Here is a 144,179-nt window from a genome sequence, read left to right as displayed (position 1 = left end):
AGTCAGGGCGATAGGGCTCCTGCCCTGCTTGTCGCACGCAGCCTTCTTTTCAGGGGCCGCTTCGGACACCTCCGCCAGCATCTTCCCATGCCACTGCTGCCAGCCAACCGGGGAGCGCGGACATTGCGACTGGCCGGCCAGGAACGCAAATGCGCATGCGCAAGCAGCTGGTGACAACCGCGAGGGCCCACCCGAGGCTCACGTCACAGTGACCGCCCCCGTGGCCTGGGGAACCGCCATCTCAGCGGCTGGGCAAGGCATGGGCCCTCCGTGGCAGTCCTTTGGCATTGGGCAACGGCCCACCCCCGTCTTTCGGGATCGTCGCCCAGGTCCCGTGATTTCAGGATTCCCGCAGGGTGGAGCCAGGCTGAGGAAAGCTGCAGGGGAGTTTCAGGGATGCCCAGGGCGATCCCCAAGGATCCCCAGGATACTTCAGGCCTGCTCAGACGCTGTGGGAAATGCGTCTCCTTGAACGCTGTCCCTGCTGGGAATTCCAGGTACTGCCAGGCTGTGTGCTGAGGGCTGCTCTCCCCCCGAGGGGCTTCCCGTCAGAAAGCAGAACCCGAAGCTTCAGGAGCTGTCTGCACCTGTTGGATGTCTCCGTGTGTCTACCTGTGTGTGTGTGTGTGTGTGTGTGTGTGTGTGTGTGTGTGTGTCTGTCTGTCTGTCTATATGTGTTCATGTGTATCTTTCTGCGTGTTTATATGTGTGTGTTCGAGTCTTGTATGCTGGACATAAGTGTGAACTGTGCACTCAATCGCGGTTGCTCTCTAGTCTGGCTACCTTCTGCTGGATGTGTGTCCTCAGCGGCTTAGGAGCTGCGGGTCCCCGCCTTCTTTGTGTTGCTCCTGGTTTCTGAAGCCTTAGTGTAGTGGGGGTCTGGCTCCCACATGCAGCCCTCCTAATCACCTGCCCATCCCAAGGGAAGGTCACTCCTGCAGAAAGTAGACGAACACAGCACAGTGGAAACCATACTCTTCCATGGCCCCTTGGTCCTGCCGCACAGGTAGGGATGGTACTATCCTCAGGTCTTTTTCAGGGACTACTGTGTTGGTAGGTTTTCTGGTTAGGATTCTTGTGAAGAACACAGATTTTCATTCCTGTGTCAGAGAGAGCCTGAGATTCTGTATTTTGAGTAGGTTCTTGAGATGACAGTGCTGATGGGTCATGATTGATATTTGCAGGAGCAAGACTCAGGATTGTTCTTTGGAAGTCATTACCGTAGATGTGGCTTCTGCATTCAAGGGCCTCTTCCTAATTTCCTTCCTGAGATAATTCAAACACATTGATGGGCAAGAGAGATGGAAACAGAGACATAGTTCCTAAATTGCCTTTTCTTGATTTACTCATTGAATGGACTCTTTGCTTCTTCAGGGACAAATTAAATGATCTGCAGTTAGCCATGGGATGAAATCACACTTGGCTTGCTATGAGGAAGAATTGAAATGACAATAAGGGAAGAAAACATTAACAGATTACTAGTATCATGTCATTGTGATCAGAATGATTTGGTACCTACTCTCACTTGGGAATGATCCTTGATCTCAGCTGTCCAAGTAATTCTGGGGAGCAGTGCCTGCTTTCTCTTCCAGTCTCTAAGGAAAAGTGGTCTGCATGTGGGAATGGTGACATCTACACAGAGGCTGTGATGTGATTGGTGGAGTTTTCTAACATATTGACTGCAAATATCCAGGTACTTACAGTCTTTCTTAAACATCTGTATACCTTCATTGAAATGGTCAATGTAATCTGAACTGTACGATGTGAATTTTAGCTGAATTACTTTACAGGAATGCTTTCTATGGCATTGTAACGGGTTTGACTTTAACTAGTACTTAGGAGCTGTGAGACCTTTTCCTTCTGCTCTTCTTCTGCTGCTGAGAAATTCTCTCTGTCCATAAAGATGCATGCACCTGCCTACCTGTGGCCAAACTACGTGTGTAGGACAATCACTGGATTTAGCATTTCAGCTGTAGAAGTCACACCAGACAAGATCGGAAAACTGACATGCTCTGAATAAATGCTAATCACAGACATTTATGAAAGTATACATACAGTACATTTAATTTGTTACTTTTTATTTCCCATGGCATCGATGGTCACAACATATGCTGGTCCCATAAAGTATGAATGATAAATAGTTATTTCCTCAAGAGCCTAACTAAAGCCACCATGTTTGACAGAGAAAACTTATTTTGTCCTTAAGCAAACCCCCGATATGGTCTGGAGTTTCCATGTTGTTCTTGCTATTGTAGTTCTCCCAGAGAAGCAGAGGAGGAAAACAGAGCTTCGTTCCTGAGGGAGGAAAACATGAGGTTGGAAGAAGTTACACACCTTTCCACAGCCTTACCTTTGAGAAGATTTCTTTCTGAAAATTATTTCCGTTATATCCTTATCCTGTTTTCTTTTATTAGCTCTTGGATGGCAGGAAAGAGTTCCTAGAGAGAGAAGACAAAGAGCCTTTGTGCTGCAAAAGAAACCCCAGGCTGAAGACTGGAGATCTGAATGTGCAACCTGCAAGGGAACTGGAGACAATGAAACTCCTGTCAGGTAAGTTGGATGCTAGAAGCTTGTGTGGAGGGGATGAAGGTTCCGTGTTTATGATTTGCCCATAACAGCAAACAAGTAAAACCAAACCGCAGGGTAGGACCTGCCATAAAATAGAATTTAGTGAAAACAGTCCTTCAGAAACAGATTTCATCCACTGATTCACCTTCCACACACGGTTACAGTCTCGACTTGTGTCCATAAAAGTGAGAATCTGCATTTTTTACACTGAGAATTATTTTTCTCTCGACAGGTCAAGTTGACAAGGGGTCTCAGTGTAGAGGCCATCAAAGTAATTTTGGTCAAAACACTTGGTGGCAAGATGATGAAGTTTTCTGTTGAAACAATAAAGTGACTAAATCCGTTAGCATGTTGTGCCTGGCGTTCATCGGTGTCCTCAGCAACATGCCTGGATATCCGTCTCAGGATTTGGCTTCACCCCAGAAAGCTTCTGAGAAGCTGTCTTCACCCAATCTGCCCCCAGGGGAGGCCAGATGTAGTTGTTGCCTCCTCTACTGCAGGCTACACATGCCGCAGCTTTTCCTTTCTTGCCGCCTTCTCCGGACAGCAGTGATGAGAAGCAGGGCTCCCTGGGCTTTCAGAGCACTAGGCAGGGCCCCTTGGTGGGTGGCCCAGGTCTCAGGAGAGGCAGTGAGTCTAGGGAGCTGGGAACATTCGCCGACACTTTCCCGGAGGGTCTCAGGCATCTTTCCGGGGTCCAGGGACCCCCACCACACCTCACCAGACTGAATCTCCAGCCCCTTCGGACCCGGTCCCTGCCCATGCCGTCTTATCCAGAATCTACTGGGGAGAGTAGTCCAAAATACCCACCTCGTTTTCTGAAGCTTCCTTCCTCTTCAGAGGACCGGAATAGGAAAACCGCTTCAGGGAGCCGCTGAAGTCAGGACGATAGGGCTCCTGCCCTGCTTGTGGCCTGCAGCCTTCTTTCCAAGGGCCGCCTAAGACACCTCTGCCAGGATTTTTCCAAGCCACTGCTGCCGGCTGGTGGGGGTGCAGACATAGCGGCTGGCCAGCCGGGAATACCAATGCTCATGCGCAGTCGGCGGGTGGCAAGCGCGAGCGCCCACCCGAGGGTCACGTCACAGTGACCGCCCCCGTGGCCTGGGAAACCGCCGTCTCAGCGGCTTGGCCAGGCAGGGGCCCTCCGTGGCAGTGCTTCGGCGTTGGGCAACGACCCCCTATCTAACGTCGACCGTCGCCACAGTACCGCGATTTCAGTAGTTTCTGCAGGGCGGAGCCAGGCTGAGGAAAGCTGCAGAGGAGCTTCAGGGATGCCCAGGGCGATCCCCAAGAATCCCCAGGATACTTCAGGCCTCCTCAGATGCTGTGGGGGATGCGTCTCCTTGAAAACTGTCCCTGCTGGGAATTCCGGATACTGCCAGCCTGTGTGCTGGGGGCTGCTCTCTCCCTGAGGGGCTTCCTGGCAGAGAGCAGAACCCCACAGCCTCAGGAGCTGTCTGCAACTGTTGGATGTCTCCGTGTGTCTTTCTGTATGTGTGTCTCTGTGTGTGTGTGTGTGTGTGTGTCTGCATGTGTCTATGTGTGTCCATGTGTATTTTTCTTCGTGTTTATATGTGTGTGTTCGAGTCGTGTATGCTGGACGTAAGTGTGGCCTGTGCACTCAGGCAAGGTTGCTCTCTAGTCTTTCTACCTTCTGGTGGATGTGCATCCTTAGCGGCTTAGGCGCTGTGGGGCCCCGCCTTCTTTGTGTTGCTCCTGGTTTCTAAAGCCTTATTGTAGTGGGGATCTGGCTCCCACCCGCAGCTCTCCTAATCGCCTTTTCATCCCAATGGGGGGTCACTCCTGCAAAAAGTAGACAAGCACAGCACAGTGAAAACCATACTCTTCCACGGGCCTTTCGTCCTGCTGCACAGGTAGGACTGGTACAGTCCTCAGGTTTCCTTCAGGGAAGGTGAGAGTGTAAATTAGTTCAACCATTGTGGAAGACAGTGTGGCAATTCCTGAAGGACCTAAAAACAGAAATTCCATTTGACCCAGCCATCCTAATACTGGGTATATATCCAAAGGATTATAAATCGCTCAACTATCAGAACACATGCACACGAATGTTCATTGCAGCAATGTTTACAACATCAAAGACCTGGAATCAACCCAAAGGCCCATCGATGGTATACTGGACAGTGAAAATGTGGCCCATATTCACCCGGGAATATTATGCAGCAATCAAAAACGATGAGTTCATGTTCTTTGTAGGGACCTGGATGAACCTGTAGAACATCATTCTCAGCAACTGACACAAGAACAGAAAATGAAGTACCACATGTTCTCACTCATAAGCGGGTGTTGAACAATGAGAACACATGGAAACAGGGAGGGGAGCACTACACACTGGGGTGTGTTGGGGGGAATAGCGGAGGGACAGCAGGGTGTAGGGAGTTGGGGAGAGATAGCATGGGGAGAAATGCCAGATAAAGGTGAAGAAGAGGAAGTCAGCAAATCACACTTTCATGTGTGCACCTATGCAACTATCTTGCATGTTCTTCACATGTACCCCAAAACATAAAATGCAATTAAAAAATAAAGAAACAACAATCATCACTCTTTGAACAACATATTTGTCTAAGTTTTTTGATAACCATGATTTCTTCTTGTTGCTCTGAATTGTTTCTAGAAAATAAGGTGTCTTATTGATATCCAACTACCTTTTTCTACTCTCTTAATGCACTTTTAAATCACCAGAATCTCACCTTAATTTTTCCAATTAGCCTTATGATATTTGTTCTTCAAGGTCCAGTGCTCTTTGGTGTAACACAGGCAATGTCTACAGGATGAACAGTTCTGCTTTTGTTTTTGTTTCTTCCACAGTTCCAGCTGCTTCTTGAAAACCTGACTGCTTTATTCGGAGTTGGTTTTCCTCACTAGTTGTTCTTAATACCTACATCTTTTAGAAAACTATTCATATCATTTGATATTATTTCAAAAGCAGATGCTTTTTTCAATTAAGATACTTAATAATTTTCATGATTGTTAACCAATGCTTGGGTCCTACCTGAACATCTATCATTTGAAAGTTAAGATTCAAACAAAGTTCAAGAAGCAAGTTTACATACATGAAACAATTTTATCTCCAAAAGTCCTTTACTAAGTTAATTCTTAAAGTAGATGAACATCACCCAGGCCTGGGTTTCACACCTATCAATGCACCCTCCACTGGACTGCTCAGGCCTGGGTTCTGTGCCCACTGTTGAAAAGAGAGTGGGTGAGATCTAACTCCCAAATGATAGAGTCCTGTTACCAGAAGAATGGAGAATGGATGCTGGGCAGGCAAAGCCAATAAAAATATATATATATACTTGAGCAGGGGCAAGAGCTCATGACTGTAATACCAGCACTTTGGGAGGCTGAGGTGGGCAGATCACAAGGTCTGGAGATCGAGACCATCCTGGCTAATATGGTAAAACCCTGTCTCTGACAAGAATATCAAAAATTAGGTGAGCTTGGTGGTAGGTGCCTATAATCCCAGATACTCGGAAGCTGAGGCAGAACAATCGCTTGAACTTAGGAGGTGGAGATTGCAGTGAGCCGATATCATGCTACTGCAGTCCAGCCTGAGCGACAGAGCAAGATTCCATCTAAAAAAATGATATACTTATTTCTCTTCTCCTCTCCCTTGTTCTTGTTTTGCTTTTTTCCTAGAATGTCAGAGTAGGCCCTAGATATAAAATCATAAGTTTAACATCACAATCCATTGAAGAAAAAAGTGCAAACATTTCAGAATTAAACATAATTATAATGTCACAATGCTATGTTAAATAGATGTTAAATTAAATCAAAAGATAGAAATATATGATTGGTTAGTGCAAAAAAATATTTCTCATGTAGATGTTTTCTGTAATTAAAAAATGTCAGCTAGAATACTTCAAAATTTCTTCAAATTTATCAGACTTGAATACAGGTCTTGAAAAAAGTAATTTTTGTCAACTTTAAAAAATTTAAAAACAAGCCCTTCTTATGAGAAAATAAAATAAATCTTTATCTATTAAAGAGTCTAATTAAAAGATAAAAATTCAAAGCTTTTTATACATGTATCCCACAGATATTTATAAATTAAGCCTTAAACTGTCATGTTATAATGCTGCTTCAGTGTCTAAATAAAAATCTAGGTTTCTAATTTTCTTTTTTTTTTTCTTTAATTTTTTATTGGATTATAGGTTTTGGGGTACATGAGCAGAGCATGCAAGACAGTTGCGTAGGTACACACATGGCAGTGTGCTTTGCTTTTCTTCTCCTCTTCACCCATATTTGGCATTTCTCCCCAGGCTATCCCTCCCCACCTCCCCCTCCCACTGGCCCTCCCCTTTTCCCCCCAATAGACCCCAGTGTTTAGTACTCCCCTTTCTGTGTCCATGTGTTCTCATTTTTCATCACCCACCTATGAGTGAGAATATGCGGTGTTTCATTTTCTGTTCTTGTGTCAGTTTGCTGAGAATGATGTTCTCCAGATTCATCCATGTCCCTACAAACGACACAAACTCATCATTTCTGATTGCTGCATAATATTCCATGGTGTATATGTGCCACATTTTTCCAATCCAGTCTATTATCAATGGGCATTTGGGTTGATTCCAGGTCTTTGCTATTGTAAACAGTGCTGCAATGAACATTCGTGTATATGAGTCCTTATAGTAGAACGATTTATAGTCTTTTGGATATATACCCAGTAATGGGATTGCTGGGTCAAATGGAATTTCTATTTCTAAGGCCTTGAGGAATCGCCACACTGTCTTCCACAATGGTTGAACTAATTTACACTCCAACCAACAGTGTAAAAGTGTTCCTTTTTCTCCACATCCTCTCCAGCATCTGTTGTCTCCAGATTTCTTAATGATCGCCATTCTAACTGGCGTGAGATGGTATCTCAATGTGGTTTTGATTTGCATCTCTCTGATGACCAGTGACGATGAGCATTTTTTCATATGATTGTTGGCCTCATATATGTCTTCTTTCGTAAAGTGTCTGTTCATATCCTTTGCCCACTTTTGAATGGGCTTGTTTGTTTTTTTCCTGTAAATCTGCTTGAGTTGTTTGTAAATTCTGGATATCAGCCCTTTGTCAGATGGGTAGACTGCGAAAATTTTTTCCCATTCTGTTGGTTGCCGATCCACTCTAGTGACTGTTTCTTTTGCCGTGCAGAAGCTGTGGAGTTTCATTAGGTCCCATTTGTCTATTTTGGCTTTTGTTGCCAATGCTTTTGGTGTTTTGTTCATGAAGTCCTTGCCTACTCCTATGTCCTGGATAGTTTTGCCTCGATTTCCTTCTAGGGTTTTTATGGTGCCAGGTCTTATGTTTAAGTCTTTAATCCATCTGGAGTTAATTTTAGTGTAAGGTGTCAGGAAGGGGTCCAGTTTCTGCTTTCTGCACATGGCTAGCCAGTTTTCCCAACACCATTTGTTAAACATGGAATCCTTGCCCCATTGCTTGTTTTTGTCAGGTTTATCAAAGATTGTATAGTTGTATGTATGTTGTGTTGCCTCCGGTGCCTCTGTTTTGTTCCATTGGTCTATATCTCTGTTTTGGTACCAGTACCATGCTGTTTTGATTACTGTAGCCTTGTAGTATCGTTTGAAATCCGGTAGTGTGATGCCCCCCGCTGTGTTCTTTTTGCTTAGAATTGACTTGGCTATGCGGGCTCTCTTTTGCTTCCATATGAAGTTCATGGTGGTTTTTCCAGTTCTGTGAAGAAAGTCAATGGTACCTTGATAGGGATAGCGTTGATTCTGTAAATTACTTTGGGCAGTATAGCCATTTTCACGATATTAATTCTTTCTAACCATGAACATGGAATGTTTCTCCATCTGTTTGTGTCCTCTCTGATTTCGTTGAGCAGTGGTTTGTAGTTCTCCTTGAAGAGGTCCCTTACGTTCCTTGTGAGTTGTATTCCAAGGTATTTTATTCTTTTTGTAGCAATTGCGAATGGCAGTTCGCTCTTGATTTGGTTTCTTTAAGTCTGTTATTGGTGTAGACGAATGCTTGTGATTTTTGCACATTGATTTTATATCCTGAGACTTTGCTGAAGTTGTTTATCAGTTTCAGGAGCTTTTGGGCTGAGGCAATGGGGTCTTCCAGGTATACTATCATGTCGTCTGCAAATAGAGACAATTTGGCTTCCTCCTTTCCTATTTGAATACCCTTTATTTCTTTTTCTTGCCTGATTGCTCTGGCTAGAACTTCCAGTACTATATTGAATAGGAGTGGTGAGAGAGGGCATCCCTGTCTAGTGCCAGATTTCAAAGGGAATGCTTCCAGTTTTTGCCAATTCAGTATGATATTGGCTGTTGGTTTGTCATAAATAGCTTTTATTACTTTGAGATACGTTCCATCGATACCGAGTTTATTGAGGGTTTTTAGCATAAATGGCTGTTGAATTTTGTCAAAGTCCTTCTCTGCTTCAATTGAGATAATCATGTGGTTTTTGTTTTTGGTTCTGTTTATGTGGTGAATTACGTTGATAGACTTGCGTATGTTGAACCAGTCTTGCATCCCCAGGATGAATCCTACTTGATCGTGTTAAATAAGTTTTTTGATTTGCTGTTGCAATCGGCTTGCCAATATTTTATTGAAGATTTTTGCATCTATGTTCATCATGGATATTGGCCTGAAGTTTTCTTTTCTCGTTGGGTCTCTGCCGGGTTTTGGTATCAGGATGATGTTGGTCTCATAAAATGATTTGGGAAGGATTCCCTCTTTCTGGATTGTTTGAAATAGTTTTAGAAGGAATGGTACCAGCTCCTCCTTGTGTGTCTGGTAGAATTCGGCTGTGAACCCGTCTGGACCTGGGCTTTTTTTGTGAATTAGGCTCTTAATTGCTGCCTCAACTTCAGACCTTGTTATTGGTCTATTCATAGTTTCAGCTTCCTCCTGGTTTAGGCTTGGGAGGACACAGGAATCCAGGAATTTATCCATTTCTTCCAGGTTTACTAGTTTATGCGCATAGAGTTGTTTCTAATATTCTCTGATGATGGTTTGAATTTCTGTGGAATCTGTGGTGATTTCCCCTTTATCTTTTTTATTGCATCTATTTGGTCGTTCTCTCTTTTATTTTTAATCAATCTGGCTAGTGGCCTGTCTATTTTGTTGATCTTTTCAAAAAACCAGCTCTTGGATTTATTGATTTTTTGAAGAATTTTTCGTGTCTCAATCTCCTTCAGTTCAGCTCTGATCTTAGTTATTTCTTGTCTTCTGCTGGGTTTTGGGTTTTTTTGATCTTGCTCCTCTAGCTCTTTCAAATTTGACGATAGGGTGTCAATTTTGGATCTCTCCATTCTCCTCATATGGGCACTTATTGCTATATACTTTCCTCTAGAGACTGCTTTAAATGTGTCCCAGAGGTTCTGGCACGTTGTGTCTTCGTTCTCATTGGTTTCGAAGAACTTCTTTATTTCTGCCTTCATTTCGTTGTTTACCCAGTCAACATTCAAGAGCCAGTTGTTCAGTTTCCATGAAGCTGTGCGGTTCTGGGTCGGTTTCTGAATTCTGAGTTCTAACTTGATTGCACTATGGTCTGAGAGGCTGTTTGTTATGATTTCAGTTGTTTTGCATTTGTTGAGCAGTGCTTTACTTCCAATTATGTGGTCAATTTTAGAGTAGGTGTGATGTGGTGCTGAGAAGAATGTGTATTCTGTGGATTTGGGGTGGAGAGTTCTGTAAATGTCTATCAGGTTTGCTTGCTCCAGGTCTGAGTTCAAGCCCTAAATATCCTTGTTGATTTTCTGTCTGGTTGATCTGTCTAGTATTGACAGTGGAGTGTTAAAGTCTCCCACTATTATTGTGTGGGAGTCAAAGTCCTTTTGTAAGTCATTAAGAACTTGCCTTATGTATCTGGGTGCTCCTGTGTTGGGTCCATATATGTTTAGGACCGTTAGCTCTTCTTGTTGTATCGATCCTTTTACCATTATGTAATGGCCTTCTTTGTCTCTTTTGATCTTTGTTGCTTTAAAGTCTATTTTATCAGAGATGAGAATTGCAACTCCTGCTTTTTTTTTGCTTTCCATTAGCTTGGTAAATCTTCCTCCATCCCTTTATTTTGAGCCTTTGTGTATCCTTGCATGTGAGATGGGTTTCCTGGATACAGCACACTGATGGGTTTTGGATTTTTATCCAATTTCCCAGTCTGTGTCTTTTGATTGGTGCATTTAGTCCATTTACATTTAGGGTTAATATTGTTATGTGTGAATTTGATACTGCCATTTTGATGCTAAGTGGCTGTTTTGCCTATTAGTTGTTGTAGATTCTTCATTATGTTGAAGCTCTTTAGCATTCAGTGTGATTTTCGAATGGCTGGTACTGATTGATCCTTTCTATGTGTAGTGCCTCTTTCAGGAGCTCTTGTAAAGCAGGCCTGGTGGTGACAAAATCTCTAAGTACTTGCTTTTTCGCTAAGGATTTTATTCTTCCTTCACTTCTGAAGCTCAGTTTGGCTGGATATGAAATTCTGGGTTGAAAGTTCTTTTCTTTAAGAATGTTGAATATTGGCCCCCACTCTCTTCTGGCTTGTAGTGTTTCTGCCAAGAGATCTTCTGTGAGTCTGATGGGCTTCCCTTTGTGGGTGACCCGACCTTTCTCTCTGGCTGCCCTTAGTATTCTCTCCTTTATTTCAACTCTGTTGAATCTGACGATTATGTGCCTTGGGGTTGCTCTTCTTGCGGAATATCTTTGTGGTGTTCTCTGTATTTCCTGCAGTTGAGTGTTGGCCTGTCTTGCTAGGTGGGGGAAATTTTCCTGGATGATGTCCTGAAGAGTATTTTCCAGCTTGGATTCATTCTCTTCGTCCCCTTCTGGTACACGTATCAAACGTAGGTTAGGTCTTTTCACATAGTCCTACATTTCTTGGAGACTTTGTTCATTCCTTTTTGCGCTTTTTTCTCTGATCTTGGTTTCTCGTTTTATTTCATTGAGTTAGTCTTCGACTTCAGATATTCTTTCTTCTGCTTGGTCAATTCGGCTATTGAAACTTGCGTTTGCTTCGCGAAGTTCTCGTATTGTGTTTTTCAGCTCCTTTAATTCATTCATATTCCTCTCTAAGGTATCCATTCTTGTTATCATTTCCTCGAATCTTTTTTCAAATCTTTTTTCAAGGTTCTTAGTTTCTTTGCATTGATTTAATACATGATCTTTTGGCTCACAAAAGTTTCTCATTATCCATCTTCTGAAGTCTAATTCCGTCATTTCGTCACAGTCATTCTCTGTCCAGCTTTGCTCCCTTGCTGGTGAGGAGTTTTCGTCCTTTCTAGGAGGTGAGGTGTTCTGGTTTCGGGTGTTTTCCTCCTTTTTGCGCTGGTTTCTTCCCATCTTTGTGGATTTGTCCGCTGGTCGTCTGCATAGTTGCTTACTTTTCGTTTGGGTCTCTGAGTGGACACCCAGAATGTTGATGATGAAGTATTTCTGTTGCTTGGTTTTCCTTCTACCAGTCTAGCCCCTTCGCTGTATGACTGCTGAGGTCCGCTCCAGACCCTGCTTGTCTGGGGTGCACCTCTAGTAGCTGTGGCACAGCGAGGGATGCTACCAGTTTCTTTTTCTGCTCTCTTTGTCCCAGGATGATGCCTGCCTAATGTCAGTCTTTTGGATATAGAGGGGTCAGGGAGCTGCTTGAGGAGACAGTTTGTACTTTATACGGGCTTAATTGCTGAGCTGTGCACTCTGTTGTTCATTCAGGGCTGTTAGGCTGCTATGTTTGATTCTGCTGCAACAGAGCTCATTAAAAAACCCGTTTTTGTTTTTGTTTTTTGCCAAATGCTCTGTGTTGAGGGGTTTGGGCTATATTTTTGGATGTCCGATCAGGTGTCCTGCCCAGCTAGAAGGCAGACTAGCCACTGTTTGGCTGTCGAGGCTCCGCCCTGCTGTTGTGTGATTCGCACTGTTCCTGCCGGCTCTGCTGTGGTCTCCACCACGCCCTGCGGCGGAGTCTCTTCATTGTAGCGTGTTGCCTCAGCAACAGCAGGCTGCGTCAGCAGTGGGCGTGTATCTCAGTAGGGACGGGTTGCTTCGGCAATGGCTGGCTGCGTCAGCAATGGGCATGTATCTCAGTTGGGGCGGGTTGCCTCGGCAATGGCTGGCTGCGTCAGCAGTGGGCGTGTATCTCACTTGGGGCGTGTTGCCTTGGCAACGGCTGGCTGCGTCAGCAGTGGGCGTGTATCTCAGTTGGGGCGGGTTGCCTCGGTAGTGGTGGACGCCCCTCCCCCACAGAGCGTCTCGGACCGTCTGCTCGAGATAGTTTGAAATCGCGGCTTTGTTCATCCCACTGGGTATCCCAATCCCTGCAATCCCCTGGGCTGGCCTACTGTCCAAGTCTCATTCAGTCTCAAGTCCAGCCCTCTCAAGTCTCAGGTTGCCAGTTCAACAGGGCACCTGGACAAGCGCGCCCTGTGGGGATTGCTGGGTAGGGCCGGCCGCTGCCACCCCGGCTGCCGGCTTCACCAGGCAGACCTACTGCCTGGCGTCCCATGTCTTTTTTATACTTGGGAGTTTCCCCGTTCTGTGGGCAACAAAGATCAGTCTGGAAATGCCGCTCTGACTCACCGTTTGCGGATTCAACGAGAAGAGCTCCAATACTGGGTTGTTCTCACAGCGCCATCTTGAGTCCTCCTCTCTAATTTTCAACTGCATGAAACTTCTGGATTTTCAACAAAACCTTAGCATTAATAACCATGTGAATGTAAGAACTCTCTTGAAATTGAATAATTTATCTTCAGTGGTTTTAATTATATTTTTCATCCCACAAAATGGGAGCCTTATGATGTAGTCATCAATATACCTAATCCTTTTGGAAGCAGCATTTCTCAAGAGACAAAATATATATACTTAATATTAATGAAGCTCCACAACAGAAAAGTATCATGTTGATATGTATATATTTTTCTGTATGTGGAAAACATATTATTTATTTTATTAGATCAAAATAACATTTTTTACAAAATAGTTTCTGATATTTAAATATTTTATATTTAGAAAGTACAAAGTAAAACAAAGCATCACATGATTGTGAAATTTGTACCCTTCTTTATGTGACTCATTTTATTTTAAATACAGTTTCATAGTGTACAGTTTCAACAAACAGTACAGTCTTCAAATTTTTCTCTCAGCCATTAAATAATAATTTCTAATTACTAAAATACAGAACTAAAGGTAAAATTGCACCCTCTACTATCCAAATGTTCTACTCCATATGGAGCACTTGCTGTATGTGTGTGTGTTAAACACATTCATTATATAAGTCACAGTTAACTAACTGCTTTCCTTTTGATGTTAATCAGTGAATCCTCAAAAAATTAAGTTCTAGTTATAAAATTTCCATTATAATACAAATGGAAGTTTGCCACTTCTATAGTTACTTGTGCTAAACTAATTTAGAAAACAATTCTTAGTAAGGTACAGCCATGCATCATGTAATGACTTTTCCGGGAATGAAAAACTGCATATACAACGGTGATCTTTTAAGACTATAATGAAGCTACTATAAATAGTTGTAATTTTTATGTTTCATACCATACTTTTACTGTACCTTTTCCATGTTTAGATATGTTTAAATACACAAATATTTACCATCATATTACAATTGCTTATACTTTTCAGTACAGTCACATGTGGTACAAGTTTGTAGCTCAGGAGTAATAGGCTCCGCCACATAGCTTAGGTGTGTGATAGGCTATATACCATCTAGGTTTGTGTAAGTACAGATTTCGGTGTTTGCACAGAATTGCCTAAAGACACGTTTCTTACTATAGATCCCTGTTGTTAAATGATCCAACTGTACTTGAATGAAATATTCATTAACTTACTGATAATAAATGGCAATATAAATCATCTTTTCAACATTACTCATAACAAGAAAAAATATGAAATAATTGAAGCAAACAATTGTTATATTTTTCTTTTTTTTCTTGCATTTTAGGTTTTGGGGTATGTGTGCAGAACGTGCAAGATAGTTGCATAGGTACACACATGGCAGTGTGGTTTGCTGCCTTCCTCCCCTTCACCCACATTTGGTATTTCTCCCCAGGCAATCCCTCCCCACCTCACGCCCCCGCTATCCCTCCCCTATTCCTCCAAATAGACCCCAGTGTGTAGTACTTCCTTCCCCGTGTCCGTTTCTCATTTTTTTCACTCGCCTATGAGTGAGAATATGTGATATTTCATTTTATGTTCATGTGTCAGTTTTCTGAGATTGATGGTCTCCAGATTCATTCATGTCCCTACAAAGGACATGAACTCATCATTTTTTATTGCTGCATAATATTCCATGCTGTATATGTGCCACATTTTCCCAGTTCAGTCTACCATCAATGGACATTTGGGTTGGTTCCAGGTCTTTTCTATTGTAAACAATGCTGCAATGAACATTCATGTGCATGTGTCCTTATAGTAGAACGATTTATAGTCCTTTGGATATATACCCAGTAATGGGATTGCTGGGTCAAATAGAATTTCTATTTCTAAAACTTTGAGGAATCACCACACGGTTTTCCACATAATTGAACTAATTTACACTCCCACGAACAGTGTAAAAGTGTTCCTATTTCTCCACATCCTCTCCAGCATCTGTTGTCTCCAGATTTTTTAATGATCATCATTCTTACTGGCGTGAGATGGTATCTCAGTGTGGTTTTGATTTGCATCTCTCTAATGACCAGTGATGATGAGCATTTTTTCATATGTTTGTTGGCCTCATGTATGTCTTCTTTTGTAAAGTGTCTGTTCATATTCTGTGCCCATTTATGAATTGGCTTGTTTGTTTTTTTCCTGTAAATCTGTTGGAGTTCTTTATAAATTCTGGATATCAGCCCTTTGTCAGATGGGTAAACTGCAAAAAATTTTTCCCATTCTGTTGGTTGTCAATTCACTCCAGTGACTGTTTCTTTTGCCGTGTCGAAGCTGTGGAGTTTGATTAGGTCCCATTTGTGTATTTTGGCTTTTGTTGCCAATGCTTTTGGTGTTTTGGTCATTAAGTCCTTGCCTAATCCTATGTCCTGGATGGTTTTGCCTAGATTTTCTTCTAGGATTTTAATGGTGCCAGGTCTTATGTTTAAGTCCTTAATCCATCTGGAGTTAATTTTAGTGTAAGGTGTCAGGAAGGGGTCCAGGTTCTGCTTTCTGCACATGGCTAGCCAGCTTTCCCAACACCATTCATTAAACAGGGAGTCCTTTCCCCATTGCTTTTGTCAGGTTTATCAAAGATTGTATGGTTGTAGATATGCTGTGTTGCCTCCGTTGCCTCTGTTCTGCTTCATTGGTCTATATCTTTGTTTTGGTACCAGTACCATGCTCTTTTGATTACTGTAGCCTTGTAGTATCGTTTGAAATCCGGTAGTGTGATGCCCCCCGCTGTGTTCTTTTTGCTTAGAATTGATTTGGCTATGCGGGCTCTCTTTTGGTTCCATATGAAGTTCATGGTGGTTTTTTCCAGTTCTGTGAAGAAAGTCAATGGTAGCTTGATGGGGATACCATTGATTCTGTAAATTACTTTGGGCAGAATAGCCATTTTCACGATATTAATTCTTCCTAACCACGAACATGGAATGTTTCTCCATCTGTTTGTGTCCTCTCTGATTTCGTTGAGCAGTGGTTTGTAGTTCTCCTTGAAGAGGTCTCTTACGTTCCTTGTGAGTTGTATTCCAAGGTATTTTATTCTTTTTGTAGCAATTGTGAATGGCAGTTCGCTCTTGATTTGGCTTTCTTTAAGTCTGTTATTGATGTAGACGAATGCTTGTGATTTTTGCACATTGATTTTATATTCTGAGACTTTGCTGAAGTTGCTTATCAGTTTCAGGAGTTTTTGAGCTGAGGCGATGGGGTCTTCTAGGTATACTATCATGTCGTCTGCAAATAGAGACAATTTGGCTTCCACCTTTCCTATTTGAATACCCTTTATTTCTTTTTTTTGCCTGATTGCTCTGACTAGAACTTCCAGTACTATATTGAATAGGAGTGGTGAGAGAGGGCATCCTTGTCTAGTGCCGGATTTCAAAGGGAATGCTTCCAGTTTTTGCCCATTCAGTATGATATTGGCTCTTGGTTTGTCATAAATAGATTTTATTACTTTGAGATACATTCCATTGATACCGAGTTTACTGAGGGTTTTTAGCATAAAGGGCTGTTGAATTTTGTCAAATGCCTTCTCTGCATGAATTGAGATAATCATGTGGTTTTTGTTTTTGGTTCTGTTTATGTGGTGAATTACGAGAAAAGGAACTTTAAAAGATAGAAAAAAGGACGTGAGATGTGGAGTCATGGGAGAAATTCTAACCTCTACATAACTGTAGTCTCAAAAAAAAAACAGGAAAGAGAGAATACAGCAAAAGCAGTATCTGAAGAAATAATCACTAGGAACTTTTCAAAACTGATGAAAAATACCATGCCACAGATTTCAAGAGACACTCTAAATGACTAGCACAATAAATATAAAACACACTGATATAGTTTGGCTGTGTCCCAACCCAAATCTCATATTGAATTGTAGCTCCCATAATTCCCACATGTCATGGGAGGGATGCAGTGGGAGGTAATTTATTTATGGGTATGGCTTTTTTCCATGCAAGTCTCAGGATATTAAATAAGTCTCACAAGATCTGATGGTTTTATAAAAAGGAGTTCCCCTGCACATGATCTCTTGCCTGCCACCTGGTAAGATGGTCCTTGCTGTTCCTTCATCTTCCATCCTGATTGTGAGGCCTCACCAGCCATGTTGAACTGTGAGTCCATTAAACCTCTTTTGTTTATAAATTACCCAGTCTCAGGTATGCCTTTATTAGCAGCATGAGAACAGACTAATACACACACACACAGACTACACACACACACACACACACACACACACACACATATGTATAACACAGTAAAACTGTTATTATAAAAAACAGAAAACTCCTAAGGGCAGACAGACAAAAATTTCTGCAACCTACAAATGATCAATACGATAACACAGCTCTTTAGTTGAAGCAGTGAAAGCCATAAGACAATAGAATGATATCCTCAAAGGCTGAAAAACAATCTGACAACCAAGAATTCTAAACTTGACAAAAAATATTCTTTGAAAATAAAAGTAAATAAGTATATTTTTAGAGAAACTAAGACTACAGAATTCGTTACCAACAGATCACACTAAAGGAGATAACAAAATGTATTCTTCAGACAGAAAGAAAATGAATCCATGTGAAAGAACAAAGGTTTAAAGAAAATATAAGTATCATAGAAAGGATAAATATGAGGGTAAATGTATATAAATTATTCTGCATAAAATAGTAACATCTAACAACAATAATATAAAAGAGAGTAGTGGGCTAATGAGTTGAATGTTGTTCGGTTATTTCACTAAGTATTAATAAATACAGTGACTTATATCTAATTTTTCTAATTCCAGGATGTATCACATGTTGTACGCTCTAGAGTAACCACTTAAAGAAAACAACTTGTGGTCGGACTCAAGATGGCGCTGTGAGAACAACCCAGGATTGGAGCTCGCGTGGAATCCGCAAATGGTGAGTCCGAGCTGCATTTCCAGACTGATCTTTGTTGCCCACAGAACGGGGAAACTCCCAAGTATAAGAAGAAACGGGACGCCAGGCAGTAGGTCTGCCTGGCGAAGCCAGCAGCCGGGTCGGCAGCGGGCGGCCCTACCCAGCAATCCCCACAGGGCGCGCTTGTCCGGGTGCCTTGTTGAACCGGCAACCTGAGACTTGAGAGGGCTGGATGTGAGACTGAACGAGACTTTGACAGTAGGCCAGCCCAGGGGATTGCAGGGACAGATCGTTTGGGATACCCAGTGGGACGAACAAAACCGCGATTTCAAACTATCCCGAGCAGACGGTCCGAGACGCTCTGTGGGGGAGGGGCGTCCACCACTACCGAGGCAACCCGCCCCAACTGAGATACACGCCCACTGCTGACGCAGCCAGCCGTTGCCGAGGCAACCCGCCCCAACTGAGATACACGCCCACTGCTGACGCAGCCTGCCGTTGCTGAGGCAACACGCTACAATGAAGAGACTATGCCACAGGGCGTGGCGGAGACCACAGCAGAGCCGGCAGGAACAGCGCGAATCACACAACAGCAGGGCGGAGCCTCGGCAGCCAAACAGTGGCTAGTCTGCCTTCTAGCTGGGCAGGACACCTGATCGGACATCCAAAAATAGAGCCCAAACCCCTCAACACAGAGCATTTGAGAAAAAAAAAAAACGGGTTTTTTAATGAGCTCTGTTGCAGCAGAATCAAACATAGCAGCCTAACAGCCATGAAGGAACAACAGAGCGCACAGCTCAGCAATTAAACCTCTATAAAGTACAAACTGTCACCTCAAGCAGCTCCCTAACTCCTCTATATCCAAAAGACTGACATTAGGCAGGCATCATGCTGGGACAAAGAGAGCAGAAAAAGAAACTGGTAGCATCCCTCGCTGTGCCAAAGCTGCTAGAGGTGCACCCCAGACAAGCAGGGTCTGGAGCGGACCTCAGCAGTCGTACAGCAAAGGGGCTAGATTGGTAGAAGGAAAACCAAGCAACAGAAATACTTCATCATCAACATTCTGGGTGTCCACTCAGAGACCCAATCGAAGAGTCAGCAACGACGCAGACGACCAGCGGACAAATCCACAAAGATGGGAAGAAACCAGCGCAAAAAGGAGGAAAACACCCGAAAGCAGAACACCTCGTCTCCTAGAAAGGACCAAAACTCCTCAACAGCAAGGGAACAAAGCTGGATGGAGAATGACTGTGACGAAATGACGGAATTAGACTTCAGAAGATGGATAATGAGAAACTTTTGTGAGCTAAAAGATCATGTATTAAACCAATGCAAAGAAACTAAGAACCTTGAAAGAAGATTTGAAAAGACTCGAGTAAATGATAAGAAGAATGGATAACTTAGAGAGGAATATGAATGAATTAAAGGAGCTGAAAAACACAATACGAGAACTTCGCGAAGCAAACACAAGTTTCAATAGCCGAATTGACCAAGCAGAAGAAAGAATATCTGAAGTTGAAGACTAACTCAATTAAATAAAACGAGAAACCAAGATCAGAGAAAAAAGCGCAAAAAGGAATGAACAAAGTCTCCAAGAAATGTGGGACTATGTGAAAAGACCTAACCTACGTTTGATACGTGTACCAGAAGGGGACGAAGAGAATGAATCCAAGCTGGAAAATACTCTTCAGGACATCATCCAGGAAAATTTCCCCCACCTAACAAGACAGGCCAACACTCAATTGCAGGAAATACAGAGAACACCACAAAGATATTCCGCAAAAACAGCAACCCCAAGGCACATAATCGTCAGATTCAACAGGGTTGAAATAAAGGAGAGAATACTAAGGGCAGCCAGAGAGAAAGGTCGGGCCACCCACAAAGGGAAGCCCATCAGACTCACAGCAGATCTCTCAGCAGAAACACTACAAGCCAGAAGAGAGTGGGGGCCAATATTCAACATTCTTAAAGAAAAGAACTTTCAACCCAGAATTTCATATCCAGCCAAACTGAGTTTCAGAAGTGAAGGAAGAATAAAATCCTTAGCGAACAAGCAAGTACTTAGAGATTTTGTCACCACCAGGCCTGCCTTACAAGAGCTCCTGAAAGAGGCACTACACATAGAAAGGATCAACCAGTTCCAGCCATTCCAAAATCACACTGAATGCTAAAGAGCTTCAACATAATGAAGAATCTACAACAACTAACAAGAAAAACAGCCACTTAGCATCAAAATGGCAGTGTCAAATTCACACATAACAATATTAACCCTAAATATAAATGGACTAAATGCACCAATCAAAAGACACAGACTGGCAAATTGGATAAAAAGCCAAAACCCAGCAGTGTGCTGTATCCAGGAAACCCATCTCACATGCAAGGATACACAAAGGCTCAAAATAAAGGGATGGAGGAAGATTTACCAAGCAAATGGAAAGCAAAAAAAGGCAGGCGTTACAATTCTCATCTCTGATAAAATAGACTTTAAAGCAACAAAGATCAAAAGAGACAAAGAAGGCCATTACATAATGGTAATAAGATCGATACAACAAGAAGTGCTAATGATCTTAAACATATATGGACCCAATGCAGGAGAACCCAGATACATAAGGCAAGTTCTTAATGACTTACAAAAGGACTTAGACTCCCACACAATAATAGTGGGAGACCTTAACACTCCACTGTCAATACTAGACAGATCAACCCGACAGAAAATCAACAAGGATATCCAGGGCTTGAACTCAGACCTGGAGCAAGCAAACCTGATAGACATTTACAGAACTCTCCACCCCAAATCCACAGAATACACATTCTTCTCAGCACCACATCACACCTACTCTAACATTGACCACATAATTGGAAGTAAAGCACTGCTCAACAAATGCAAAACAACTGAAATCATAACAAACAGCCTCTCAGACCATAGTGCAATCAAGTTAGAACTCAGAATTCAGAAACCGACCCAGAACCGCACAGCTTCATGGAAACTGAACAACTGGCTCTTGAATGTTGACTGGGTAAACAGTGTAATGAAGGCAGAAATAAAGAAGTTCTTCGAAACCAATGAGAACGAAGACACAACGTGCCAGAACCTCTGGGACACATTTAAAGCAGTCTCTAGAGGAAAGTATATAGCAATAAGTGCCCATATGAGGAGAGTGGAGAGATCCAAAATTGACACCCTATAGTCAAAATTGAAAGAGCTAGAGGAGCAAGATCAAAAAAACTCAAAACCCAGCAGAAGACAAGAAATAACTAAGATCAGAGCTGAGCTGAAGGAGATGGAGACACGAAAAACCCTTCAAAAAATCAATAAATCCAAGAGCTGGTTTTTTGAAAAGATCAATAAAATAGACAGACCACTAGCAAGATTGATTAAAAATAAAAGAGAGAACAACCAAATAGATGCAATAAAAAATGATAAAGGGGAAATCACCACAGATTCCACAGAAATTTAAACCATCATCAGAGAATATTACAAACAACTCTATGCGCATAAACTAGTAAACCTGGAAGAAATGGATAAATTCCTGGATTCCTGTGTCCTCCCAAGCCTAAACCAGGAGGAAGCTGAAACTATGAATAGACCAATAACAAGGTCTGAAGTTGAGGCAGCAATTAAGAGCCTACCACACAAAAAAAGCCCAGGTTCAGATGGGTTTACAGCCGAATTCTACCAGACACACAAGGAGGAGCTGGTACCATTCCTTCTAAAACTATTTCAAACAATCCAAAAAGAGGGATTCCTTCCCAAATCATTTTATGAGACCAACATCATCCTGATACCAAAACCCGGCAGAGACCCAGCGAGAAAAGAAAACTTCAGGCCAATATCCATGATGAACATAGATGCAAAAATCTTCAATAAATATTGGCAAGCCGATTGCAACAGCAAATCAAAAAACTTATTCATCATGATCAAGTAGGATTCATCCCAGTGATGCAAGGCTGGTTCAACATACGCAAGTCTATCAACGTAATTCACCACATAAACAGAACCAAAAACAAAAAACACATGATTATCTCAATTGACGCAGAGAAGGCATTTGACAAAATTCAACAGCCATTTATGCTAAAAACCCTCAATAAACTCGGTATCGATGGAATGTATCTCAAAGTAATAAAAGCTATTTATGACAAACCAACAGCCAATATCATACTGAATGGGCAAAAACTGGAAGCATTCCCTTTAAAATCTGGCACTAGACAAGGATGCCCTCTCTCACCACTCCTATTCAATAGAGTACTGGAAGTTCTAGCCAGAGCAATCAGGCAAGAAAAAGAAATAAAGGGTATTCAAATAGGAAAGGTGGATGCCAAATTGTCTCTATTTGCAGACGACATGATAGTATACCTAGAAGACCCCATTGCCTCAGCCCAAAAACTCCTGAAACTGATAAGCAACTTCAGCAAAGTCTCAGGATATAAAATCAATGTGCAAAAATCACAAGCATTCGTCTACACCAAAAACAGACTTAAAGAAAGCCAAATCAAGAGCGAACTGCCATTCACAATTGCTACAAAAAGAATAAAATACCTTGGAATACAACTCACAAGGAACTTAAGAGACCTCTTCAAGGAGAACTACAAACCACTGCTCAACGAAATCAGAGAGGACACAAACAGATGGAGAAACATTCCTTGTTCATGGATAGGAAGAATTAATATCGTGAAAATGGCTATAATGCCCAAAGTAATTTACAGAATCAACGCTATCCTCATCAAGCTACCACTGACTTTCTTCACAGAACTGGAAAAAACCACCATGAACTTCATATGGAACCAAAAGAGAGCCCGCATAGCCAAGTCAATTCTAAGCAAAAAGAACACAGGGGAGGGCATCACACTACCGGATTTCAAACGATACTACAAGGCTACAGTAATCAAAACAGCATGGTACTGGTACCAAAACAGAGATATAGACCAATGGAACAAAACAGAGGCACCGGAGGCAACACAACATACATACAACTATACAATCTTTGATAAACCTGCCAAAAACAAGCAATGGGGAAAGATTCCCTGTTTAACAAATGGTGTTGGGAAAACTGGCTAGCCATGTGCAGAAAGCAGAAACTGGACCCCTTCCTGACACCTTACACTAAAATTAACTCCAGATGGATTAAAGACTTAAACATAAGACCTGGCACCATAAAAACCCTAGAAGGAAATCTAGGCAAAACTATCCAGGACATAGGAGTAGGCAAGGACTTCCTGAACAAAACACCAAAAGCATTGGAAACAAAAGCCAAAATAGACAAATGGGACCTAATGAAACTCCACAGCTTCTGCACGGCAAAAGAAACAGTCACTAGAGTGGATCGGCAACCAACAGAATGGGAAAAATTTTTCGCAGTCTACCCATCTGACAAAGGGCTGATATCCAGAATTTACAAAGAACTCAAACAGATTTACAGGAAAAAAACAAACAAGCCCATTCAAAAGTGGGCAAAGGATATGAACAGATACTTTACGAAAGAAGACATATATGAGGCCAACAATCATATGAAAAAATGCTCATCGTCACTGGTCATCAGAGAGATGCAAATCAAAACCACATTGAGATACCATCTCATGCCAGTTAGAATGGCGATCATTAAAAAATCTGGAGACAACAGATGCTGGAGAGGATGTGGAGAAAAAGGAACACTTTTACACTGTTGGTGGGAGTGTAAATTAGTTCAACCATTGTGGAAGACGGTGTGGCGATTCCTCAAGGCCTTAGAAATAGAAATTCCATTTGACCCAGCAATCCCATTACTGGGTATATATCCAAAAGTCTGTAAATCGTTCTACTATAAGGACACATGTACACGAATGTTCATTGCAGCACTGTTTACAATAGCAAAGACCTGGAATCAACCCAAATGCCCATTGATAATAGACTGGATTGGAAAAATGTGGCACATATACACCATGGAATATTATGCAGCAATCAGAAATGATGAGTTTGTGTCGTTTGTAGGGACATGGATGAACCTGGAGAACGTCATCCTCAGCAAACTGACACAAGAACAGAAAATGAAACACCGCATATTCTCACTCATAGGCGGGTGATGAAAAATGAGAACACATGGACACAGAAAGGGGAGTACTAAACACTGGGGTCTACTGGGGGGAAAAGGGGAGGGCCAGTGGGAGGGGGAGGTGGGGAAGGATAGCCTGGGGAGAAATGCCAAATATGGGTGAAGGGGAGAAGAAAAGAAAGCACACTGCCATGTGTGTACCTACGCAACTGTCTTGCATGCTCTGCTCATGTACCCCAAAACCTATAATCCAATAAAAAATTTAAAAAAAAAATAGTCAAATCTATAGAGACAGAGAGTACAGTGGTGCTTGCCAGGGACTCAGGGAGGGGAAAAGAGGTTGGTATTAGTCAAAGGGTACAAGATTTTAATTATGCAACATGAATATGTCCTAGAGGTCTAGAGGCACAGAATAGTTTCTATAGTTAATGGTACTGAATTGTGTCCTTAAAACTTTGCTAAGAGAGTATATCTTATGTTAAATGTCTCTATCACAAATAAAATAAAATACATAATAGAAAATGTCAGTGTTTTCAAGAGAAAACATGTAGAAAACAGTGTTTTCAAAAGAAAATATTTTACCCTTTTGGGATGGAGGACAAAAGAATATGCAGACAACATAAAATTCATTGAAATGGGAGAAACAATTGACAGACCACATGACCTAAATTTAATGACAGGAAAGGAAACTGGAGTTCTACATGCTTCCATAAATGGAAGCGGTATTCTTACTTGAGCTCTAATTTTATGAGGTCTGCAATTTATTACTATGTTTGCAACCTAGAACACCCTTTCCATGCATATGGACACTTTTGATTTTATTTGAATGTTCATGAACCAAGATTTGTTACAAAATAAAACCTTAAATATATTAAAATGGACAATACACAAAAATAATACCAACTAGAATCAGTAATTAGATGCTGGGTGTAAGACCCTGTGAAGGTGTCATTAGGTGGTAAAATACATAACAGAGAACATAGAACTTTTTAGTAGGAGTAGCAGTAGTTGCAGCGGCAAAATAGTCATTCAGATCTCTTTCTGTACGGTTGTGGGGAAGTATACAAGGAAAGTATGAAATGAAAAAGGTTTGCACATGCTTGAGCCGTCACTTTTGCTGAGAGACCACAGGTCTTAAACAGAGGCTGCTGCAAGGTTCACTACACACTGAGAGACTGTCATACAAGTGAAATGATCTCAGCCTCCCTGAGTAGCTGGGACTATAGTCCCATGCCACAACGCCCAGCTATTTTTTTTTTTTTTTCATTATTAGAAGAGATGAGGTTTCATCATGTTGGCCAGGCTGGTCTTGAACTCTTAACCTCAGGTGATCCACCCACCTCGAAATATATTTTAAAGTTATGTCTTACCATTGTAAAGAAGCTATTTTTAGTTTTTAATTTTTTTCTGTTCTTGTCCATATGCACATGTACATTTCCACAATTAAAAAGTTTCCATATTTAACCTCTGGGATTTTGGTCAGTCAAACATATATGTATGTGGTTTGAGATAGAGTCTCCCTCTGTCACCCAGGCTGCAGTGCAGTGGCACGATCTTGGCTCCATACAACCTCTGCCTCCTGAGTTCAAGTGATTCTCCTGCCCCTAACACTTATCATATAGAAAAATCATATCCAAATAAATTAGGAGCTTAAATCTAAAACTGCAAATTATGAGACTACTAAAAAATCATTGGGAAAACTCTCCAGGACATTGGTCTAAGAAAATATTTCTTGAGTAGTACCCCTAAAGCACAAGCAGCCAAAGCAAAATAGACAAGTTAAAAACAAAACAAAACAAAAATCACAAAATAACCTTCCATGATCTCACTTGTTTTGTGGGAGAGAAAATTTAAAAGAATTGAACTCGTGGACATAGAAAGTAGAAGAATAGTTACCAGAGGCTGGAAAGGGAATTAGGAGATTAGTAAGGAATGGGTAAGGTTAGTGGGTACAAAAATATAGTTATATACAATGAATAAGATTTAGTATTTAACAGCACAACAAAGTGACTACAGTCAACAATAATTTATTGTACATTTTAAAATAACTAAAAGAGAATAACTGGATTGTTTGTAACACAAATAAAGGATAAATGCTGGAGGTGATAGATACCCCATTAACCCTGATGTAATTATTGTGCATTGCATGCTTGTATCAATATATCTCATCCAACTCATCATTTATATACCGACTGTGTACCCACAGTCGGTGTATAAATAAACCCCTGTAGGGTTTGCATAATGTATAGATTATGAATACTAACAAAAAGAAAAATATATTTTTGTTAAGGCCTGTATGCATAAACAGCCTGAATATTTCTCTGATGTCAGCTGGCAATTTCCTAACGAAGGAAAATGCAAACACATGAACACATGCTTGGTTCCAGCCTGAAATTTAATAATTAATAAATAAAAGCACTTACTAAGTTGAAAAACAATAAAATAAAAAATTTATAACTCCTATTAGCTTCATACATTTCCAATTAAAATAAAGTTAACGTAAGAATGACACTCCTACTAAATTTAAAACATGACAGGCCATGTAATAAACTGCCTTTGAATGTATGCTTTGTAAATGTAAACTTATAAAATATTTTTGGCCTAAAATCTTTTTAAATTAGTTTTCCCTTTGGAGATAAAGACTCACTGTGGCACTCAGGCTGGAGTGCAATGTTGAAATCTCAGCTCCCTGTAGTATCTGCCTCCTGGGTTCAACTGATTGTCCAGCCTCAGCCTCCCAAATAGTTGGAATTACTTCTGCACACAACCAAACCTGGCTAATTTTTGTATTAGTAGAAACAGGGATTCTCCATGTTGGCCAGAAAGGTCTCAAACTCCTGACCTTAAGGGATCCACCTTTCTGAGCCTCCCAAAGTGCTGGGATTACAGGCATGACCCATTGCACCTGGCCAACTTTAATTATTTATTTATTTTTGTTCTTGTTGTTTAGAAAGAATCTCATTCTGTCGTCCAGGCGGACTGAAGTGGAATAATCATAGCTCAAAGGATTTTCCCACCTCGGGTGAGTAGCTGGGACTATAAACATGCACAGCCATGCCAGACTAATTTTTATTTATTTTTTCTTTTTTTCAGAGAGATGAAGGTGTTCTGCTCTGTTGCCCAGTCTGGTCTCAAACCCCTGGACTCAGCAATTCTCTTGCCTTGGCCTCCAAAATGCTGGGATTACAGGTGTGAGAAACCACACCTGGACTTTTAACTGTTTATGTATCTCCTGTAGGTGTTGGTAAAAGATTTTGTTGTGTTAAGGCTAAGTTTTTAAATGGTTATATTTCTACAAATGAGTGTTTTTATTTTCCACTTTCTAAAATAATCATCCAAAAGATACCTAAATAAACATAGAAATAGTCTCACTTTTCCAGAGAATTTAGAATTTGTTTACATTAGCTATATGTCATTTTCTCATTTCCTCAGAGAATTCATCCTCTCTAATATTTAGACCTGAGAAAGTGGACACAGCAATCATATGGTCCATAGTGGAATGGTTGGTCTCCCCCTCGTTAGTTCTTACTTCTCAGATTTTCTGAGAAGACTGAATGCAATAATGTGTAAACATCCTTAGCATATAGAAGGCACTCCCTAAATATTGCTTCCTTCCCTTCCCCACTAACATGTGCTAGATACACAATTGAAACTTTTTAAACATGCCAAAGCTTGAAATTGGATTTTTTGAATAAATTCAGGCAGTCACAAATAGGAGTGCACATTCCTCCATTTACTTAATTCCCTAATAGGTAAATAAAGGTTGTTTTCCTTCTATTTCTTTTCAATAATTTTATTTTAAAGGTCAGTGGGAAGAAATGAAGCTCTTGATGAACAAAAGGAAAAAAAGGATGAGTCATTTGAAAAATTTTTATTCCCCTTCCAGATTCTTATCCCCCACCCTTCAGCTCCTAGTCTCACATCACTCCTCAATTTCTCCACCTCTCTCCCCACCTCCCTGCTACCCGAAGCTGTATTTTTTCTCCAGGTTCATATCCAAGTCACATCTACCGCCAAAGAATAAACATTCACATAATATTTCAGAACAAGTTTTAGCACTATTCTATGAAAGTAATACCTTTCATTCCTCTGTTTAACAAATACAGATGAAGTCCACAGTTGAAATTGAGATCGTCATATGTGGATCCAGTCACAGATGGGATGGTGACTCATTTCTGGACTTAGTTCACAGTCACGGTGATGATTGTCATTCCTAAACCCAGCCAATAAAAAAATGTTGACACTCATGCCTGAGCTTAGGGAGATTGGTCAGATAGAGGGTCCATAATAGCCTGAAGGTCTCAGAGAAGATTTACATGCCCAAGCATAACATGTGAAGCCCTCAGGTAAAAAGAGTGTGTCATGAGAAAGCCCAGCACAGAGGTGAGATAGTCACCCTCATATGCAGACTTAGCAAATAAATGATAAGGAATTTCATCTCAAACCCCTAAATATACACAGCCTACTGTTGAGGTTCTGAGTGTCACACCCAAATGTAGTTGAAATTGGGAATTTTGACTCTCTCATGTACATATAATCCACAGGTAATATAGTGACTCTTGGACCAAGATTGAGCACCCCAGTGATGCTATGACTACCTTACCAGGCCAATATTTGCAGATGAAGTTAGGGCACTAACAGCAAGAGTTGACTCTCATATCTGAATTTTGGACATTTGCAAGATTGTAAGTTTTATCCCTGGACCTTCTCTCAGGGGTAATTGTGGTTTATACTTTTGCCTAGCACCTGATTTGTTTTGCTGTGCCTAAGCTACAGATATGTGGGTCACACATTTATGTGTTATGACTCTTCTGCCTGGGACCTGCCCTCAGGGGCAACTTTGATGTATGTCTCAGCTAGTCACCTAGGTAATGTAATTCACTCCTGCCTGAGCCAAGAACAAAAAAATGCATTGTGACATATTTCAGAACCTAGAATGTAACCTAGGTGATTTAACTTTCCTCTCTTGCCAGGACCCTGATCTTGGTGGATATTGTGGCATTTTATTGGGACCAACACCTATATGATGTGACTTTTCTCTGTTGCCTGTGCCCTACTTAAACCAGGATTGTGACATATCACTGAGCAGAGGACCTGGAAGACATGACTGTTTTTCCTGCATGGTCTCTGTCCACAGGAGGGATTGTAATATACTCCTGGGCTAAGATTCAAGATGATCAGACTCTATTACTAGTGCCCTGCCCATAATGGACATTATGACATATCACTGGGCCCAGCACTCAGGTGATGTGACTCTCCTGCCTTGTCCCTGCAAACAGGTGGAATTGTGACATAATCACCAAAGTTCACAGCTTGATGATTACTCTTATACATAGGCACAGCCAATAGAGAGAAATTTTTATGTTTTCAACTAGGCTTAGGGCAACAAGTAAGGTCATGGGTCTTTTAGTTGTAGAAAGATCAGAGAATTATGACACTCATGTATATTCTATAAAGCACTTTCATGACACATAGAGTGTCATCACAGGACCTAGCACACATGTAAGATGATGACTCTCATAGGCACACCCAGATGATGGCTGGAATTTTCATCCTCACACATAAACAAATCTTCCACATGAGGTCCTGAATCTCACACACATAGACAACAGTTGGAACTGTTACTGTCATATGAAGATCCAGGCACAGATGACATACTGACTTATTTCTAGATAAAACTTAAAGGAACCCTAATGACTCTGACACCTGTACTTAGCCAGCAGAAGATACATTGACTCGCATACCTAGGCTAAGGGCAACTGATAAGATGTATGGTCCATGTCAGCATGAAAGTCTCAGAACAGATTGTGACTCCCACACAGGTTTCAGCACATTTGTAGGATGTGACTCCTGTACCAGGACACAGTCACAGGTGGGATTGTGACTCTCATGCTCAGATTCAGACCTCTGTTGAGATTGTTACTGGCATAGTTGGGCCCAACTCACAGGAGGAATTGACTCTTGAGGAGGGACACGTTTGGGATTATGAATCTCATCCTTGGATGTTCCACAAGTGTGCTTGTTACATATACTAACTGATTTGACTATCTTGCCTGGGTACAGCTTACAAACTGCAGAGTAAAATACAACTGAGCCAAGGACCTGGGTAATGTGATTCTCTTGCATAGGCCTTGTCCTCATGGAGAATTTTGGCATATCTCTGGGCCCATCACCTAGGTGATGTGACTATCTTCTTCTGCCCACAGGGGAGTTGTCACATATCACAGGGCCCATCACCTAGGTGAAGAGACTCTCCTCTTTGTCCTGGATCCCTGAACCAAGTGAGAATTGTGGCATATTGCTGGGGCCTGCACCCAAATGACACAACTCTCCTACCTGAGCAATGCCAAGAAGAGGCATTGTGACATATGTATGGCCCATCACCTAGGGGTTGTGACTCCCTCTCCTGCCTAGATCCTGTAAAAAATGTGTATTGGACACATTACTTGGCCTATCACCCAGGTGATGTCTAAGACCAGGTTTCAGCACATCTGTAGGATGTGACTCCTGTACCAGAACACAGTCACAGGTGGAAATGTGGCTCTTATGCATGGAGTAAGATTATTGTTGAGATTATTACTGGTGTACTTGGGTCCAACTCACACTCATATGCACAGTCAGCCCACAGTGACACTCAGATGAGTCACAGTAAGTGACTCTGTCTGGGCCTTGCCCAGAGGAGGCATTGTGACATATTGCTGAGCTCAAAACTCAGCTGATGTGACAAACCTGTAGGCCCTAGACACAGGAGGCATATTGACGTATTCCTGGTCCAGTATTTAGTTATGTGATTCTCATGCCTAGTTTATGCCTACAGTTTAAATTATGAAATATGCTTATGTTTAGCTCACAGGCATGATAGTAATTCTTACACATGGACCTAGCCAATGAGAGAGATTTTAATGTTCATAGACAGACTTAGAGCCACCTGTATAGTCTCAGGTCCCCTCCTTGTAGAAAGGTCACAGAGAACTATGACACTCCATAAAGTGCATATCCTATTAAGTTCTTGTGTGATACATATGGAGGGTCATAACAGGGCACAGAACACAGGTGAGACACAGTTATGAGGCTGTGACTCCCCTACCAGGACACAGGTAGATTTGAAGCTCTCATGCACAAATATAGTCCAGCATTAAGACTGTGATCACATACTTGGACCCAACTCACAGAAATAGTGAACTCTGACACCTGGAGCTGGAGGGTATATGGTGTTGTGAATATCATCCCTGGACCCCCTCAAAGGTGTTTGTAACATATACAATTTTCAATACCTGGGAAATTACTCTTTCAGCAGTCTGCCTACTCTTGCCTCAGCAGTCTGCTTGGGCCAAGCCTACAGTTGGGACTGTGACATATACATGGGCTGAGTACATGGGTGATATAACATTCCTGCCTGGGCCTGCCTTCATGAGAAAGTGTTAAATATCTCTGGGCCAATCACCTGGTGATGTGACTCTTCTTTCTAGGCTCATTTACAGAAAGCATTCTGACATATCTCTGGGCCCATCACCTAGGATATGTGACTCTACACTCTTGGCAGGGGTTTGCCCATTGATGATTGTTATATATTACTGCACCCATCAACTAGGTGATATGACTCTCCTTTCTGAGTTAAACCATAATTAAAGGGGGCATTATGACATTTTGCTGTACCCAGCATCTAAGTGATGTGACTCCTCTTTTCTGCCTGGGCATTGTAACATATCACTGGGCCAAGCAGCCAGGTGATGTAACTCTCTCCCTGGGTCCTGCCCACAAGGAAAATATTAACATTTGTTTCCTCACATTCAGGTGATGTAAACTTCTGCATGGTCCCTCCCCATATGTGAGACTGTGCCATATACCAAGGCCCAACTCATAGGCATAATGCTTGTTCTTTTACCTGGACCAAGGCAATAGAAAATATTGACTCTTCCACCTAGGCTTAAGGAAATGGGCAATTTACTGGGTCTTTTGTCTTGTGGAAAGGTCACTGATTTCAACACTCATACATATTTTATAAAGTCCCTGAGTGGCATGGAGAGTGTTATAACAGGGCCCAGCAAAAAGGTGGGATTGTGACTCTTATAGGCACACACAGCTAATGGTAAGAATTATTAATTTTTCACGTGGACATAGCCCACTCACTATTGAGGTTCTGAATCTCACAGTCAGAGGCAGTCAAAAGTTGGAACTGTGACTCTCATATGTAAATCTCTTTCACAAATAAAGATGATGACTATCAGACAAATATTCAGCACACATGTGAGGCTGTTACTCTCCTACCAAGATAAAGTCTGCAGGTGGTCTTGGGGCTCTCACACATGAGTCCAATTCACCATTGAGATTCTGACTTGCATACTTGTTCCTAACTCACAGCTGTTCACTCTCATATCTGGTGTTGGAACCAGTGTGGAATTGTGAATCTAATCTCTGGACATTCCTGCAGGTGTGATTGTGACATAGACCTTTAGTCCAGCTCCTGATATTTGACTATTTTGCCTAAATAAAGCTTACAAATGGGACAGTGACATACATTTCACCCATATAAGTTGGGAATGTGACTCTTCTCTCTTGGTCCTATTAGGGAAAATTTTGACATATCTCTGGGCCTATCACCTAGGTGACATTACCATCTTTTTCTACCTGGGTCATGTCCACAGGAAAACTTGTGGACGCATAATATAGCCTATCATTTAGATTACATGACTCTTCCCTTCTGCCTGGGCCTTACTTCCAGTAGGAAATGTGATATATCACTGGACCCTGCACCCAAATGATGTGACTCTCCTGCCTGGATCCTGTCTACAGTGGACATTGTGACTCTCACAGGTAAATTCAGCAAAAAATTGGGATTGTCACCTTTACCTTCAAACATAGGCACAGCCCACTGATGAGGTTATACATCTTACATGTAAATGAATACCAGGGTTGGAGTTGTGACTGTCAGATGTAGATTTGGTCACAGGTTAAACTGTAAGTCATTTTATGACACAACTCACAGGCACAGTGTTATTTCTTCTACCTGAATCTATCTAATAGAAAAGATGTCGGCTCTCCCTGTTAGGCTTAGGGCAATGGGTGTGGTTCTGGGTTTTCCACTTGCACAGAGGTCACAGAGAACTGCAACAATTATGCATACTATATAATGCCCTAGGGGGAAACAGGGAGTGTCATAACACAGCTCAATTTCATAAGAAACCGAGGTTGTTATTTGCATATGCACAACCAGCTGACAGAATTGTCACCCTCACACATGGACAGATCCCACTGGTGAGGTTCTAACTTTGACTTGTGAACATAGTGCACAGTTGAAGTTGTGACTGTCACATGTGGGTGTGACCACAAGTAGGATTGTGACTCATTTCTGGACCGAGATTGCAGGCATGATGATGACTCCCACCTGGAGCAGCCAATAAATAAGATGTTGACTCTCATTCCTGGGCTTAGGATAATGATTGATATCATAATCACACGAAGTTCTCAGTGTAGGATTCCAATTTCAAGCATATTGTGCACAGCTCTCATATGGCACACACAGTGTCATAACAGGGCCAAAATTACAGAGAAAATTGTGATGCTTATATGTATACACAGCCATATGGACACAGATCACTCTTGAGGTTCTGAATCTCACACCCAGAGGCAAAGGAAAGAAATTTTGACATGCATACATGCATCTTGTCAACAGGTAGAAGAGTGGCTCTTTAAGACCAAGAATTAGCAGCATGGTAAGTCTGTGCCTATTTCACAGGAACACTGTTTGCAGGTGGGAATGGAGCTCTCATGCACAGATCCTCTTCAGTGTTAAGACTGTGTCTTATGTACTTGAATGCAACTCATCAGAAGTGTTGACTCTCATACCTACAGCTAAAAAATATGTGGGACACTGAATCTTATTCCTGGAACTTCCTGCAGGTATCATTGTGGCATATACTTTCACTGAGCGCTTAATTTATTTTACTATTTTGCTTGGATCCAGCCAATAGTTGGAATTGTGACATACACCTTGGTCAAATACTTACATGATGTAACTCTCCCACCTGGCCCTTCCCCACAGAATGCATTGTGACATATCTTTGGCTTGTAACCTAAGTGATGTGACTCTAATTTCCTGCCTGATTCTGGCCTCCACTGAGAATGAGAATTGTGACATATTGCTGGGCACAGTACCTAGGTTATGTGACTCTTCTTTGCTGCTTGTACCTGCATTTAGAAGGGATTGTGACACATTTTTAGGCCAAGAACCTCAGTGATGGGACTCTCTTGCCTTAGCCCTGCCCTCAGGAAAATTTATGACACAACTCTGGTCTATTTCAGGAAAAATAATGACATTACCCCATGTCCTGCCTGGGCCAGTTCAAAGGGGTCATTGTGACATATCTCTAAGAACATCACAGTGATGTGACTTTCTCTTTTTCCAGGGTCCTGGTCCCAGTAGAAATTGTGACATAACACCAGGCCCATACTGTAGGTTACTCATGTAACTCTTCTAACTTGTCTGGTTTCTGCTTACAAGAAAGACTGTGTCATATGGCTGGGCCCATCACCTAGTAAATGTGATTCACTTTTTCTTCCTATGCCCTGTCATCAGTGATGATTGTGACAAATCTCTGTGTGAGACAAAATCTCTGATTGAAAAAATCAAGATTTTTTCTTGCCTGGGCCTTGCTAACAGAAAGCATTGTGACATATCACTAGGCTCAGCATCGAGGTAATGTGACTCTTATTGCTGCCTGGACCCTACTTACAGAAGAAATTGTGACATACAACTAAACCAAGAACTCAGATAATGTGACTCTCCTGCCTGTGCCCTTTATTTTCCTGCCTGATCCTGACCTCCGTTGAGAATTACAGGTAAGGTCACATCACATAGGGGATTGTGAAATATCACTGGGCCTAGCACCAATGTGATGTGACTGACTCTTCTGTCTTGTCCCTGCCCACAGGTGAAATTAGGACATATACCTGGGCCCATATTTCAGGCACAATGATGACTCTTATACATGGACACAGCCAATAGGAGGTATTTTGACTCTCATAGCCAGACTTCAGGCCACAGGCAATGTCATGCCTCTTACTTGTATAGACTTCATAGAGAATTACAACACTCAGGCCTATTGTATAAAGCTCTAGACTGATACAGAGAGTTTTATAACCGGGCTCAGCTAACAGGTAAGATTGTGACTTTCATATGCAGACCCAGCTGACACAATCTTAATACTCACACATGAATAGAGCCTACTAATTACTTAATCTTACACACAGAAAACAGTTGCAAGTTGGAATTGTTACTCCTATATGTGGATCTGGTCACAGGTGGCTTGGTGACTCCTGAATCATCAGTCAGCAGACCTGTGAGGCTGTGACTCCATGACTAGAACACAAAATCTGCAGGTGGGATTGGGGCTTTTATGCACAGTTCTTATCCATTGTTGAGATTGTGACTTCTGTACTTCAACCCAACTCACAGGAGGAGTTGCCTCTCTCACCTGAAGCTAGGACTTGTGTGGGACTGTGAAACTCATTTCTGTACATTCATGAGTGTGATTCAAACATATACCTTTGCCTGGAACCTGAGTGATTTGACTCTTTCTGAGACCCAGCCCACAGATAAAGTTGTGACATAAACCTGGATTAATCACCTAAGTAATGTGAAACTTTTCCCTGGGCCCTGCCTATAAAGGGCATTTTTATTCATATCAGTGAGACCAGAATTCACCCAGGTTATGTGACTCCTCTGCCTAGACTCTGACTACAAAGGGCATTGTTACTTATCTCTGGGTCCATCACAAAGGTAATGTGACTTCCTTCTACTGCATTGGTCCTGCACTTAGAGTGCATTGTGACATACAGCTAGGTACTGAACCCAGGTAATGAGACACTCCTGCCTGGGTTCTTTCTACTGGAAGCATTATAGCACATCACTTAGCACAATACGTAGGTGATGTGATTCTGCTCTCTCACCTGTCCTCTGCCCACTGAAGTGATTGTGACCTATCACTGAGCCAAGAACCAAGGTGATGTCACTCTCCTGCCTTGGCTCTGCTCATGAAGGTCATTGTGACATATATCTAGGCCAATCATCTAGGTGAAGTGAGTGTCCTCTCTTACCTAAACTCTGTCTACAGGAAAGATTTTGATAACACTGGACCCAGTACCTTCTGCCAGAGTTCTGCACACAAGGAGGATTTTACATATCCCTGGACCAGTACACAGTTGATGTGCCTTTCCTGCTGTCTCTCTGTCCAGAGTTGGTATTGTGTCCTGGGATCTGGGGCCAAATCACAGGCACAATGATGACTTTATTATTGTTACTATTTTGAGACACAGTCTCACTTCGTTGCCCAGGCTGGAGTGGAGTGGCATGATCTCAGGTCACCATACCCTCCACCTCCTAGGGTTCAAGTGATTTTCAGGCCCCAGCCTCCTGAGTAGATGGTATTTCAAGCACACAACATGTTTTTTTGTTTTGTTTTGTTCTGTTTTCTTTTTCCTAGAGACAGGGTTTTGCAATGTTGGGTAGACTAGTCTTGAACTCCTGACCTCAACTGTCCCACCTACCTGGGCCTTCCAAAGTGCTGGGATTACAAGTGTAGGCCACTATGACTGGCCAATGGTGACACTTATACCTGAAGCCAAGACAGGTATGGGATGGGAAATTATCAATGAAACTTTTTACAAATGTTATTGTGAAATATACATTTGTCCAACATGTGAGTGATTTGACAATTGACTCCAGATTGGGTCCAGCTTACAAATAAAATTGTGACACATACCTGGGCCAAGAATTTAGTACATATGACTTCTTTGAATGGGCCCTGCTCTCAGATAGTACCATCACACAGAACCCAGAACCTAGGTGATATACTTTTTTCTTCTACAAGGGCCTTGCTAACAGTAGGAATTGTGACATATTGCTGTCCCCAGCACATAGGAGGATGCCAAGAGAAACCAATTGGCACAGTGAAGCTCCTGCCACATCAGAACTGATACAGAAGCTGGCTCAAAATGGTACTGAGGACAAAAGGACAAATGTCCTGCTATGGATCTTACATAGGCCCCTATCTCATGACTACCCTATGCACCCTCCCAGCTTCATCCGCCATGACCCTGCCACAGAACAGCCATTATTTTTTTTTTTTGAGACAGAGTTTTGCTCTTGTTGCCCAGTCTGGAATGCAGTGTCATGATCTTGAATCACTGCAACCTCTGCCTCCCAGGTTCAAGCGATTCTCTTGTCTTAGCCTCCCGAGTAGTTGGGAGTACAGGTGCATGCCACCACACCAGGCTAATTTTTGTATTTTTAGTAGAGACGTGGTTTCATCAAATTGGTCAAGCTGGTCTGGAAATAGTGACCTAAGGTAATCTGCCCACCTCAGCATCCCAAAGTGCTGGGATTACCGTTAGTTTTTAAAGAGGGCACAGCTTGATGTCCAGGAATATAGAGAGGTCAGCCTAGACAATGAGTATGCAGTAAGTGCAATAAGCTTCTCTCATCACAGTGACCACAACGTCGCCAGGGGATGGATCCCTGAGGCTGGGAGAAGCCCTCTGCAACAATGTGTTTGTATGGTAGCTCCAGTCTGATCTCTCAAGGAGGTCGACAGGGTGGTCTCCAAATGCCAGGATTTGCAGAGGACTGACCAAGATAAAGAAAGTTCAGGCAGAGTCTTGGAGAACAAGCAGGGGATCACAGCCTTAGGCCTGCCAGGACCGTGTGCAGGTGAGTTTCCCCCAAAGTCATGACCCCTGTGATATTGAGGATAGGCCTGCCTGTGGGTCCATAGGCTGCTGTCTGAGCTGAGGGTCATTGCCACAGAGAGCAGAACCCCACAGCCTCAGGGGCTGCCTGGAAGTGGGTGCTTCTGTGCCACTGTTGCATGTCTGGGTGCGTATGTCACTCTGTCTCCTCTCACCCTATCTGTCTTTCTCTGTCTGTGTGTGCATGTGCCTGTGTGTTTGTGTCTGCTGATGTCTGTGTGTGTGTTGGAAGAAATGTGACCTGTTAGCTAGAGGGTGGATGCTTGCATGATGACCTCTCTTTGGTAAGCTTTTTCTTTGGCATCTCTGCCTGGGTAATTTGGCTGGTTGTCAGTAATTTTCCCCACAGTTTAATTTGGGATTTGTGAAGACCTGGGTACCATGGGGACCTGCTTGTTTCATCTAGGTTGAGCAGCAGGAGAACATGGTGGCCTTTGCTTTCTAGGAGAGGTGGTGTTGCATTTCATCTGTACTTTCTGTCTCATTCTTGATGAACATCTGTTTCCTCTGCTCCTTGGTGGGATTGCCTGTCAGCCCTGAATCTTGTGGCTGCCACAGATGTCAGAAAGCCAAAGGGATTGGGTTTTGGCTGGGTGCAGGGGCAGTTGCCTCAGGGCTACCTAGTCAGTGGAGCAGTGGGAGTGGGGTGTACTTTGCAGAAACTTCTCTTCTCCTCCAGCAGGCATCCCTGAATGTGGCTTAGACTGCAGCACAGGCTCTCTCCTGGTTCCCAGGTGTGCTTGCTTTTTCTTGGGGAGTCTCCAGTGCCCTCTGGGTGCATGCCTAGACATCATTGACAATCTCGCCATCAGAGGCTGACTCCATCTTCTCTTGAGGGACACCAGTTCCACGTGTGGTCACATTTTCTCTACCTTGGACATGCCTCTGTTCCTGTTTGCACAGGTCCTAGACAGCAGTGTGGGGAATACAGAAGCCCCTGGGCTTTGCAGATTGGGCTGGCCATTGCTCCACCCAGCGAGGAGGAGGATGGAGGAAGTGAGTTCTTGGGTCAGTAAATTTTCAGCTGACATCTCTCATTGAGGCCCGTGGAATCTCTTTGTGCCCCAGTGAGTCCCTCCCCACCTCATCAGATTTTCACCCCATTACTGCTGACCCAGTGGGATCCTCCATCAGATCGGTAGAGGAGTCTGGAGATCCCAGCCAGCGCGCTGAAGCTCCTCCTCCACTGAAACCAAACCAGAAGGCGGCTCAAGGAGGTCCTGAAGACAGGAGGCCCAGGGGTCTGGGCCTGGATCTAGCATAGCCCCTTCTTTCACGCCTCACCCTGCCCTCCCCAGTCCTCATTCACCGCTGCCTTGCCTGCTGTATACTCCGCTGCCTCAGCACCGCGGCATTTTTGAAAGGGGCCACAGTCTGACTTCCAGAATTAAAGCGCCAGTTGGCCTAGCCAATGCACATGCGCGAGGGACACGCGGATTCGCGCGTCACAGTGACCCCCACCGTCTCCTGGGAGATGGGACACTGAGGCTTGGTAAAGCAGGTGAAGCAGGAGGCAACAGTGGGTCGGTGTCGAGGCTCCCACCTGACCTCTCCAGGGGGTCGACAGGAAGTTTCCTGGATGCCAGGAAAATGCCAGGGGTGGCGGAAAGTGACAGGGATGAAGAAACCTCAGGTGGAGTTTCAGAGAGCGGGATCTCAGCCTCAGGCAGGCCCAGACGGTGTGTGGGTGAGTCTCCCCAAAAGTCATTACCCCTGTGATCTTGAGGAGAGGCCTGCCTGTGCCCATTGGTGCTCGCTGACCTGAGGGTCATTCTCCCGGAGAGCACAGCCTGGAACCCGGCAGCCTCCGGGGATGCATGGCGGTGGGTGTTTCTGTGCCACTGCTGTATGTCTGTGTGTGTACGTCTCTCTTTCTCTCCTCTCTCTCTATTCCTGTTTCTCTCTCTCTCCCCGCGCCATCTCTTCCTTGGTCATTTGGCTGGTTGTCATTTTTCTGGCTGTTCAAATTTGGGTTTGTGAAAGCTTGGGCCACCTGGGGAGCTGCCTCAGACACGCAGGGGTTGAAATCTCCTCCCCCTTGTGAGCAACCTCTTTTTTAAGATCAAAACTGGCACACCACACCTAGGGACAAAAGCCTCTCAAGAGCTCATTGTCCTCTTGCAGGAGGGATGCAGACTGAGGTCAAAGGAGGTGGTTCTAGATGGTTCTTACTCCTCCAACCCTTTTCTCTCATTGAGAAATGTTGCCCCACGGTGACACAGGCTTGGAGAAGAAGTCAGGAACAGGACGTGGCAAGCATCTCTGTTACTCAAATGCTGGCCTTTCAGGCCAGTCACCCTTTGGGAAGTCCTTCTTCCTGAATGCCATGGCGGTGGCATTGTGCTGTATCCTGCCTGGGATCTGGCCTCTGTTCGGTCCTCCCTCTTGCTGTCTGCCATGTATCTGAGGGGTCTAGATCCTCCTTGGTCTAACTCAATGTCTTCAAGAAATAACACTTTTGAGTTCATCAGGTTGAAACTTTTTAAAGATCTGTTTAATGACTGTTTTTTTCTCCAAACCTATTTCTATAGATTGGGTAGCCATGATGATCCTGGAGCTCTGGTCTTCATAAGTGTCTCAGATATGGAAGCTCCTTTGGTCTCCATGTCCCACCTGATGGTTGCCGGTTTTATTTAGGATGTGCAGTAGATGACCATGGTGGGCCTTTGCCTTCTTGGAAAGGGGGTGTTGCCAGTGGGGATTGCACATACTCCTGGACCCTGCTCCCAAATGATGTGACTCTCCTGCCTGGGCCCTGCCCACAGGAGATTTTCTGTCTCATTCTTGAAGCACATGTGCTTCCTCTGCTCCTGGGTGGGACTGCCCCCCACTATTTAATCTTTTGGGTGCCAAAGATGTCAGGGAGCCAAAGAGACTGTTCTAGTGGGGTGCAGGGGAGGTTACCTCAGGGCTACATAGTTGTTGCATTGCTGGGGTGGGGTGTACTTTGCACAAACCTCTCTGCTCCTCTGGCAGGTGTCGCTGAATGTGGCTTTAACTCTGGCACAGGCCCTCTCCTCATTCCCAGGTGTGCTTCAGTTTTCCTTGGCTTTCTTTGGTGGGGTCTCCACTGCCCCCTGGGCACATGCCTGGACATTATTGACCTCACTATCTCCATCTTTTCTTGTGGGAAGCCAGTGCCACGTGTGATCACATTTGCTTTACCTCAGACTCACCCTTATGCCTGTTTGCATGCGTCTTGGGAAGGAGTGTTGAGATGCGGGAGCACCTGGGCTTTGGAGACTGGGGCAGGCCATTTCTCTGCCATGGGAGGAGGAAGGAAGAAGTGGGCTCATGGATCAGTGAATTTTCAGCTGACACCATGTCTTGAGTTACGTGGAATCTTTCTGTTCTCCAGTGAGGTCCTCCCCACCTCACCATATTGTAACACCATCCCTTTTGACCCAGTGGAATCCAAAATTGGATCCTTAGAGGAGTCTGCAGATCCCAGCCAGCACCTTGAAGCTCCTTCTCCACCAGAAACCAAACTGGCAGATGGCTCAAGGAGGTCCTTAGCACAGGACTCTAAGTTGTCCAGCCCTGGGTCTTGCACAGTCTTTTTTCCCCTACCTTCCCTTATCACCCCATCCCCACTTGGGCCATCATATTTCTCACAGTGTCACCATGCTGGAGTGCTGTGGTGTGACCTTACCTCTCTGTAACCTCATCTCCTGGGTTTAAGTGACTTTCATGCCTCAGTCTCCCCAAGTAGCTGGGATTACAGGTACACACCACCACACCCAGCTAATATTTTGCATTTTTAGTGGAGGCAGGGTTTCACCAGGATGGGAAGATGGTCTCAATCTCCTGACCTCATGATCCACCCACCTCATCCTCACAAAGTGCTGGGATTACAAGTGTGATCCACCATGCCAGGCCACCACTGCCATTTTTAAAAAAGGTTGTATCCTGACTTTCAGGAGTGGAGTGTGAGTAGTACTAGCCAATGTGCAGGCACAAGCCAGTTCTCCTCTTAGCGACCCCCACTGTTGCCCTGAGGGATGGGTTCCTGAGACTTGTGGAAGCAGGAGCCCTCCATCACAGTGAGTCATTGTCGAGTCTCCAGCCTGACCTGAGATGTGGTCTGTTTTCTGGGATCTGCCAACAGAGGGCATGGTGACATATTTCTAAGTCTAACACACAAATGCTATGACACTTTTGACTGAGTCTTGCCTACTAGGAGAATTGTGACATATTCATTCACCCAGTACCTATGTCTTGTTAGTCTCCTTCTTACCTAGGCCCAGCCCACAAGGGCAATTGTGACATTTTACTGCACTGAGCACCCAGGTGATGTTATTCTTCTGCCTAAGTTCTGAAAGAATTTTGACTTACTCTTGGTTCAGCACCCAGGTGATGCAACATGTTTTTCAGTCCACACCCACAGGTGTGATCTTGACATATACCTTTACCTAGCACCTGAATAATTTGCCTCTTTTGCCTGAGCTAATCTCACATATAGAATTGTGACATACACCTAACACAAGCACCTAGGAGATGTAACACTTCCTCTTTTGTGCTGACCTCAAAGGAAATTGTGATATCTAGCTGGGCCCATCACTTTGTGATGTGGCCCATTTCTTTTCCCTGGGCACTGCCCCAGTGGGGATTGTACATATTGCTGGATCCCGCTTCCACATGATGTGACACTCCTGCCTGGGCCCTGCCCACAGGAGGCATTGTACCATATTTCTGATTTTATATCTTAGTTTGTGTAACTCTCCTCTTGTGCCCAAGTGCTGCCCTTAGGTGGGACTGTAACATATGCCTGGATGATGCACCGGAGTGATGTGACACTTTTGCCTGAGCCCTGCCCTGAGGGGATATTTTTACATACTGCTGAACTCAGCACCTAGGTAATGTGACTCCTATCCTGCCTGATCGTCATCACATGGGAAGTTGTGACATATCCATGGTACCAGCTGCAAAGTGAGGTGATTCTCCTCTTCTGCCCGGGTCCCACTTACAGAGGGTATTGTAACATTTTCACCTGGCTCAGCACCAAAGGGATATGACTCTTCTACCTGATCCTTTCCCACAGGAGATAAAATTATGTATTTCTAGACAAGCACCCAGGTGATGTGACTCTTCTGCCTTGTCACTGTTCACAAGCAGGATTGTGACCTATGTTTGGATCCAGCTCACAGGCATGATGACACATTTTATATCTGGACCTAGCCAACGAGAAAGATGTTGACACTTATCCTGCAAAACAGGGAATCAAATAAGATTGTGGTTCTGTACCAGAATAAAGGTCTCCGAGTGAACTTCAGCTCTCATGCATATTGTATAAAGTCCTCCAGGGGCCCAGTGTGTCACAATAGGGTCCAGCACACAGGTCATGAATCTCAAAACTGAAGACAGAAGTTAGGATTGTGACTCTAATGTGTAAATGCAGTCCACAGATTGGCTGCACTTTCAGACCAGAATTAAGCACACCTGTTAGGCTGTGGTTTTTCTACCAAGACACAATTTGCAGGTGTGATTGGAGATCCCCTACATGAATGAAGTCAACCATTAAGGTTGTGATGCATGTATTGAGACCCAAATCTCTGGAGATATTGACTTATACCTGAAGATGAGACAAGTCCCAAATTATAAATCTTATTTTTGGATTTTCCTAAAGGTGTAACTGTGACATATACCTTTGCCTTACATCTGAGTGATTTGACTCACATTTGTAGGCCCCGGATGCATGCAGACTGAATTGTTACACATACATGGGCCAAGCACTTAGGTGATGTAAGTCTTCTGCTAGAACAGGGCCCTGCTCTGAGGGAGGATTTTAACATATTGCTGGACTCAGCACCTAGATGACATGGCTCTTCTTCCTGGTCTCTGCTCAGAGTTAAAATTGTGACATGTCTCTAAGCCTAAAACACAGGTACGGTAATGACTCTCATGACTGGACCAAGACAATGTGAGAGATTTTTACTCATCCAGGGTCTTCTACTTGTACAAAGTTCACAGAAAATTATGACACTCACAGATGTTATATAAAGCACTTAGGTTGTACAGTGAGTGTCATAACAGGACCCAACACAGGATAAGAATGTTACACTCCTACATACACCCAGCTGATGGGATTGTCACCCTCACACATGGACAGAGCCCACTGTTCAGACCCTGAATCTTACCTGTAGGCACAGTCTACAGCCGGAATTATGCCTGCCATATGTGCATCCAGCCACAAATATGATGGTGACAAATAATATTTCTGAACTCAGCTCACAGGCATGGTAATGACTTTCATACCTGAACCAGTCAAAAAGGAAATACCGACTCTCATGCCTGCCTTTAAGGCAATGAATAGTACCATGGGATTATACCACCACAAAAGTCTCAGAGCATATTGAAACTCTGAAACTCTCAAACTTTCTGGTACAGAGAGTGTGTTAACATGGCCTAGCACACAGGTGAGATTGTTACCCTTGTATGTACACTCAGCAAACAGAAAGAATTGTCACCCTCTCACATCAACATGCCCCACTGCTGAGGTTCTCAATGTCACATCTGAAGGAAGTTGAAAGTGGAATTGTGACTCTCATATGTTGATCTGATCCACAGGTAGAATAGTGACTTTCAAACCAAGATTCAACACAACTGTGAGAATATGGCTACCACACTGGGACACTGTTTTCAGCTGGAGTTGAGGCTGGATTAACTCCACCACTGAGATTCCGTCTTACATACTTGGGCACAACTCACAAAAGACATTTGCACTCCTATCTGAAGCCTGGAAATTTGCAGGATTGTGAATCTCATTCCTAGACATACCTGCAGGTGTAATAGTACAATGTACTTTTGCCAAGCATCTGATTGACTTTACTCTCTTGTGGAAGCCTAGCCATCAACTGTGAGTTAAGCTTCTGACATATACCTGGGCCAAGCCCCTGGGTGATGTGACCCTCCTGCCTACACTTTTCCCACAGTGGATTTTGTGACATGTCTCTTGGCCCATCAACATAAGTAATGTGACTCACTTTCCTTCCTATGCTCTGCCTGCACTGTGGATTTTGACATATCATTGGGCCCACTACTTTGGAATATGACTCTCCTTGATTTACTGGTTCTTGTTAACAGAAAAAAATGTGACATATTACTGATCCCAGCACCTAAATAGGGTGACTCTTTTTGGCTGGCTGTGCCCTGCTTCCATAAAAACTTTGAAATAATACTGGGCCCAGCACCCAGGTAATGTAATTCTCCGGCCTGTGTCCTGCCTACACTGGGCATTCTGATATATCACTGAGTCTAACATCCAGGTGATGTAACATGTTTGGGGGACCTGCCAACACAGACATTTGTGAAAAAACTCTGGCCCAGCACCCAGATAATGTGACCGTCTTGTCTCTCCATGCACAGGTAGAATTGTAACTTATACCTAGGCCCAGCACACAGGCATGATAATGTCTCTCAGATGTGGAGTCACCCAATTGGAGAGATTTTGACTCTCATAGGTAGGTTTAGGGCAGAAGGTAGAATTCTGGTCAGCTACTTTTAGAAAGGTTACAGAAGGCTCTGACAAACACACATACATTGTGAAGCCCTTGGGTTGTACAGAGAGTATCATAATACAAATCAGAACACAGGTGCTATTGTGACTCTCATAAGCATAACCTGTAGAAAGTTAGGATTGTCACCATTATACATAAATGGAGCCCACTAGTGAGCTCATGAATCTCACATGCAGATTAAGTCCACAGTTGCAATTGTGGCTACCATATGTAAATCTGGTCACAGATAGAATGGTGACTCAATTCTGGACTTAGTTCACAGGCACAATTGTGACTCTAATACCTGGACCTATCTAATAGAAGAGATGTTGACTTTAGTAGCTAGGCTTAGGGTGACAGGTAATGTCCTGGGTTTCTTACTTGTACAAAGGTCGCAGAGTCCTACAACACTCAAGCATATTGTATAATGCCTTCAGGTGGCAAAGAAAGTTTTGAAACAGGGTCTATCACACAGATAAAATTGTGACTCTTGTCTGCACACTCATGACAGGATAATCACCCTCCTACATAAACACAGCTCATTTTTGAGGTTCTGAATATAACACCTGGAAAAAAATGAAAGTTGAAACTGTGACTCTCATATGGATTTCAGACCATAGGTAAGATGATGACTTTTGTATCAAGATTAAACACCCCTGTGAAGCTGTGTCTTTCCTATTAAAACACCGTTGGCACATGAGGATGAGGCTTTCTTGCACAGATCCAGTTGAGATTATGACTCGGGTACATGGACAGAACTCATAAGAGGTGTTGACTGTTGTATTTGGAGCCAGCCCAATCGCACTTTTGTGAATCTGATCTCTGGATCTTTCGGTGGGTGTAATTTTGACATATGCCTTTGCCCAGTACCTGATTAATTTTACTCTTCTTCCTGGGTCTAGTAAGGTATTTGGATTGTGACACTTACCTAGGCCAAGCACTTCAGTGATATGACTTTTCTGCCTGAGTCATTCTCTCAGAGGGAATTTTAAAATATTTACACAGAAATCACCTCTGTGATGTGACATTCCTCTCCTGCCTGGGTTTAGCCCACAAGGGGGATTGTGACATATTTATTGTCCCATCACATAGCTAATATGATCCATCTCTCTTGCCTTGGACCTGCTTACCTGGGGGATTGTGACATATTACTGGGCCCAGCACCTAGTAGATGTGGCTGTCCTTTCTTGACTGTTCCTTTTTGCCTAGGATTGTCACCTTCACATATGAGTGCAGTCCACAGTTGGAACTGTGACTGACAGCAGGCTGAATGGTGACTAATATCTGGAACCAGGTCACAAGCATGGTGTTGACTGTTGTACCTAGACCAAGCCAAAAGAAAATGTTGACTATGGCTAGGCTTGGGGCAATGGATATTGTCCTGGGTTTTCTGCCTAGAAATATCAGAGGACTATGAAACGCTAGCATATGGTATATTTCTCTTAGGTGGTACAGAATATCTCAAAATAAGGCTCACCACACAATTTAAATTGTGACTCACATGCAGGTCTGGTCAAAAGTTAAGTTTGTCACCCTCACATATGGACAATGCCCACTGGTGAGGCCCTGAGTCTGTCATGAATGCAGTCCACAGTTGAAATTTTGACTGTTGTATATGAATTTACTCACAAGCAAGGTGATAACTAATTCCTGGACCCCGTTCACAAGGACAGTAATGAATTTTATACCTGGACACAGCCAATAAAGGAGATGTTGTCTCTTTCTGGGCTTAGTGAAATAAATAAAATTGTGGGTCCATGTAAGCATGTGGGTCTCAGAGAGTATTGTGACTTTTACACATACCTTACAATGCCTTCAGTTGGTACAAAGAGTGTCATAACAGGGCTCAAAGCACAGGTGAGATAGTTACTTATGTATGCACAACCAGCCAACCATATTTTCACCTCTAGAAATGAACACTGTCTACTCTTGTGGTTCTAGGAATTTCACATCCAAAGACAGTCAAAAGCTGGCATTGTTACTATCATGTGTGAACTCTGTACAAAGATAGGATGGTGACTCTTGGGCCAAGATTTGGCACTCCTGTGATCTTTTGACTCTTTTACAGTGTCTGCAAGTGGGGTGTCATGTATGGATCCAGTTCATTGTTGAGGTTGTTACTTGCCTTTTGGACAAAACTCCCAGTAAGTATTGACTCTGAACCTGGAGCTGGGAAAGGTGTAGGATTGTAAATTTTATCTCTTGACTTTTACACAGGTGTAGTTGTAACATATTCCTTTACTCAAACCCTGATTGGTTTTACTTTTTTGCTGAGGTCCAGGCTACACATTAGATTGTGAACTATACCTGGGTTGAGGGCCTAGATTATGTGACATTTCTGCCTGGGCTCTGTCTGCCCTCAGTGGATATTGTGACATGCCAGTCACCTAAGTGATATGACTCTCCCTTCCTTTTTAAGCCAGTCCAGAGAGATTACTGTGAGATATCTTTGGGCCATTACCTATGTGATGTGACCATTTGTGTGTGTGTGTGTCCTGGAGTAGTTTACAGGAACAATAGTGACATGTTATGGGGCTCACCACCTAGGTGATGTGACTGTCTTCTGCCTGGAACATGTTTACAGACTAGATTGTTGACATATTGCTTTACCTAGCACCCAGGAGATGTAAATTTTATTGCCGGGGTCCTGCCCACAGAAAAAATACTGACATATCACTGGCCCAGTACCTAGTTTATGTGACTCTCCCTACTGGTTCCTGCCCACAGGAGAGATTGTCACATGTAATTGGGTCCAGCTCACAGTTATGAGAAAACACCATCTCTACTGAAAATACAAAAAAATTAACCAGGCATGATGGCGATTGACTGTTATTCCAACTACTCAGGAGGCTGAGACAGAATCGCTTGAATCTGGGAGGTGGAGGTTGCAATGAGCCAAAATTGCACCATTACACTCCAGCCCAGGTGACAGTGCTAGACTCAATCTCAAAAAAAGAAAAAAAAAATTTAAATTGCACTGAATTTCTGACAGCAGAAACCTATCTGGTTACATTTTTTAAAATTATAAAATAATAATAGCCATCATCAACTTAAAGTATAACTAGGGTTAAGAATACCCACCATTTTACCATCACCACCAACAACTAAACTCTGTTATAGCTAACAAGCTAATTCAGTAAAGTTGCAAGATACCTTAACAGGAAAATCAGTGGGATTTTAATACAATAACAACACAAAATCTGAAAAGGGATTAAGAAAACAATTTCATTTACAATGTTATCAAGTAGAATAAAATACTTAATTTATTAAATAGAATAAGCTTAACCAAGAATATTAAAGATTTGCATGCTGAAAACTACCAAATGTTGATGAAAAAAAATAAATATTAGAAAATTGGAAATATAGCCTGTGTTCATTGATTCTAAAAATTAATATTGTTAAAATATCTACTACACAAAGTAATCTACAGATTAAATATTTTTAATCAAAATTTGAATACTGTTAAGATAATGTAGAACAATTGTAAAATTAGTATGGAGTCACAAAAAGACCCCAAATAGCCAAATAATAAGAACAAAAAGACTGAAAGCCTCAAACTTTCTGCTTTCAAACTGTATTACAAAGTAATAGTCATCAAAATAGTATAGTACCTATATAAAAACAAACGGAACAGAACAGAGAACCCAGAAATAAACTCACACATACACAGTCACCTGATTTCACAAAATTAGGAAAAGATAGACACATCAAGAAATAGTGTAGAAAAAACTAGATATGCACATATAAAAAGCAAACCTTTCTCATATCATCACAAAAATGACTTTAAAATGAAGACTTAAACATAAGAATTGAAATCATGAATCCCCTAAAAATTAAATAGGGAAAAAGCTGTTCGACACTGGACATGGTAATGATTTTTTGGATTCTACACATAGAACACAAGCAACAAAAGCAAAAGTAAAAACGTGAAACTATATCAAAGTAAAAAGTTTCTGCACACTAAAGAAAAAAATCAGCAAAATATAAAGGCAATATATTGGATGGAATAACATATTTGTAAACCATACATAGAATAATATGTTACTATCCAAAATATATGTAATATGAATCAATACAAAACACACAGTAGAACAAAACAAAAACCTATTTCCTTATTAATTGGGCAGAACATCTAAATAGTCATTTTTCCAAAGACATACAAATGGCCCATAGATATATAAAAAGATGCCCAACATCACGAACCATCAGAGTAATTGAAATCAAAGTCAGCTTGAGATGTCACCTTATTGTGGGGTTAAGGAGAATTATTATCAAAACATACAAAGATAAAAAGTGTTAGGGTGCAGAGGAAAGAGAATATTTTTACACTGTTGCTGAGCATGTCCACTGGTGCAGCCATAATTAAAAAAACAGTATAGAGTTTCATTAACATTTTTAAACTGTAAGTACCACTAATCTCAATTCAGAATATATAGCCAAAGGACATGAAATTAGTATCGGTAAGGGCATCTGCACTCCTCTAATACAAATAAATTAATAAACCATGTGAGAAAGATAATTTCACCTTTAATATTGAAAGTCTTATTTACAACAATATTTATAAACCTTGAAGAGATTATGCTAAGTGAAATAAGTGAAATGAAGAAAGAAAAATACTGCACAATCTCATTTGTGTGTGGAATCCTAAAAAAAAAGAAAGAAAAGAGATAGACTACAAAGGTAGTTTCCATGGGCTAGGGCGTGGGGAAACCTGGGGAGATATTCATCAAAGGGTGCACATCTTCAGTTATATAATTTAAAAACTGCTGGAGGTGTAATGTGCAGAATAGTGACTATAGTTAATAATAATTGTACTTCAGACTTGTTACAAAAATTGATCTTATGTTCTCTCACCACATACATAGAAAAGTATAAAGCAACTGTGCGAAGGCATAGATATGTTTACTAGCTTTATTGAGATAATTTAAAGATGTATACACATCTAAGCACTCTATTGTACACCCTAAATATATACACTTTCAATATGCAAATCATAGCTCAATAAATATGGAATAAAAATAAGAGTAATCAGTACGTAATATCCAGCCACAGGTAAGCTTTCTTTACAACCCTCTTGGCCACTGTTTCTGGCTTAACCTAAGAACAGCAGAGTGCTTCAGGCCCCTTGACTACTCTGACGCTCCTCCCACTGTTCCTATAGCTGGGGAAGATGTAATCTTTCCAAGGATTTTTTTCAGTTTTCAGGTCACACAGATAGGACATAAGGTGTCCCCTTGATCATTGTCCACAGCCCCGTTTGGTTCCAGAAAATATGTGCCAGGGCATCCTGAAGAGGACCACAGTAGCCAGCCTGGGCAAGACTACCTTTCACCGCATGCACTCCCATCGTTCTGGCTCCACAGGCATCCTTTATGGCCATAGCATCGTCCCTCTTCACATTATCAGTAAAGGCTATGTCACTGCAGAAGATACTGAGGAGGTAAATGAAAAAAAAATTGGCCTCTGTGTATTAGAGTAATTGCCACTAGATCACCTGTTTGCAGACAGGATCACTTTTTATCATTACCGTTGTAAAATCTGTGGTATAATTAGATGAGAAAATAATCTGAAGCATACTCTTTGAATCCCTGAAGTTGGTGTCAGTAAGTTTTATTCAGAAATTTACTTTAACCATGACTTACATGTTATGTCCTTGTAGATCACGGCAGTCAAAATTGAACAATTGTTAATGGAAATTGTTTAGCTCAAAATTAAGTGCGACCTTTGTGTCCTTGAGCATAGACAGGAAGTAAAACTTGGAGAGCCTGTGTTACCCTTTCACATTCGCCCTGGCAGTGATAGCTGTGATGGCTGTGAACTGCAGCAGGTTAGAGCTCACCTTTGTTTTGATAAGAAAAACAAATTGCTTATTGGTTCAACACAAAGTAAGGAGAAAAAAGAGTTGGAAATAAGAAAATAATTAAAGAAAGTACAAGTAAAATATGGTTCTCAAAATACATATTTTGAGATGGATGAATAGACATTGAACCATCTAAAATATACAGATGGAGCTGGAAAACGTAGGGAGTAGATCAGAAGTGAAGAAACGTTCCCAAGAGATGACTCTCCTGCATCTGTTTATTCTGAAATTACTGACAGCAACAAAGGTCAGAAAATGTTGAAGTAGATTGTTTGGAAAAAAGATGGCCTGGGGAAGGATGGGAACTTCAATCAGCTTTAGCTTCAAGAGGCACAGCTTGGGGACAGGCATCCAACTTCAGCTGAAGATGTTTGCCTTCTTCAAAGCAAAAACAAACTTGGACAAAGCATGGGAGAGGTTTGCTGAAAATTTTCCAGAAACTAAACCTTAAAAAGATGACACAGGGACCAAGCCCTGATTAAAGGCGACTCTAGAGAGAAGGTTAATTGTAGAAAAAATTTCAAGCTTTTTAAAAAACAGTTTGGAAACTCTTATTTATTTTATATTATGCAGAATTTCCTTCACAAAACAGTCTGTGGTAAAGGGAAACTATCACAGTTTACCACTCCCTGATTCAGAAATGTGTAATAAAGTTTTGTTTGCAGCTTTTAAAATCATTTTTTAAACCAATAAATAGTGACTGAATCAAGTTTTAAACTAAGTGGACTAAAGTTCACAAGGTACAGATGAGTTTATCAAACTTCATGATTGTATCTTGTTATTTACAACATCCATATAAGCAAAAAACAATATGAGCAAAACGCATGTGCCCACTATTGACTTAAATGTACATTTGTCTTCATCTCCCTATATTCACAGTAAGATGCACAGCAAAAGAAGCATCAAAAGTTTCTAAAAATAAATCTGACTTTATGCATCATTGTTTATGGCTTTTAGAACCTAGTTAAAGAACCTCTTGTACTTGAAATAGCATAAATGGTATTACTGAAGAACTAATGAATAGGTGACATATTGTAGAAAATTAGTTATTGTTGTTTTCTGTGAAGATTCTGTTTATTTGTGCTATATATTCAACATTTATATTTGGTTTGTTTCATAGCTAACAATATATTTGATATGAACAACTGGGTACATTGTTGAAATGGTGTCCTGACATTTGCAGATTCCATAAATGTTATCACAAGTAATGGAGTTGTGCCAGAGAAATCTGTTATCTAGTACAAAAGAAATACTCAGGACCTCAAGTTTAAGATATTTATTGAAAATGTCCTCAACTGCAATAGTAACATTATCACATTAAAAAAACATTTTCAATAAATTCTGGATTAAACAAAAATTCAAATTATACATTTTATGGAGTTAGGGAAGTGCTAATAAAGTAGAACGGCAATTGAAGCCAAAAGATCTGAATTCATATGAATAGTTTCACCCATGTTTATTATATGTTAAAGAAAACAATAATTCATACTATATACTATTTACTGCAGTGAAGTATTTTAGAAATTTGTACATAGTAAGTAATTAATTTTCCAATGATAAAAAAGTAAACACATTTTACAAAGTATTACAATGTGGATTCTTTTTATTTATTTATTTATTTATTTTAATTTTTGATTGGATTTTAGGTTTTGGGGTACATGAGCAGAGCATGCAAGACAGTTGCGTAGGAACACACATGGCAGTGTGCTTTTCTTTCCTTCTCCCCTTCACCCACATTTGGCATTTCTTTCCAGGCTATCCCTCCCCATATCCCCCTCCCACTGGCCCTCCCTTTTCCCCCCAATAGACCCCAGTGTTTAGTACTCCCCTTTCTGTGTCCATGTGTTCTCATTTTTCATCACCCACCTATGAGTGAGAATATGCGGTGTTTCATTTTCTGTTCTTGTGTCAGTTTGCTGAGGATGACGTTCTCCAGATTCATCCATGTCCCTACAAACGACACGAACTCATCATTTCTGATTGCTGCATGATATTCCATGGTGTATATGTGCCACATTTTTCCAATCCAGTCTATTATCAATGGGCATTTGGGTTGATTCTAGGTCTTTGCTATTGTAAACAGTGCTGCAATGAACATTCGTGTACATGTGTCCTTATAGTAGAACGATTTATAGTCTTTTGGATATATACCCAGTAATGGGATTGCTGGGTCAAATGGAATTTCTATTTCTAAGGCCTTGAGGAATCGCCACACTGTCTTCCACAATGGTTGAACTAATTTACACTCCCACCAACAGTGTAGAAGTGTTCCTTTTTCTCCACATCCTCTCCAGCATCTGTTGTCTCCAGATTTCTTAATGATCGCCATTCTAACTGGCGTGAGATGGTATCTCAATGTGGTTTTGATTTGCATCTCTCTGATGACCAGTGACGATGAGCATTTTTTCATATGATTGTTGGCCTCATATATGTCTTCTTTCGTAAAGTGTCTGTTCATATCCTTTGCCCACTTTTGAATGGGCTTGTTTGTTATTTTCCTGTAAATCCGTTTCAGTTCTTTGTAAACTCTGGATATCAGCCCTTTGTCAGATGGGTAAACTGCAAAAATTTTTTCCCACTCTGTTGGTTGCCGATCCACTCTAGTGACTGTTTCTTTTGCCGTGCCAAAGCTGTGGAGTTTCCTTAGGTCCCATTTGTCTATTTTGGTTTTTGTTGCCAATGCTTTTGGTGTTTTGTTCATGAAGTCCTTGCCTACTCCTATGTCCTGGATAGTTTTGCCTAGATTTCCTTCTAGGGTTTTTATGGTGCCAGGTCTTATGTTTCAGTCTTTAATCCATCTGGAGTTAATTTTAGTGTAAGGTGTCAGGAAGGGGTCCAGTTTCTGCTTTCTGCACATGGCTAGCCAGTTTTCCCAACACCATTTGTTAAACAGGGAATCCTTTCCCCCTTGCTTGTTTTTGTCAGGTTTATCAAAGATTGTATAGTTGTAGATATGTTGTGTTGCCTCCGGTGCCTCTGTTTTGTTCCATTGGTCTATATCTCTGTTTTGGTACCAGTACCATGCTGTTTTGATTACTGTAGCCTTGTAGTATAGTTTGAAAGCCAGTAGTGTGATGCCCCCCGCTGTGTTCTTTTTGCTTAGAATTGACTTGGCTATGCGGGCTCTCTTTTGGTTCCATATGAAGTTCATGGTGGTATTTTCCAGTTCCGTGAAGAAAGTTGATGGTAGCTTGATGGGGATAGCGTTGATTCTGTAAATTACTTTGGGCAGTATAGCCATTTTCACGATATTAATTCTTCCTAACCATGAACATGGAATGTTTCTCCATCTGTTTGTGTCCTCTCTGATTTCGTTGAACAGTGGTTTGTAGTTCTCCTTGAATAGGTCCCTTACGTTCCTTGTGAGTTGTATTCCAAGGTATTTTATTCTTTTTGTAGCAATTGTGAATAGCAGTTTGTTCTTGGTTTGGCTTTCTTTAAGTCTGTTATTGGTGTAGACGAATGCTTGTGATTTTTGCACATTGATTTTATATCCTGAGACTTTGCTGAAGTTGTTTATCAGTTTCAGGAGTTTTTGGGCTGAGGTGATGGGGTCTTCTAGGTATACTATCATGTCGTCTGCAAATAGAGACAATTTGGCTTCCACCTTTCCTATTTGAATACCCTTTATTTCTTTTTCTTGCCTGATTGCTCTGGCTAGAACTTCCAGAACTATATTGAATAGGAGTGGTGAAAGAGGGCATCCTTGTCTAGTGCCAGATTTCAAAGGGAATGCTTCCAGTTTTGGCTCATTCAGTATGATATTGGCTGTTGGTTTGTCATAAATAGCTTTTATTACTTTGAGATACGTTCCATCGATACCGAGTTTATTGACGGTTTTTAGCATAAAGGGCTGTTGAATTTTGTCAAATGCCTTCTCTGCGTCGAATGAGATAATCATGTGTTTTTTGTTTTTGGTTCTGTTTATGTGGTGAATTACGTTGATAGACTTGTGTATGTTGAACCAGCCTTGCATCACCGGGATGAATCCTACTTGATCATGGTGAATAAGTTTTTTGATTTGCTGTTGCATTCGGCTTGCCAATATTTTATTGAAGATTTTTGCATCTATGTTCATCATGGATATTGGCCTGAAGTTTTCTTTTCTAGTTGGGGTCTCCCGGGTTTTGGTATCAGGATGATGTTGGTCTCTTAAAACGATTTGGGAAGTATTCCCTCTTTTTGGATTGTTTGAAATAGTTTTAAAAGGAATGGTACCAGCTCCTCTTTGTGTGTCTGGTAGAATTCGGCTGTGAACCCGTCTGGACCTGGGCTTTTTTTGTGTGGTGGGCTCTTAATTGCTGCCTCGACTTCTGCCCTTGGTATTGGTCTATTCATAGTTTCAGCTTCCTCCTGGTTTAGGCTTGGGAGGATGCAGGAGTCCAGGAATTTATCCATTTATTCCAGGTTTACTAGTTTATGTGCATAGAGTGGTTTGTAATATTCTCTGATGATGGTTTGAATTTCTGTGGAATCTGTGGTGATTTCCCCTTTATCATTTTTTATTGCATCTATTTGGTTGTTCTCTCTTTTCTTTTTAATCAATCTGGCTAGTGGTCTGTCTATTTTGTTGATCTTTTCAAAAAACCAGCTCTTGGATTTATTGATTTTTTGAAGAATTTTTCGTGTCTCAAGCTCCTTCAGTTCAGCTCTGATCTTAGTTATTTCTTGTCTTCTGCTGTGTTTTGAGTTTTTTTGATCTTGCTCCTCTAGCTCTTTCAATTTTGATGATAGGGTGTCAATTTTGGAACTCTCCATTCTCCTCATATGGGCTCTTATTGCTATATACTTTCCTCTAGAGACTGCTTTAAATGTGTCCCAGAGGTTCTGGCATGTTGTGTCTTCGTTCTCATTGGTTTCAAAGAACTTCTTTATTTCTGACTTCATTTCATTGTTTACCCAGTAAACATTCAAGAGCCAGTTGTTCAGTTTCCATGAAGCTGTGCGGTTCTGAGTCGGTTTCTGTATTCTGAGTTCTAACTTGATTGCACTATGGTCTGAGAGGCTGTTTGTTATGATTTCAGTTGTTTTGCATTTGTTGAGCAGTGCTTTACTTCCAATTATGTGGTCAACTTTAGAGTAGGTGTGATGTGGTGCTGAGAAGAATGTGTATTCTGTGGATTTGGGGTGGAGAGTTCTGTAAATGTCTATCAGGTTTGCCCTCTCCAGGTCTGAGTTCAAGCCCTGGATATCCTTGTTGATTTTCTGTCTGGTTGATCTGTCTAATATTGACAGTGGAGTGTTAAAGTCTCCCACTATTATTGTGTGGGAGTCTAAGTCTCTTTGTAAGTCATTAAGAACTTGCCTTATGTATCTGGGTGCTCCTGCATTGGGTCTATATATGTTTAGGATCGTTAGCTCTTCTTGTTTTATCAATACTTTTACCATTATGTAATGGCCTTCTTTGTCTCTTTTGATCTTTGTTGCTTTAAAGTCTATTTTATCAGAGATGAGAATTGCAACTCCTGCTTTTTTTTGCTCTCCATTTGCTTGGTAAATCTTCCTCCATCCCTTTATTTTGAGCCTTTGTGTATCCTTGCATGTGAGATGGGTTTCCTGGGTACAGCACACTGATGTGTTTTGGATTTTTATCCAATTTTCCAGTCTGTGTCTTTTCATTGGTGCATTTAGTCCATTTGCATGTAAGGTTAATATTGTTATGTGTGAATTTGATCCTGCCATTTTGATGCTAAGTGGCTGTTTTGCCTGTTAGTTGTTGTAGATTCTTCATTATGTTGATGCTCTTTAGCATTCAGTGTGATTTTTGAATGGCTGGTACTGGTTGTTCCTTTCTATGTGTAGTGCCTCTTTTAGGAGCTCTTGTAAAGCAGGCCTGGTGGTGACAAAATCTCTGAGTACTTGCTTGTTCGCAAAGGATTTTATTCTTCCTTCACTTCTGAAGCTCAGTTTGGCTGGATATGAAATTCTGGGTTGAAAGTTCTTTTCTTTAAGAATGTTGAATATTGGCCCCCACTCTCTTCTGGCTTGTAGTGTTTCTGCTGAGAGATCTGCTGTGAGTCTGATGGGCTTCCCTTTGTGGGTAACTCGACCTTTCTCTCTGGCTGCCCTTAGTGTTTTCTCCTTTATTTCCACCTTGTTGAATCTGACGATTATGTGCCTTGGCGTTGCTCTTCTTGCAGAATATCTTTGTGGTGTTCTCTGTATTTCCTGCATTTGAGTGTTGGCCTGTCTTGCTAGGAGGGGGAAGTTTTCCTGGATGATGTCCTGAAGAGTATTTTCCAGCTTGGATTCATTCTTTTCGTCCCCTTCTGGTACACCTATCAAACGTAGGTTAGGTCTGTTCACATAGTCCCACATTTCTTGGAGATTTTGTTCATTCCTTTTTGCGCTGTTTTCTCTAATCTTGGTTTCTCATTTAATTTCATTGAGTTGGTCTTCGACTTCAGATATTCTTGGTCTTCGACTTCAGATATTCTTTCTTCTGCTTAGTCAGTTCGGCTATTGAAACTTGTGCATGCTTCGCGAAGTTCTCCTATTGTGTTTTTCAGCTCCTTTAATTCATTCATATTCCTCTCTAAGGTATCCATTCTTGTTATCATTTTCTCATGTCTTTTTTTAAGTTCCTTAGTTTCTTTGCATTGATTTAATATGTGTTCTTTTTGCTCACAAAATTTCTCATTATCCACCTTCTGAAGTCTAATTCCGTCATTTCGTCACAGTCATTCTCCGTCCAGCTTTGTTCCCTTGCTGGTGAGGAGTTTTGGTCCTTTCTAGGAGGCAAGGTGTTCTGGTTTTGGGTGTTTTCCTCCTTTTCTCGCTGGTTTCTTCCCATCTTTGTGGGTTTATCCGCTTGTCGTCTGCGTAGTTGCTGACTTTTCGATTGGGTCTCTGAGTGGACACCCAGATTGTTGATGATGAAGTATTTCTGTTACTTGGTTTTCCTTCTACCAGCCTAGCCCCTTCGCTGTACGTCTGCTGAGGTCCACCCCAGGCCCTGCTTGTCTGGGGTACACCTCTAGCAGCTGTGGCACAGTGAAGGATGCTACCCGTTTCTTTTTCTGCTATCTTTGTCCCAGGATGATGCCTGCCTAATGTCAGTCTTTTGGATATAGAGGGGTCAGGGAGCTGCTTGAGGAGACAGTCTGTTCTTTTTAGGAGCTCTATTTCTGAGCTGTGAGCTCTGTTGTTCATTCAGGGCTGTTAGGCTGCTATGTTTGATTCTGCTGCAACAGAGCTCATTTAAAAAACTCTTTTTTTCTCAAATGCTCTGTGTTCGGGGGTTCGGCTTTATTTTTCGATGTCCGTTGAGGTGTCCTGCCCAGCTAGGAGGCAGACTAGCCACTGTTTGCCTGCCTAGTCTCCGCCCTGCTGTTGTGTGATTCGCCCTGTTCCTGCAGGCTCTGCTGTGGTCTCCGCCACACCCTGCGGTGGAGTCTCTTCGTTGTAGAGTGTTGCCTCGGCAGCGGCAGGCTGCGTCAGCAGTGGGTGTGTATCTCAGTAGGGACGGGTTGCCTCGGTAATGGGAGGCTGCGTCTGCAGTGGGCGTGTATCTCAGTAGGGACGGGTTGCCTCGGCAATGGCTGGCTGCGTCAGCCGTGGGCGTGTATCTCAGTTGGGGCGGGTTGCCTCGGTAGTGGTGGACGCCCCTCCCCCACAGAGAGTCTCGGACCATCTGCTCGGGATAGTTTGAAATCGCGGTTTTGTTCATCCTACTGGGTACCCCAAACGCTCTGTCCCTGCAATCCCCTGGGCTGGCCTACTGTCCAAGTCTCGTTCAGTCTCAAGTCCAGCCCTCTCAAGTCTCAGGTTGCCGGTTCAACAGGGCACCCAGACAAGCGCGCCCTGTGGGGATTGCTGGGTAGGGCCGGCCACAACCGCCCTGGCTGCCGGCTTCTCCAGGCAGACTTACTGCCTGGCGTCCTGTGTCTTTTTTATACTTGGGAGTTTCTCCGTTCTGTGGGCAACAAAGATCAGTCTGGAAATGCAACTCCGACTCACCTGTTTGTGGATTCAACAAGAGTTCCAATCCTGGGTTGTTCTCACAGCGCCATCTTGAGGCCTCTCCTAGTGAACTTTTTTCATTTTCTTCCATGAGTGAAAACATAGTTTAGTTTTCTTTTGCTTCTTATGGCAATACTGGTAATTCATATTTTTCTAAGAGATTAACTATGTCACTGATATTTAAAATTTACTGATATAAAATCATATATAATAATTTTTAAATAATTTTTCTTTGTGTGTATAGTTGTTTACATTCTGAGTATTACATTTTTGTTTTCTTTTTTATGATTAGACTTGTGAAAGATTTAACTTTTCATTAATTTTTCCAGAGAATTGAATTTATCAGTGCTGTTGGGTTTTTTTTAATTGTGGTAGAGTGTTTTCTGATTCATTATTTTTAGCTTTAATATTCATTCCTTCTTCATTTTTAAAATTTACTCTTCTGCTATAATTTTTAAGTATGGTCCAGGGACCTCTAGTGGTGCCCCAAGACATATTCAAAAGATCCATGAGGTCAAAGCTATTTTCACAATACTAAGGCTTTACTCACCTTTTTTCACCCTTATTCTCTCACAAGTGTACTGTGTAGTTTTCCAGAGGCTAAATGACATGTTACACCAAAGCCAACTAAATATCAAAGAAGATATGAGTATCCACCTGCAAAATTGGATGGAATCCAATTTCATCTATTAAGGTAGGTACTAACAAAGTTTGCAAAAATGTAAAACAATACCACACTTCTCACTACATTATTTTTTAATTTTGGAAAATACTGTCATTTTTACATTTTTACCAAAAAAAATGTTACTTGTAATTATACGTATTAGTTTATTATTGCTATTTTTAATGAACTGATAATTTTAAAAAGTTCTTAGTTTGCTTTATAGTGCAGTAAAATGCTCTTCAGGCTGGGAGCAGTGGCTCACACCTGTAATCTCAACACTTTGAAAGACTGAGGCAGGCAGATCACTTGAGGTCAGGAGTTGGAGACCAACCTGGCCACCATGGTAAAACCCCATCTCTACTAAAAAATACAAAAATTAGCCTAGCATAGTGGTGCACGTCTGTAGTCTCAGCTACTTGGGAGACTGAATTGCTTGAATCCAGGAAGTGGAGGTTGCAGTGAGTCAAGATCACACCACTGCACTTCCACCTGAGAAACAGATTGATACTCCAACTCAACAAAAGAAAAAAGCTATTGAAGATCTTTAATAATTTTAAAGAATGTATAGGGATTCTGAGACCGAAACGTTTTGAGAATCACTGTTCTATTGCATATTGAATATCCAGTTTATTTATTTTCATTATTTCTTTTTTGATAATGAACATGCTTATTTTTATAAATTTACACAAATTCTTTTTTGTCTATAGACAGCCTCTAATTCTTTTTTGGATTTGAGAGATAAAATATGTATTCTCTGAAGTTTGTAAGTTAAAGACCTAAACTGGGAAAAATGTTAACCAGAAAGACATCTGATTACACCTAACTCTCTGCACCTTATTATAACAGAAACAGAGGCTTTTAGAACTCTAGTTTTACAAACTATGTAGCTCTTGAATTTACTTCAGACAATAAAGGAGCTGTACGTGCCTTCGTTTATCAAGAGTACTCCATTGATCAAGACAATTCAAAGCTCATCTGAGATTCATCTGACATTAAAATAAAATCACTAAACTATATCAGATCGAATGTTAGGATCTGTGATTCTGGGCTAGTAATTTATTGGGAGAATCTGAAAGAAAAGTTACAGAGAAAAATTGTGTGTGTTTTTTGTGTTATGGGCATAATTATATAATACCACTTAAATCCTTATTAAAAAGAAATTACAAGTGTGATTTTCTTGTCAAAAGCGTTGACTAGGTAAAACATTATGTTAAGAAAGATAGAAATGAAGGGAGCCTTAGCAAAATAAATATTGGTAATAATGCAAATTCAAGTCTTAATAGTTGAGACTGTGGGCTGTGAGAAAGAAAAATGTGGAGACAGTTGCAGATGGATCGTCTCTTAATCCAAGGAAGACTACATCGGGATTACAAATTAATTATTTAAATTGATAAATACGTTTAAAGAAGTTTTTCAACTTGTCAGTGAGCTTGCAGATTAAAATGTTTCTCAGTAGATCATATGGCATATGAGAAAATAGTAAGTGCTATCTAGAAAAATAAAGTGAAATGGAGGATAAGTAAAGGGGTCAGCTTTTAATAGGATAGTTAGGGATAATATCACTGAGAAGGTGACCTTTGAGCAAAACTTGGAGGGGAGTGAGAAAGTCACTTGCATATCTAAGGGGAAGACAACAAGTGTAAAGGTCCTGATACAGGCTCATGTCTGGTATATTTTGGGGAGATGGAATTTATACATATGAAACTGAGGTGGAGGCAATACAAAAAAGTGTAATAAAACAAATATATACAGATATAGATTTTGAGACAGGCTCTCAATCGCTCAGGTTGAAATGCAGTGGTGTGATCATGGCTCGTTGTAGCCTGGCTGAAGTGGAATGAGCACAGTTTACTTCAGCCTTGCTGCAGTGAGCTCAGATGCCTGGACTCAGGTGATCACCCCACTTCAGCCTCTAGAGTAGCTGGAGCTATAGGCACATGCACCACACCCAGCTACTTTTCTCTTTTTGGAGAAACAGGGGGTTTCATCATGTTGCCCAGACTGATCTTGAACTTCTGAGCTCAAGCAAGCCACCGGTCTCAGCCTCCCAAAGTGCTGAAATTATAGGCGTAAGCCACCGTGCTTGGCTTAATTCTATAAATTAAATATATAAGTGCTTAGTAATGGGAATAACATTCCATGACATTGAGGTCTGTTTTTTCACAAAATATCTTATGGGAGGTGAGTTTAGATCCAGGTTTTCCAGGAAATTATTAAATGATTTGGTAAGATGGAAGGCATTCTAGATGGAACAATGTGTTAGTTAATATAGGTTTACCTATGTTCCAGGCACATGGTAAGCCTTATACATATTTCAGCTGTTAATATTAGGGATCAAATGTAGTTTATGTGAGAAATGTATATAGACTTAGCTGGCAGGGTTTAGCTGGCAAGAAGGATTCGCTTTAGGTATAATTTGGCTACTATTTTTAACTATTAAAATAGATCTTTGAAGGTATCATTACAAGTAAAACAGAATTTCTTTTCTCTTTTTTACATTCTAGATACCAAAATAATTTCCCTTTCTCACCTTGAAATGACCTGAGCTAACAGAAGAAATTTTCCTGCATTGCTTATGAGGATCATACATAAATCAAAATGGTGAGACTATGGGAAACCTGATAAAAAGATGACTGAACCATATCAAGTACAAGTAATGATAAGATATCCTATGTGAATTTAAGGTTATAAATTATAACTTACACACTTAATAGTATGATAACCTGTTCGTTTAAATAGCGTAAGTCACTTCAATGTAATTTTAAAATGTACATAAATATATGTATTTCTCTGCATAATTTATTGTACATACAAAATTATTTCTGTATTGGTGCCCTTTATTTTCCTGATCTAGGTGGTCTTCTTCCCAACTTTTTATTTTCCTAAAACTTTTTCTTCTCAGCTATGCTTTATGCACCACCATATAAACATACTCTAGCCTCCCATTTAAAAGAGAAAGTAAAATAATCTGCCTTGGTCTTATGACTCTTTTATTCCCAATCTCTTTCTCTTCAGATAAGCTTCTTGAAGAAGTAGTCTACACTAGGTGTTTTTACTTTCTTACCTCCCATTTCTCAACACAATTACTTTGGCTTTTTTCCTTAGCTTATCATTCACTAGTAACTCTAACTGTGAAATCTGTGTGATACTTTTCTATTGTTTTGACTCCACACTGCATAATGCTCGTGAGCTCTACTTCCTTGATATGTTTGTGTTCTGTTTTTTCTTTCTTAATATTATACTGTATTTTCCCATGATATCAAGAACTATTTTACATATTTCATTAAACTTTCATTACAAAAGTATACATGCTTCTTATAGGGAATTTGGAAAATGTAGAAAGCTATTTGAAGATCTTACTACTCAGAGAGAGCCACTGTTAACATGGTGTGTTTTATTCCCTTTCTTGTGTGTGTGTACATCACTTATATACACATATATAAGCATAAACTAGATTTACATATACATATCTATTATATTTATATCATAAATATAACATATATGTACATAGGTACAGGTATCATATATTTTATGTAACTATATATGTTATATATTACAGTAATTTTTCTTTTTTTATTTTATTATTTATTTTTTTAAATTACATTTTAGGTTTTGGGATACATGTGAAGAACATGCAAGATAGTTGCATAGGTACACACGTGGCAGTGTGATTTTCTGCCTTCCTCCCCTTTACCTATATCTGGCATTTCTCCCCATGCTATCTCTCCCCAACTCCCTATCCCCCACTGTTTCTCCCCTATTCCAGCCAACAGGCCCCAGTGTGTAGTGCTCCCCTCCCTGTGTCCATGTGTTCTCATTGTTCAACACCCACCCATGAGTGAGAACATGCAGTATTTCATTTTCTGTTATTCTGTCAGTTTGCTGAGAATGATGTTCTCTTAAAAAATGGGAACTATATTCTGAATACAGTTTTGTATTATTTTACATTTTCTTAAATATTTGCTCTTATCACTAAAAATTCATCATTCATAACTTTACAGTTATAAAGTTTTAGCACATGATATCATAAATTATTCAGTCATTCCTTGATATTTGTTTGCCTTCTCACTGTTGCAATACTTTCTTCCCTAATTTTTAAACTCCACTTACTTGTTGCCTTCCTGTCTCTTTGTGTCTTCATCATTTTTTCCCTGCTTGCCTCTCCAGTTTCATCTCTTCCTGAGCTTTCTATGCCCCATAATAACCAAAGTGCCCTACCTGGAATTTTCTAATGGTAATCAATTGTTTTCTACTTTTCATACCTCTACTTATGTTACTTCTTCTGCCTAGAATGCTCTTCCTTTCAATTATCATCAGATTGGCAAAGCCATCTTTAAGATTCAGTTCAGTGCCTACCTCTGATTTAAATCTTTCCATGTATACCCATATGCCTAGTCACTAAGGAGAATCAACTACATGCTACTCAGGACCCCATTATAGAGCATGTATAACCCAGTTATACATATCTGTTAATAGATTTGCTAACCTTACTCTACTGTGAGCTCTCTGACTGTAGGGAAGAAGTATTTTATAGTGCTTAAGAGTGCACTTCCTCTAGTCATATGAACTGAATTCAGGTTTTGGCTCTGTTTACCATTTCTTAGCTTTTGATATAGGGAAATTTATCCTTTTAAAGCCTCAGTTTACTCATCTATAAAATATGGATACTAATTGTACTTACCTTACAGGGTTGATGTGAGGATTGAAGTAGTTAATATAAGTAAAGAATTTACCTATGTTCCAGGCACATAAGTCCTATATATATTTTAGTCATTATTATTAGGAATGACGTTTGATTCATCTCTTCATTCCAGTGCCTAACATAATGTCTGGAGTAGAGAACCAGTAAATGTTTAATGAATAAAGGAATGAATTGCCCAAAATGTATATTCATCATTAAGAGAAAGGGTCTGAGAAAATAACATCATTATTTAAGAAGAAATTAAGGATTAGAAACCACATTAATGATTGCCTTTTAGGCAGAGCTGAAGTTGTCACTGTATTTTAATACCGAGAAAAACTCCATCAGATACTTTCTACCTCAACAGATTTCTGTATTTTAACTATACTCAGAGTCAGCAATAATGCACATTTGTTCTAACATTCCCCTTTCTGATAGCATTATTTCTCAAATAGTGTCTCAGAAATTATTTCCATGTCTTATGTACCAGCCTTGTGTATTGCTATAAATAAATTAATGTAACCAGGGTATTGATGGCATTGTGCCCACTCAATTATATGTTTATCTAAAGTTCTCAAATATGAATATCAAAGCCATTTAACAGTTCAGATAACCAAGAATGATGTCAAAATTTTAAGGTAAAACTTGTAACATGCGATTTGTCTCATTGATTTGACAAATGTGTTGTGGGATCTCTTTAAGGCACCATGCTAAATACTATGGAAGAATCAAATATAAATAAGATTTGGCCTGTGTCCTCAGAGCTTCCTTCACACAGTAATTTAGTAGCACATTTAGTACTCCCATGGATCTGGTGGCTGTCTCTTCTTTAGATCACCAATATTAGCAGATTTGACAACTGAATCATTATTAATAATTAAAAATTAAATGTTATTTTCTATCACCCTAAATGATCACAGATAATATGTTATATACCATCTGTATACATAAAAGTGACAGATATGTATATGCTTTTACTCTTTTTTTCTAGACCTGTTTGGAGGTTGCTGACAGTTCAGGCATGGTGTCGGTGATTATGTGGAATGCCCCATGTCCTGAGTGGTTTAAAATTTTGCGAGTTGGTTTAGTTTTTCTGTTTCAAGATTATTCTGTTAAAAAGAATTATCCATTTAGAATACAGCCTGTCCCCATGGATCCAGAGATCAAACTAATTTCTACAATGAGTTAAGTATTCAATAAATTTGTTGTCTTATGGCTATTTTATTTATATAAATTTGCAATATACCATATTAGAAATAAGACCATAAAAATTACTGAAACTGTTAGAACCTAACGAAGCTTTAAATTTATTTGTTCATAGAATTTTCAAGCAATCACATAACCTAATAAATATACCTGTTTATTATTTCATTATTAAAAAAAATTATCTGAGATATTTATTGTTGATTGAAGAATGAGCTCCACTTGGGTTGTACTTATTTTGTTTTCTTTTACTTTTGGTCACCTAATACTAACTTAACAATGAATATATTTTGCATTTACTACTACTTTCTATCTCAAAAGGACTTCCGTTAACTTTTGTATTGAAATAATTTCAAACTTACATAAACGTTAAAAGAATGGTAGAGAGATCTCTCATATACCCGTTATCCATATTCAACAATTACTAACATTTACTTTTGCTTTATCATTGTATCTCTCTCTTCACATATATACATATCTATACACACACACGCACACACACACACACACCCATACACACACCATACATACACACGTATGTATATATATTCCCTGTGATCCAGTAAGAGAAAGTAGCAGCCATCATACATACCCCTTTAAGCCTAAACACTTCACTAGTATTTCAGTGTATATTTTCTAATAAGAAGAGTATTCTATTACATAATCTGAGTACAATTACCAAAATCAGGAAATTTAAAATTGATACAATACTAATATCTAACCTATAATCAGTATTCAAATTTTGCCAATTCCTGCAATCTTAAAAGGGCTTTTTCTAATTAGTACTGATATCTTGACATCTTAAATATTTTGAACCATTAAAATTAAAGTATTAAATAATTGTTTTTAGATATGAACATGATTTTATTCATTTTCATTTTTAAGAATTATAGATTACATTGCTTCAGTTTAAATACTGTTTTTGGTTTATAATAGCTTTATTCTGAACCTGAATTTTTGTGTATTCTAAATTTCTCAGCTAATGCACTCAGCTTAATTACTTAGAGAATATTCAGATAAAGGTATCAATTGTTGATTGTTTTCTTAAATATGTGTTAATTTGCAAAAATCTTATATGATTATTTATTAAAATCTTAAGCATTTTGTAGACATTGGTCAGATCTCCCTAAATGAAGAAGTTATTACCTAGATAGTTTGGTACACATAGTCTATTATCTCATTAGTTTTTGCTATAGAAATGTGAGGAACTGAACTGATAGAGATATTGTGATTTTTTTTTTAATTTTTTATTGGATTATAGGTTTTGGGGTACATGAGCAGAGCATGCAAGACAGTTGCGTAGGTACACACATGGCAGTGTGCTTTGCTTTCCTTCTCCCCTTCACCCACATTTGGCATTTCTCCCCAGGCTATCCCTCCCCACCTCCCCCTCCCACTGGCCCTCCCCTTTTCCCCCCAATAGACCCCAGTGTTTAGTACTCCCCTTTCTGTGTCCATGTGTTCTCATTTTTCATCACCCACCTATGAGTGAGAATATGCGGTGTTTCATTTTCTGTTCTTGTGTCAGTTTGCTGAGGATGATGTTTTCCAGATTCATCCATGTCCCTACAAACGACACGAACTCATCATTTCTGATTGCTGCATAATATTCCATGGTGTATATGTGCCACATTTTTCCAATCCAGTCTATTATCAATGGGCATTTGGGTTGATTCCAGGTCTTTGCTATTGTAAACAGTGCTGCAATGAACATTCGTGTACATGTGTCCTTAGAGTAGAACGATTTATAGTCTTTTGGATATATACCCAGTAATGGGATTGCTGGGTCAAATGGGATTTCTATTTCTAAGGCCTTGAGGAATCGCCACACTGTCTTCCACAATGGTTGAACTAATTTACACTCCCACCAATAGTGTAAAAGTGTTCCTTTTTCTCCACATCCTCTCCAGCATCTGTTGTCTCCAGATTTTTTAATGATCGCCATTCTAACTGGCGTGAGATGGTATCTCAATGTGGTTTTGATTTGCATCTCTCTGATGACCAGTGACGATGAGCATTTTTTCATATGACTGTTGGCCTCATATATGTCTTCTTTCGTAAAGTATCTGTTCATATCCTTTGCCCACTTTTGAATGGGCTTGTTTGTTTTTTTCCTGTAAATCTGCTTGAGTTGTTTGTAAATTCTGGATATCAGCCCTTTGTCAGATGGGTAGACTGCGAAAATTTTTTCCCATTCTGTTGGTTGCCGATCCACTCTAGTGACTGTTTCTTTTGCCGTGCAGAAGCTGTGGAGTTTCATTAGGTCTCATTTGTCTATTTTGGCTTTTGTTGCCAATGCTCTTGGTGTGATTTATTAAGAAAACACAATAAAAGATGGTGAGAGGATGCTAATTTACAACATGCCACCTCTGCTATATAGAATTGTAGGACCAGATTTTCATCATGAAAACTCTCTAAGGTATGAGAAACAATTTATTCTTTCAAGTAAGTAACTGAAGATACAGAAATTATTTTTTAAATGATAGCCTTGGTGAGAATATATTTACAATGTACATTTTGCTATTTAAAAACAGTTTTACTTCTTATTAATGTTATCAGCAGTCTCTATTTTCTTCCTCATATTTTTGATATGTAACAGGACTTTGCCTTATTTTTCAGAAAACAATAGACTATGTAAAGCACTAAGTAGTAAATATTTTGACTTTCCAGGCTCTATGGTCTCTGTTTCAACTTCTCAGCTCTGTCTTTGTAGACTGAAGGCAGCCATATGTATGTAAAGGAATGGCTATGGCAATATTCCAATAAACATTTATTTACAAAAAGAGGTAGTCATCTACAGCCTGTAGTTTGCCTAGACTACATGTATCAGTAGATTGCAACTCTGGCTGTATATTGGAATCATTTGGGGAGTTTTAAAGAGCCACTGATGCCCCATACTCAAAGATTCTGATGTAATTACTCTGAGAATGGGACCAAGGCATTGCTATGGGTGTAAAATTTTCCAGCTGATCCCAAAGGTATAGCCAAGGTTGGGAGCTATGCCTTTATGATTTTTAAAAATTACCTATATAAAACTAATGAGTTTTTTATCCTAGCATTTTCTTCATTTTTAATTGGCAAATAATAATTAAACATATTTATAGGGTCTAGTGTAACATTTTGATCTATGTATATACATCATAGAAAAACTCAATCAAATAGCCATCACCTTACTAACTTACCACTTTTCTGTGGTGATAACATTAAAAATCTACTAGTCATTTTGAAATATATAATACATTATTATTAACTGTACTCACCATCCAAGGTGATAGATTCCTAAGACTTATTCCTTTAATTTGACTAAAATTGTACCCTTTGATCAAGATCTAGCTTTTTCCTATCACTGTCCACTTGAGCCACCCTCCCCACCCCACCTCTGGTAACCTCCTTTTTACTCTCTGTTTCTATGAGATTGACTTTTTTAGATTCTTGAAGAATGTTATGCCAATTGAAATAAGCCAGGCACAGAAAGACAAATACTGTAAGATCTAACTCATAAGTGGAATCTAAAAAGCTGATCCTATAGAAACAGAGTAGAAAGGTGACTGTCTTATTTATTTATTTATTTATTTATTTATTTATTTATTTATTGAGACAGAGTCTTGCTGTATCACCCAAACTTAAAGTGCAGTGGTACAATCTCGGCTCACTGCAACCTCCAGCTCCTGGGTTCCAGCGATTCTCCTGCCTCAGCCTCTCAGGTAACTGGAATTACAGGCACACACAACCACGCCCAGCTAAGTTTTATATTTTTGGGAGAGACAGGGTTTCACCATTTTGGCCAGGCTGGGCTTGATCTCCTCACCTCAAGTACTCTACCTGATTTGGCCTCTCAAAATGCTAGAATTACAGGCATGAGCCACCACGCGAGGCCAGAACATGATTAAGTATCTTTTAATGAAAAAAAAGGACAGTTCTATAAATCACGTTAGACACAAAAGATTCAAAAAGTCAGTAATATACAGTTCTACTTTTAAAAGTTAGTCTAATGAGATCACACCTATGTAAGATAAACAAATTATAGTAAAATAAAAGACTAATGACAGTAAACCATATTAAAAATGTAATAATGTAACAAAGTAATAATGTAAAAAAAGGAAAAAGAAATGAATAAAAATGTAATTGAAGAAAGAATGAACAGTGAAGTAGGAAAATGTGCTGCATGGGAGAAAGTGTTAAGCAACGATTAGGAAAAATACCAGTGTAACCGGGCACGGTGGCTCATGCCTGTAATCCCAGCACTTTAGGAGGCCGAGGTGGGTGGACCACAAGGTCAATAGATCAAGTCAATCCTTGTCAACATGGTGCAACCCCGTCTCTACTTAAAATACAAAATATTAGCTGGGCATGGTGGTGCGTGCCTGTAATCCCAGCTACTCAGGAGGCTGAGGTAGAAGAATTGCCTGAACCCAAGAGGTGGAGGTTGTGGTGAGCCGAGATCATGCCATTGCACTCCAGCCTGGGCAACAAGAGCGAAACTCTATCTCAAAAGAACGGGGGAGAGGTAACCAGTGTGAGAAGGAAGGTATTGGGAAGTAAGCACTTTTCAGACAGAGGCCACAGCCCATTAAAGTCCCTGGGGCAGGACTGCTTCTGGTGGATTGCAGGAAAAGCAAGGAGGTCCCTGTGGCTTGAGGAGAATAAGGAGTGGGAGAGAGGGAGGAGGTGAGGAGAACAGGTTGGGCAGGGCCTGCGAGCCTTGAGAAGGTGGGGGATGTTAAGCAATATATCTTTTAATATAAGTGTTATTGGAAATCAAGAAGCAGGAAATAAACAGTCCAATTTGAGTTTTTGGGTTTTTGAGATGGGGTCTCACTCTGCAACCCAAGTGGGAGTGCAGTGGCATGATCTCAGCTCACTGCAACCTCTGCCTCCCAGACTCAAGTGACTCTTGTGGCTCAGCCTACTGAGTAGCTGGTATTCCAGGCACCAGCCACAATGCCTGGCTAATTGTTGTAATTATAGTAGAGACAGGATTTCACCATAATGGCCAGGCTGGCCTGGAACTACAGACCTCTAGTGGATCAACCTGCCTCATCCTCTAATTCACATTTTAATAAAAAGATATTGGTTGGGGTTTGTGGCTCACACCTGTAATTCCAGCACTTTGGGAGGCCGAGGCAAGTGGATCACCTGAGGTTGGGAGTTTGAGACCAGATTGCACCAAACTGGAGAAATCCTGTTTCTACTAAATACACAAAATTAGCTGGGTATGGTGGCCCATGCCTGAAATCCCAGCAATTTGGAAGGCTTAGGCAGCAAGATCGCTTGAACCTAGGAAGCAGAGGCTGCAGTGAGCCAAGATCCTGCCACTGAACTTGAACCTGGGCAATGAGAGTAAAACTCTGTCTGAAAACAAAGAAATATAACAAAAACAAACAAACAAACAAAAACCTGGGCATGGTGACAGGCACCTGTGGTCCCAGTTACTCAGAAGACTGAGGCAGACGAATCACTTGAACCTGGAAGGTGAAGGTTTCAGTTGGGTGAAATCACCCACTGCTCTCCTGCCTGGGAGACAGCAATATTTTGTCTCAAACAAAATGAAAAGCAAAACAAAAGCAAACACTTCTGGGCTCATGTGATCCTCCTACATTAGCCTGTGAAATTGCTGGGATTATAAACATGGGCCACCATGCCCAGCCTGGGCCAACATCTTAATGGAAAAGGGTAACTAGTTTGAGAAGGAAGGTATTTGGGGGTAAGCACTTTCCGGACAGAGGACACAGCCCATGCAAAGGCCCTGGGGCAGGAGCGTGTGGCATATTGGAGGAACAGCAAGGAGGTTCGTGTGGCTTGAGCAGAGTGAGGAGTGAAAAAAAGGGAGCAGGGAAGAAGGATGGGTTGAGCAGGGCCTGTGGGCCTTGGGGAAGTGGGGGAAGTTTAGAAGTTTATCTTTTTTTTTTTTAAATTTTTTATTGGATTTCAGGTTTTGGGGTACATGAGCAGAGCATGCAAGACAGTTGCGTAGGTACACACATGGCAGTGTGCTTTGCTTTTCTTCTCCCCTTCACCCACATTTGGCATTTCTCCCCAGGCTATCCCTCCCCACCTCCCCCTCCCACTGGCCCTCCCCTTTTCCCCCCAATAGACCCCAGTGTGTAGTACTCCCCTTTCTGTGTCCGTGTGTTCTCATTTTTCATCACCCACCTATGAGTGAGAATATGCGGTGTTTCATTTTCTGTTCTTGTGTCAGTTTGCTGAGGATGATGTTTTCCAGATTCATCCATGTCCCTACAAATGACACAAACTCATCATTTCTGATTGCTGCATAATATTCCATGGTGTATATGTGCCACATTTTTCCAATCCAGTCTATTATCAATGGGCATTTGGGTTGATTCCAGGTCTTTGCTATTGTAAACAGTGCTGCAATGAACATTCATGTAAATGTGTCCTTATAGTAGAACGATTTATAGTCTTTTGGATATATACCCAGTAATGGGATTGCTGGGTCAAATGGAATTTCTATTTCTAAGGCCTTGAGGAATCGCCACACTGTGTTCCATAATGGTTGAACTAATTTACACTCCCACCAACAGTGTAGAAGTGTTCCTTTTTCTCCACATCCTCTCCAGCATCTGTTGTCTCCAGATTTTTTAATGATCGCCATTCTAACTGGCGTGAGATGGTATCTCAATGTGGTTTTGATTTGCATCTCTCTGATGACCAGTGACGATGAGCATTTTTTCATATGATTGTTGGCCTCATATATGTCTTCTTTCATAAAGTGTCTGTTCATATCCTTTGCCCACTTTTGAATGGGCTTGTTTGTTTTTTTCCTGTAAATCTGTTTGAGTTCTTTGTAAATTCTGGATATCAGCCCTTTGTCAGATGGGTAGACTGCAAAAATTTTTTCCCATTCTGTTGGTTGCCGATCCACTCTAGTGACTGTTTCTTTTGCCGTGCAGAAGCTGTGGAGTTTCCTTAGGTCCCATTTGTCTATTTTGGCTTTTGTTGCCAATGCTTTTGGTGTTTTGTTCATAAAGTCCTTGCCTACTCCTATATCCTGGATAGTTTTGCCTAGATTTCCTTCTAGGGTTTTTATGGTGCCAGGTCTTATGTTTAAGTCTTTAATCCATCTGGAGTTAATTTTAGTGTAAGGTGTCAGGAAGGGGTCCAGTTTCTGCTTTCTGCACATGGCTAGCCAGTTTTCCCAACACCATTTGTTAAACATGGAATCCTTGCCCCATTGCTTGTTTTTGTCAGGTTTATCAAAGATTGTATAGTTGTATGTATGTTGTGTTGCCTCCGGTGCCTCTGTTTTGTTCCATTGGTCTATATCTCTGTTTTGGTACCAGTACCATGCTGTTTTGATTACTGTAGACTTATAGTATCGTTTGAAATCCGGTAGTGTGATGCCCTCCACTGTGTTCTTTTTGCTTAGAATTGACTTGGCTATGCGGGCTCTCTTTTGGTTCCATATGAAGTTCGTGGTGGTTTTTTCCAGTTCTGTGAAGAAAGTCAGTGGTAGCTTGATGGGGATAGCATTGATTCTGTAAATTACTTTGGGCAGTATAGCCATTTTCACGATATTAATTCTTCCTAACCATGAACATGGAATGTTTCTCCATCTGTTTGTGTCCTCTCTGATTTCTTTGAGCAGTGATTTGTAGTTCTCCTTGAAGAGGTCTCTTACGTTCCTTGTGAGTTGTATTCCAAGGTATTTTATTCTTTTTGTAGCAATCACGAATGGCAGTTCGCTCTTGATTTGGCTTTCTTTAAGTCTGTTGTTGGTGTAGACGAATGCTTGTGATTTTTGCACATTGATTTTATATCCTGAGACTTTGCTGAAGTTGCTTATCAGTTTCAGGAGTTTTTGGGCTGAGGCGATGGGGTCTTCTAAGTATACTATCATGTCGTCTGCAAATAGAGACAATTTGGTTTCCACATTTCCAATTTGAATACCATTTATTTCTTTTTCTTGCCTGATTGCTCTGGCTAGAACTTCAAGTACTATATTGAATAGGAGTAGTGAGAGAGGGCATCCTTGTCTAGTGCCAGATTTCAAAGGGAATGCTTCCAGTTTTTGCTCATTCAGTATGATATTGGCTGTTGGTTTGTCATAAATAGCTTTTATTACTTTGAGATACGTTCCATAGATACCGAGTTTATTGAGGGTTTTTAGCATAAAGGGCTGTTGAATTTTGTCAAATGCCTTCTCTGCGTCGATTGAGATAATCATGTGTTTTTTGTTTTTGGTTCTGTTTATGTGGTGAATTACGTTGATAGACTTGCGTATGTTGAACCAGCCTTGCATCCCCGGGATGAATCCTACTTGATCATGATGAATAAGTTTTTTGATTTGCTGTTGCAATCAGCTTGCCAATATTTTATTGAAGATTTTTCCATCTATGTTGATCATGGATATTGGCCTAAAGTTTTCTTTTCTCTTTGGGTCTCTGCCGGGTTTTGGTATCAGGATGATGTTGGTCTCGTAAAATGATTTGGGAAGGATTCCCTCTTTTTGGATTGTTTGAAATAGTTTTAGAAGGAATGGTACCAGCTCCTCCTTGTGTGTCTGGTAGAATTCGGCTGTGAACCCGTCTGGACCTGGGCTTTTTTTGTGTGGTAGGCTCTTAATTGCTGCCTCAACTTCAGACCTTGTTATTGGTCTATTCATAGTTTCAGCTTCCTCCTGGTTTAGGCTGGGAGGACGCAGGAGTCCAGGAATTTATCCATTTCTCCCAGGTTTACTAGTTTATGTGCATAGAGTTGTTTGTAATATTCTCTGATGATGGTTTGAATTTCTCTGGAATCTGTGGTGGTTTCTCCTTTATCATTTTTTATTGTATCTATTTGGTTGTTCTCTCTTTTATTTTTAATCAATCTGGCTAGTGGTCTGTCTATTTTGTTGATCTTTTCAAAGAACCAGCTCTTGGATTTATTGATTTTTTGAAGGGTTTTTTATGTTTCAATCTCCTTCAGCTCAGCTCTGATCTTAGTTATTTCTTGTCTTCTGCTGGGTTTTGAGTTTTTTTGATCTTGCTCCTCTAGCTCTTTCAATTTTGACGATAGGGTGTCAATTTTGGATCTCTCCATTCTCCTCATATGGGCACTTATTGCTATATACTTTCCTCTAGAGACTGCTTTAAATGTGTCCCAGAGGTTCTGGCACGTTGTGTCTTCGTTCTCATTGGTTTCGAAGAACTTCTTTATTTCTGCCTTCATTTCGTTGTTTACCCAGTCAACATTCAAGAGCCAGTTGTTCAGTTTCCATGAAGCTGTGCGGTTCTGGGTCGGTTTCTGAATTCTGAGTTCTAACTTGATTGCACTATGGTCTGAGAGGTTGTTTGTTATGATTTCAGTTGTTTTGCACTTGTTGAGCAGTGCTTTACTTCCAATTATGTGGTCAATTTTTGAGTAGGTGTGATGTGGTGCTGAGAAGAATGTGTATTCTGTGGATTTGGGGTGGAGAGTTCTGTAAATGTCTATCAGGTTTGCTTGCTCCAGGTCTGAGTTCAAGCCCTGGATATCCTTGTTGATTTTCTGTCTGGTTGATCTGTCTAGTATTGACAGTGGAGTGTTAAAGTCTCCCACTATTATTGTGTGGGAGTCTAAGTCCTTTTGTAAGTCATTAAGAACTTGCCTTATGTATCTGGGTGCTCCTGCATTGGGTCTATATATGTTTAGGATCGTTAGCTCTTCTTGTTGTATCGATCCTTTTACCATTATGTAATGGCCTTCTTTTTCTCTTTTGATCTTTGTTGCTTTAAAGTCTATTTTATCAGAGATGAGAATTGCATCTCCTGCTTTTTTTTGCTTTCCATTAGCTTGGTAAATCTTCCTCCATCCCTTTATTTTGAGCCTTTGTGTATCCTTGCAGGTGAGATGGGTTTCCTGGATACAGCACACTGATGGGTTTTGGATTTTTATCCAATTTGCCAGTCTGTGTCTTTTGATTGGTGCATTTAGTCCATTTACATTTAGGATTAATATTGTTATGTGTGAATTTGATACTGCCATTTTGATGCTAAGTGGCTGTTTTGCCTGTTAGTTGTTGTAGATTCTTCATTATGTTGAAGCTCTTTAGCATTCAGTGTGATTTTGGAATGGCTGGTACTGGTTGATCTTTTCTATGTGTAGTGCCTCTTTTAGGAGCTCTTGTAAAGCAGGCCTGGTGGTGACAAAATCTCTGAGTACTTGCTTGTTCGCAAAGGATTTTATTTTTCCTTCACTTCTGAAGCTCAGTTTGGCTGGATATGAAATTCTGGGTTGAAAGTTCTTTTCTTTAAGAATGTTGAATATTGGCCCCCACTCTCTTCTGGCTTGTAGTGTTTCTGCCGAGAGATCTGCTGTGAGTCTGATGGGCTTCCCTTTGTCCGTGACCCGACCTTTCTCTCTGGCTGCTTTTAGTGTTCTCTTTTTATTTCAACCCTGTTGAATCTGACGATTATGTGCCTTGGGGTTGCTCTTCTTGCGGAATATCTTTGTGGTGTTCTCTGTATTTCCTGCAATTGAGTGTTGGCCTGTCTTGCTAGGTGGGGGAAATTTTCCTGGATGATGTCCTGAAGAGTATTTTCCAGCTTGGATTCATTCTCTTCGTCCCCTTCTGGTACACCTATCAAACGTAGGTTAGGTCTTTTCACATAGTCCCACATTTCTTGGAGACTTTGTTCATTCCTTTTTGCGCTTTTTTCTCTGATCTTGGTTTCTCATTCTATTGCATTGAATTGGTCTTCGACTTCAGATATTCTTTCTTCTGCTTGGTCAATTCGGCTATTGAAACTTGTGTTTGCTTCGCGAAGTTCTCATATTGTGTTTTTCAGCTCCTTTAATTCATTCATATTCCTCTCTAAGTTATCCATTCTTGTTATCATTTCCTCGAATCTTTTTTCAAATCTTTTTTCAAGGTTCTTAGTTTCTTTGCATTGATTTAATACATGATCTTTTAGCTCACAAAAGTTTCTCATTATCCATCTTTTGAAGTCTGATTCCATCATTTCGTCACAGTCATTCTCCGTCCAGCTTTGTTCCCTTGCTGGTGAGGAGTTTTGGTCCTTTCTAGGAGGCGAGGTGTTCCGGTTTCGGGTGTTTTCCTCCTTTTTGCGCTGGTTTCTTCCCATCTTTGTGGATTTGTCCGCTGGTCGTCTGCGTAGTTGCTGACTTTTCGATTGGGTCTCTGAGTGGACACCCAGAATGTTGAGGATGAAGTATTTCTGTTGCTTGGTTTTCCTTCTACCAGTCTAGCCCCTTCTCTGTATGACTGCTGAGGTCCGCTCCAGACCCTGCTTGTCTGGGGTGCACCTCTAGCAGCTGTGGCACAGCGAGGGATGCTACCAGTTTCTTTTTCTGCTATCTTTGTCCCAGGATGATGCCTGCCTAATGTCAGTCTTTTGGATATAGAGGGGTCAGGGAGCTGCTTGAGGAGACAGTTTGTACTTTATAGGGGTTTAATTGCTGAGCTGTGCGCTCTGTTGTTCCTTCAGGGCTGTTAGGTTGCTATGTTTGATTCTGTTGCAACAGAGCTCATTAAAAAAACCCTTTTTTTTCTCAAATGCTCTGTGTTGAGGGGTTTGGGCTTTATTTTTGGATGTTCGATGAGGTGTCCTGTTCAGCTAGAAGGCAGACTAGCCACTGTTTGGTTGCTGAGGCTCCGCCCTGCTGTTGTGTGATTCGCCCTGTTCCTGCAGGCTCTGCTGTGGTCTCCGCCATGCCCTGCGGTGGAGTCTCTTCGTTGTAGCGTGTTGCCTCAGCAATGGCAGGCTGCATCAGCAGTGGGCGTGTATCTCAGTAGGGACAGGTTGCCTCGGCAATAGCTGGCTGCGTCAGCAGTGGGCGTGTATCTCAGTTGGGGCGGGTTGCCTCGGCAACAGCTGGCTGCGTCAGCGGTGGGCGTGTATCTCAATTGGGGCGGGTTGCCTCGGCAACGGCTGGCTGCGTCAGCAGTGGGCGTGTATCTCAGTTGGGGCGGGTTGCCTCGGTAGTGGTGGACGCCCCTCCCCCACAGAGCATCTCGGACCGTCTGCTTGGGATAGTTTGAAATCGCGGTTTTGTTCGTCACACTGGGTATCCCAAACGATCTGTCCCTGCAATCCCCTGGGCTGGGCTACTGTCCAAGTCTCGTTCAGTCTCAAGTGCAGCCCTCTCAAGTCTCAGGTTGCCGGTTCAACAAGGCACCCGGACAAGCGCGCCCTGTGGGGATTGCTTGGTAGGGCCGGCCGCCACAGACTTACTGCCTGGCGTCCCGTGTCTTTTTATACTTGGGAGTTTCCCCGTTCTGTGGGCAACAAAGATCAGTCTGGAAATGCAGCTTTAACTCACCGTTTGTGGATTCAACGCGAGCTCCAATCCTGGGTTGTTCTCACAGTGCCATCTTGAGTCGGTTTTTTTGAGAAGTTTATCTTTCAATGTAGGTGTGATAGAAAATCAGGAAGCAGGGAATAAACTGCCCAATTTGAGTTTTTTTTTTTTTTTTTTTTTGAGATCGAGTCTCACTCTGGCACCCAGGAGGGAGTGCAGTGGTGTGATCTCGGCTCACTGCAACTTTTGCCTTCCAGATTCAAGTGACCCTTCAGGATCAGCCTCCTGAGTAGCTGGTATTACAGGCGCCTGCCACCATTCCCAGCCTATTTTTGTAATTGTCGTAGAGACAGAATTGCATCATGATGACCAGTCTGTTCTAGAATTTCTGACCTCTAGTTGATCAACCTGTCCCAGCCTCCAATTTACATTTTAATAAAAAAATATTGTTTGGGGTTGGTGGCTCACATCTGTAATTCCAGCACTTTGGGTGGCTGAGGCAGGTGAATCACCTGAGGTTGGGAGTTTGAGACCAACCTAAGATGGAGAAATCCCATTTCTACTAAATATACAAAATTATCTGGGCATGATGTTGCATGCCTGTAATCACAGTCATTTGTTAGGCTGAGGCAGTAGAATTGCTTGAACATGGGAAGCGGTGGTTGCAGTGAGACTAGACCCTGCCACTGAACACCAACTTTGGCAACTAGAGTAAAACCCTGTCTGAAAAAAAAAACCTAGGCATGATGGCAGGAACCTGTAGTCTCAGCTACTCAGAAGGCTGAGGCATGAGAATCTCTTGAACCTAGAAAGTGGAGGTGTCAGTGGGCTGAAATCACCCACTGCACTCCTGTCTTGGTGCAGAGCAAGATTATGTCTCAAACAAAACAAAAAGCAAAACAAAAGCAAACACTTCTGGGCTCATGTAATCCTCCTACCTCAGCCTGCGAAATTGCTGGAATTATAAGCAAGTGCCACCATGCCCAACCTGGGCCAAGATGTTAATAGAAAGTGGTAACCAGTGTGAGAAGTAAGGAATTGTGGGCTAAGCACTTTCTAGACAGAGGGCACAGCACATGAGAGTGAGAATCTGCATTTTTAGCACCCGGAATTGTTTTTCTCTCCACAGGACAAGGTGACAACGGGTCTCCCTGTACAGGCAGTCAAAGCAATTTGAGGAAAACACATTGTAGCAAGATGATGATGTTTTCCGTGAAAACAATAAAGTGACTAAGATCCATTAGCATGTTGTGCTTGGCTTCCTTGAAGGTCCTCAGCGGCATAACTGGACATCCGTCTCGGGATTGGGCTTTGCACCAGAAAGTTTCTGAGATACTCTCTCCATCAGATCCGCCCCCGGCGGAGGCCAGTTGCGGGTGTGGCCACCTCTGCGGCTGGCTGGGCAGGCCGCTTTGTCTTTGTTCACATCTTTTCCGGCCAGCAGCGCTGAGAAGCAGGGTTTGGAGACCAAGGCAGGGCCCCTTGGTGGGTGGACCAGGTCGAAGCGGGGCAGTGAGCTCATGGAGCCGGGCAACGTTCTGCTGACACCCTCCCAGAGGGTCTCAGGCATCTTTCTGAGGTCCACCGACCCCCGCCACACATCACCAGACTGAATCTCCAGCCCCGCGGGACCCAATCGCTGCCCACGCCATCCGATCTGGAATCCAGTGGGAAGAGCAGACCCTAGTGCCCACCTCACGGTATCAAGCACCTTCCCATCCAGCTGACCCAAACAGGAAAGTCGACTCAGGGAGCCACTGAGGTCAGGACGGTCGGGCTCCTGCTCAGCTTGTGGCAGGCAGCCTCCTTCCCTGGGGCCGCCTGGGACACCGCCACCAGCATTTTCTGGTGCCACTGAGGCTCCCCTGCCACAGAGCGCCCACGTTGCCGCTGGCCAGCCAGGCACGCCAATGTGCATGTGCAAGTGGCGCATCACAAGCGCTAGCGTCCATCCGCGGCTCGCATCACAGTGACAGTCCCTGTGGCCTGGGGAACGGCCGTCTCAGGGGCTTGGCAGAACAGCGGCCTTCAGTGGAAGTGCCTGGACCTTAGGCAATGGCCCCCCTCTCCCCGAGATCGTCGCCAGGGTCTCGCGATTTCAGGAGTCCAGCAGGGCGGGACCAGGCTGAGAAAAGCTGCAGCGGAGCTTCAGGGATGCACAGGGCGATCCCCAAGGATCCCCACGGTGCTTCAGGCCTGCTCAGACACTGTGGGGGGTGCGTCTCCTTGAAAGCTGTCCCTGCTGGGATTTCCAGGTACCGCCAGCCTGTGTGCCCTGGGGCTGCTCTCTCCCGGAGAAGCTTCCCAGGAGAGAGCAGAACTCCTCAGCCTCAGGAGCTGCTTGCAACTGTTGGATGACTGCGCGAGCGCATGTGTGTGTATGTGTGTGTGTGTGTGTGTGTGTGTGTGTGTGTGTGTGTGTGTGTATCTGTGTGCGTCTGCAGGGGTCCCTGGGCTTCCAGACCAAGGCAGAGCCCCTTGGTGGGTGGCCCAGGTTGAAGTGGGGCAGTGAGCTCATGGAGCCATGGAATGTTCAGTTGTTGGAGGAACAGCAAAGAGGTCCCTGTGGCTGGAGCAGGGTGGGGGGGAGAGAGAGGGAGGAGGGGAGGGAGGAGGGAAGTAAGGCCTGTTGGGCAGGGCCTGCAGGCCTTGGGGAGGTGAGGGAAGTTGAGCAGTTTATCTTTTAATGTAAGTGTGCTGGGAAATAAGGAAGCAGGGGAGAAACAATCCAATTTAATTTTTGGTGTTTTTTTTTGAGGAGTTTCATTCTGTCACTCAGGTGGGAGTGCACAGGTGTGATCTCAGCTCACTGCAACCTCCGCCTCCCAGATTCAAGTGATTCTTGTGGCTCAGCCTCCTGAGTAGCTGGTATTATTGGCACCCACCACCATGCCCAGCTAACTTTTGTAATTGTAATAGAGAAAAGGTTTCACCATAATGGCCAGGCAGGTCTGGAATTACTGACCTCAAGTGAATCTACCTGTCTCTGCCTCCAATTTAGGTTTTAATGAAAAGATATTGGTCGGGGTTGGTGGCTCATGGCTTTAATCCCAGCACTTTGGTAGGCTGAGGCAGGTGGATCTCCTGAGGTTGTGAGTTCCAGACCAGCCTGACCAAGATGGAGAAATCCCGTTACTATTAAATATACAAAATTAGCTGGGCATGGTGGTGTATGCCTGTAATCTTAGCCATTTGGGAAGGTGAGGCACGGTAATCAGTTGAACCTGGGAAGCAAAGTTTGCAGTGAGCTAAGATCATGCCACTGAACTCCAAACTGGGCAACAAAAGTAAAACATTGTCTCAAAAAACAAAAAAAAATAATGGGCATGGTGGCAGGCACCTGTGGTTCCAGCTACTCAGAAGGCTGAGGCAGTAGAATCACTTGAACCTGAAAGGTGGAGGTTTCAGTTAGCTGAAGTCACTCACTTAACTCCTGCCTGGGTGACAGAGCAAGATTCTATCTCAAACAAAACAAAAGCAAACAATTCTGGGCTCATATGATCCTCCTACCTCAGCCTGCGAAATTGCTGGGGTTATCAGCATGTACTCCCATGCCCAGCCTGGCTCAAGATCTTAATAATAAGGGGTAACCAGTGTAAGAAGAAAGGTATTAGGGGTTAATCACTTTCCAGACAGAGGGAACAGACCATGTAAAGTTTCTGGGGCAGGACTATTTCTGGCAGGTTGGAGGAACAGCAAGGAGGTCCCTGTGGCTTGAGGAGAGTAAGGAGTGGGAGAGAGGGAGGAGGTAAGGAGGACGGGTTGGGCAGGACCTGCGGGCCTTGGGGAAGTGGGGTATGTTAAGCCGTTTATCTTTTAATGTAAGTGTGATGGGAAATAAGGAAGCAGGGAAGAAACAGTCCAATTTGAGTTTTTGGGTTTTTTTTGAGACTGGGTCTCACTCTGTAACCCAGGTGGGAGTACAGTGACATGATTTCAGCTCATTGCAACCTCTGCCTCCCAGACTCAAGTGACTCCTGTGGCTCAGCCTACTGAGTAGCTAGTATTCAAGGCACCAGCCACCATGCCTGGCTAATTTCTGTAATTATAGTAGAGACGGGATTTCACCATAATGGCCAGGCTGGCCTGGAACTACAGACCTCTAGTGGATAAAACTGCCTCAGTTTTCAATTTATGCTTTAATTATAAGATATTGGTCAGTGTTGGTGGCTCACACCTCTAATCCCAGCACTTTGGGAGGGGGAGTCAAGTGGATCACCTGAGGTTGGGAGTTCGAGACCAGACTGACCAAGATGGAGAAATCCAGTTTCTACTAAATATACAAAATTAGCTGGGCATGGTGGCCCATGTCTGTAATCCCAGCAATTTGGAAGGCTGAGGCAGCAGGATCGCTTGAACCTGGGAGGTGGAGGCTGCAGTGAGCCAAGATACTGCCACTGAACACGAACCTGGGCAATGAGAGTAAAACTGTCTGAAAACAAAACAGAAAACAAACAACAACAACAACAAAAAAACTGGGCATGGTGGCAGGCACCTGCAGTCACAGCTACTCAGAAGGCTGAGGCAGCCGAATCACTTGAACCTGGAAGGTGGAGGTTTCACTTGGCTGAAATCACCCACTGCACTCTTGCCTGGGTGACAGAGCAATATTCTGTCTCAAACAAAATGAAAAGCAAAACAAAAGCAAACCCTTCTGGGCTCATGTGATCCTCCTACCACACCCTGCAAAATTGCTGGGATTATAAACACTGGCCACCATGCCCAGCCTTGGCCAGTGTCTTAATGGAAAGGGGTAACCTGTGTGAGAAGGATGGTATTTGGGGGTAAGCACTTTCCGGACAGAGGACACAGCCCATGCATAGGCCCTGGGGCAGGAGTGTGTGTGTCGTGTTGGAGGAACAGCAAGGAGGTCCGTGTGGCTTGAGCAGAATAAGGAATGAGAGAGAGGGAGCAGGAAAGGACAATGGGTTGGGCAGGGCCTGTGGGCCTTGGGGAGGTGGGGGAAGTTAAGCAGTTTATTTTTTAATGTATGTGTGATGCGAAAACTGGAAGAAGGGAATAAACTGTACAATTTGAGTTTGGGGTTTGTTTGTTTGTTTGTTTTTGAGATGGAGTCTCACTCTGGCACCCAGGAGGGAGTGCAGTGGCATGATCTTGGCTCACTGCAACCTTTGCCTCCCAGATTCAAGTGACCCTTCAGGCTCCTGAGTAGCTGGTATTACAGGCACCTGCCACCATTCCTGGCTAATTTTTGGAATTGTAGTATAGACAAGATTTCACCATAATGGCCAGGCTGGCCTTGAACTACAGACTTCTAGTGGATCAACCTGTTGAAATTGTATCTTGTGGAACCTTTTAGAGACTTGTTGAATGGGTGTATAATCATGTGCACAATAAAATCAAGGCTGAGGTCATCTCAAGTGGAGATGAGGAACTTGTTGGTAACTGAGGAAAAGGTGACTCTTACTTTAGCAAAGAGACTAGCAGCATTCTTCCCCTGCACTACAGATTTGTGGAAGTTTGAACTTGATAGAGATGACTTAGTATATCCGGCAGAAGAAATTTGTAAGGAGCAAAGCATTCAAGAGATAACTTGGGTGCTATTAAAGGCATTAGGATTTATAAGGGAAGCAGAGCATAAAAGCTTGAAAAATTTGCAGCTTGGCAATATGATAAAAAGAAACCCCCTTTTCTGAGAAGAAATTCAAGCTTGCTGCAGAAATTTGCATAAGTAATGAGTGGAATATTAATCCCAAAGACAAAAAGGAAAATGTCCCCAGGGCCTGTCAGAGGCCTTCACAGCAGCTCTTTCCATCACAGGCCTAGAGGCCTCGGAGGAAAAAAAAGTTTTGTGTACCAGGCCCAGGTGCCCCTCTGCTCTTTGTAGCTTAGGGAATTGGTTCCCTGTATCTCAGCCACTCCAGCTGTGGTTGAAAGGGGCAAATGTACAGCTCAGGCTATGGCTTCAGAGGGGGCATGCCTCAAACCTTAGCAGCTTCTTTATGGTGCTAAGCCTGCCAGTGCACCAAAGTCAAGAAGTGGGGTTTGGGAACCTCTGTTTAGATTTCAGAGGATAGATAGAAACACCTGAATGTCCAGGCAGAAGTTTGCTGTGGGGGCAGGGCTCTCATGGAGAACCGCTGATAGGGCAGTGCAGTAGGGAAATGTGGAGTCAGAGTCCCCACCAAGAGTCCCTACTAGAGCATTGCCAAGTGGAGCTGTGAGAAGAGGGCCACTGTCCTCCAGACTCCAGAATGGTAGATCCAGTGACAGCTTATACCATGCACCTGGAAAAGCCACAGACACTCAATGCCAGTCCATGAAAGCAGCTGAGAAGGAGGCTGTAACCTGCAAAGCCACAATGGTAGAACTGCCCAAGAACATGAGAACTCACCTCTTCTAGATATAACACACGGAGTCAAAGGAGATCATTTTGGAGCTTTGCAATTTGACTAACCTGTTGGATTTTAGACTTGTATGGGGCCTGTAGCCCCTTTGTTTTGGCCAATTTCTTCCATTTGGAATACCCGTATTTACTGAATGCCTGTACCCCAATTGTACCTAGGAAGTAATTATCTTGCTTTAGATTTTACAGGGTTATAGGCAGAAGGGACTTGCCTTATCTTAAATGAGACCTTGGACTGCGGACTTTTGAGTTAATGCTGAAATGAGTTAAGACTTGGAAAGGCATGATTGGTTTTGAAATGTGAAGACATGAGATTTGGGAGTCACCAGAGGCAGAATGATAGGTTTTGCTTGTGGCCCCTGATTACCCATGAAGAACACTAAAAATACTATTTTGTTTATTTCATCCAACATTTCTCAAGAACCATATTTCTCTTACTCCTATTTTTTTTACATTGTTATTGGCATTTGGCACATGCTTAGAAAATTTGACAAACTGAAATTTTACATAAAGTTATCTTAATAGAACAATACTTCACCTTAAAAAATAAATATGAGTATTGGTTTTACTAATGCAATAGCTAAATCATTGTTGCGAGCACTACAATGTCAAATATGAGTTCATGTTTTAAATTCAGTTCAAGTCTTGCTTTCTGATTACTTCCTGGATTTCTAACCATTTATTTTCATTCTCTGTTAAAAATAATAGTAATAAGGATCAAAACATGTGCTTTTCTTCCTGGAAGACTCCAGAAAACCTGTTTTAAAAAGTGATTCACTCCTAAGCAGCAAATCCATTTAATACTTTCCAAAATAGTATCACCAACCAAGCAGTAAAGTTACATTTCAACCATGCTCAAACAAATGTAGCATAATCAATTAGGTGTTCAAACATCTAAACACAATTTCCAAGCTCATAATTGAATACAGAAATTGATCTTTAAACTTAAAATAAAGATGGTAACATTTTCATGCTTATAAAGTACATAATAAAGCACTCATGAATAGGGGCAAAACTACAGCAATTTTAAAGAGACATATTTACTTTCAATCTTTACATTTATAATTTAGCTATGTGTTAACTGAACATACAGATCATACAGATCAATAATCTTATGTAATGATTTATAAAGCCACAAACATATACTGGGTATGTAACAATATTATAGAATTCTTTAGTCTATGTCACCATTTCAAAAATATGTTGCATTAAATATCAGGGATAAAAATTAATTGTCAAAGACAACTATAACAATTTTAATAAATGTATGAGTGTCATTGATATTCAGTTACCAATGCAAAAAAATCAAGTACACTGCTTATTTGGGACAATTAAATTTATGTTTCCAAAATACTTATTTATTGAGGCTTATATAGTAGTCAATAACTTTTTTGAGGAACTTGGAATTAAAGGATGAATAAGATATTGTTTCAGCGTTGGGCGTGGTGTCTCACGCCTGTAATTCCAGCACTTTGGGAGGCTGAGCAGGATAGATTACAAGGTCAAGAGATCGATACCATGATGGTCAACATGGTGAAACCCTGTCTCTACTAAAAATACAAAAAATTAGCTGGGCACGGTGGCACGTGCCTGTAATCCCAGCTACTCAGGAGGCTGAGGCAGGAGAATTGCCTGAACCCAGGAGGTGGAGGTTGCGGAGAGCCGAGATCACGCCATTGCACTCCAGCCTGGGTAACGAGCGAAACTCCGTCTCAAAAAAAAAAAAGATATTGTTTCAACTATGGGTAGCTCAAAACAGATCAGTCACACTCACACTCTACTGTACTAAATGAGTTAGTAGTGCCTAGAACAAGATAAATATAATGTAGTGTCCGATAATCACCTCGTTTTATTGTCATAGTTTTATTATGGTATGTCTTCCCTTTTGTGAAAGCGTATCTGTTTGTCTGTCACAGTTTGTGACACATAAGCATTTAGTAATAATCAAGAGGCCATTGGTATTGATTTAGCTCATATAAGTTTACCTATAATAGTTGATAAAAAATATTTTCAAAATTAGTTTTTATAATATCAAATATAAAAGGAATTATGTAACTTTGCATAGGATATATGATAAAGACTATGTAATAATACAAAATAGAATATCTAGCAACGATGCTTGCTTGTTTTGTTGGTTGTTTATTTAGACATCCAGTTTGTCCAAGCGATGGTAAGAAAAAATAATCGTCTTTGTCATGCTTGTGTAGTGCTCACAGGGAAGCTCAGTTGTTACACCTGCCTCACTGAGGCTGATCCCTACATAGTTATGATGAAGGAAGGAACAAACATCAAAATTGTTTGTTGATAGAGGATTGTAAAAGTTATTTTGGAACACATCCTCAGGGTTTTTGTTTCATTATGTTACAATGAAATGGAAAGATCATGTATTATCCCATTTCTTTTTGACATTTAAAGTGGGATTCATGATTATGTTTATTAAAGTAAAATTTTAAAAGCATAACTTCATTTGCATTGTAATTTTTAAAACAAAATTTGAATGTTGGAATGGGACATTTATTAAAGCATTGTGAAATGTTAATGTTCAAAGGAAATAACTAGTTATGTTATGAGAGCCCAACACTAATTTAAATATAAATGATAGTGAATGTCATTAACAAGTGGGATTTTTAAATGTTATTTTAACCTGGTTGGCATTTATGAAAACAAAGAAGGTATAAAGAAAGCTTTATTGTATTATAAACAAGAAAGATGATCGGTTTTTTTAAAGTGCTTAAGTAAGTCTTTTATCAGATATTCCCAGTAGCTCAGATAATCTTTTGTAAGAAAATTTGAATCAACAGCTTATATAAGAAGCTTATGAATTGAAATAAAGAAATTCACTTAATCTTGACAACAGAAAATTGACATGTTTTCTTTTGTTAACACAATCATCATTAAGAATTTACCAGTCTAAGCTGGGTGCAGTGGCTCACACCTGTAATCTCAGCATTTTGGGAGGCCAAGGCAGGCATTGAGACCAGTCTGACTAAAATGGTGAAACCCTGTCTGTACTAAAACTACAAAATTAGCCAGGTGTGGTGGTGCATGCCTGTAATACCAGCTACTTGGGAGGCTGAGGCAGGAGAATCACTTTAACCCAGGAGACAAAGGTTGTGGTGAGCTGAGATCTCTCTATGGGTCACTCATCCTGGATGACAGAGCTGGGTGACAGAGCAAAGCTCTGTCTCAAAAAAGAAATTTTACCAGCATGCCATAGCAGTCCACAAAAAAAAATAAAAAAAGAAATATGCAACTATGTCACCAATTTTCCAAGAAACATGGAAAGTCATCCTTAAACTTCAAATTTCAGGGTTTTAAAAATATGAGAGTATTATAGCTAACTTATTCATACTTGCACACATGAGGGGAACACACATTAAGCTATTTTTTTCTGAGAAACCTGTGATATTATTCTTAACTCCATACATTTCAAAAAGATATTTTTCTCATTAATTGAATTAACCACTTCAGGTCAACAAGAAAGTGTTTATAAATTGAAATAGTTTTTTATATAAAGCAATATAAATGCTTTGTTTTGTCTTTTATTGTTTTTTATCATATTTATAGTTTTTGTACCAATATTGCTCAATGAAAATAGTACCATTTTATAACTACAAATTTTATGCCCATCTATCCCTCATCCATAGTCCTATTTGAGAAAAATATTGTTATTTAGGGGAGAAGCAGTGCTTTAAATAATGTACAACTCAAGTTATCTTATTTCTCTTCTGAATTGATTCTAATAGCTCAGGTTAATGCTGTCACCTCTTTCCAGTGGCTCCTTTACCAGATAGGTTAGGTATGTTAGTCTAAACCTGTACTTATCTTATTTCTTGTGAAACATATGGAATTTAAATTTCACAACTCATAAAACCTTATAAAACAGAAAATAGGCCAATATAATATTTCCCAATAAATTTTTAACTGCAATAGGAGATGTACATATACCTTTTTGTTTCAATAAGTCAAGGAAAAAATTCACAATAGAGACACATTTGACCAAAAATCATTGAAAAACATGGGATTATGTACAAAATACAATTTCTCATCCAATTGGATATAAAGATCAGAATTGTGTGGGAAAGGAATTCTCAGATAGAAGACTAAACATTAAAACATATTTGACCATTGTAAATTAGCAATATTGGAAGAGTGCTCACATTGATCTATTTTCTCTCCTTTGACATTTACAGAAAACCCCAAAACATTGCCATCTGTTTTACAATGGGGGCAATGTGGATTCACAGCTATATGTATTTCAACAGAAGACAATTTCTGGTGTCAACTTTAATATGCTCTTGATAATGAATATAATTATTAATAACTTGTTGCTAGTGAATAAAAATGATGACATCAAGAAAATAGTTTGTCAATACTTGAATCTGAAGTGAATTCTTCAAAGTTAACCAGTTATTCACTTTCTGGTTAGATTAGATAATATCTTTGTTATCCAACACTTATCAATATGTCATTTTTAAAAAATGGTGTTAACACACACTACTTTATACCATCCTTTTTAAAGTGACATACTAATAAGTGTTGCTCTAGGTTTCTATTTCAAAAACATAAAGGAGTCAATGTTTACCTGAAATATTCATCAGAATCACCTATTATGGCTTAAACAAAACACATGTTTTCTGGGCTTGCTTTAAAGCCCTGATGAATTATGTTCAATAGCTTAAAAGCAAACAACCAACCAACCTCAATTCATGATTCTAAAATACAACTTCTACTGTATGCTTTAGAATGATATCATCATTATGCAGACTGAAAAATATTAATGACCCAGTAGTATTAATTCACTTATTGGAATAAAATCATAGACAACTGAAGTAATCAGTAAGGCACAGATTTAACCATATTACTTTTTAAAAAATTTTTAAACCATAGCTAACTTCTCAAAAAACAATAAGCATAATAAGAATTGGAACTTTTCCTTACCTTGGCCATCACTATATTCATCCACCTAAAAGAATACATGGTACATAGTAGGCTCTATAAAATTTTGTTCATAATCAATCAAAACTGGAAACAACTCAAATTTTCTTTAATGGGAGAATAAGTAAATAGTGGCAAATTCATACAATGCAATACTTTTGGAGACAAAGAATGAATGAACTATTGATATATAAAACAGCTTTTATGAATCACAGAAGCACCATGTTAAGTGAAAGAAACCAGACTCAAAAGGATACACATTGTATGATTCCATTTCCATGAAATTCTCACAAAAACAAAACCATTACACATCAGTGGTGTCAGAAAACATGGAGCGAGGTTTGACTACACATGGATAGCATGAAGGAATACTTTGTAGTGATGACATTAGTCTGTATACCGATTGTGGTGGAGGTTATGTGAATTTATATGTATGTTAAATGTACAGAACTTTACACCAAAAATAGTCAAGTAAACTGTATGTTATTCTTTAAAATATTGTATAACATTTTGGAAGTATATTTTACCATAAAATCCATGTAAATATATAGATTATCTATTTGTCTACAAAGTCCAAAATTACACACACAGAATATTAGTTTTAATCTGAAGAATGGTGAACTCTACAAACATAGAGTTACCATGACCTAGAAACTTTACTAGAATTATTCTTCTGATGTTCGTATTCCAAAATCAGTGACTACTTGTTAGCAGTTTTGAGGTGGCAAAAGAAGGAAACAGGCATGGTGTAATTTTCATTTTATATTAACTCCCAAGCTTTGTTTTCTTGCAGCTTTGTACATTGCTTTCATTACATTTACAATTAGAACTAATATATTTTATAGTCCACATGATAGCATTTGCAGTTTTCTGATATTTTGACTGAGTAATCAAGAGTAGAGATTATTCGATTCAATGCCACAAATATCGAGTGCTGACTACCTCTTGTTGTAATCACTTGTACATATCAGAGATCATTTGAATAAGTCATTTTTTTCAATCATTCATTTAACAAATATTCAGTTATCAGTTAATACGTATTATGCACTGTTTGTTAGTCATAAGATAATCAATAGGTATCAAAATAAGCAATATCACTGCCATCCTGGTGTTCACACCCTACTGAGGAATAAACAATAAAAATCTATAAGAATTTTAAAAAGTCATAAAGGGGGAAATAGAGAATTAATATCCTGTTGATACATAACAAGGAACATAAATTTGGTTTACAGATCACAAAAGGTCTTGGAATACAGGAATCTTTCTAGATTATTAATTTTAAAAAGTATTTAATACACATATATTCTAATTTGTGCCAAACAGTGTTGTAATTATTAAACCACATCATACTTATATCCAACCTATGAGATAAGATAAAAATATTTTTATTTCTTTTTGGGGCCTGAGGGAAATAAGGTGCAGAATTTACCTGTTATTCTATAGTCATAATAGAAGAGGCAGGCATTAATCTCAGGAAGTCTAGCTCCAGTGACAGTTTGTTACCATTGCACTATGCTGCTGTTGCTTTCAGATGTTCTTACCTTAGGCAATGAATAATAGCATGTTTGGAAGTTTTAAAATTTGTGTCATTACAATTTTCCAAATCTGCAACATATCAGCACAGTGCTAAGTTAGGTCAGTAATAAAAGAACATTAGACTAGTTTTAGTTAAAGTGAGAGACATACTGAACACAAAGCTCATGAAAGGGCCATGACATTTGTTCAGAATGCTGTATTTTGGAGAGCTAAAGTCAATTTTACCACAAACTTCCAGATTATTATTTTATCAGCCTAGCTTTCTACCTATCTTATATCCTTTTATATCTTGTGTGTGACACATATGTGACTTCACAATTATTCCTGAATATATAATACTTTGCCCCAATTTGGAGCCATTACAGAAAAATCATCTTCATAGCAGTGGAAAAGATACAAAGAGAAGAGTAATCAGAAGACTGACTACCTTTGTTACCTGCTGTATTTTCTCCATGAGTCCTATCTTAAACCTTCTGAAGTGCCTCTGGCATTTGTCATAAACTTTTCTACATTAACAGGTGGACTGTTTCACCTTCTGCAAAACACTTAGCATGGATATTGCCCCCTGCACTGTCCATTAACACTTGGGTATCATATTGTGCAAATGTGTGAACATGGATGTAGAACTAATAAAACCTATATTGCTAAAGATTTGTCATTGAATCTTATGGCATTGGTGCTTAAATAGAGAGATGGTATTTCCAGGAAATTACACTGATATGAATTGTAAGCTCGATTTCCAGTGACTTCCCTCCAAGGGTGGTTTATTTCTTTGTTTCTGCTCCTTATTGCATTTTACCACTTTTTTGGTTTCACTTCTGGCCTTTGCAATAGGTTCTCTCTGATGAGATTGCCATCATGTTCCTGTGCAAGTTTTATCCTTAGTATTTCCTTTGGTAACCATATAATTTTTTTGAAGTTTAGTGGCTCAATGGAATAATGTACCTAAATAAAAAGCACTGCACTAACCCACTTATATCTACAATAGGGGTGTTTGTGTATGTCTATGTGCACATGCATGGGTCCTTACTTTTCCAATCCTTTATGGTATAGTTAAAAATATTACACATTATCTATATTTAAACTGTAGTCTTCAGCATAAAAATATGTTCCATCTTCTGAATTAGACCCGATGAAATATCCATTCTCTGTCCATATCTGAACAAGTTGACTTAAAAAAAAACCTAGAAAAGATGGAGGCTGATATATCACCTTTATTACCAATAAAGACCTGGTTGAAAGACATTGTTTATATCTGTCAGCCACCATACATAATTAGAACATTTTATTTATTTTATTTTTTTAAAGAAATTTGTGCCTTTTTTGAATGTTGTTAGGCTTTAAATATGCCAATTTTGATAATCAAATTATTGTTGTTGTTTTGTTTTTTATAAGAAATTACACTAAGAACTGCAATACTGGTCCAACACTCTTGTCTTTACTCTTCTTTTAAAGCAAGGAACAGAATGCGAGAAATCAGAAAACACTAGCAGGCATCAGTTAATCCAAGATACTAGCCCTTAGTTCCAAAAGCACTTGCAAAGAAAACCTTTGGGGGAAAAGGGTGGAAGGGGATGGAAGCACTCCATAATAACTGGAATTCTATGGGTGTGTATGCCAAGTCTCATGAGGCTATTCTTTGAATTTATCCTTTACTTGGTCATGGTTTTTTTTCCTCAAATACAATTTTTCTTTGACTTTTTTCCTCAAAGTATAAAAAGTATGTAATATAAACAAGCTCTTGCATTGCACGCTTAGAAGTGTGCAATTCAAGCATTATAGAGCTATCTACACATGGATAAATCCCATCAAATCTTGGATAATTTATTAATACACAAAATATCAGGGCACAGAAAGAACTAAAACGCACTTCTTTTTGTTACATATAAGATTCAAATATTAAATCTAAAGAAAAGCACAATGACTTTCACTCTCTTATACATCTGCATGTTGATAAACTTATTAAAATATTCCTGTATAATCATTTTTGGTCTTACTATTTCATATCAGGTTTAAAACCTCAAAACCAGCCATCCAGACAAAACAGGTAATCAGAAGGATTGTCTCTTTCCCACCTTTCTAACCCCAATAATTATGAAGTCAATTTTATGACATGACTCCAAACACTGGATTGTGACGACAAATGCTAGGTCCAATTTTTTTATAATCCTTTTTGGTGTGGCATAATTGGTAGAACTCAGGTGTGGAAGCCAGAACTAATCCTCCAAACCAAACTGCATATTTCTGCATGTGGTGTGTAATGACTTGTACATCAATAGGTTATGGCTTTAATTTACCACCACTAAATTCCTCACTTAATTTCAGCCGGGCATCTACAGTTCTTTTTAAATCTCTTTGCAAGTGATGTGCAAATTCCCTGAACATGGTTGAACCTCCAGAGAGGACAATATTTTTGTAGAGATGATGTCTGACATCAACAGGACAATTCTGAATTACTTCATCTACAACTTCTGAGAGAGGTTGTGTAAAGTCTGGATTAGAAAACTCTGGATGAAAAAAGATTTCAGGTCCAAAAAATCTCTCATAACCAACATCAACGGAAAATTCTTTCTTTGAGATAGCATTGATTCCAGTATACGGTTTAATCCATTTTGACCCATCTGTATCATACTTGTTAAATTCTTTCACTAAATCTGGGCAGACGTAACTATAGCACTCCTTTACTGCCTTGCCAGTTTCCAAAGATTGTTCTGGAGGGATTCCTACTTATTGGTCTCTCAGCAGTTCCTGATTAAAATATGTTATATCTCATCCTGTGATTGGAATGTGTTTAATATAACCCTTCACATACCCTTCAGCCACAGGAATGACATGAGTGACACCATCTCCACTGTCTATTACCATACCAGTCAATGTCCGTTCTCCTACTTTTCTTGAGGTCCAAGATGTAGCTAAGGCAAGAACAGCCTGCACAGCAATGTACAAGCCTGGAACATTGAAAGATTCAAACATTATTTCAGCAGTATATTCCCTGTTTTCTGGAGTATTCAATGGAAGTTCAGTCAAGAGAAAATAATAGTCTTCAGGTTTTTCCCTTAAATATTTAAAGATCACTTGCTCCATAAAGCTTTCCATCAAGTCCCAATATTCAACTGTACCATGGCAGATTGGCCACTTTGTTGCATATGTAGGTTTTCCTATTGCTTCATCACCATTGAAGAAGTCTAGGTCATCAACACCTTTCATCACCCTCCTTTGAGCTTGATCACCCACTTTTACCGACTCCTTTATAGCAATACAAGAAGGGATGTTAAACTGCAGTTCTGTATTTCCAGCATATCCTAGTTTTGCATACCCCGTGCCACAGTCCACTACACAGGCCGGCAGCCATCTCGCCATCTTCCTCCTTGCCCGCTGCTGCTGCCACTGTCTGCTCCATGTTGCTCGGGGCCAGAGATTGGCGGCGGGAGACAGGGGCTATCTGACCATTCACAGCCGGGCTGCCCTCACCATCCGGGGGGTAGCTGGGAAGCCGAAGCAGCAGCAAGAAAACAGCAGGCTCGGTCTGCGGCTATCACTTCCACAACCCAGGCAGGCAGTCCAATTAGAGCAATTTATTGCTCAGTAATAGGCAGCCTTCCCTGGTGAGACTTCTTGATATGGAGAGTTACCCCGGTGAGACTTACCACATGGAGGATCCAGGGAGAAAACACTGAGCAGATTTCCTCTAAAAAGGAAGAACAAAAATAGCTGAGCTCATCATACCGAAATATTTTTTGCTGATTTTTCAATCAGGTAAGTGACTGGTTTTCTGCCAGCATTCATGAGACTGTTTCCCAAACATCACTTCTTTCAGATCTTCTGGGACTCTGGTAAGTTTTTCACATTTTGTTTCCAGCACTCTCAGTAATGGATCAGAACTGTATCTAATTAAGTTCATGCCCTGGCAAAGCTGCATTCAAACCTTCTAGTGTTTTCTTCTCACGTTGTTCAACATGTAAGATACATGGTGCACAGAAGTCTATGTACACATATTTAAGAAAAAAGGTAAAAAGCTCTTCTGCAAGTGTATGTTGTCATAATGCATGCACTTCTGTGGATTATTAAATTTGTCTATAGTGCCTGAATTCACAAAACATGTTATCTGAAGGATGGGAAGTTATAGAAACATAAAATGCAAGTCCACCAAGTTTTGTGTCTGTGACTGAACACAATTTGAAATAGCAGTTACCACATTTTCCATGTTAGGCAGCTATAGAGGGTGGGTACAGGCATTATCCAGAACTTACCCCATACGATACAGTCATTTTTCTTGCAGTTGTAAGAAACAGCTTACATAAAATTGAGAATAAAAGGCCACATTAAGATGAAATCTATAAAGACACTTCAACAACTGAATGCAAACAACATATAGATGAGCCAAATTTGAATATAAATTTATCTTCATATAAATTTCCTAAGAAGAAATGGAAGTTAAAATAGTAAATCTATTTGAAAACTAAAATGCAAAGATCAAAGGAATAGAAGTCTAAGATCATTTACTTTAAAACTTGAATATCAAAAGCCCCATATCAACAATCCCAAATTGAATAAAATCAAGACAATAGTGCCCAATTTCTTGTCTAGCCTACACTGCCAGGGGTTTCTTGATGCCTGAATAGAATTGAGGCTACCAACAGTGTCACTAGCCTGGGCTCCTTCTCCTAATAATAGATATAGTTCTTTTGAAACCTGAGAGTTGTATTAATTTAATTGCAAATTCTGAGTTGCCCTCCCTTTTGGAGTCTGAAACTTTAAAAGGACATACTAGATTGTCAAAGCAGTGGGCCAACACTTGTGTAATTTAGAAGTCATTTCAATCCTTACATCCTAAGATAATTATCTCAGGAAAAGATATGTTTACAAAATCCAGTATTCAGTATTTTTAAAAATCATAGCACAGACTAAGTGGTATTAATTACAACAGAAGGCCAGATGGTCTGCACTTGCTATTCAGAATCCAAGACTTATAAAAGAAAATGAACCAGAAAATCCTAAAGGAAGATGTTAATTTGGGTATTTGAATATACGTATTAGATTCTTATTGTTACCATAACCAGTTAACAAACTTAGTGGCTTAACACAACACAGCTTTATTATCTTATTAATCTGGTTGCCTATGGTCTAAAATAGGTCTTATAGTCCTCAAATGAAGGTCTCAGTAGGGCTGTGTTCCTTCTGGAGGTTCTAGAGGAGACTTTGTTACTCCTTTTTTTTAGCTTCTATAGCCTGACCACATTCCTTGGCTCATGGCCCCCTACTATCTTCAAAGATTGCATCCCCATCACTCTGACCTCTATTTCTGCTATTACTTCTCCATATGACTTTGATTTTCCAGCCTCCCTCTTGGTGGACCCAATTAAACCTTGTGATATTTTGGATCCACCCTGATAATCCAGGTTAATCTCCTGTATCAAAATTCTAACATAATCACATCTGCAAAGTCCCTTTGTTATGTCAAGCAACATAGCCACAGTCTCCAGAGTTCAGGATGTCAAGAAACATATTCACAGTTTCCAGGACATCTTTAGAGGTCATTGTTCTGCCTGCTTCAATATTTCTTATCTCATCAAAAAGATCTGTGATATGTGTCCTGTCCCACAGGATGTTATTTAAGACATTTCTTTCTTCACTTAAAGTATAATTTTCAGTGGAAACAACTTGTTGCCAGGTCTTCTTTGTGGTGTTTTTTCTAACTCAGAATTTTGAAAACCCAAATTTTCCACTTTTTATCTGATGCCCATGATTCTGGAGCCACATTATTATAGTAGGAAACATAACAATGGTGACATCAAACACAGAGGATTTAAATTGAGACTATAGGAGTAAATAATTCTCATTTTTACTCTCTAATTGTGGGTGGTGTAGGTCAAACAATACTGTGTGACTTAATGTTCTTATTTCTATAAACTGTAATGAGTTTAAATAACCTAATCTTTACAAAAACACCTAGAATATTACTTAAAATAGAAAGAGTTCAGCAAGATCAAAAAGTTGTCAAAAACATTATTATTGATTTTACTCTATCTCCAATAATTACAAAAAGTGTTAAAAACCTTACACAGTAAACAAAACATTTCTTTTACTATTCCTAGCCTTCCCACTACATCCCACTCATGGGTCCTACTGCTAGCTACTGAGATTTCTGTATCCCAGCTTGTCCTGGATTCCTGTACCATGCTTAGAAATCAATATGTTATTGTGTTGTTTATAGATATCATGTGCTATCTGTCCTAATAAACTTTATCTCAGAACAAACACCTATTCTTTCCTCTAATTATTTCCTCCCTCCTAAAGTAGGGCTTAGTTATATCACTTCCTAATCTAATTTACTTAGCATAAATACAAAAGTAAGGTCAATAATGTTTCAATATATGATAGAAAACTAAAAACTTATTGTAACTGGAGTTATGTTGCATCACATATGGGATGCCCCAGAATCGGTTTATTTGTGTATGAGTGTGTGGAAAGAATTTGAGTGTGTTTTGTTAAGACATGTGCTTCAAAATGAGTATTAAGTAATATATCAATATAATCTCCACTCTTCCTTAGAAAAACAAGACAATAGTTCAGCATCCTTTTGAAACTCATTTCCTCTCACATTCTAAAGACATGCACTTTAAATGAACTGGCGTGTCTTAAGTTGTCCCAGTAGGAGTGAATGCAAGTGTGTATAAAAGCACAGTGTGATAGAAAGGCTGCCTGGCCAGGGTTGGCTCCTACCTGATGCTCTGAGTAGCTGGGATGGATTCTGGCCACCCCAGACTCTGAACTGAATAATTGGGTAAATAATTATCTTACTTGCTTTTATTATGCTTTCTTAAACATATGTATATCTCACATTTATGTCAGTGGTTAATGTGGAAGTGTTTGGGTTCTTTATTTAGAAGTTTTGTGATGTTTTGTGATCAGAAATATTCTGTAGAAACTTATTCTTTTATTTATATTAATTAGCATGTAGCAAAATTGGTTTTCTTACATGTCATTTAGCTTAAGGACTTAAAGTTGCAGTTTCCAAGAATGTATCAATGAGGTTAAGAGAGAACTTACAGTAATAGATTGCTCTAGGGTAACACTTCAAATCTGAGCATTTCACACTACTTTTAACCTTCCATTCTCAGAGAACTCCGTGGAGCCACTAGCATCATTTCCATTTGACATAAAAGGACATTAAAGTAAATTGTGCCAAGCCCAGGTCAACTTACTCATCCTTGACAGTGAATGTAGAATTTACAACCCCCAATTGTCAAGTCTGTCAATAAACAGCCATATACGATTCTACTCTAATGCTTGTTGCTTTTATTTCTGTTACTGAATCTTAAAGAAAAATAACAAATTTACAGAATAGTTAGCACTTATAGGTATTTTATATTAGAAAACTTGTAATTTAGATACCCTAAATCCAGATATTTTGTAGCTGAAATTGCTACATGGAGCTCGTATTTGCTTATAATAAAACTGTAAATAAAACATTTAAGGCTTTCTTGATGTAATGGATAATACTGTAACATTTACTCATATTTAGATAAAATTCAAGAATCCTTATATGTATCATTCTCAAGCAATTCTTCTCATGTAAGGGGTTGTAGTGAAAGTTATTTTAATGAAGAACAAAATAAAAAATATATAGTTGTGTGCACAATCATTTAATACTATATTTTATACTAAGCACTTTCTCCTAACAATCCTGCTAAATCTTGGAATCCAAAACTCATTATGTCAAAGGAAAAAGTTAAGCGTAGGAATAGAGTGACAAAACACAAACAAAACAAAACAAAAATCTGCCTTCCTTTTGATCCTAAACAGATAACTGTAGTTTTGTAAGCTTCCATTATCTTCTGTAAAATTTAGATCTACCTATTGCAAGACAATTGTATAACTGACAATTATCAAAGCCTCATAAGAATGTAAGCACTTACAATGGCGATCATTAAAATCTGGAGACAACAGATGCTGGAGAGAATGTGAAGAAATAGGAACACTTTTACACTGTTGGTGGGAGTGTAAATTAGTTCAACCCTTGGGGAAGACAGTGTGGTGATTCCTCAAAGACCTAGAAATAGAAATTCCATTTCACCCAGCAATCCCATTCCTGGGTATATATCCAAAAAATTATAAATCATTCTACTATAAGGACACACGCACACAAATGTTCATTGCAGCACTGTTTACGATAGCAAAGACCTGGAACCAACCCAAATGCCCATCGATGATAGAAAAATGTGGCACATATACACCATGGAATATTATGCAGCAATCAAAAACAATGAGTTCATGTCTTTTGCAAGGACATGGATGAATCTGGAGAACATCATTCTCAGCAAACTGACACAATAACAGAAAGTGAAATACCGCATATTCTCACTCATAGGTGGGTGATGAACAATGAGAACACATGGACACAGGGAGGGGAGCACTACACACTGGGGTCTATTGGGGGGAATAGGGGAGGGACAGAACGAGGGGAGCTGGGGAGGGATAGCATGGGGAGAAATGCCAGATGTGGGTGAAGGGGAGGAAGACAGCAAATCACACTGCCATGTGTGTACCTATGCAACTATCTTGCATGTTCTGCACATGTACCCCAAAACCTAAAATGCAATTAAAAAAAAGAATGCAAGCACTTGCCTCACAGCCTATACTCCCTACCTTTTTTTCCTCCCTTCTTCTCTTTCTGCCCACTCTTTCCCTTTAAATCAGCCCTTAAAACCCTCTTTGGAAAAAGCATAGACCACGGATCCTATTGTAACGTGTTTTTTTCTTTTCCCCCACTGAGTGCATCCTCAATATTAGCAAAATAAACCTCTACATTGATTGAGATCTATCTCAGACAATTTTTGGCAATCACGAAAGGATTCTGAGTGGAATTTGGCCTTCTGGCTTGCAGCAACTCTCCTATTTGGGTCTTGGTACTAGCTAGAAGCTCTTTATAACTCTGACCAATTGGACAATGTGCTGAGGTTTGGAAGCTTCTTCCTCCAGAGATCCCTGATTTCTCACATTTTTTGGTTGAAGTCTGAGGTTTATTCTGTGGTAGAACTTTTTTTTCTGGGAGTTTGCTAATTCTATGGAAGCAGAGAGCAGTCTTTAGCTGGGTCTCCTCTCCAAGGTAGGAGCTGGTTTGGAATATCATTTGGGGATTTGGCAACTAAAGGTTAATATTTATTGTCAGCTGGCTATAACTTATGCTTAGAGATCTTGGCTGTATGAAAATTGTGCGATGGGCATTTTTCTGATTTTGTGGTACTTTGTTTTTTTCTATCTTCCATTATATTTGATGAACTCCTGGTTCCTTCTAATGTTTACTAAAAATCCTAAGCTAGAAAAGTCAAATTCCATCTCTAAAACCCAACCAGTTAAGAAGAATAAAAAAATTAACTAACGTGAAAAGTTTCATCAAGGCCATCTTTTCTATAGCCAAGCCTCTTTCTTTCTTCCTCACATATTCTGTCTTGCCTCTAAAATCTGTTTTGGTTAGCCATACCCTGATTCTTCATTCTTTCTGTAATTTCAAGGTAGTCTATGAGCTTCTGTTACTTAGAAAGTTGGGTCTTCATGCTGAAGGTGGTGCTGTATACATGTTACATAAATGTCTATGCCTTTTATTCTATTAATTACTCTAATCTCCAGTGTTTGTTTCTGGTTTGCCTCATGTCAGTGATTTTTCAATAAATCCTTATGGAGTCAAGAGCCTATGACTCCCACAGGATGGTGAAGCAAGCAGGATAATCAAGGTTGCTTTTTTCTTCTAGAAGCCACAGATGAAGAGAAGACAGAGACCTACTCTCCTGCTGAAGAGGTAAGAATTTCTTACCATCCAGGCTCCTCACCTCTTTCACCGCACTCTAGCTAAGTGGGTGGTAAAAATCAGTCTAATATTCCAAGTTTTTATTAGTGAAGAAGAAAGAATTTGTGTGACTATTCTTGGTATAGTGACTCTGGCGTACTTTAGTGACTTGTTATGAGTATAATATATTGAAATAAAGTACACTATTGAAAATTCTAATTGTCAATGTCCAAAGGATATACAAATAAATTATAGAGGTCTCTTATCCCAAACAATTGATGAGAAGGTTAAATTAAAGAAGGCTATATGGTAGTAGTAATATGGCTAGCTTTGAGAAGTCTCTGATGAAAACAATGGCAAAGTTTTGATCCTTTGCAAGATCAAAACTTCAAGCTCTAGATTCCTTGCTGAGAACCAGTGGAGACTGCCTCATGCTGCATTCTGGTAGCTAAGACTCTTCTCTTTTACCATGGCAGCCTAGGATTAATCCCAAGCCAAGGATTAAGTCCTTTCTGTTTTGATATTTGTGTGGCTTGGCCATTTATTGATTCATTGCCCTTCCATTGACAGCTTCTGATTCCCTGTCTTAAATTTATTCTTTCTATAAATTTTGAAGAATGAAAACACCTGCTTGCCACCTTGCTGAAGACACTGTGCATCTACAGTTAAATCATAACATTGGTTCAGACACTTGGAAGAATACATTTGACAAAGAATTTCAAAAGCCAATAATATCAACTGTTTTCCCTGGCTAATATGTAATGATAAGAGATTTTAAAGGATTTTTTAAAAAGCTTTATGGTTAAAAGTCTGCTTAATTAAAAGCTGGTATCATATATATATAATTAAATTAAAGCTGATATTAAATTTTTATAATTAATTAAAGCTAATATTAAATATAAATTAAATTAAATTAAATATACATTTATATATTATATATATATCTTGGATATCAGCTTTTAATTAAGCTCATACACATATATAGAGGGAGATTATGTATTACACATATATGTATATATATTTTATGTATACACATTTAAAGACCTTAATGCATTGTTTTTGAATGTTGTTTTTGAGAATTCTTTTCAGTTGACTGAAAGATGTGCTTCTGTCTATGTGTATGCCTGTTTGTTTACACATCATGTATATGTGATATTCCACTACCAAAATACAGAAAAGAGATCTAATGAATTGCTTTAAAAAGCAAGTGCTTAAATAAAATATTTTATCAGAAAAATAAAAACTATCACTCAAATGTCCTTTAGTTCACATGACTTTAGTAATTTTTAGTAAATAAAAGTGATTTAATGATACTGGTAACATAACATAAAACTATCTTCAAGACTTAATTTAGACAGTTGGTCTGAACTGCTCAGGAAGGTCAGAAACTGTTTTTGCTAAATGTTTTAAGGTCATAAAACACTTCTGTGTTATTTTAAATAATTGTTTCACTTGTTTGTCTCATAGTCATGGTAAGGCCTGGGGGTATGTACAGTTCTCCCCAGCACAACAATGCCCTCTGATGATGCTGGTAATGATTGGACATAATGTGCACCTCTGTCATTTGTTCTGTGCTCTGCATCTGATACCTAATTAAAATTGCTTACCTTCTACATTTTTCAGTTAAAAGAAAGTGTTATTAAGAGTTAACATTGTAATTAATATAGGTAATTAAAACTACTAGTATACAGAAAACATTTCTATATCTGAAGAATACAAATGCAAGTAGAATGTGTTTGGAAAAAGGGTTATAAGAAGGCATGGCAATACGGTTTTGACTATACAGTTATAGCTAGTCTAGATATATTAAGGATGAATTTGTTTATATGATTTTATTAAAATAAGCTTTAGTGTTATTAATACACTGTAAAAGTAAAAGCTAGTTTCCTATTTGGAATAAAATATTTGCATAAAATTAAGTGACATTAAAGATTTTTATTTGCTTTTGGAAGAAGCTGGAATAAAAGGGAGAGCAAAAGAGAGACAAATGCAGTTGGATTTATGCTGCCTGTATTTGGTCTTATTGTTTTGCAAATCAAGTGTCCTATTTATCAAATAATAAAGCCTTTTTTTCTCAGAAATCTTTGAATTATCATTGTGACTAAATGAATCACTATTTTACACCGAGCTGGGTGCTTATTCTGTGATATCAAGTGTTTTAAACTTTTGATACTTGACAAATATTCTGAAAACAAACTCTAAATACAGTCTTTTTTACCTCATTAACTTTTAGAATACTAGGTGCCCTAAAGTAAAAATGAAACCTACATGGCATATTTAATATATGTTAAAATCATATAGAAAGCATCATGAATTATAAAATTATTTTATTGTTTTGATTCTATTTATATAAGTAGATTATTAATATGTGTTCCAAAATTATATGATATTTCTGTCATCCTGATGTGTAAGTATATGTTATCAATATCGACCCGGGATTTTTCTTGGTCACTTTGCCAGCTTGGGATCTCCTTGGCTGGTGACATTCCCACCTGGGCCTTGTTCAGCCCTTGGCCTGCATCAGAAGATGCCTTGTCTACTCAACCCACCAGGTCACACTTTGCCCTGTCTTCCAGCTTAGATCCCACGACTTCTGAGACTGTGTACTCAGTCTTTAGTTGGAGGGCCTTGTGTGGGTGAATGAGTGTGGGGTACATCCAGCCATTCTAAGTATAGGCACAGAAGCAGGCTTTGTGTGATGCTTATGGCTGGACCAAGTGTGTTGCAAGCCACTCCCATGGTGGACCCTGATGTCCAGAGGAGAACATGGTGGTACTGAGGCAGGGGTGCCCATGACCCTGAAGCCCCAGAGGGGGTATTACAGCACGCTAATTAGCTATTTTAGTCCCACTGTCCACAGTCCACCAGACAGCGGCAGGTTAACAGTTCTGTCAGCCCCTTGCCCCACTCTGGTCTGCAGCTCTGGGGCTGCCTCAGACCCACCACTGCTTCTTGTCACGCAGAGTGTCTACCCTCCACTGGTAGAGGGAAGAGGGCCATAATGTTACAGCCTTCTGTGTACCCACCTTCAGTGGGTACCAAGTTCTCATTCTGTGTCCAAGATGAATGAGATAATGCTGACAATCAAAGTGTGAGGAGGGTAAAGAAGAATTCCATTAAACAACAAAACAGCTCTCAGCAAACAGGGGACACGAGGGTGGTTCCCACATCCAAAGTTGGGTGGTTTCTCTTTCAGTGTGGCTGGGTGTGGGGCTTTTATGGGCTCATAATGGGGGAGTGTAGGCTGATTGGTTTGTGAGCATATAAAAAATGTTAAAACAAAGGCGCTGTTCAAAGGTGGACATGCCAGTGTGAAAAAACATTCAGGTAAGAATAGGTAAAATAGTTGAAAGGTAGAGACCAATCAGAGGAAAGCATACCAAATTGGAAGACAGTTTCTCAATCTCATCCATGGATTTGACTTGTAGGTTGGCTTTCAGGCTTTAAATTATCTTTGACTTGAAGGTGGGGCTTCACTGGGGAACCACCCCTGCCTGCTTAGGAATTGTCTGCCTCCTACTACTATTAATATTAATGATGATTATTATGTTAAATTGCTGTATGCCAAAGAAATAAACAAATTCTCTTGCCATGTATCTTTAACCATTGATACCCAAGACTTTTGTCATTCACAATTATTGTTTTATTTTGATTCTTCTCAAAATCTGGTTTATAAAAATTACAGTTCAAAACTTGCTTCTTTAGAGGACTTAATGAAAGAAGCTCTGACACACGCTGTTTGAAATCAAATTTCTTGTAACTGTGGAAACTGTGTCATTGGATTAGATGAAATCAAAACCAAAAGCCACAACTACTTTCTGGACTCTTATTAAAGAGCTAATGTATTTATGAGGATTACTAACTCCAGTATAAAATGCATCAAATTGACTATATGGGACTGAAGTAAAAAAAACAAATAATTTTTATAACATTTATTAAAACATCACTGATTCCTCTTAAACAACTGTGTAAAATATACTCTCGTGAGCAAAATTTGAAGAACATTTCTTTCTCTGTACCTAATTTATCCAGAATTTGGAAACTATTTTTGAGTATTCTGATTTTATGGCAGTATAGTTATTTGCATAAGCTCAATAGAAATCTGTTTTCTTTTGTTACAGGACACAGTTGGAGACATACGTTATTTTACCAAGGCTTGGACTGAACTTCAATGTTTATAGACATGAGTAGGTGGCTTTGAAGATTGAAGTTGACTCATAGAGTGAATAAAAGCCCTTTGAAGAAACTGGCCTCATACCTTGTCTATTTGGTTCCTTTACAGGGTTCCTGACCTGTGTAATTAAACAATATCAGTTTCTGACACACCAAGGAACCCCCAGTAATCTTGGGATTTTGAGAAGAGAATAATTTGCCCAAATTCATATAAGTACCTGCAGGCATAGATATATCTTTTGCTGAGATCAAGAGGCTTTTAAAAAGTCAAATCTGAGATTCCTTATAAAAAAGATTCCAACAAAGCCAAGGTAAAAGCAGTGTATATGGCATATAATTGATTTTGCTCCACTTTATGCAAAGAATTGGACCAGGTATAATAAGACTAAAGTTTATTTTGTAAATAAATTTGTCCTATTATGATTTTGTCCTTGGTTACAATAAAGGACTGGAGAGAGAAAAATTATCTTTCAAAGGATACTCTAGTACTCCTGTCAGTAGACTCTGGCCCTATGCATGTGTTTTTTTGTTGTTGTTGTTTGTTTTTTATTATTTGTCTACAGTTTAACTGCATTGGGTCCTGAATTCTTTCCTAGCTACAGATCTCCAAACTAATGTTTTAAAGTGTATGTTTCTCCCATTTTTCTGATTTGAAATCACTAAGCTGTGTTTTTGTTAAAACCCTGCAGACTGAAGCTAGACAACTTAAAATTTAAAAGAAATAGCAACATATATATATATACACATATATATATGTACACACACAACATATATATATAGTGTATATATTGTTTATATATGTGTGTGTATTTGTGTGTCACACATATGTCATGTGGCGTGGCTGCCCTCCCCTGGTAGAGGGAAGAGGGTGATGTTATATATATACATATATATATATATGCACACATACACACACACTATATACACACATACACACAGACACATATATACACTATACACACACAAACACACACACACACATAAACTGCTTTTTTGCCTGCCTACTAACATATGGACTTCAGGTAATAAAGCCTGAATCAGTTTTCTAAGATTATTTTCTCCTTCATTGCTATGTCCTGGCCATGGACTTTTTGTTATTTATTCTTTTATTATTTTCTTTTTGTTTCTTTCTTATTTATCTGGTTTTTCTCTGTGGGACATAAGACTTCACATCCTACTAGGAATAAGCTTTCCTAGATGTATGGGACCTAAACTTATAGTAATAAACCATCCTAGCAGTGAGGGATCAGAGCAAACCCTTTACCAGCAAATCATTTTCATCTGCAGTGTTATCTCCAAAAGATTTTGAAGAATAGGGTGAGGGGGAAATGTGAAAAGAAAATAAAACCTCACTATAAGGTTAGGAACTGAGTTTTGGGAACGACTGCCTTCTTTTCATTCCTAAACAGATAGCTATAATTCCACATGCTTATATTATCTTATGTAAAATGTTGATCTACCAAGCACAAGACAAAGGCAGAGTTAACTTTTCTCCACACTCTTCTCTTTTCACATGTAAAATATGAACCCACTGAGCACTAATCAAAGCCTCACAAGAATGCAACTATTTGTCTCACAGCCTATCCCCATCTTTTGTTCTTTCCTCTTTTCCCTCCAGCTTGCTCTTTCCCTTGAAACATTGAAGCCCTCAAAACCCTCTCTGGAAAAAGCATGGGCTGCAGATCCTACTATAACTTGCGTTTCTTTTTCCTGGGCACATTCTTAATTTTGACTAAGTAAACCTCTAACTTGATTGAGATCTCGCTCAGACACTTTTTGGCTTACTGTATGTGTTAATTTTATGTATAATTGTAACATTTTTATTATAGTACTTGTCAAACACTTTGGTCTCAATCACAGCAATTATTGAAGACCCACTGCACACTCCTAGAAATTATGGAAGACTCGAATAGATATTGTTTATGTGGATTATATCTATTATTAGTAACTGCGCAAGCAATTAAAACTAAAAAAATACATTTCCTTAATTCACATTGTTATGAAGTTTTTTTTATTGCATTTTAGGTTTGGGGGTACATGTGCAGAACATGCAAGATAGTTGTATAGGTACACACGTGGCAGTGTGTTTAACTGTCTTCCTCCCCTTCACCCACATTTGGTATTTCTCTCCATGCTATCCCTCCCCCAGCTCCCCCTGCACTGTCCCTCCCCTATTCCCCCCAATAGATCCCAGTGTGTGGTACTCACTTTTCTGTGTCCCTGTGTTCTCATTGTTCTTCACCCGCCTATGAGTGAGAATATGCGGTATTTCATTTTCTGTTCTTGTGTCAGTTTGCTGAGAATGATGTTCTCCAGATTCATCCATGTCCCTACAAAATACACAAACTCATCATTTTTTATTGCTAAATAATATTTTATGCTGCATATGTGCCACATTTTTCCTGTCCAGTCTATTATCAATGGGTATTTGGGTTGGTTCCAGGTCTTTGCTATTGTAAACAGTGCTGCAATAAACATTCATATGCATGTGTCCTTATAGTAGAATGATTTATAGTCCTTTGGATATATACCCAGTAATCAGATTGCTGGGTGAAATGGAATTTCTATTTCTAGGTCTTTGAGGAATCGCCACACTGTCTTCCACAATGGTTGAACTAATTTACACTCCCACCAGCAGTGTAGAAGTGTTCCTATTTCTACACATCCCCACCAGCATCTGTTGTCTCCAGATTTTTAATGATCACTATTTGAATTGGCATTAGGTGGTGTCTCAATGTGGTTTTGATTTGCATCTCTCTAATGACCAGTGATGATGAGCATTTTTTTCATGTGTTTATTGATCTCATGTATGTATTCTTTCATAAAGTGTCTGTTCATATCCTTTGCCCATTTTTGAATGGACTTGTTTGTTTTTTTCCTGTAAATCTGTTTGAGTTCTTTGTAAATTCTGGATATCAGCCCTTTGTCAGATGGGTAAACTGCAAAGATTTTTTTCCCATTCTGTTTGTTGCTGATTCACTCTAGTGACTGTTTCTTTTGCCGTGCAGAAGCTGTGGAGTTTGATTAGGTCCCATTTGTGTATTTTGGCTTTTGTTGCCAATGCTTTTGGTGTTTTGGTCATTAAGTCCTTGCCTACTCCTATATCCTGAATGGTTTTGCCCAGATTTTCTTCTAGGGTTTTTATGGTTCCAGGTCTTATGTTTAAGTCTTTAATCCATCTGGAGTTAATTTTGGTGTAAGGTGTCAGGAAGGGGTCCAGTTTCTACTTTCTGCACATGGCTACCCAGTTTTCCCAACACGATTTATTAAATAGGAAGTCCTTTCCCCAAGGCTTGTTTTTGTCAGGTTTATCAAAGTTTGTATGATTGTAGATATGTTGTGTTGCCTCCGAAGCCTCTGTTTTGTTCCATTGGTCTATATCTCTGTTTTGGTACTAGTACCATGCTGTTTTGATTACTGTAGCCTTGTAGTATAGTTTGAAGTTCTTTAGTGTGATGCCTCCCGCTGTGTTCTCTCTGCTTAGAATTAACTTGGCAATGTGGGCTCTCTTTTGGTTCCATATGAAGTTCAAAATGCTTTTTTTTAGTTCTGTGAAGAAAGTCAATGGTAGGAAGATTTTTAAATGAAACAAGTAAGAGAGAAGGCAACTCAATGGTCAAACAGGTTTATTTACAAGAATAAGCCTACAAAGAAAGGGTTTTAGTCAGGAATCTGGCTGAGACCCTGATTGCTTGCAAGCTGAGGTTTTTAATAATAAAATTTGTATAGAGGAGGTGTTGGGGAATGCTGGCAGGTTGGAACTGTAGGAGGCTGGAAAGGAATGTGGTAAGGGCCACTCAGGCTTTGTTGTGGTCAGGGTTGTTATGCTCTCTTAAAGCTATGGCCAAACTTGACCTTAGCGTTGTTTTGGGGAACACCATCACCAAGGTAGAAACACACAGTAACCAGGATAGAAAAAATGGCTTCACTATCATTAATTCTCACACACTTGAATTTTTAAAAGGAATTTTACAAAATTATTTTTTGTGGTTTGTTAGTTTGTTTGTTTGAGTTGGAGTCTCTCTCTGTTGCCCAGGCTGGAGAGCAGTAGTGTGATCAGCTTGCTGCAACCTCTGCTTCCCTGGTTCAAGCAATCCTCCTACCTCAGCCTCCTAATTAGGTGGGACTACAGGCATGGGATTACTGGTATGTGCCACCATGCCTGGCTAATTTTTTGTATTTTTAGTAGAAATGAAGTTTCTCCATGTTGGTCAGGCTGTTCTTGGACTACCCACCTCAGATGATCCAACTGCTTTGGACTCTCAATATGCTGGGATTATAGGTGTGAGCTGAAGCACCTGGCCTGTTTGTTTTACTTAACAGGTATTTTGTATATTTTATCATGTACAATAATAAGTTAAGATATGTTAATACAAATTACATACTTATATAATGTAATTATATTTTAAAAATCAAAGTAAATTAGTAGTAAGAATGGCATTGCTTTACATTTTTGAAAAACTTTAATATCAACTTCAATGACAAACTCCTGGGCTCTTATATTTGCTTTTGCATTGACTTTATTGTGATATGTTGTTGTGTTTGGGGTACACAAGATATTCTGGCCTCAGTCAAATATTTTTAAAGAAGGGAAGGAAGTATGTTAATATTCTTTTTAAGAATTGTGGATATCCTTCTTAGATAATTTTAGGTGTTGTATCTAATAAGAGTATCCGCAATTCTTTTTTTTTAATTTTTTATTGCATTTTAGGTTTTGGGGTACATGTGCAGAACATGCAAGACAGTTCCACAGGTACACACAATGCAGTGTGTTTTCCTTCCTTTCTCCCCTTCACCCACATTTCACATTTCTCCCCAGGCTATCCCTAACCTTAGCTCCCCCCCACCTGTTGGTCCTCCCCATTTTCCCCCAATAGACCCCAGTGTTTAGTACTCCCCTTTCTGTGTCCATGTGTTCTCATTTTTCATCACCCACCTATGAGTGAGAATATGCGATATTTCATTTCCTATTCTTGTGTCAGTTTGCTGAGGATGATGTTCTCCAGATTCATCCATGTCCCTACAAACGACACAAACTCATCATTTCTGATTGCTGCATAATATTCCATGGTGTATATGTGTTTTTTCCACATTTTCCCAATCCACTCTATCATCAATGGGCATTTGGGTTGATTCCAGGTCTTTGCTATTGTAAACAGTGCTGCAATGAACATTCGTGTGCATGTGTCCTCATAGTAGAACGATTTATAGTCCTTTGGATATATACCCAGTAATGGGATTGCTGGGTCAAATGGAATTTCTATTTCTAAGGCCTTGAGGAATCGTCACACTGTCTTCCACAATGGTTGAACTAATTTACACTCCCACCAACAGTGTAGAAGTGTTCCCTTTTCTCCACATCCTCTCCAGCATCTGTTGTCTCCAGATATTTTTAATGATCGCCATTCTAACTGGCGTGAGATGGTATCTCAATGTGGTTTTGATTTGCATCTCTCTGATGACCAGTGACGATGAGCATTTTTTCATATGATTGTTGGCCTCATATATGTCTTCTTTTGTAAAGTGTCTGTTCATATCCTTTGCCCATTTTTGAATAAAACTGTTTGGTTTTTTTCCTGTAAATCTGTTTGAGTTCTTTGTAAATTCTGGATATCAGCCCTTTGTCAGATGGGTAAACTGCAAAAATTTTTTCCCATTCTGTTGGTTGCTGATTCACTCTAGTGACTTTCTTTTGCCATGCAGAAGCTGTGGAGTTTCATTAAGTCCCATTTGTCTATTTTGGCTTTTGTTGTCAATCCTTTTGGTGTTTTGTTCATGAAGTCTTTGCCTACTCCTATGTCCTGGATGGTTTTGCCTATATTTCCTTCTAGGGTTTTTATGGTGCTGGGTCTTATGTTTAAGTCTTTAATCCATCTAAAGTTAATTTTAGTGTAAGGTGTCAGGAAGGGGTCCAGTTTCTGCTTTCTGCACATGGTTAGCCAGTTTTCCCAATACCATTTATTGAACAGGGAATCCTTTCCCCATGGCTTGTTTTTGTCAGGCTTATCAAAGATTGTATGGTTGTAGATATGTTGTGTTTCCCCCAATGCCTCTGTTTTGTTCCATTGGTCTATATCTCTGTTTTGGTACCAGTACCATGCTGTTTTGATTACTGTAGCCTTGTAGTATAGTTTGAAATCGGGTAGTGTGATGACCCCCGCTGTGTTCTTTTTGCTTAGAATTGACTTGGCTATGCGGGCTCTCTTTTGGTTCCATATGAAGTTTATGGTGGTTTTTCCCAGTTCTGTGAAGAAAGTCAATGATAGCTTGATGGGGATAGCGTTGATTCTGTAAATTACTTTGAGCAGTATAGCCATTTTCACGATATTAATTCTTCCTAACCATGAACATGGAATGTTTCTCCATCTGTTTGTGTCCTCTCTTATTTCGTTGAGCAGTGGTTTGTAGTTTTCCTTGAAGAGGTCCCATATATTTTATGTGAGTTGTATTCCTAGGTATTTTATTGTTTTTATAGCAATTGTGAATGGCAGTTCGTTCTTAATTTAGCTTCTTTAAGTCTGTTCTTGGCGTAGAGGAATGCTTGTGATTTTTGCACATAGATTTTTTGTCCTGAGACTTTGCTGAAGTTACATATCAGTTTCAGGAGTTTTTGGGGTGAGGGGATGGGGTCTTATAGGTATACTATTTTGTCGTCTGCAAATAGAGACAATTTGGCTTCCACCTTTCCTATTTGAATACCCTTTATTCCTTTTTCTTGCCTGAGTGCTCTGGCTACAAATTCCAGTACTATACTGAATAGGAGTGGTTAGAGAGTGCATCCTTGTCTAGTGCCGGATTTCAAAGGGAATGCTTCCAGTTTTTGCCCATTCAGTATGATATTGGCTGTTGGTTTGTCGTAAATAGCTTTTATTACTTTGAGATACGTTCCATCGATACCGAGTTTATTGAGGGTTTTTAGCATAAAGGGCTGTTGAATTTTGTCAAATGCCTTCTCTGCATCAATTGAGATAATCATGTGGTTTTTGGTTTTGGTTCTGTTTATGTGGAGAATTACGTTGATAGACTTGTGTATGTTGAACCAGCCTTGCATCCCCGGGATGAATCCTACTTGATCATGATGAATAAGTTTTTTGATTTGCTGTTGCAATCGGCTTGCCAATATTTTATTGAAGATTTTTGCATCTATGTTCATCATGGATATTGGCCTGAAGTTTTCTTTTCTCGTTGGGTCTCTGCCGGGTTTTGGTATCAGGATGATGTTGGTCTCATAAAATGATTTCGGAAAGATTCCCTCTTTTTGGATTATTTGGAATAGTTTCAGAAGGAATGGTACCACTTCCTCTTTGTAGGTCTGGTAGAATTCGGCTGTGAACCCATCTGGACCTGGGCTTTTTTTGTATGGTAGTCTCTTAATTGCTGCCTTGACTTCAGACCTTGTTATTGGTCTGTTCATAGTTTCAGCTTCCTCCTGGTTTAGGCTTGGGAGGACACAGGAGTCCAGGAATTTATCCGTTTCTTCTACGTTTACTAGTTTATGTGCATAGAGTTGTTTGTAATATTCTCTGATGATGGTTTGAATTTCTGTGGATTCTGTGATTTCCCCTTTATCATTTTTTATTGCATCTATTTGGTTGTTCTCTCTTTTCTTTTTTATCAATCTTGCTAGTGGTTTGTCTATTTTGTTGAACTTTTCAAAAACCAGCTCTTGGATTTATTGATTTTTTGAAGGGTTTTTCGTGTCTCAATCTCCTTCAGTTCTGCTCTGATCTTAGTTATTTTTTGTCTTCTGCTGGGTTTTGAGTTTTTTTGATCTTGCTCCTCTAGCTCTTTCAATTTTGACGGTAGAGTGTCAATTTTGTAACTCTCCATTCTCCTCATATGGGCACTTATTGCTATATATTTTCCTCTAGAGACTGCTTTAAATGTGTCTTAGAGATTCTGGCATGTTGTGTCTTCGTTCTCATTGGTTTAGGAGAACTTCTTTATTTGTGCCTTTATTTCATTGTTTATCCAGTCAACATTCAAGAGCCCGTTGTTCAGTTTCCATAAAGCTGTGCGGTTCAGGGTTGGTTTCTGAATTGTGATTTCTAACCTGATTGCACTATAATCTGAGAGACTGCTTGTTGTGATCTCAGTTGTTTTGCATTTGCTGAGGAGTGCTTTACTTCCAATTATGTGGTCAATTTTAGAGTAGGTGTGATGTGGTGCTGAGAAGAATGTATATTCTATGGATTTGGGGTGGAGAGTTTTGTAAATGTCTATTAGGTTTGCTATTTTCAGGTCTGAGTTCAAGCCCTAGATATTTTTGTTGATTTTCTGTCTGGTTGATCTGTCTAATATTGACAGTGGAGTGTTAAAGTCTCCCACTATTATTGTGTGGGAGTCTAAGTCTTTTTGTAAGTCATTAAAAACTTGCCTTATGTGTTTGGGTGCTCCTGTATTGGGTCCATATATGTTTTCTATCGTTAGCTCTTCTTGTTGTATCGATCCTCCTACCTTTATGTAATGACCTTCTTTGTCTCTTTTGATATTTGTTGCTTTAAAGTCTCTTTTATCAGAGATGAGAATTGCAACTCCTGCTTTTTTTTGCTCTCCATTAGCTTGGTAAATCTTCCTCCATCCCTTTATTTCTAGCCTTTGTGTATCCTTACATGTGAGATGGGTTTCCTGGATACAGCACACTGATGGGTTTTGGTTTTATATCCAATTTGCCAGTCTGTGTCTTTTGATTGGTGCATTTAGTCCATTTACATTTAAAATTAATATTGTTAATGTGTGAATTTGATACTGCCATTTTGATGCTAGCTGGCTGTTTTGCCCCTTAGTTGATGTAGATTCTTCATTATGTTGATGCTCTTTAGCATTTAGTGTGATTTTGGAATGGCTGCTACTGGTTGTTTTTTTCTGTGTGTAGTGCCTCTTTTAGGAGCTCTTGTAAAGCAGGCCTGGTGGTGACAAACTCTCTGAGTACTTGCTTGTTCGCAAAGGATTTTATTTTTTCTTCACTTATGAAGCTCAGTTTAACTGGATATGAAATTCTGGGTTGAAAGTTCTTTTCTCTAAGGATGTTGAATATTGGCCCCCACTCTCTTCTGGCTTGTAGAGTTTCTGCTGAGACATCTGCTGTGAGTCTGATGGGCTTCACTTTGTGGGTTACCCAACCTTTCTCTCTGGCTGCCCTTAGTATTTTCTTCTTTATTTCAACCCTGGTGAAACTGACGATTATGTGCCTTGGGGTTGCTCTTATTGCGGAATATTATTGTGGTGTTCTCTGTATTTTCTGCATTTGAGTGTTGGCCTGCCTTGCTAGGTGAGGGATATTTTCCTCGATAATATTCTGAAGAGTATTTTCCAGCTTGGATTTATTCTCTTTGTCACATTCTGGTACACCTATCAAACGTAGGTTAGGTCTCTTCACATAGTCCCACATTTCTTGGAGACTTTGTTCATTCCTTCTTGTGCTTTTTTCTCTAATCCTGGTTTCTCATTTTATTTCATTAAGTTGATCTTCGACTTCTGATATTCTTTCTTCTGCTTGGTTAATTCAGCTGTTGAAACTTGTGCATGCTTTGCGAGGTTCTCGTATTGTGTTTTTCAGCTCCTTCAATTCATTCATATTCCTCTCTAAGTTATCAATTCTTGTTATCATTTCCTCGAATCTTTTCTCAAGGTTCTTAATTTCTTTGTATTGATTTAAAACATGTTCTTTTAGCTCACGGAAGTTTCTCATTATCCACCTTCTGAATTCTAATTCCATCATTTCATCACAGTCATTCTCTGTCCAGCTTTGTTCCCCTGCTGGTGAGAAGTTCTTGTCCTTTCTAGTAGGCGAGGTGTTCTCGTTTCGGGTGTTTTCCTTTTTTCTGCACTGGTTTCTTCCCGTCTTTGTGTATTTATCTACCTGTCTTCTGAGTAGTTGCTGACTTTTCGATTGGGTCTCTGAGTGGACGCCCAGATTGTTGATGATGAAGTATTTCTGTTACTTGGTTTTCCTTCTACCAATCTATCCCTTCCAGTGTACGACAGCTGAGGTCCACTTCAGGCCCTGCTTGTCTGGGGTGCACCTATAGCAGCTTCGGAACAGTGAGGGATGCTACCAGTATCTTTTTCTGCTATCTTTGTCCCAGAATGATGCCTGTTAAATGTCAGTCTTCTGGATATAGAGGGGTCAGGGAGCTGCTTGAGGAGAAAGTGTGTACCTTATGGGAGCTCAAGTGCTGAGCTGTGAGCTCTGTTGTTCATTCAGGGTTGCTAGGCTGCTAGGCTGCTACATTTAATTCTGCTGCAGCAGAACTCATAAAAAAACACTTTTTTTCAGATGCTCTGTCTCAGGGGGTTGGGGCTTTCTTTATGAGTGTCCATTGCGCTGTCCTGCTTAGCTAGGAGGCAGTCTACTCACTATTTGCCTGCCGAGGCTCTGCTTTTCTGATGTGAGGTCTGTCCTGTTGCTGAAGGCTTTGCCCTACTGCTGCAATCTCTGTTCTGCTTCCAAGGGCTACGCCCTGCATCAAAGTCTCTCTGTTGTGGCGAGTTGCCTCATAAACGGCAGGCTGCATCAGCAATGGGTGTGTACCTCAGTAGGGGCAGATTGCCTTGGTAATGGCGGATGCCCCTCCCCCACCGAGGTTCTCCATCCTGGGTTCAGCTGTGCTCACAGTAAAACTCTCCACCTGGAGCGTTTGGAATCGCCGTTTTGTTTGTCCCACTGCGCTGGCCCAAATGCCGTTTCCCTGGAATCTCCTGGCCTGGGTCACTGTCCAAGTCTTGTTGAATCAGATGGATATGCCAATCTGCCCTCTCAAGTTTCAGATTGCCGGTTCAACAGGGATCCCAGACCCATGCACTTTGTGCGGAGTGCTGTGGAGCACTGCTGCGCTTCAGCACCGGCAGCCAGCTGCACCAGCCAAAACCGCTGGGCTGGTGTCCCACGTCTTTTTTTATACCTTGGAATTTCCCCATTCTGTGGGCTACAAAGATCCATCTGGAAATGCGGCCCTGACTCACCCTCCGCACGTTCACCAAGAGCTTCAATCCTGGGTTGTTCTAACTGTGCCATCTTGAGTCTATCTTTGAGTATCTACAATTCTTTATCAGTTAATTGATTTAATTGTTACAATATGATTATTTTAACACAAATCTGAAAGCAAATCAATCAACTTCTATGTATTATTTTATTAAGATATATTGGCCTACTTTTTACTTTTGATCCACTTGTGTTGCTTTACTGATATTTATATATACAAATATTTTAACTTTTTGACAGTTTTCATTACACAAAATTTAAAGATTACGTTTGCTACTAATGCAACAATCCTCATCAGAAACTCTTTAGGTATTAGAGAGATGTCAAGTTTCTGTTATCACATGCAAGTTTTACCAGACTATTTTTACATGCAAAATAGGCATATATTTTCATAATATTATTGACTATTCAACCATTTAAGTCAATACTATAGTGAGTTTTTTAAATGTATTATCTAATTAAATCTTCAAACTCACTTCATTCCATTAGAAAAAATGTCTGCTATAATCGAATTTGAATGACCATATCTTGTTTTCTACTTTCTTTCTAAAGTAGAAACCAGGTTGTATGATTTAAAAAAGCCTCATTTTACTAAAAATGTAAACCATCATATGACTTTTTCTCAACATAATTTTCTTATTTAAAATGCAGAAGTGCATTGTAGGTATTAATTTATCAAAAAGAAGATTAAAATGTTGTATTCAAAGTCCATATCTGAATAATATTGTAAATCTTTAGTGCTTCGTCAAGGACCATTTTAAATGAAATAGCACAGCCCCCTTTTTGGTGACTGAGAATGCATTGAATTGAAGAAGGCAATAATGCTACAGTTTGTTGCCACTTCTTTTATTTCAGCTAAGACTCTAGCATATTTAACCTATCATTTCTTTCAGGCCTTTGTTGCCAATTTCAATACCTTAAGCAAGTGAATAAAAGCTTAATATTCTTATGAATAGTTCTGACCTCAAGGAGCCAATGTTTGCATCTATGAATACCTCATTGTAGAATGAACTTGGAGAAACGCTGTTTTAGAAGGTCACTGAGGCTTGAAGATCAATGTGTGTTTATTGGTTCCCCTCACATATTAAGTGGTAGGATCCATCTGATTCAAAATTCGGTTAGTTCTGTTCCATTGCTGGCTTTCTACATTTATTGCTAAAAGAAAATTTGAAAAACAAATTCACCAGAATATATGCTTTGTACTTTATCAAAAATCAATTTATAGTATTTTATTTTTTGAAGTCTGTTTTCTTCAATAACTACAACCATCAGTATAAATCATATAATAACAGAATTTTTTGCTAGAAAAATATAGTGACTTATTTTATCTCAGAAAATATAACCATAAATATTTCAATAGACTAACATATATATTGTAGTTAAGTTATCATAAGATGAATTTGGTATAGGTCATAAGATACTGAAAATAAAATTTTACTGTAGAAGTGATGGAAAGGTAATATTAAATACCAAAGGAGATTACACACACACACACGCATGCACACATGCACACACACACACAATCACACACACACACATTGTTAGAATGCCAGAAGGGTTTTAAGTTACTTCCATAGCAAGAAAAAATACAGACAGAAAAAGGAAGGAAAAAAAGGAAGGAAGGAAAAAAGAAAGGAAGGAAGGAAGGAAGGGAAGGAGGATAAAGAAGGAGAAATTTTAGTTATCTCAAATTTAAAATGATATTGCTTAGTCACTAATCCAGTTCATTATTCACAGTCACCAATAATCTTACAAGTTCCATGTTCATCCCCATTCTACCATCAGTAATTATAAACTTGATTGAGTTTAAATTGTGTGCAGACTAAGGAAGTACGGTTAAAAATCTTTGTAGAATCCTTGTTATTACATATTAATTTAAATTACTTTTGAAACAGTCAATTTCTATTATAATTGAAACCCTACATTTGTTATACATTTATGAATAAACAGTACTAGAACTATTTTAAACTTTAATTTCTTTTATACTTATATATGTGTCTATTCTCAACCCAATTTTAGTAATTTAATACCAAAACTTTGTAAGTCTCTGTTGTATTTTTCAGAGATTTTTCATTCAAAATACAGTTTATTATCTCTTACAAAATAAAAATAAAGTATATTTGGAAATAAAGTATAGATATATAAATTGTAATTGATATAACATTATATATATATATTCACTTTGGATAATTATTCATGTTAAACATAATATTTTCCCAACCAAATCAACGGTATTATTTACATTATTCAAATATTTTTATGTCCTTAAATATACAGTTTCGAATTTTTATTTACATAATACCTTTCTTATCAAATATATTTTTTATTACTTTTAGGAAGTTTTAATGCTGTGAATTTAATATACATATGTCAAATTTGTATTTGTTATGGCAAAAATAGAAAATAACTTGATTTGTTTTATTGTGTGTCTTGTATCCAATAATCTTATTACCTTCCTTCATAAATTGAGTTTCATTTTCGTTTTATTTAACTCAACTCTGCTATTACTTTTAGGTTCATAATCATATGAAACACACTACAATTATTTTATTTTTGTCTCTTTGTAATCCCTAAAAATTTTTTTTAAGAACTAAAGAATAATTTTGCTTTTGGCATCCTATCTTGTTCTTCATGTTAATGAAATTTATATTTATGTTCCATCTTAAGACTAATTTCTGCTGTTTTTTCTCTAGAAAGGCTTTTCATATTTACATGTAAATAATTTACTTAGAAATTTGAATAAAATTACTAATAAATTTTCTTTTTCTTCTTTTTTTCTTTCTTTTATTTTTTTGAGATGGACGTCCTCTCTTGTTACCAAAGGCTGGAGTGCAATGGCGTAATCTCGGCTCACCGCAACCTCCGCCTCCTGGGTTCAGGCAATTCTCCTCCCTCAGCCTCCTGAGTATCTGGGATTACAGGCACGCACCATCATGCCCAGCTAATTTTTTTGTATTTTTAGTAGAGACAGGGTTTCACCATATTGACCAGGATGGTCTTGATCTCTTGACCTCATGATCCACCCACCTCAGCCTTCCAAATTGCTGAGATTTCAGGCTTGAGCCACCACGCCCGGCCTATGAATTTTCTTAAATATCTCTTTAAAATTCCTTGATATGATCATAATTTTCTCATTTTAGGTGCTGATGTAAATGAATCAAAAGTGTCTTATCTGCATTATTTTGCATTCTTTGATAGTTTCCTTATTAATTATAGTGTATTATTTTTATACAGATCTGTATTTGTGAGTATGTATTTTTTCTTTATCAGGATGTATCTTAATTCCTAGATGGTCTCATAACACCAGTAGGAAAGTTTCAAATGTTGTTTTTGTTAGGAATCACTGTGAAAATTTTCCTGTAATTTTCACAAAATATTCTTAAATATAAACCTATATTTTAATAGTAACAAAAATATGTATTTTAATTTTAAATCTGTATTAGACTAGTTGTTTTACATTTATATCATTAAATTATTGTATGCACAGAGATGCAACACAAGTCCTTGAGTATAATTGTTGTTTTCTATGTATAGTTCAAATTGTTCAAATAGATCCCAGTATATATGTACAAACAGACAAAAAAGACAGACATACAGAAAAAGAAAATGAGGAAGGGAAGGAAGGAAATGAAGGAGGAAGTAAGACAGGAAGGAACAAAGGAATGAAATAAGGAATGAAGGAGGGAAAGATGGAGGGAGGGAGAAAGGAAATAAGAAAGGAAGGAAGGAAGGGAAATTTTAGTCACGTCAAATACAAAATGATGTTTTATGTATATATGAAAATAAACTGCAGAAAAATAACTATTCAATATTAAATAATTTGTTGCTTAGGAGAGCTCAATCTGACCTCATGCATATCTCATTCTCACACACAGCAACATTGTTGTGCATCATTGACAAGAATCAGAGTATGTTAACTGTCTTCAATCATTTTTTATCTCTTATTATTTATTTTTTTCAGGAAGCTTCCATGTTGCCTCCCTAGAACTCATCTTATTTTACTTCTAAAATTCTCTGTTACTTCTATTTCATATGAATGTTATCATATTACATTTCTGTTTGGAAAACAACAGCTAATATCTAATATATTCAGTTCAAACAACACTATTTGTCAACATATGCTGTTTAAATCTATTTTAAACGATGAGTTTTGTACCTTTTGCTACAATAATTATGTCAGCTTGATTCTTGATATATTTGTTTCTTTGTACTGATTTTTGTTTGAAGATAAATTCACTAAGTACAAACTTTTAAATAAACCAATTTGAAGGATTGTTTTTGTACCCTTCACCATACACATAGGTTCTGGCAAGGTTTTTCTTGAGTATGTAAAGTTCAGAATTTTTTAAAACTTTCTCCTTCAATTTATACTTTACAACAGGCATTCATTTGGTTCAGAGTAACTGGCTTTTATAGAACTATTCTCTAGTTGTGAGTGGCAGATTTTCTAGGAAGAATTTTGCATATGAAACACAATGCTTGCCAGCATATAGTGTTCCCAAATCTTTTCCTGTCTGTACCAAGTTTATAATGCTTTCATAAGTAATTGAAGTTCATCAGTGCTAGGCCTTTCTATTATTTTTCTGCCCAGTTATTTTCTGGGACTTGCATTTGCTATTTTAATAAAGTAAGAGAATATTTGATAAGTATTTAAATAAATCTGAAAGAGCTATACTCATTCTATATCTGAAGGTGGTGATATTAAGAAATACCTGTTTTTGTGGTTAGCTCAGCCCCTGGATATGTAGAACAGATGCATAAAAGAAAGTGTAAAATACAACATTTTCTGTCTGAGTCTGTGAATTTTTTCTGCCCTTTTCCAGTTAAATTCACTAACCACTAGTAATGTTGTCAGAGAGCAATATGCCTAGATTTTTATTTATGGTCTTCTCTTTGATTTAACTTATGATTTTATTCCAATTCAGGGCATATATTATATAAATTTATTTAAAAAGTTAAAAGAAGCACATCAAACATGTTTCCTTTGTCAAATTTAACTTTTGACTCTTTCAAATATATTTTCTAAATTGTACTTGCCAAATTATAGATAATTTAGGGCACAATAGTGTCAAATATGTCATACTTTATTGTATCTTTTTAGAATGTTTTGTTTACTTTTTGTAATTTTCTAGGTAGATATTCAAATATTCTACAGTAGAAATAATTCTGATCTATATTACTCAACTGTATCTCTCATTTTCTTAATAAAACACTATAGAATATACCCTGTCATATTCCAGATTTTAATTATGGAATCTAATGGTTTCATCATTGGGTCATCTATGAGTAATAAAATATCTTGTTAACACTGCATTCTATTTCTAGTCTGCTATGAACTTTCATCAAAAATATGTGTTCAATTTTTGTCATATGTCTTTCAGCATAATTTTGCAATATATATTTTTGCAGTGTGTTTGATTAATAGATATCTATCATCAAGACACTTTTACATTGATGGGCAATATTTTGTCTTTTAATAAAAATTTTAAAATACAGCATTGAGAAGACTTCTTGCTTAAGCTGTAGCCTATAAAGTAGTTTTCAGTTGTTTGAACATTAATTTTTGAAAAATACAGTTTATTCTCACATTTTAAAGTATGTTTATATTCCCAAAATAAAATATTAGGTAATCAGTTTCAACAACATGCTAAAGAAGCCAGTTTCTGAGTGGATATAACAAGAGTAAATGTAATGTGTGTTTCAGGTATACACAGAGTCGGTTCTTTGGTTTTCTATAACTCTGTCTTATATCATAAAAAGGATAATCTTTATTATCAAGTCAGAACAGGTAGGATATAGACATATAAATAACACATAGTAATGCATAATTTCAAATATTCTTAAACTATCAGATTCAGGCATTAAAATGATAGAAATAAGCTCGGCATGGTGGCTCACACCTGTAATCCCAGCACTTTGGGAGGCCGAGACGGATGGATCACGAGGTCAAGAGGTCGAGACCATTCTGGTCAACACAGTGAAACTCCGTCTCTACTAAAAATAAAAAAAATTAGCTGGGCATGGTGGCATGTGCCTGTAGTCCTAGCTACTCAGGAGGCTGAGAAGCAGGAGAATTGCCTAAACCTAGAAGGCGGAGGTTGCGGTGAGCTGAGATTGTGCCATTGCCCTCCAGAATAGGTAAAAGAGTGAAACTCCGTCTCAAAATAAATACATACATAAATAAAGATAGAAATATTATCTAGTGTCTGATTTGTGAAGAATAAAATGTAGATATTCCATAGAGCACTTTGAAACAATCCTTAGTTGTTTTAAACAAGAAAACACAAATTTATGCTTGTAAATTAACAAGGACAGTTGTTAACCTCTTATTGAAAAAAGTAGGGAAAAGGCAAATGTTTAAAAGACACAATATACATTAATATACACAAAAACATAATTTTCAGATAATAGATATTAAGAAGCAAATAATATACGAACTCTGTAAGAAAGAAAAGAAGCACGGTGAACTTCACAATTGCCCTAGCCCACTGCCTAAAATAAATTAACAGTACATGATATTATAAAAAAGGAATCAAACCAGAGCTGACAGAACTTTTGAATTGAGGAGAAATCACCTAGAATTCAGATAAGTCTAGATATACAGACTTTGTAAGGTAGAATACTATGTAGAAGTGAGAGAACTCAGAGAGTCTGGAGAACAATACCAAGCAATATATTTGTCTGAGTGCTAAGCTAATCAATTCATGTTTAAAGCATAATTATTCAAGGCTATGAAAAGGACTGAAGGAAAACAATAGGCAGAAAAAAATAGGTTAGAGCTCCTAGGAGATAAAAAGTGTTGGATTTATGTTTGTTTCTGCTATCCAGAATGCAAATAAATAATAATACATAAAGCATCATATATAGCACATAGTTACTACCTTGTTGAGATGTAGAATCTTTGAGCCTTTTGTGGTTCTCCATACATTTCTGAATGGTCCAATCAAAGCTCCGACCATTCTCTTACCTGGGTCATTTCTCAGAGTTTTTTATATAGACGATACTCTTGAGAGAGGTAAGGTAACATTTCTATCTACGCCAATTCTTTCTGCATGTATAAAAAGATGGATATCTCAAACTCACTGGTTCAGAGCTGCTATGCAAACCCACTGGCTATGTAGGAATTCAACTGGAAACATCACATTACCGCCATCAGACTTGGCACTATCCCAGGACTTCACACATAAATATGCTGATGTTATCTACAACCATACAATCTTTGATAAACCTGACAAAAACAAGCAATGGGGAAAGGATTTCCTGTTTAAAAAATGGTGTTGGGACAACTGGCTAGCCATGTGCAGAAAGCAGAAACTGGACCCCTTCCTGACACCTTACACTAAAATTAACTCCAGATGGATTAAAGACTTAAACATAAGACCTGGCACCATAAAAACCCTAGAAGAAAATCTAGGCAAAACCATCCAGGACATAGGAGTAGGCAAGGACTTCATGAACAAAACACCAAAAGCATTGGCAACAAAAGCCAAAATACACAAATGGGACCTAATGAAACTCCACAGCTTCTGCACGCCAAAAAAAAACAGTCATTAGAGTGGATCGGCAACCAACAGAATGGGAAAAAATTTTTGCAGTTTACCCATCTGACAAAGGGCTGATATCCAGAATTTACAAAGAACTCGAACAGATTTACAGGAAACAAACAAACAAGCCCATTAAAAATTGGGCAAAGGATATGAACAGACACTTTATGAAAGAAGACATATATGAGGCCAACAATCATATGAAAAAATGCTCATCGTCACTGGTCATCAGAGAGATGCAAATCAAAACCACATTGGGGTACCATCTCACGCCAGTTAGAATGGCGATCATTTAAAAATCTGGAGACAACAGATGCTGGAGAGGATGTGGAGAAAAAGGAACACTTCTACACTGTTGGTGGGAGTGTAAATTAGTTCAACCATTGTGGAAGACTGTGTGGCGATTTCTCAAGGCCTTAGAAATAGATTCCATTTGACCCAGCAATCCCATTACTGGGTATATACCAAAAAACTATAAATCGTTCTACTATAAGGACATATGCACATGAATGTTCATTGCAGCACTGTTTACAATAGCAAAGACCTGGAATCAACCCAAATACCCATTGATGATAGACTGGATTGGGAAAATGTGGCACATATACACCATGGAATATTATGCAGCAATCAGAAATGATGAGTTTGTGTCGTTTGTAGGGACATGGATGAATCTGGAGAACATCATTCTCAGCAAACTGACACAAGAACAGAAAATGAAATACCGCATATTCTCACTCATAGGCGGGTGATGAAAAATGAGAAAACATGGACACAAGGAGGGGAGTACTAAACATTGGGGTCTATTGGGGGAAAAAGGGGAGGGCCAGCAGGTGGGGGGGAGCTGGGGAGGGATAGCCTGGGGAGAAATGCAAAATGTGGGTGAAGGGGAGAAAGGAAGCAAAACACACTGCCATGTGTGTACCTATGCAACTGTCTTGCATGTTCTGCACCTGTACCCCAAAAGCTAAAATGCAATAAAAAAATAGGCTGATGTTCACTTACTTTCTTTGCCATAGAAATCATGTCCTTTGTAATTTGCATCTTAGCCAGGAATTTCCTGTCTTTTGACAGCATGCAAGAAACAGTCACAGACTAATTTACTGGACCATATCTTAGTTTTTCATGGCTGTAACACAGCAGACTGGAAAATTTATAATGAATGGAAATTTATTTCTCGTAGTTGTTGGAGACTGGGAAGTTTAACATCCTGGCATCTGGTGAGGGCCTTCTTACTGTGTGACAATACTGCGGAAGTCATCACATGGTGAAAGATGAAGCAGCAAGAGAGAGCAAGAGAGGAGGGCACACTTTCAATCACAGTGTAAGTCCGCTCACAAGGGTGCAGCTCTCATGACCTAAACACCTCCTAAATGTCTCTCTGCCCAATACTATCACAATAGAAATTAAATTTCAACAAGAGTTTTGAAGAAGACAAATATACAAACCACACCAGAATGTAGCTTTCACAATTTTTGTCAGTTTTAATGAGGACAATTCTCTGGTAACAGAGACGAGGCTTTCTGGAAGAAGACCAAATTCAGGAATATAGGATGACTCCCTGAGATCCAGTAGCATATGCTACACATGTGGGGAGGGTAAGTAGCCTGCATGATCCTTCTTGTTTGTAAGCAAGAATTGAGCTAATGAGTAGGAGTTGGTTGGCAAATTATAGGATTAAGATAGCTCCAAAAACAATGCCTTTTTTAAATATGGAAAGGTGGGAGGGGGTGAAGGATGAAATAGCACCGATTCGATTCGGTACAATGTGCACTATTTATGTGATCAGTACACTAAAAACCAAGCCTTCACCACTGTGTAAAATATCCATGTAACACAGCTGCACTTGGACCCATAAATCTACATTTAAAAAATAAGACAACTGGACAAACACACAGTCTGCTGACAGATAACAAAAAAAGATAAACCAAATTCAAGCCAAAAATTACCCTAGTTGCATGCTAACAATGTAGTTAATGGACTTGACTAATGATATTTAACTTTGCTTTTGCATTAATAGCAATTCAAAAAAATTATCCTCTGATGGGTAAAAAATATGGGAACCCAACTAAAAATATGTTCAATTATACTGCTCAGTGAAGAAAATAAATCTCAGAGCAACCGAGTGTAATGTTAAAAACTAAGTAGATTTAGTTTGTAAATTTGTTATGTAAAAGTAGTCCCACTTTTACATATCAAATGCAGTGGAATGAATATATACCTAGGGTTAGGTGTGTGTGTATTCCATGCTGCATGGATATATCACAGGTTATTCAATCAGTGTTCTCTATAGGCATTGTCTTGTTTGGTATTAAAATCAAACTCATTAATCAAAAACAGTAATGCCTCATTTTGTAGCTCATTCTCCTCCATACAAGAGGGTTTTTGTGAAAGCTAAACGTCTAACTTATAGAAACCTTGTGACTCTCTGGCCTGACATTCTCATTTTATATTTTGTCAACTTGGAATTGATCATTCACTAATTTAGAAGGCCCTGACAGATCTAATAAAGGGAAAACATTCTATTCAAAATCACTACCAAAAATTAATTTAATAGTATTTTGGCTTCACATGACAATTTGAATTGTTTGGCTGCTGTTACTGCAATGAAGTGTTTAGTAATTTAATCGTGCAAATAATTCAAAGCAAAACAAAAAAGTAGAATGGGGGCAGCAACATCAAGAAACTTGCATTCCAGTGGGAAATATGAATAAATAATATTTTTAAGTCGAAGGCAATAGTAAACATAGGTTCTGTATGGTGAAGCAGTAGAGGGAAAATATACCTAATTAAACTCCTGACATAGTTAAATGAGACTCCATGTTAGCTGAAATGAGTATCTTAGATTTACTAAGATACTTAATTAGGTTGATCACTGTTGCTTTTGACCAAAACAGGAAGGATAAAAAATATGATGAGAATATACATAAGCATAATATAATAAAAATACCTTTTGTCTGCAAAACCATATGCGAGTTAATGCTGGTGGATTTTTTTAAATGATGCTTTTTTGAGCTGGGAGAAATAAAATGTTTCCAAACTTTTGTCCTAGTAATCAATTTTTCTATAATGAAGTGCTCAAAGTATTTGTAGCTTAAAAAGCAATTATTTTCATGACATCTCAGAATTTTGTGGGTTAGAATTCCAGGCAGAGATTATTCAGGCAATTGCTGTGTTTCTTCTGACATTGCTGGATGCCACCAATGTTATTCTACTGGCAGAAGAGACATTCTTTAGAGTTCAATACAGTGTCACACAGATGTCTTTAGCCTTGATGAGGTTGGCTGGAGGGATTAGCTCTGCTGAAACTGTCAAATAGAGTGCCTAAACTGTCCCTCTATGAGGGTGACCTCAGAGAAGTCAAGCTTCTTACAATCTAGCTATTGACTCCCAGAGATAAGTTTTAAAGAGACCTATGCAGTAGCAAGATGCTGTCTTATGACCTAGCATTGAAATTACCACAACATCTTATCTACTATATTATAATAACCAAGAATGTCACCAAGTCTAGCTAAGATTCAAAGGGAGAGAAATTAGAGTCCCCCTCTCAAGAGGAAGAGCAGCAAAATTTTGCTATTTTTCAAATTTGCCTACTAGAAAAAATTTATGTTCTTTTATTCATTATAATTACAAATTACATAATACATTTATTATGGTCATTTATACATTGTAAAATTACTACAATATACTATATATTATAATATGTGCAATATATAATTATAATAATTTATAATGTATAAAATTTAATAATTTATAATATAGTATACAATATTATATATATAATGGAAATTTCTTCCACTTGAAAAGATACTATCATCCTTTCTTAAGGACCTTAAAAATCATACCTAATTATAAAATCAGATGCAAGACCAGTATCTCAAAATTTTTTTTTTGAGACGGAGTTTTGTTTTTATCACCCAGGCTGGAGTGCAATGGCACAATCTCGGCTGACCACAACCTCCGCCTCCTGGGTTCAGGCAATTCTTCTGCCTCAGCCTCCTCAGTAGCTGGGACTACAGGCACGCGCCACCATGCCCAGCTAATTGGTTTTTTTTTTTTTTTGTATTTTTAGTAGAGATGGGGTTTTACCATGTTGACCAGGTTGGTCTCTATCTCTTGACCTCGAGATTCACCCACCTCAGCCTCCCAAAGTGCTGGGATTACAGGAGTGAGCCACCGCGCCTGGCCTCTCAAAACTTTTAAACAGATTCAGGATCAGGATCTCAAAACTTTTAAACAGATTCAGGTGTTCTCACTGTTTTCCTCTCAACTTGAAGTTCTGTGAACCAGGAAGCAGTTATCTTCCCTTCATATACTCAATAGAAAAAGATGTGACAGAGACAGAGTGAACACAATAAATCTTCCTGTACAAAAAAGAAAGGAGTAGGAAGCAAGCAGTAGTAAGTGATCTATCACATTTCTGAAATCTAGCAAGAAACATGTTTCTAGTGCCTTGAATGGAAGGAGTTGGAAGTTCAGGGCTGCTTCCTAGGAATGCTCCTTTACAACTCTTGCCCCTGCCCTCCGAGATCTCAGTTTCTCTGGAGTCCCGCTTTTACATAACAAATCACTCATGTTTACATTTGCATGGTATCTTCAGCCTAGACTTGCCCGCAGAATAAGGGCTATTTTTATTTTGAACTATCTTTGTGCTTCTCCCAAAAAAAGTATTTTAAAAAATATTAGTCTTTCTGTGATTCTTATTTGGGTTTGGTTTATTAAACAAATGCTGTACCACAAAACTCTAAATTTAGTACTTATTTGCCTTGGGCTAAGTATCATGAGGTTGTTGGTGTGTTTAAAAGTTTTAGAAAACTTGTTATCCAATCAAGAATATCTACACACTTCAACCTTTCCATATTCTTAGTTTTAAAGCCTCAAAGTTAAGATCACTTTGCCCCAAAGCTAGTTCTCCATTTAAGAACATTTTTTGAGGCATGTCAAAACAGGCTGTGAATAAGAAATAATTTTATTTTCAAAACCTTCAATTCTTGATTCTGTTACATATCTTTTCCTGGCGCTTGAAAACTAAACAGTTGCATCAAAGCTCATTTCTTTGTCCTGGCTATTTCATTATTCCTGGCTCAAAGAAAATGGCCAGCACTTCTGACATTCTGACTAAAAATTTCCTCCAGAAATTACATGAGGTTCATTTCTATATTTTCTACACTACCTTAAGTGACAGTGCTGATTCTACAAAATAAAGATTGTGGACAGAGTGCTTAGCTGTTGTCTCTTTAACGTGGCCTTCTCAGGACAGTTGAACTCAGGGCCCTCAGGGCAAGTATTCCTATTGGTTTGCTTGGGTGTTCCACAGCTTTTTTTGAACTAACCTGAAAAATCCCCCAATTTTAACTTTCACTACATCAAAGATTTCAAATAAGTAATTAAGTTGTACCTATGCTCAGTGGGAGAGAATTTAGAGTTCACCTAATAGATGGGAAAAGTATCAAAGAAGTGCAAGTAAGCCTCTGGGTAAGAGCAGATCTTCCTCCAAGTATCTAGAAACAGATGAGTGCTACCACACCCAGCACCTCAGAAGCTCGGTCCAGGTCAGTGCCATGATTCAACAATGTACATCTTTGACTAATTCCAAAATATATTTTTAGTTGAGGCATCCATAGAGATTTCCAACCAAGCAATGTTTATGAGAAATAGGTACTAATTTATATTTCACACAGGTTAAAATTGATGAACTTTCTATAGCCTTAAACATTAAATATGGACTACTTTGGTGAGCACGACTCTAACAATTTTAGCTTATATGAAAGTAAATCACTTATTTCCTCATTTCACATAAATGTTATTTAAAAATTAAATTAGTTTTTTGCCTATAATAAAATACTCATACAGGGTGAATATTCTTTGCCTTAATTGCTTGGGACCAGAAGTGTTTTCAAGTTTTTAGATTTTGAAATATTTGTATACACATAATTTAATATCTTGGGGATGGGACCCAAGTCTGAACACAGAATTCATGTAGGTCTTATATGCACATAGCCTGAAGTTAGTATTATACAGTATTTCAAATAATTGTGTGCATGAAACCCAGCATATAAGTACAAGTTTGACTGCAACCCAGCACATGAAGTGTGATGTAGAATTGTGGCATCATGTTGGTGCACAAAAGTTTTCAGATTTTGAAGAATATCAGAGTTTAGATTTTTGAATAAGGAATGTTCAACCTGTATACAGCCAGATGCTGTCTGAAGGTTTCACAATATTATCCCATGTAGTCTTCACATATGGGTTGGTAGAATTAGTATATACATCATACAATTCATGAAAATGAGGAACAAAAAAAGTGCATCATAAATATTTTATATTTGTTCAAAGATTGATGAAGAACAACATTTTGTCAAAATCAATATTATAACCAAATATACTTTGCACATGCCCTATGTAACACATGTTTATGGGTATTAAAATTTAACGTAAATTTTACTTAAAATTTAATTCCTAGAGATATTAAATAAGAACAATTATAGAAGCATAAGCCTTCTTTTTTTTCCTCTTTCAGATCTAATTCAATTCCATTAAAACTACTATTTAGTCTTTTAGTCATCCGAGATTTCTAAGATTTATTTCAATTTAGCAGAGCTTATAAGATAATTTAAGATATAGAGGATATTGTAAGTCTTGATAAAATGTACAATGCTTTGAATAGCTAATAGTTTTCTTGCAGAAATGGGGTGTACTGCAGTTTGTTGAGAAAGACAATTTAATCTAAAATAATGCAAGTATGAATTTAACTGGGAAATACATCAATATAGTACACCATCTAATTTTTTGTATGCAACCTTAAGGTCTAAGACACCTTATTTAATATTAGTATGTTTTCCCATTGTCTAACAGTATATTTTCTCCTCATTAAATAATTTGTCAAGGTTGAAGTTTTTACAATAAACAATTATGTCTTTCTTTTAGAGGTAGCTTTTATTTCTGGGTCTATTACTGTGACAGCAAATCTGTTGCTGTATACACATCTTAATGGGTGGAGAGATGAATTAGCTTCATTTGAACCATGCTTTAATTTACATAATATTTTTCTAACAATATGCTTGATGACACTGAGAATAATAGCAGACTTCCATATAGATGAGATAAGAATATTTTATAAAGTATAATTTTACAATTATTTTTAAGCTATCTAGGATTATATATATATAATATTAGTGTGTGTATACATATATGTGTGTGTATAGGTGTGTATGTATATATATGTGTATATTTAATTCCTGGAGATATTAAATAAGGACAATTATAGAAGCATAAGCCCTCCTGTTTTTCTTTTAGATCTAATTCAGTTCCATTAAAACTGCTATTTAGTCTTTTAGTAAGCCAAGATTTCTAAGATTTATTTCAATTTTGCAGAGCTTATAAGATAATTTAAGTATATAATATCTCTAATATCCTAGAGATATTAAATGTATAATGCATTGTATACCACACATATGTATGCATACACACACATATATACACATACACACATACATTTATGTATATAAAATCCTAGAGATAGCTTAAAAATAATTGGAATAACATGATATTACACATATATACACACACACACACTCTCTTAGAATCCTACCAGATTCTAAATAATGCCTTTTGGGGGCAGGTAGTTTATATGGGACATGGCCTCAGGAAGTAAAACGGAGGAAGCCAAGGAATCGAGGCATGGGAAGGAGAAAAGCAAACAAAAAGTGCATTGCTGAAGTAATGAACATACTACTGTAGTTGGCTACTGGGACTTAATCCTTTTGGGGACATGCAAAACCATATGGAATATTCTTCAGATCACTGTGGAAAAAGAGTAGGAAGCTGGGCCTTTTTTTAATAATTATCTTTTATATTGGTTCAGAGTTACCCCAGGGGATATTTACTCCTCAGTCTTTTTATTTTGTAGCTGAATATGGTTAAGGAAGCTTATAAAAGTAGCAGGTGGGAAACTGACATTAGGCTGAGAAATATCTTGAAGATCATGTGGGCTGAAAGGGTATGAGGCAGGATACTAATGACAGAGTTGGCTACAGTGAAAGCCCCAGACCTTATTCTTCTCATTCTCTGCACTGAACCGACTCTCTTTTTGATGCTTCTAGGCAAAGGCTTGCCATAATCTTTTAAACAAAGTAAAAATAATGAGTCAGAAGAACAAGCTACTTTACTGATTCACCATTTTTTCTTCTATATTATTTATTTTAGATTCTCCTCACCCTCAACAAATAAATTCCATTTGTCTGTATTTCCTGCTCAGTGGGGTGACACAAACCTTCATTAACAGGGTCTGAAGTCTTTACTTTTCAAAATACAATTTTTGCAATTGTCTCTTTATGAGTTTTTTTTTTCTTAGCATAGAGGCACCCAAAGATGTTCTAATAAACTCATCAATCTCCAGATACTTTTTGTACTGCCTCCATTATGTAGCAGTAAATATATTGATCCCCTATGATCAAGGTTTATTACCCTAGAAATATAGTAATGAATTATTCTGTTAGTTTAATAACATGAGTAGTTCAAAATAATCAGATGACATAAGTAGTTTTAAAATTCAGTGGAATTCTTATTGTACCCCATCCGTACCAGAAGGCCTAATTATAATTGGGTTTAAATTCTGGAGACAAGAAAAACAAATCCTCCAATTGGGTCACTACAAAGGTTGGTGACAGAGGTCAATCCTCCTTTCCATAATCCTGATACTCATGAATTAAGAACATGAGATCATTAAATGGCCATTGGTTCGACAGTATGCCATGTTTTAGAAGACACTTTATTCATATAGATTGTTGTCACCAAGTTGCTGCTTTAATGAGGCCTTAAAGAAGTGATTTTAATATCCCTAATTTGCTTAGTAACAGCACTTGACTGGATTTGGAGGTGTAGAAGAGGCACAGCTCCCCTGAAAGAATGATTTATGGGTTCTTGGTTTCTCACTTACCCAAGAATGGGAGAAGGGACCATGCCAGATGCAGTGAACTTGTAAAGTAAATATTGGAACCAAAAAGCTTTTGCAGAAAAGTGATTTATTTAGGTAGAGAAAGAGAAAAAGGAGAAGAGAGAAAGCTGCCACAAAGAGTGTGGAAGAGAATCCTAGACGGCAAATCCAGGAGAGAGGAAGACAGCTTCCACGAGAGAGTTTATGAAAAAGGATTTAAACATGGAGTCCAAAGGGGTGTGGAAGAAGGGGACTTTTAACCTGAGAGGAATTGCCACCTTCTCCAAGACTCCTGGTGAATGAAAGAAGTTCCTTAGAACTTCCGCTGGAGTGACTGATTTTTAGATCCTTTTACACATGCACAAAAGTTAAAACAGAAACCATTAAATCTCCCCGATGGAGAGGCATGGGAGCATGGCATGGCATTGGGAATTTCTTGCCCTTGACACTACACCCTCTTATGGACCAGAAAGAGAACACATTCCCTCATTTCCCCCTTTGAACAGGGAAGTTTAACTTTTGTTGGAACACGAATGTTGATTGCTTTTTTACTACTTTCTGCTGAAATGGGGCATAGAAGGGGCCCTGCAGTTGAGGTTTTCTGCAGAGGGGTGCCTTTTAGGGATGCAGGTTGATTTAGAGATTTATAATAGAGCTCATAAGCCAAGGACATCTGGGGTTCCAGTGGCAGGATTATTTGTGACCTTATGGTTTTAGAAAAAACAAATGTGACAAGGAGGTTAAAGATGAAAAGCCCAGAAGCCAACAAATATAGAATCATTATAAACAAACTTAGGACAGAATGGAACCAGGAGAGTTAGTCATTAAACAAGCCTTACCATATTGTTTTTTGAAGGTTTTTAGCCCTGTGTTTGACTAATTTCTGAGTTCTTTAACTATGTTTAAAACAACAATTAACTGGTTTACAAAATAGCAGCATGTTCCTAGAAAAGGACAGATTTCCTTCCCACAATGAAAATGATAATCAGAGTTTGACAGTTAGTTTGGTTAGGCCAACTTTTTCTCCTACTAACTGTAGCAGGCAGAGTTGGGGTGTGCTGGTAGTGTGAGATGCCCTAGCCATTTTGGCCCTCCCTGGCTCCTGTTGGGGTACAGAAGCTGAGGAGTCCTGGTTGGCATTGGTGGAGGAAGTTGCCGCAGGGAGTCCCACATGTGGAGGATTGTGGAGGTACTCCTGAGGAGGGCTGAATAAGGTATGGGGTACAGGCCCCACAGGGCTGAGGCTTATTCCTTAGGGAAAAGAAAAGTTACACATAGAAAACCTTAAACCGTTTGCCCTCACTTTTACTATACAGATTTAATTATAGCATAGTGTGATAATTTATACTTTCCTTTGAAGGCCAGGTTTTTCCACTTGGCAGGAGGTAATTTGGCCACACTGTTTGGCAGAGGAAAATGAGCCAATTCTTTTTTAAATATTTTGAGTTAAATTGGCCCCAGTTCTCCAGGATACATTTTAATGGGTACAAGAACTTGGGAAAATTAGCACCCATCTAAAATTGAACACAAGGGACACCAGCAACCCCAGTTAATAATTACAGCCACCTGACCTGAGGTGTGCCTCAGGTGAAGGTACTGGAAATGGAGCATTTTCCAGTCAGTATCTCGAAATTTCCATGTGCCCAAGATGATCTTTTTAGGGAGACCTCCCATGTACTGAATTTGAATTATGCCTACCACCATTATGGGACACTCACTGTGTGCATGACCTCCAGTGACTACCATAGAGGCATGAAGGGCTGCTGGGTTACGTTGTTTGTACGAACAAGTCCTTGATGAGGCAGTGAGGCTCAGGAGATAAGTACTAATATTCCACAGCCAAAGTCCAGTTTACACACGCCAGATTATAAAATTCCCTGAGAATGGTAGACTTCTAGGGAGGGGCCATTAGAGTGCACAATTTAAAGAAGGCAGACTGGGCATGGCTGAGGCTAGAACAATACCCTCAGTACCTGGGCCACCTCCCCCGACCTCATTTTCCATTATAGAAAAATGCCCTTAGGGTTGTGAGACCTGCAATTAGCTATTGGGGCCCTAGACTTGGTTCTAGATGGAGAAGTTCTGTCCTAGAGAAAGAGCCAATCCCAAGCAAGACAAATTATACACCAAACAATGTCCCATAGCCTTTACCTTCTAAAGATTTCCACAATCCAAGACAGCCTCCACCAGGGATTTGAACCAGCAACCTCACAGTTGCCAGCCCTAAGCCTTAGCAAACTGTGCTAACAGACCACTTGTATTAAGGTGAGGAGGGAAGCTTTCTTAAAGCTCATCAGAGAGAGAGAGAGATCCAAGATGGCCAATTACTATGAGCTCAGGATTGTAGCTTCCAGTGAAAGTGCAGAGAACAAGAGGACACCATACTTTCAGATAATTTTTTGTTGCTCACGGACCCGGAGATTCCCTGTGGAAGAGCCCCACGAGTCACCAGCGTGACTCTTGGGGCCAGTGTGGCAGTTCTCGGTGCAGAGTAAATGGGCTGGGTACCCTTCTGGTCGACGTTTGGAACTCCAGGAAGGCAGAGTCACCCATTCAGCTGATTGAAAAATGGACTCAAGAGGGAAGCCAGACCAGAGATTCCTGGGCAGAAAAGCACCATGAATCTTAAAGCTGCTGTTTTAGCTGGTGCAGTGGGTTGCTCAGATTCCAGTGCTGGGAATCAACAAGTTTGACGTCCACTCAGAGACCTAATTTGAAAGTAGGTAATTACAAAGATGACAGGTGGATAAATTTACAGTGATGGGAAGAAACCAGCATTTAAAGGCTGAGAATAGCCAAAATCAGAATGCCTCTCCCTCTACAGGGGATCAAAGTTCCTCATCAACAGGGAAACAAGGCCTGTTGGAGAATGAGTGCATTCATTAACAGAATTAGGCTTCAGAAGGTGGATAATAAGAAACTTCTGTGAGTTAAAAGAACATGTTCTAGCCCAATGTAAAGAAACTAAGAACCTATAAATAAGGTTTGAGGAAATCCTAACAAGAATAGACAATTTAGAGAGTAATATAAGTGAATTAATGGAACTGAAGAATACAATACGAGAATGCCACGAAGTATGCACAGGTTTTAACAGTTGAATTTATCAAGCAGAAGAAAGGATATCAGAGGTTGAAGACCAACTTAATGAAATGAAACGGGAAGAAAAGATTAGAGAAGAAAGTAAAAAGGAATGAGCAAAGTCTCCAAGAAATATGGGACTATGTGAAAAGACCTAATTTACATTTGATAGGTGTACCTGAATGTGACAAAAAGAATGAATCCAAGCTGGAAAATACTCTTCAGGATAGTATTCGGGAAAACTTTCCTAACCTAGTAAGGCAGGACAATACTCATCTCCAGGTAATACAGAGAACACCACAAAGATATTCCTCAAGTAGTTCAACCCCAAGACACATAATTATTAGATTCACCAGGGGTGAAATAAAGGAGAAAATTCTAAGGGCAGCTAGAGAGAAAGGTCAGCTTACCCACAAAGGGAAGCCTATCATACTCACAGCAGATCTCTCAGCAGAAACCCTACAAACTAGAAGAGAGTGGGGGTCAATATTCAATATCCTCAAAAAAAAAAAAAGAATTTTCCACCCAGAATCTATACCCAGCAGACTAAGCTTAATAAATGAAGGAAAAATAAATTTTTTAGTGAACAAGCAAGCACTCAGAGATTTCATCACCACCAGGCCTGCTTTCCAAGACCTTCTGAAAGAAGCATTACACACAGAAAGAAACAACCCAGAAATCAGTCATGCCAAAAAGTTACCAAAAGGAAAAGAGTATCTCCACAATGAAGAATCTATATCAACTAATGGGCAAAATAGCCAGATAGCATTAAATGACAATATTCAACTCAAAAATATCAACATTAATCCGAAATTTAAATGAGTTAAATGCCCCAATCAAAGACACAGACAGGCAAATTGAATAAAAAATTAAAACCTAACAGTATGCTGTATCCAGATCCATCTCATAAGCAAGGACACACAAAGACTCAAAAATAAAGAATTGGAGGAAGACTCACCAATCAAATGGAGAGCCAAAAAATAAAAAATAGAAATAACAGGAGTTGTAACTTTCATCTCTGACAAAATAGACTTTAATAGTAACAAAGACGACATGATAGTATACCTAGAAGACCCCATCACCTCAGCCCAAAAACTCCTGAAACTGATAAGCAACTTCAGCAAAGTCTCAGGATATAAAATCAATGTGCAAATATCACAAGCATTCGTCGACACCTATAACAGACTTAAAGAAAGCCAAATCAAGAACGAACTGCCATTCACAATTGCTACAAAAAGAATAAAATACCTTGGAATACAACTCACAAGGAACGTAAGGGACCTCTTCAAGGAGAACTACAAACCACTGCTCAACGAAATCAGAGAGGACACAAACAGATGGAGAAACATTCCATGTTCATGGTTAGGATGAATTAATATCGTGAAAATGGGTATACTGCCCAAAGTAATTTACAGAATCAACACTATCCCCATCAAGCTACCATCGACTTTCTTCACAGAACTGGAAAAAACCACCATGAACTTCATATGGAAGCAAAAGAGAGCCCGCATAGCCAAGTCAATTCTAAGCAAAAAGAACACAGCTGGAGGCATCACACTACCGGATTTCAAACTATACTACAAGGCTACAGTAATCAAAACAGCATGGTACTGGTACCAAAACAGAGATATAGACCAATGGAACAAAACAGAGGCACCGGAGGCAACACAACATATCTACAACTATACAATCTTTGATAAACCTGACAAAAACAAGCAAGGGGGAAAGGATTCCCTGTTTAACAAATGGTGTTGGGAAAACTGGCTAGCCATGTGCAGAAAGCAGAAACTGGACCCCTTCCTGACACCTTACACTAAAATTAACTCCAGATGGATTAAAGACTTAAACATAAGACCTGGCACCATAAAAACCCTAGAAGGAAATCGAGGCAAAACTATCCAGGACATAGGAGTAGGCAAGGACTTTATGAACAAAACACCAAAAGCATTGGCAACAAAAACCAAAATAGACAAATGGGACCTAATGAAACTCCACAGCTTCTGCACGGCAAAAGAAACAGTCACTAGAGTGGATCGGCAACCAACAGAATGGGAAAAAATTTTTGCAGTTTACCCATCTGACAAAGGGCTGATATCCAGAATTTACAAAGAACTCAAACGGATTTACAGGAAAAAAACAAACAAGCCCATTCAAAAGTGGGCAAAGGATATGAACAGACACTTTACGAAAGAAGACATATATGAGGCCAACAATCATATGAAAAAATGCTCACCGTCACTGGTCATCAGAGAGATGCAAATCAAAACCACATTGAGATACCATCTCACGCCAGTTAGAATGGCGATCATTAAAAAATCTGGAGACAACAGATGCTGGAGAGGATGTGGAGAAAAGGGAACACTTTTACACTCTTGGTGGGAGTGTAAATTAGTTCAACCATTGTGGAAGACAGTGTGGCGATTCCTCAAGGCCTTAGAAATAGAAATTCCATTTCACCCAGCAATCCCATTACTGGGTATATATCCAAAAGACTATAAATCGTTCTACTATAAGGACACATGTACACGAATGTGCATTGCAGCACTGTTTACAATAGCAAAGACCTGGAATCAACCAAAATGCCCATTGATAATAGACTGGATTGGAAAAGTGTGGCACATATACACCATGGAATATTATGCAGCAATCAGAAACGATTAGTTCGTGTCGTTTGTAGGGACATGGATGAATCTGGAGAACATCATTCTCAGCAAACTGACACAAGAACAGAAAATGAAACACTGCATATTCTCACTCATAGGAGGGTGATGAAAAATGAGAACACACGGACACAGAAAGGGGAGTACTAAACACTGGGGTCTATTGGGGGGGAAAGGGGAGGGCCAGTGGGAGGGGGAGGTGGGGAGGGATAGCCTGGGGAGAAATGCCAAATGTGGGTGAAGGGGAGAAGGAAAGAAAAGCACACTGCCATGTGTGTTCCTACGCAACTGTCTTACATGCTCTGCTCATGTACCCCAAAACCTAAAATCCAATAAAAATTAAAAAAAAAAGACTAAAAGAAACAAAGAAGGATATTACATAATGGTAAAAGGATCAGTGCAACAACAGAAGTCAATGATTATAAATATGTATGCACCCAATATAGAAGAACCCAGATACATAAGACAAGTTCTTAATGACTTATAAAGAGACTTGGACTCCCGCACAATAATAGCCAGAGACATTGACACCACATTGTTGATATTCAACAGATCAATGAGATAGAAAATTAACAGGGACATCTATGATTAGAGCTCAGACCTGGAACAAGTAAACTCAGTGAATATTTGTAGAATTCTTCATCCCAGGTCCACAGAACATACATTTTTCTCAGTATCACATTACACCTATTTAGAAAGTGACCACATAATTGGAAGTGAATCACTCTTCAGCATTTGCATAGCATTTCACAGGCTTAAATGAAATATTGTTTGGCTGTTTATTTTCTTCCCTTATTTCTTCCTGTCTCTGCTGTTAAGCACAATTATTGGCATAAAAGAGGTTTTTAATACCTATTTTTAAATTGCATTCCAGTCTGGGAAATAGAGCAAGAGTCTTGTTCTCTCTCCCCTTTTCTCTTTCTTTCTTTAAAAAAGAAAACAAAACAAAACAATTTCATCTGAATGAGAATGCTACATTCTGAGGTGGTATGGCTGCCTGTACCTGGAACCTGAATCCCGGTGTCGACCCAAAAACCAGGCGGGACCCACAGCCAGTTACTGTTTTTTCTCCATTCATCGCTGCCTTCTCACAGCGCGTTAAAAGAAAAAAAATTGCTTGCTGCTGTAATTTTAAAAGCTGGCTGGGATGACTGTCAGTCCCGGGAACCGCCCCCTCAGCATTCCGTTCCATAAAGTGGACCCCAACAGAACCACTTGTGCACTTGGGACACTACCTTAGCTGCTGCTTCCCAGGTTGCCGCCCATACAGAGACCCGTGGCCGGCAGGCAAACACACCCTGGGGGAGCCTTTATACACTGCTGTGTGCCGGAGTGGAAGGCTTCTTCTGCCTCTTATTTCTTTCCATCTGCCTTGATGCCTGGACCATGCAGTCCCCTCCTCTGGGACTGAGTGGCAGTTTCACTGTCCCAAGTGAGCAAGGGGTTTCCAGGGTCCCAGTTCCAAGCCCACGAAAGGTGGGAAGTGATAGCCCTCTCACCCTGCTTGCTCAGTTCATGGCCAGAACACATGGCCAAGATGCCCAGTAACTGCAGACAGCATCTGCCTGCCCCATCTCCCACAGGTTTTTGCCTAGAGAAGCAGGAGAGAGAGAGAGAAAAGAGAGAGATTAAAGGAAAGAAGTGCACATTTTTTTAAAACCTGGCTGGCCATGCCTCTTCTGGTTTCCCATAGCTCTGCCTGGCTGCAGCCATTTCAGGTGTTTTTAAGATGACATGACAGAAAGCAAGTGAGAAAAGTCCCCTATTCTCACTTACCCCTAGAAAGCAACAGTTTTCTTATGCTGCATTCCTGGCTTTGTCCCTTTGTGGTTGCCAGTCTTGTGACAGGGTTTTGGGGTGGAGGGGAGGCACAGCTCCCCTGAGGGAATGTTTTTTTCCGGTTCTTGGTCCTCGCTCACCCAAAAATGGAGTAGGGGACCACGCCTGATGCAGTGCACTTGTAAAGTAAATATTGGAACAAAAAGCTTTTGCAGAGAAGTGATTTATTTAGGTAGAGAAAAAGAAAACGGAGAAGAGAGAAAGCTTCCACAGAGTGTAAAAGGAATCCCAGAGGGAAATCTAGGAGATGTAAAGACAGCTTCCACGAGAGAGTTCATGGAAAAGGATTTAAACATGGAGTCCAAAGGGCTGTGGAAGAAGGGGACTTTTGACCTGGAAGGAATTCCCACCTTCTCCAAGACCCCTGGCCAATGAAAGGAGTTCCTTAGAACTTCCACTGGGGTGACTGACTTTTTGATCCTTTCCCACATGCACGAACATTGAAACAGAAACTGTTAAATCTCCTGGATGGAGAGGCAGGGGAGGGGGACATGGCACTGGGAAGTTCTTGCCCTTGAAACTACGCCCCCTTGTGAACCTGGAAAGAGAACACATTCCCTCAGTAAGAGCAACAGAAACGCCCAGTGGTCCATATGCATGCCACTTCCTCAGGACCACTGTCCTGTCCAGAGCTTGCCCACAGTTCTGAAAAACCATGTCATTTGTCACTCCCACAAGTTTATGAATATCCTATCTCAATAAATTTGGTTCACCTAAATGACATGATTAAGTGTGCTTCTCAAAGAGTAGAATTTCCTTTCACCACTAACTTTTAGTGTCACCTTCAGTGGAGATGTAATGAACTAAAACTTCAGCCATGAAAACATATCAAACTAACCTGTCTGTGAAACAGATCTAGGGTATTTCTTACTCCCTTAGCCACAACTGATGATAAGAAACTGTACTTGAAATCTATACATAGATGTGAGCTGAGGAAGAAGTGTCAGTTCAATAGAGATAAATAAGTGAATCTGGGCCCCTATGCATTTAGCTTAATTACGTTATCTTAATTGTTAACGCTAGCTATTGTGGCCCTCATTCTATATATAATATTCCTATCATATGAGAGATTTATGCTGCACCTGCCTAAATTTTTAAGTTGTTAGCTCTGAAAATTTTCGGTTTATAACAAGCATCTCCAACTACACATTCACTATTTCAGGATAAGTGTTTAGTTTCTATTAACATTCAACAATTTTAGGAACTATTCCTCAAATGGGGAGTATGTCTATGCCACAAAAGACACAGAACTCCAAGGATCTGTCCTGCAGCTCTCCAACTGGGACATTCTAGAGACCCAATACATGATCTTTACCCTTAATTCTCTGGCATCACTAGATCTGCAGAGGGGCAAAGTAACTTTAAAAACAACCTGAACTTGCTACAGAACTGTAGTGCATAGTGGCACTAGTATTTCTATTCCCCGATAAACAGGTCAGAGCAGTATGGCTAAAGGAGGCAGATCCTGTCTCCAAAATCCAAAGTGGTTCATCCGCTATGGTACATCTCATGTAATTATGGGAAATGTAAGGTGCAATAAGTTGTTATCTCAGAATGAATGTTGAAAAACATTCAGGCCGCCGGAATTCTGCAAGCTTCACTAATTACCATTCACTGTCAGCTCTGGCTCACAGAAGACAGGAAGTGCTGAGCTTCCCGCTGTACTCAGTAGTGCTTTTCTTATTGTTTTATTGATGCAAGTCAACTCAATGTCCTCGCTTAACACAGTACATTTATTCTTATCTTCCCAGTTTCCTGAGCCTCCTTATCCTTTTTTTATTTATATGCCAAATGTAATTCATGTCTTTACTATTTCCAAGTTCAAGAAGAAATCCCAGAAACTGCTGGCTTTAGCAGTTTTCTTTAATGTTTTCTTCCTACCAACACAATTCAATTTCACTGTATAGGTTATGCTGAAATTTTTCTCAGAGTTATATATTAAGAGGTAATCAGCAGAGCTATGCACAGATATTGAGGAGCACAAGATTTGTCTTGTAAGACTTCCATTTCAGGTGAGCTCTTTCATGAAGTCTATGTAACGTAAGCTACTGTCCTGTAGCAAGAAGGTAGAGATCAATTCTGCCTTCCTGGAGGATTTGGGAAAATCTAAAATTTCAACGTTCTCATGTACATCAATTCAAATGTATATACAAAAAAAGTAAAGTATAACAAAAATAAAAAAAAAGTTTAAGAGATGAGAGTTAAAGTGTTGGATAAGAAAGACAAAATATCCCTCAATATATTATCAAGTATATATGCAAATTGATAAAGTATAACATGTTTTAGGTAGAATGTTCCATGCTGGAAGAAAATGGAGCAATATCTGTATACCTGCAGTGTTCTCAGAGAAAGAAAATGAGATACAAGTATGATTTCAACTGTTACTAAGTTTTAAAAAATAGATATACTAACACTGCTTAAAGTCAAAAAGTATACTTTCTTTGAGCTTCAGCCAATCATTAGCTGAAAGCAGAACTTTACCTAAAAGGGCAGAAATTTGAAATCTGTTTAAAAAGAAAAGAGTAAATATTAAGAGTGATTTTAAATGTAAAATTTTAATGCTACAAATGTTTACAATTAGGAAAAGCTGCAAACGTAACTAATACACATCAACATGCATTATTTAAATAGAAACTAAATGAAGTGAAAATATCAAAGTATCAAAGTAATCAACGAAATTGATAATTGATCAGCAGAGGGGACATAGAGAAGGAAAATAAACTTGTACTAATTTTTCTACTCAGTACAAGGAGTCATTAGACAGTTACTAAAGTTGCTGAATCAAAAATATATATATTTAACTTTATATTTAATCACATGCTTTCAAATAAATTGTATTAAAGGCAAACATTGCCACAAGTAAAACAAATTCAACCCTTCCAATTTATAAAAAGACAAACTTTAATCTTCAAAACCGCTAAAAACAGGTAATACTCTACATGTAAACTGTTGTACAGTAAACATTACAAAGACAATGTATCCTAAATACTATGGAAAAACTAAGTCAAAACATATCTAATTTAGGTATATATGTATCAAATAACTCATCTATCAAAATACACAGACCTTAAAACAAACCAGATACAGATCTAAAACACAGATTGAAACATTACATTTTCTCTTGTTTTTAAGATAAAAGCCATCCATTCTTTCCCTTCTATATGTTAAGTCTGTTCCTCATTGAAAGATGTTCATTAATGCACTCCCTGTTTCTGTGCGTATTTTGATGAATAAACTAGAGCAGATGTGATGCTGGAGGCCTTTTGAGGCTAGATTATAATGCATTCGGCAACTTCTATTTGACTCTTTTAGTACGTGCACACTGAGGAAGCCAGTCATCATGTAAAATGCTTTAATGTTTGGAGACTTCTGCTCTGTGAGAAAGCTCATAATAGTTACATGAGGAAGCTAAGTGGATAAAAACCTTGGTGTTAGACCAACTCTCTACTCACTCATCATTTCGGACAAAATAGCAGACACGTGAGTGATGAAGCCTTCTATAGTTCTATGAGTTTTACTCACTTCTGTATACCTAATGTTTAAAACTACTACATAGACCATTTACTTAATAACTTAATTTTAGAAATTGTAACTCACTTTATATAACTAATGTTTAAAATGGTTACAATGACCATTTAATAAATTAATTTTAGAAATTGTAAGTGCTCAATTGTAGAAATTTTAATTGTGTAAAATGAATATAGATAATCAAAATAGTCGAAGAAAATGATTAATCCACAATTAGAGATGTTAATAATTTCCTATTCATTTGTATGTTGTGCATATACACATATTTTACATAGCGGATTTACTTTATTAATTTTGTAACTTTTTCTTACTTATAGTTCAGATTACTAACATATATCAGTATCTACCCTACAACACATTTTAATAGTTACATAATCTGAAGTTACATTTATTGAGAGCCTGCCAGCTACTACTTACTGTTCTGGGACTGGTTATATAATGTTACAGAAAACAGAAATGGTCCCTGCTGTTGCAGACTTTTAATCGAGTGTGAGATACAATCAATAAATGTTGCTTGGTTTTTCTGGAAAGCAGTCTTCAAGACAGAACTTATTTTACAGGTAGGCTTATCAATAGAGTGTACTGGGATCAATACTTGTAGAAGACAGTAAGAAAGCAGGATTAGGCAGGGACAAACCAAGTCCTGCTATTTTACAGAATAAAAATTAAAAACCATGGTTTAATACTTCTTATTTACTTTAAATGTGATTATTAGGGAAGTTTGATTAATCTGTAAAAGTTGATATAGCAAAACATATTATAAAATCCAATCACAAAATAAAAATATAACCACATCAATCCTGTGTAATCTCTATTAGTGTCATTTTTTTTTATCATAATGTCTGACTATTTTACTTCTGTCTTGTATACATTTCTTTTTTAATTTTTTAT

At 39.4% G+C, this 144,179-nt stretch overlaps 3 long non-coding RNA genes and 1 pseudogene across 3 annotated transcripts; 3 read left to right on the top strand and 1 right to left on the bottom strand.

Annotated features, from left to right (window-relative positions):
• The first annotated feature begins 39,286 nt into the window (after positions 1 to 39,286).
• LOC144579996 (uncharacterized) lies at positions 39,287 to 43,136 on the top strand. Its single transcript, XR_013528803.1, has 3 exons — positions 39,287 to 39,497; positions 42,548 to 42,744; positions 42,852 to 43,136. It is a non-coding gene; the product is annotated as an uncharacterized LOC144579996 (long non-coding RNA).
• Positions 43,137 to 59,647: 16,511 nt separating this feature from the next.
• On the top strand, positions 59,648 to 66,402 carry LOC128930820 (uncharacterized). The gene is made up of 3 exons (XR_008479135.2): positions 59,648 to 59,822; positions 62,297 to 62,393; positions 65,465 to 66,402. It is a non-coding gene; the product is annotated as an uncharacterized LOC128930820 (long non-coding RNA).
• A 1,278-nt stretch (positions 66,403 to 67,680) lies between these two features.
• LOC128930821 (uncharacterized) lies at positions 67,681 to 79,161 on the top strand. Its single transcript, XR_008479136.2, has 3 exons — positions 67,681 to 68,095; positions 69,278 to 69,380; positions 79,052 to 79,161. It is a non-coding gene; the product is annotated as an uncharacterized LOC128930821 (long non-coding RNA).
• Positions 79,162 to 92,869: 13,708 nt separating this feature from the next.
• On the bottom strand, positions 92,870 to 94,123 carry LOC144579943 (actin-related protein 3 pseudogene; annotated as a pseudogene).
• Between the last annotated feature and the right edge of the window lie 50,056 nt (positions 94,124 to 144,179).

Source organism: Callithrix jacchus, chromosome 17 (assembly GCF_049354715.1).
Source record: "Callithrix jacchus isolate 240 chromosome 17, calJac240_pri, whole genome shotgun sequence".
Classification (NCBI taxonomy): domain Eukaryota; kingdom Metazoa; phylum Chordata; class Mammalia; order Primates; family Cebidae; genus Callithrix; species Callithrix jacchus.
This window is presented reverse-complemented; position numbering and strand designations above follow the sequence as displayed.